At 39.9% G+C, this 144179-nt stretch overlaps 1 protein-coding gene across 1 annotated transcript; it reads left to right on the top strand.

The window, feature by feature from the left end:
- The first annotated feature begins 25599 nt into the window (after positions 1-25599).
- On the top strand, positions 25600-142911 carry LOC124613635. The gene is made up of 4 exons (XM_047142349.1): positions 25600-25677; positions 40101-40286; positions 62668-62807; positions 142258-142911. Exons 1-4 carry the CDS (start codon positions 25600-25602, stop codon positions 142841-142843), a joined length of 990 nt encoding a protein of 329 aa, XP_046998305.1. The 3' UTR covers positions 142844-142911.
- The last annotated feature ends 1268 nt before the right edge of the window (positions 142912-144179 follow it).

Here is a 144179-nt window from a genome sequence, read left to right as displayed (position 1 = left end):
TCATTCTAGAAACAACCCCCAGGCTGTGGCTAAGCCATGTCTGTGCAATATCATTTCTTCCAGGAGTGCTAGTTCTGTAAGGTTCGCAGGAGAGCTTCTGTGAAGTTTGGAAGGTAGGAGATGAGGTACTGCCAGAATTAAAGCTTTGAGGATGGGGCGTGAGCTGTGCTTGGGTAGCTCAGTTGGTAGAGCACTTGCCCGCGAAAGGCAAAGGTCCCGAGTTCGAGTCCCAGTCCAGCACACAGTTTTAATCTGCCAGGAAGTAATTCATGATGTTCAAACACAGTATATGTTCCAAACTCTACTGCAAATCGATGTTAGTGATATGGGCCTGCAATTCAATGGATTACTCCTATTTCCCTTTTTGGGTATTGGTGTGACCTGAGCAATTTTCCAGTCTTTATGTACGGAACTTCCTGTGAGTGAGTGGTTGTATATAATTGATAAATAAGGAGCTATTGTATCAGCATACTATGAAAGGAACCTGACTGGTATACAATCTGGACCAGAGGTCTTCCCTTTATTAAGTGAGTCAAGTTGCTTTGCTACACTGAGGGTATCTACTTCTATGTTTCTCATCTTGGCAGTTGTTCTTGACTGGAATTCGGGAATATTTACTTTGTCTTCCTTGATGAAAGAGTTTTGGAAAATTGTGTTTAATAACTCTGCTTTAGTGGCACTGTCATCAGTGACTTCACCATTGTTATCACACTATGAATGTATTGATTGTATCTTGTCACTGGGTTGCTTTATGTATGACCAGAATCCCTGTAGCTTTTGTGCCAGAGTCTGAGACAGGGTTTCATGGAGGAAATTATTAAAAGCATTTTGCATTTAATTATGCACTATATTTCAAACTCCTGCAAAACTTTGCAACCTTGGTGATTTTGCGCTCTTTTAAATTTGACACACTTTTACCATTGATTATTGCAACAGTAATATGACCCATTTCATGTGCCTTGGGGGATCAGCACCATCACTTATTAATTTATGTGGTGTATATCATTCAATTGCCATCGATACTATCTCTTTGAAATTATACCACATCTTTTCTATGCTTACACAATCAGATCAGAAGGAGTGGAGACTGTCTCTTAAAGAGCAATTTTATCAGCTTTTTTTAAATTGCTGTACTTTGCATTTCTTGTTCTTGGTTGTGGGCATTACAGAATTCAGCCTATCACCAACTACCTTGTGGTTGCTAATTCCTGTATCTGTCATGATACTCCCTATTTGTCATAAATTAGTTGTTGCTAAGAGGTCAGGTATGCTTTCACAACCATTTACACTTCAAGTAGGCTCATGAACTAATCGATCAAAATAATTTTCTGAGAAAACATTCAGTACAATTGCAGATGATGTGTTATGCCTGCCACCAGCTTTAAACCAATTTGAAATGAGACATTAGTTTTCTTTGAAATGTTCAGCAACTATATCTTCTGAATTGGGGGGGGGGGGGGGGGGAGGGGGGGTGGGGGCTGTAAAATGATCCAGTTAATAGTTTAGTCCAATTGTCAAGTATAACCTCTACCCATACTAATTCACAGGAACTATCCACTTCAATTTCACTACAAGGTAAGCTACTTCTGACAGCAATAAATACTCCACCACCAACTGTATTTAATTTATCCTTTCTGAATACTGTTAGATAGTTGAAAAAATTTTCAGCTGAACTTATTTCCGACTGTAACCAGCTTTCTGATCCTGTAACTATTTGAGCTTCATTGCTTTCTATTAGGGCTTGGAGCTCTGGTTCTTTCCCAACACAGGTACGGCAATTTACAACTACAATACCTATCATTTCTACAACTACCTTACTGTGTTTTACCTGCTCCTTTTACACAGATGCCCTTTCTGTGGTTTCCTGAGACCCTCTAACCTAAAATACCACCCAGTCGCTTCCACACAGCCCCCGCTACCCATGTAACCACTTCCTGTGTGTAGTGGACTCCTGACTTATTAAGTGGAACCCGGAAACCCACCACCTGATAGTGCAAATCAAGGAATCTGCAGCCTACATTGTCACAGAACTGCCTCATCCTCTGATACAGACCCTCCACTCAACTCTGCACCAAAGGACCACAGTTGGTTTTGTTGACAATGCTGCAGATGGTTAGCTCCACCTTAATCTTACAAGGAAGGCTGGCAGTCTTTACCGTTTCCTCTAAATGCCCGAAACCAGAGAAAATCTCCTCCGATCCAAAGGGACACATGTCATTGGTACCAACATGGGCCACCATTTCCCACTGGAAGCACTCTTTGCACATCGATATGACTCCTTCCGGTATGGAAATGGAGTGCACACTGGCTTACTTCCCCTCCTTGGCAGCCATGTTCCTAAGGGGTCCCACTATGTGCCTAATGTTGGAGTTCCCAACTACCAGCAAACCCACCCCGTGTGAATGCCCAGACCTTGTGGGCTGAGAAGCTTCCTCTGGAACAGGGTGGATGAGTTTATCAGGCTCAGAGACTTCATCACCACAGATAACACCCAAAACCTGTTCATCAAACTGGGGTGGCCCTACAATCAGGCCTTTAGAAAGTCTTTCACTGCCTGACAGACTTTGGGATGATCTCCGCTTAATTGCAGGTGAGGGATAAACCTCAGTACAGGCAGTACCCGTAGTGGCCACAGCAGTCGACTAATCAAGAGACATGTGGAACATGTTCCACAGCCCTTGTATACCCACGTCCAACCCACCACAGTGATGTTTCTTGGCAGCAGTCTCTAGCTGTGTGATGGAAGCCAACACCTGCTGGAGCTGTGAGTGAAGGGTCGACAACCTTATTTCTATATACAGCAATCACAGTTTCTATCCATTACTGAAGTCACTCCTGTTTGAAGCTCATAAAAATAAGTAATAAACAAGTGGTATACTCACCTTATTAGCAGCAGGAACTCGTGGTGCTCTCTCACTGATGGTCTAACCAACACTGAGCTGTTCTAACCAAAACAAACAGAAGTATGTGGGATATGAGGGTCAATACAAGGGTTGATAACAACGGTGGTACTGTATGCTACACTGTTATTAAAATAAAAGGTTGTGCCTGGTAAGCTCTCAAACACACAATAAATTACAAAAATAAACTACTAACTACACAGATAACTGAAAATAAGTCACTCTTGTATGAAGCTTGTAAAAATATATAATAAACAAATGTGTACTTGCCTTACTAGCAGCAGGAACTCTCGGTGCTCTCTCTCACTAATGGTTTCACCAACACTGGTTAAAAGGTGGAACTGGTCTACCATAGAGACTGCTTACACCATGCTTGTCCACAATATCCTGGAGTATTGCTGTGTGGTGTGTGATACATTTATTGTGTATAGCAGGATAATCATGTAGATGTAGATGTAGATGTAGGAATTTAACATTATGGAATTTTGGAAATTGTTCTTCCAGGTTTTCAGGCCATATCCTGACAGGCACATTAATTCTAATTATTCCTTGTGCATCAAGCATGAGGTAGAAACTACCATCTGATCTGCTAATGGCCAAAATGGGGCTATAGTATGTAGTTCAGGATGTTTGTATTATTTTCCAGTTTAGCATTCTATTGATCTCTTTAGGCCCCTTCTTGTACCATGGAAAAGGTGAAAAGCAGAAGGTTTTGTGTGGGTACACCTCGATTTTGTATTTGTATCCTTTGATTATTCCAGGGAAGCATTCAGAAATATGAGCATAATGTATTAAAAGCTCCTGCAGTTCTCCCTTTTGTTCTTCCATAAGATTTGCTGATGCACTTGCCTGTGATTGTTCAATCCCCCATGAGTTTACAAACATGAGAGTAGAGTAGAAAAATTGTATTCAAACATCAGCAGTGTGTTATGGTTTGTGTTCTCTGGAATTTGAATTGGTCTAGGTCTACTGAATATTGTTGCTTGTTCACAATGAAATAACACTTCCCCTAGCCAGCATCAAGTTGTGCTAGATACTTAGTAAAGGTGTTCTTGCTGATAAGGCAATTTACTATTAGCCTTTCAGCCACAAATAAGGCATTGTAAAGAGAAGCTATCAATTTGAATAGGAATCCATGCATGCAATTTTACTCCTTTAGACTTACCTCCTCCAGCCATTTGGATTTTACGATTTTGGACTGGAAGCATCAGTATGTGTCTTCATTTTTGTAATTAATCAGACAGATCCTGTGAAATTATGTTCATGGTAGTTCCAGTGTCCAGTACTATGTGTACTTTTAAACCAAGTATTTGTGCACTGATTATGGCCTGTAGTGTGTCTTCATTTTTATCTGCATCGTTGGTAACATTTTCCTGACATGGGTCATCTTTGATTTCACCACAATTGTCGTATCTAAGAAACCAGCTTCTAACTAGTTCCAGTGTTCCACCCCTATTATCAAACATCAAATAGGGGTCTATTGAGACTGGCTTGAGTTTTCTGAGCACTGACCCCCTTGTTAGGGTAACATCAACTATGTGCACATTATGCACCTGCTTTCACCAGTTAGTATCTTTACCTAGCTCTCAATTCAAAATTTTGCTGTCGCTGACCACCATTCAAAATGTAATTTTGATTGTACTAATTCTAGCCAGGTGAAGGTAGATTATTTTTTGAGCCAGTTACATTCTGCCCTTGCCAGTTGCCCTTCAGGTCATTGCCCACAGTTGGCAGCATATTGTACGCTTGCTGACAATGACCCCTCTGGCCATTAAATCCTCACTGATTGAAATTCTGTTCTTGGTTATTTTTATATCCTTGCTAGAATTTTTTTCCCTTTTCCATTACCATATAGATTCCTGTTGGTATTGCTGGGAGTGGTATATAGCTGCGAACCATGTTGGTTTTTATTGCCATTTCTGCCATGTTGTTCATTAGTTCATGTGGGATCTGCCTGTACACTGCCAATTTGTGGTTGCAGAGGTCTCTCTTCATAGATAAGATTAATGGAATCAAGAAGTAAGAGGAATTTTTCTATACTGTGCTCAGGAGTGGTGCTTAATTTCTCAAGTATCTTAGCCAGTAGTCGGCTTTTCAAAATTTTATATCATCTATGTACAATTTCAGGTTGGTCCAGTAATGGTCTTTTTTTTTAGGTACTTCTCAAAGTACCTTCTAAGCCCTCCATGTTTAATGCTAAATGGTGTCAGGTTAAACACTTCACGCCCCAGTCTTTCTTGTACTGCAATGGCCCAGAACTTATCTAGGAATGCCCTTTAAAACTGTTCTTAGGTGTGATATATATATAAAACAAAGATGATGTGACTTACCAAACGAAAGCGCTGGCAGGTCGATAGACACACAAACAAACACAAACATACACACAAAATTCAAGCTTTTGCAACCAACGGTTGCTTCGTCAGGAAAGAGGGAAGGAGAGGGAAAGACGAAAGGATGTGGGTTTTAAGGGAGAGGGTAAGGAGTCATTCCAGTCCCAGGAGCGGAAAGACTTACCTTAGGGGGAAAAAAGGACAGCTATACACTTGCACACACACACACATATCCAACCGCACATACACAGACACAAGCAGACATTTGTAAAGGCAAAGAGTTTCGGCAGAGATGTCAGTCGAGGCAGAAGTACAGAGGAAAAGATGTTGTTGAATGACAGGTGAGGTATGAGCGGCAGCAACTTGAAATTAGTGGAGGTTGAGGCTTGGCGGATAATGAGAAGAGAGAATATACTGAAGGGCAAGTTCCCGTCTCCGGAGTTCTGACAGGTTGGTGTTAGTGGGAAGTATCCAGATAACCTGGATGGTGTAACACTGTGCCAAGATGTGCTGGCCGTGCACCAAGGCATGTTTAGCCACAGGGTGATCCTCATTACCAACAAACACTGCCTGCCTGTGTCCATTCATGCGAATGGACAGTTTGTTGCTGGTCATTCCCACATAGCAAGCTTCACAGTGTAGGCAGGTCAGTTGGTAAATCACATGGGTGCTTTCACACGTGGCTCTGCCTTTGATCGTGTACACCTTCCGGGTTACAGGACTGGAATAGGTGGTGGTGGGAGGGTGCATGGGACAGGTTTTACACCGGGGGCAGTTACAAGGGTGGGAGCCAGAGGGTAGGGAAGGTGGTTTGGGGATTTCATAGGGATGAACTAAGAGGTTACGAAGGTTAGGTGGATGATGGAAAGACACTCTTGGTGGAGTGGGGAGGATTTCATGAAGGATGGATCTCATTTCAGGGCAGGATTTGAGGAAGACTGCTAGAGAGCCACATTCAGAGTCTGATCCAGTCCCAGAAAGTATCCTGTCATAAGTTGGGCACTTTTGTGGTTCTTCTGAGGGAAGTTCTGGGTTTGAGGGGATGAGGAAGTGGCTCAGGTTATTTGCTTCTGTACCAGGTCGGGAGGGTAGTTGCGGGATGCGAAAGCTGTTTTCAGATTGTTGGTGTAATGGTTCAGGGATTCCGGACTGGAGCAGATACGTATGCCATGAAGAACTAGGCTGTAGGATTAGGATCATTTTTCTTTGTGACAAAGTGATATTTCAAGCTGAGAGTACGAGTGTATCACTTTACCATGAAGAAAAATGATCCTAATCCAACTCCTAATGATCCAAATCCCCAAGACAGTATCCAGATTGAACCCTGCCTGGAACAGTTCCATCCTCCATCACAGCGGGACCCACCTCCTCTTCCTCAAAACCACCCTCTCCAAACCTTCCAGGAATTACTCACTTCCAGCCTTGCCTCTCAATCCTTCTTGAAAACCCTTAATCCTACTCCCAGTCATCACCACAGCCAAAGCCCAGGCTATCCGTGATCAGAAAGCTGACCGATCCATCATCATTCTTCCGGCTGACAAGGGTTCTACAACCGTGGTACTTGATCGTCGGGAGTATGTGGCTGAGGGGCTGCATCAGCTTTCAGACAACACTACATACAAAGTTTGCCTAGGTAATCCCATTCCTGATGTTCAGGCGAGCTTCAAGGAATCCTCAGAACCTTAGGCCACCTACAAAACCTTTCACCTGACTCCATCAACCTCCTGACCCCACCGACAGCCCGCACTTCTACCTTCTACCTACTTCCTAAAATTCACAAACTCAATCATCCCGGCCGCCCCATTGTAGCTGGTTACCAAGCCCCCACAGAACGTATCTCTGCCTACATAGATCAACACCTTCAACCCATTACATGCAGTCTCCCATCCTTCATCAAAGACACCAACCACTTTCTCAAACGCCTGGAATCCTTACCCAGTCTGTTACCCCTGGGAACCATCCTTGCAACCATTGATGCCACTTTCCTATACACAAATATCCCGCACATCCAGGCTCTTGCTGCAATGGAGCACTTCCTTTCACGCCGATCACCTGCCACCCTACCTAAAACCTCTTTCCTCATTACCCTAGCCAGCTTCATCCTGACTCACAACTTCTTAACTTTTGAAGGCCAGACATACCAACAATTAAAGGGAACAGCCATGGGTACCAGGATGGCCCCCTCGTATGCCATCCTATTTATGGGTCGCCTAGAGGAAGCCTTCTTGGTTACCCAGGCCTGCCAACACAAAAATTGGTACAGACTTATTGATGACATCTTCATGATCTGGACTCATAGTAAAGAAGAACTCCAGAATTTCCTCTCCAACCTCAACTCCTTTGGTTCAATCAGATTCACCTGGTTCTACTCCAAATCCCATGCCACTTTCCTTGACGTTGACCTCCATCTGTCCAATGGCCAGCTTCACACATCCATCCACATCAAACCCACCAACAAGCAACAGTACCTCCATTAAGAGAGCTGCCATCCAATTCATATCAAACGGTCCCTTCCCTACAGCCTAGGCCTTCGTAGCAAATGAATCTGCTCCAGTCCTGAATCCCTGAACCATTACACCAACAACCTGAAAACAGCTTTCGCATCCCGCAACTACCCTACCAACCTGGTACAGAAGCAAATAACCTGAGCCACTTCCTCATCCCCTCAAACCCAGAACCTCTCACAGAAGAACCCCAAAAGTGCCCCACTTATGACAGGATACTTCCCGGGACTGGATCAGATTCTGAATGTGGCTCTCCAGCAGGCATATGATTTCCTCAAATCCTGCCTCGAAATGAGATCCATCCTTCATGAAATCCTCCCCACTCCACCAAGAGTGTCTTTCTGCCGTCCACCTAACCTTCGTAACCTCTTGGTTCATCCCTATGAAATCCCCAAACCACCTTCCCTACCCTCTGGCTCCTACCCTTGTAACCGCCCCCAGTGTAAAACCTGTCCCATGCACCCTCCCACCACCACCTATTCCAGTCCTGTAACCCGGAAGGTGTACACGATCAAAGGCAGAGCCATATGTGAAAGCACCCACGTGATTTACCAACTGACCTGCCTACACTGTGAAGCTATCTATGTGGGAATGATCAGCAACAAACTGTCCATTCGCATGAATGGGCACAGGCAGACAGTGTTTGTTGGTAATGAGGATCACCCTGTAGCTAAACATGCCTTGGTGCATGGCCAGCACATCTTGGCACAGTGTTACACCATCCGGGTTATCTGGATACTTCCCACTAACACCAACCTGTCAGAACTCCGGAGATGGGAACTTGCCCTTCAAGATATCCTCTCTTCCCGTTATCCACCAGGCCTCAACCTCCGCTAATTTCAAGTTGCCGCCACTCATACCTCACCTGTTATTCAACATCTTTGCCTCTGCACTTCCACCTCGACTGACATCTCTGCCCAAACTCTTTGCCTTTAAATATGTCTGCTTGTGTCTGTATATGTGTGGATGGATATGTGTGTGTGTGTGTGTGTGTGTGTTGTGTGGATGGATATGTGTGTGTGTGTGTGTGTGTGTGTGTGTGTGTGTGTGTGCGCGTGTGTGTGCGAGTGTATACGTGTCCTTTTTTCCCCCTAAGGTAAGTCTTTCCACTCCCGGGATTGGAATGACTCCTTACCCTCTCCCTTAAAACCCACATCCTTTTGTCTTTCCATCTCCTTCCCTCTTTCCTGACGAAGCAACCATTGGTTGCAAAAGCTTGAAATTTTGTGTGTGTGTTTTTTATTGTGTCTATCTACCAGCGCTTTCCTGTTTGGTAAGTCATGGAATCTTTGTTTTTAATATATTTTTCCCATGTGGAATGTTTCTTTCTATTTTAGTCATATATATAACCTAACACAAAGTGTATCATATGTACTTCAGCCCAGTTCCACAGGAAAACATTCAGGAAGACTCTTATGAATCCAACTCAGTTTGTTCACTTACCTTTGAAAGAAAAGATCGGAAGCTGCCTGTGTCATAACAAGTCTTCATCAAAGTAGAAATGCATGCAGCACTGTCCATTACTGGTGAGGTACTGTTTTGATGAATCAGATTGTATTCCGAATACATCTCCATGACAGGGGCAGAAGTTGATAGTGCCTGATGGATGTTATAGTTGTCATCTGTTTCACCTGATAGATAAGGGCTCAAGTGTGAATAGATGTTTGGTCCTTAATGTCTTTATCTGTCCTTTCTTGCTCCTTTCTCATGAACTGAGTATTTAAATTTATGCTATCTAGTTGCAGTGACACATCTTGCACCTATTCATATAGATCTTTCTATGCTGTTTGCATCCTGTCTGTGGTACCTGTGAGTATATTTATATTCTGGCACAATATAATAACTGTGCCTGCTGCAGTTTTGCACGAGCCTCAGAACCTCCTCCACTTTTCTGTGAACTTTTATTGTGTTATGCCTACTGATGACACTTTCTGGCTTAAATTATTTATGTCTTGCAACAAAAAAGCATCAAGAGTTTGTTTTTGCTGTTTTTTCAAGTAATTCCTTTTGTGTATATGTCTGTTGTTTTGTAAAACATTAAGTTTTTCATCAATGCTTTCCTTAAGTGATTGATTTTACTCATTAGACTTATTGAATTTTTCATTTTGTTGTTTTGAAAAGTCATTGGAGCTTTTTTTAAATATCTGTTGTCACATTTGCATCATGATCAAGAGTTTTTGGTGTGAGCAATGCACCCTGTCCAATCACATTTGCATTAGGCATAAGTGTAGCACACAGAGAATTTTTTAATAAGTCTGTGCTGTCACATGTTTCGTTTTCACCAGGGAAAAAAATACTCCCTGGAGAAAATTGTGATCCTGTCTCATCTACTGTCATCATTGTATCATTTTGAATGATAATGTTACTATCATCTGTATCCAGCTTAACTGAAAAATGTAACTGGTCATAATCACTGCAACCAAGATTTTCAGTTTTGATTCCACTTGTTACCACATTCATGTTGGTGACATCTAAAGCCTGGCTACCTGGCAATAGAATTTGCATCACATTCAGCGTTACTATCTCATGTACTCATTTTCTGATAATTTTACAAAATGTCAAAATAAGAAAATACTTTTGAAAATGAAATACTGTGTTTGTAGTAGTGAAGACACCACTACAAAACTGTTCAGTGGTGCCTCACTAACATGTATCAAAATACACTGTTGGTGTAACTCAACTGTAGGCACACATTTCTCTCCCTAAAATAAATTTTCTGTCCAAGTATCAACCTATTTTATAAGAATGTTTGAATTTAGGAATTGGATTAAGAAAGGTACTACAAATACTACTGGCAGAGATGCTACTAATTACAGTCAAGCACACAATGGATCACAAATTCTGCTATCTTTTTTGTTGGCTTCTTTGTCACTTCCAGAATTAATTCTCCAATTGGTTATGTTTAACCTTTTGCACATCATGTAATTTCCATCCTTCTTGTGATAATGTAGTATCCCATTCATGAAACAGAGAAAGACAAAAATTAGTATAAAAGAAAATTTACAAAGTTATATAATTATTTTAACTTATTACAAACATGCTAACTCACTCCTGATGGCAATGTCCTAGTATAGATCACCAGGTATAGTGGTTAGGGACAGAGATAATGTGAATTGTTCAGACATCACATAGGTATGCCAATGTACACTTAGCCGCATTCAAAAATATAAGTCAGCAAACACATGCAGGTATGTATGTGTGTGTTTTAAGAAAGTCTGTGGCGGTTCCAGAAAACTGGTTCAAGATTAATTGCTTTTGACTTTTTTTGTATGGTTTGATATTTGTCTCATCTCCCCAATGATGAACTACAATGCCAGTGTGTCTGTGCCAGCTATTCTCTCTTTGTGTTCACTTCTTCTCTGAGGAAGTCCATTTAAACCACAAGTCTTCATCACACCAGAATGTGAAGCTTAGGACATAGCTTGATAGGGGAGTGAAAACTTGTGACTTCTGCATATTATAACTTTTAATTAACACAATATTTGGAGAGTGCAAGTACATATGTCTTTAAAACACCAGCTCAAAAGACCAACAGACACCAAGATCAGTGCAGAAAATCAATTGAGATTCATAAGATAATTGATAATATAGCTTTCAATTTTCTGTCATTTTACTCAGATATGATCAAACCTTCCCACAATATCTTTGCTGGATGGGGACAGTGCAGATAAGACTAATTACAAATCTTTATTTATATGTGTAGTCCATTAAGAGAACCTATGGAAGACTCAAAAATGAGATGATTTTCGTTCATATGGAACAAGCCAGAAGGTATAAAATAAAAAGCATAAAAAATTTGAATACAATATCCACTACCCTGTTCATTTGTCAGGTGATTGTCAAAATAAGTGAATACATAACAGTAAACTATTACTGCTAATATTTACAGAATTAATACACTGTCAAAAAGAAACATAGTTGAGAATTTTTAATAAATTTATCATAAACAATGTACCTAATCATGACTGTTGCAAATAAGTGCTGTCAAAATTGAAATCTAATAGATATTTTTACTTAAACTGGTCTAAGAGTCCCTGTTAAGATATTCATCTTCAGAGTAGAAGGAGTTGCCTATCAAAAGGTCTTTCAAACTCTGTTTTAACTGTGCTTTATCTAAAACCAAGTTTTTAATGGTTGCTGGCAATGTTGTGTCCAACATAAACTTTTGCTTTTTAACCTTCACTATTCACACTATTAACACAATCTGCCACTGTATCCATATTAGTTGCATCAAAATTTATTGGAAACTCTGTGCAGCAAACCAGGGATTCCTTTTTACATTTAAGACCTTCTTATTCATCCCCTGTTTCCCATTACATTTCCACAGTCATATTGGTAGTGTCCAACCATACCACATCTACCACACTGAAGTTTGAAACATAGCCTCTCCACATCTCCTGTTCTCCCATACCAACATCACTTCATGTTATCAGAGAATATGCCTCTCTTATCCCGCATTCCTGTTATTACATCAGTTTCTTCAAATTCCATGGCTAATCTGACCACAGAGTATAAATCCTCTGGGGTACCCATTCTCACACTTCACATATCAGGTGGCAAGGCCCATAAAAATGCACCCTGTGCTCTGCAGTGCTGTGCTTCCTGGAGTTTGACCCTATTTGCCTCATCACTCTCCCCTAATTTATATGTCAGCACTTTCAATTTCTGTATTCTTTCTGCAAAATTCTCTACTGACTATTCATTCTTCTTTGACAGACTATCAACTGCTCATAAAAAGCCTTCTTGTTCCTCTGTACATATGACACACATCTTGGCTTCTTCTACCAGGTCATAACTTTGTCACCTGTAATAACTGATCCTGAAACCACCCTCAATACTAGCTGCTAACTGCAAGTGACTCAAACAAGCCATTACATCATCAGTTGACTTTCTAGAAAGGTCATGGTCAAACTGGCTCCAGCTGGATCTCATACAGAAATAGGTTGGTCAGCTAATTCCAATTCTTCTTCCCTAGCTGCAAGCCTGTTATGCAAGTCTGTATCATCTGCTCTCAGATGCACTATTTCATTAACCAATGCTTCAACTGCCTCCCAAATAGTGACACCCTGTTTCTGAGACTCTGCCATTGCAGAGCTTTAATTTCCTGTCCCCACTAAAAAAAACACAAAATACACTCAAGACATTCAGTATGACAAAATGCTCTTGCATATTATGCCTTACCATTATCCATATTGACTCTGTGCTCTGACTAGTCATATGCCCACATCAATGACAGTTCACATGAACTACTGGTACTCGCTCTGTACATGGTGCAAAATGGCTTGGCGAATTATGTTAACCACATCTTGCAGGACATAAATAGTACTCCTTTGCATTACCACAGAATTCTGAAAGATCAGCCGGTTCCACTGCCTGGAAAAACATAACCCTCAAATCCCTGTGCATCACTCACTTAGACATATGCCCTCTACACATAAAACACAAAAGATAATCACAAAAATCAATAGTCTGCTCACTCATCCCACAGTTTTTTGAAACTTTGTTCCATGGTTGTGAAGCTTTGCAGTGTTGAGGTTGACTCTGCTGGTTTCAATTGCCAGACAAGATTGAGTGACACTGATATACTTCTGATACCACTCTATAGCAATCCAGTATGAGTAGGGCTACTATGGTGTAGGGTGGTGGGTTGTGGAGTTGGTAGAGCTGGCGAGGTGTGGTTAGAAAAACTCTGCTACAAGATATAATGTGTTTTATTTAGTCCTGAGCTACAATGTTGAAGGGCTGCTATGCCCCCAGATATGCCCTCTGCAGGTGTATGGTCTGCCAGCAGTGATGTTGATGTTGGAACGCTGCAGCAGCAGGATGCCCATTTGATGTTCACATCCTGCTTGGCTGACACTGTTTACCCCACTCAGCAGTGCATGCCTAAATTAGCACTATGTGACTGAGTGAGCAGTGCCAGAAATGTGAACACTTGCTGAATTCTCATAAGCATCCATCGCTATCAAGTTAGAAGATTGCCCTGGTGTAGATGGATGGTGGCAGTACTGTCCCATCTGCAAACCACTGTCCTTGAAGTCAGGGGTGCTATAGTGGAGCCTAGGGATGGCTAACCCAGCACGTTGTTCTAAGTTCACAGGTGCCATTTAGAACAGTGAATTGATTTAGTCAAAATGGCTACCCAGATGGGCATCAGCTGCTGGCTGGCCCATAATGTGACGGAGATTTACATGGACCCTTACATGGACCCAGTGTCATGGTGGGTGCTACCAGACTGCGTTCAACTGTGCTAGAATTGGAGGAGATTTGTAGTGATCAATAGCATGTTTATTGCTTCCAGGCATATACAGATCACCACCTTCACATCTCAATGATGTGGAAATACTCTGGAGGCCAGTCCATAGTTGCATGGCCTTTCTGCAGTGCACACCATGATTGTACAGCTTGGTCCAGCCATCTTGCAGTGTACAAACAGGCTCGCTCGTGAAATTACATATAAGCACCTCTGTTCCTCCTGCTTGCCTCACTTATGGTTGCAACAAAGCTGCTTCTCACTCAGTAATGCCTGCAATTAGCAAGAGCATTACAGTATGATCAGAACTAGTCATTAGCTACACCTTTTATTCTAAATGCTTCTATCTTGTTTGGTAGAATACTGTGGGTGACAGCACCAAAACCCTCTGAAAGATCTAAAACTATGATTGTAACACACTCATCATTGTCAAGGGCATAAAATACCACTTTTATGATTACTGCTATGGCTGATACTATACTTCTACCATTTCAGAATCCAAACTGTGATTCACTTAAAAGGTGTATTCATTCAAGTAATTCTTTAAACCTTGAACTAGCTCACTATATTTATTATGCAAGTGATTGTGCAGTGTATTTTGTACCCATGTAAAGAATAGCTGTCTTTATGTTACCACGGGAAACATGTATGAACAAAATCATAGTTTAATCTTAGTTTTAACAGTGATAAAATAAACTTACATTATGTGAGGTAAAGTACTGAAATCAAACAAATAATAAAATAAACTTTCATTACATCACTCTGTTGCTGTGTACAGGTATAACCCCACAGTAATGACTCACTCACAGCATTAAACAGTGCAGTTGCATTAGATTCCAGTCAACTGCTTACTCATTAACTAATTATGTTATAGAGAACTGCCTCATTATGGGACTGTGCTGATAAATTATGGCTTACTGTTATGTATGGATCTAGGTGTAGAAGCTGTTGTAAGCTAATAGTTTACAACATTGCTATATTTTTACTATGTAATATTTTGGTACGTAAAACATAATGTACAAATAGCTGTAACTCTTCTGACGACATCAATTGCATGTAGGTGCTGAAAGATGGATAAAATAAATAAATAAATAAACAAATAAATAAATAAATAGCTCATAATATGGATCATTTTCCTGTATATATTGTAAATTTTTCTCATGTGGCTTGCTGCTTATTTTATATTACTGCTGCCCACTTGGACTTATGACAACAGATCTTATCACCTTATTAGCTAAAGCAAAAATGAAGGACAGGTACGGCCTCACAATTGTAAAACAACAATGGAGTGGTACAAGATGATGCTGTTTGTCTTTTGCACACTGTATACAGAGGCTTCCCTGCTCAAGGGTTAATCATTCTTTTACTTTTGAGAATGGTGACAGGGCTCCTAATTTTCTACATCTTCTTCATAACTTCCTTTAGCAGACATAAAAGGGTTGCCTGTTTTAAACACTCTAGAAATTTCCATAATGTGAATGATGCACTTACAATGCTTCTTAAGGGAACTTGTATACTCTGTATGCATTGTTCTAGTACAAACACTGGTACTAGAGCCTTTCTTATTTTTTTAGGTTTCGTTTAATTTGACTGACTACATGCTACGTCATTGGTAGTAACATCAACGTTCTTAGTGAATAATTATTTACTGATGCTTGTTGGTTTTTTGAGAATATTTGTTGTAATTTCTCTGCAGTATTTGAAGAATGCTCATTCACACAGTTTGCTATGTGGATCATTTATTACTTAATGAATACGATGTTATGCCTTTCTCTCCCCCTTTTCCCTTTTCAATGACTTTCCATACTGCTTTGTTTTTATTCTCTCCACTGCATATTATTTTGTCATTAAATGACTTTTTTTCAGTAATCAGCACATTTATGTAACTCTTTTTTACCTGTGACAGAAATTTAAGAACTGTGGCTTAACATGTTTTATTTTCATGAAAGTGAGGCATTTATGGGCTTGGAGGGACTGTTAATACCTATTATTATCAACTTATTTTTTTTATTGACATGGTGATACTGATGTAAAGACTTTTGGAAATGTCTATTTGCAGTTTAGTTTAAATGAAACTGAGAATATAGAGAATTTCATGTTTACAATAGTTTCTCTACAAATTTCATCTCAATGCTAGTTCTCACGAAAAATTTTATATTTCAATTTGTGATAAATCACTTTTGTTGGCCTGTAGTTTAGGGATTTTTTCCATACCCAATTATATGTTATTACTTGTCAGAAATGGTTTGATAGTCCAAGATCATTCATAATATATATAAGTCAGCCAGGAAATATGATCATAGTCACACAAATCAATGAAACACTACCTGTTGTCATAGGTGGGAAAAGTAGGTCCTTTTAGGAATAAATCCAGACAACAGGTTCCCCTATCTAAAGAGTATCTCCAGCAGTTTAAAAAATACTGAAACAGTCACTCACAAGACAGACTTTAACACTTCAAATATCACACATACCAGATGTCACAAAGAAAACCAAACCATTGGAAACAGTACCATAGGGTATTTCACAGACCTAACATTCCTCCATCAAAACGTGAAATCAATAACAAATAAAATACAACTATTAGAAGTTGAGCTCCAATCTTTGAACTGCACAGTAGTTTGTATTACTGAGCACTGGTGAAGAGCCACAGAAATCCAACATGTAGTGTTATCATTGTATGAAAGGGCAAACTCTTACTGCAGAACTACTTCAAGGGGTGGAGGATCTTGCATTTATATCAGAAAAGGAACACAGTTCAAATCAAGACATGACCTCAGTACAGTAAGTGAAGACAAACACTTTGAAATATCAGCTATTGGATTAAAGGGGCTCGATATCACCAAGAAATTAATCATTTTGTGTGTGTACAGATCTCCCAGTGGTAGTGCGGACACTTTTTTCAATAAATTAACAGAAGTTCTAGATAAAGTCTCAAGCACAAAGGTCAACATAATTCTGTGTCAGGACATTAACATCAGAACTAATATCATAAATGAATCCAGCAGCACCTTCATAAACATCCTTCAAAGTTTTGGAATGTCCCTATTGGTCAATAGTGCAACAAGGGTTACTACAATGACTGCATCAGTAACTGACCATGTGGCCACAAATATGGACAGGGAAAAATGTGATGTAGCTGTAAAAGATCTCAAACTATCAGACCATCTCTGTCAAATAACAACAGTAAAATCAGGCATCAAATCATTCCCTAAACTACAAGCCTACAAACAACATATATCAGAAATACAAATAAAAGATTTTTCAGAAGAACTATAAAAACAAAGCTGGGATGAAGTGTATAAGGAAACCAATGTGAATATGAAATTCACTAAATTCTCCACATTGTTTAAATTGAAATTTGAAAATCCATTTCCAAAATATACATGTCTTTATCAACATCTCACAAAAACAGATGAATAACAGCAGGTATTAAGAAGTCCTCCCAAACACTTAAATAACTCAGTTCCATGAAGAAGAGTTGCAATGATCCAGAATTCATAACTTTCATAAATACAAAAAGATCTATAGGAAGATGCTGATTGCTGCAAAAAAGTCATGTAATGACAAAATAATATATAATGCAGAGAATAAAAGCAAATCAGTCTGGGACATTATAAAAAAGGAAACGGGAAGAGGCAAACAAATGCAGGATAACATACTGCTAAGAGAGGGGGATAAGGTAATAAATGATACACAAAACTTAGCAAACTACAGAAACGAGCATTTTTCAGGTATTGCAGAAAAGTTACAGCAAAAATTCAACAAAACAAATATAGCACCTGTAAATAATGTTGCACTAAATACAATGATGCTACTTCCTACCACAGAGAATGAAGTCAATAAAACTGTTCAAAAACTAAGAAACAAAAAGTCAGTAGGCTTAGATGAAGTTCAATGTGTGTACTGAAACAATGCATAGGGATTATACAAGGCCACTTAACCAACATAATAAATGAATTCTTCACATCAGGGACATTTCCAGAGCAGTTAAAACAGGCAAGAGTTGTAACTTTGCTTAAGAAATGTAATGCAGAAGACATAGAAAATTACTGGTCCATTTCCCTGCTGTCAGCATTCTCAAAAATAATACAAGCAATTATGAAAGACAGATTAATGAATTACCTGAATGGCAAAAATACGGAGTCAGCCATAGTAGAATTCACAAAAGTTGTAATTGCTGCTCTTGATAAAGATGAGTGTGTCACATGCATATTTTTGTATCTTTCTAAGGCGTCTAATACAGTCAACCAAGAGATTCTATTAAATAAATTAGAAGCATTAGGAATAAGAGGGGTAGCTAATGACTGGTTTCTATCATACCTAGCAGATAGGGTACAGAGTAGAGATAACAAATACTTCAAATAGATCCAAACATTTAGTAAAACGCTTATCAGAACCGAAATACATGAATATAGGGGTTCTGCAAGGTAGCATATTAGGACCATTACTATTCCTGGTATACATCAATGAATTTCCCAGTAGCGTTACTCATGGTGAAAAAATTCTCTTCGCTGATGATGGCAAATTATAGTCACTGAGAAAATAAGAAAATTCCTTGCCAAGAAAGCAAATGAAACTCTCAAGGAAGTTTATGATTTGTCAATAAGCAATTTTGTGACATTGAACATAAAGAAAACTAATGCCATGAATTTCAGCTTGAAGAGGAAAAATGACAATGTTAAATGTAGATGGCACCCATATAGACTGCGCAACAAATGCAAAATTGTTTTTGAATGAATAATGATTCTCAGTTGAAGTGGTATGAACACACAAAGGTACTTGCAAACAGAATGTCATCAGCATGTTATGCCCTTAGAATATTATCATCAGTGTGTAACATGCAGTGTATTTTAGTTACATATTCATATGTACATATGTTACATATTATTCATATGTACACTCAATTCTTAGCTATGGCATTCTTTTTTGGGGAATAAACACATAAAATATGGACATGATTTTCAAACTCCAGAAAAAAGCCATAAGAATAATAACCAAAAATACTAGTCGAGCTCATTGTAAATATCTGTTCAAAATACTGGGGATTTTAACTGCTCCATGTGAATACATTTACCAGTCAGTTGCACACATCAAAAATAACATTGGTAATTGCTGCACAATCAGCTCTGTCCGTGAGAATGCAACAAGAGATAGACTCAAATTACATTTACGAGGAAAAAATAAACATAAAACTCAAAACAGCATTTTCTACCAAGGAATAAAACTGTGGTGACAGTCGACTGCCAGTAACTTCACCGGCGAAGCACAGAGTAAACGGTCTTTGGAGACTAAGGCTTCTTTGGCAGTTCCATCTGCGACTTGACTAGTGATACACATGTCGTGAAATTGTGCATTGTTTTTCTTGTGTTTCTGTAAATATACAAACCGTAATAAAAGTGTCTTATTGTAATAAGTTGGAGTTTTTGGTGCGTGGTCCATCACTATAGCCATAAAAACCCACAAAACTGTACAATAAATTACCAACAGAGATTAAAGAAACTGCAACAATACACTTATTTAAAAAGGCAGCTAAAAAGTACCTGTTATGCAATACTTTTTATACATTTAAGGATTATTTAGTTAAAACAGAGTAGGAGTTTGACAAAAAAGTTATATAAATAAATAATAATGATGATGATTGTAAAACATCCAACATCCACATAACACCTTCACTTTATGTTTTTTTCCTTCTTTTTTCTTTTCTAGAAACACGCTACCCTCAAGCTATGCATAGCACAATACTAACACCTCTTCCTCTTTCTGAGCTAAACATCTCACTCGTTATGGAGGGATGCTGACTCAGTTTTTCGGGATAGCAAATGGGAATTTGTGGTACAGAAAATGGCCCAGAGATCACCAGTGTGTGTGTGTGTGTGTGTGTGTGTGTGTGTGTGTGTGTGTGTGTGTGTGTAGTGAGCAAAGTGTTATGAAACAATGTATGTATAGTGTGTGCAGTGACTAATAGTGAGATATGAGTGAACAGTGTGGCATTATATTATTTAATAAGTTATTTGTAAAAGAAGGATTGTATATCAGAAGCAAAATCTAATGATCGTCTCTAACTAGAAGTCTATAAATATATGTGTGTACATATTAGCTTATTTGAAATTGGTGTAAACTTGTAAATCCTTGTAAAAAGAGATCTACGGATGAATAAAACTACTACTACTACTACTACAATCTGAATGCAGTGTTCCCATTGTAATTTTGAGGTAGAGATTTATCGCAAGCAATGAATTCTAAATGTTATTCTGCTTGTCTTCAGTTCCTCAGTGTAGCAACATTTGATCTCTTCACCCGATTATCAAGTATTTTCTGGAAGACTATGATTTAGAACAATTTCTGCTTTACTTGAAAAATATACAACAGCTCTTGAAATTATGTGTCATGTCTTCATTAAAAATCTGCTCCATAACTCACTAACACACATGTGTGCAGTGGTGTTTGAATCAGGAGCAAGCCAATTCAAATCCTGATGGTGGGAGAAATTTTCACTGCCAGTATTTGGCCAGCAAGAAGAGGAAAGATGGCAACATAATTTTTCAGATCACCAGTCTTTGTATCAATGTCCCGGATTAAATTCAAAACCTCTCCACAGTGTTTCATGAAGTGAGAGCATGGGACACTGTTGACAGTGATCTGTTTGTTGGACAGTATGTAGACTGTCAGGAAATATGGTCTGAGTCATACAAATACAATGGAACACGGCATTCTGAATGTAGTGTTCCCATTGTTATTTGGAAGTACAGATTTATATCAAGCAGTGAATACTAAATTCTCCTTGTCTTCAGACTAGAGGTATGTGATGCTGTAAATATGATTCCCAATTACCAAATCGTGAATACGCCCGAACTAAAAATTTATCACCATAATGTGCAATCCCTGCGTAATAAGATCGATGAAATTAACATTCTATTAACACATGAACTTAATGATATCTCAGTGTTATGCATTTCTGAGCACTGGCTTAACCCAGAATTAATCCAGAATACGAAAATAAACAAATTTGTCTTGGCTGCTTACTACTGCAGGAAAAACAGCAAACAGGGTGGGGTAGCAATTTACACAAAGGATAATGTAGATTTTATTACACTACCTGACTTAACCAGGGCAAATGTCGAAAAGGATTATGAAATTGCAGCTATAAAAATTACTCGGTTCAACCTGGTTATTGCTACAGTTTACCGATCTCCGTCCGGGAATTTTGAACTTTTCTTAAACAAAATGGAGTCATTGCTAAATAAAGTAAATAAAATGGATTGTGAATTGATAATCTGTGGTGACTTCAATATTGACTTCCTCACAAATAGTGGAAATAGGGAGACCATTTTGAACCTTGCAACGTCCTACAATTTAAAGGCTGAAGTAAAAGCAGCTACCCAAGTATCAGAAACTTGTCAAACAGCTCTTGATCAGTTTCTAGTAAAGAAGAGTTTACACAACACCTCACTAAAAATTTTCAATGCAGGTTTTAGTGATCATCTTGCTCAAATATTAAGCATAAAAGTACAAGGCAGTATTATTAACAACATGTCTTTTAGAACAGCATATCGAATCTATAATCAGCATAATGTGAACTACTTCAACAACTTATTACAGAAAGAAAAATGGCTAGGAGTGTACAAAATGAACGATATAAATGAAAAATTCGACACTTTCATTGATACATTAACCCATTTCATTGAACTTGCATTCCCTCTGAAAACATTAACCATACGGGGAAACTCTAGAACAAACAGCTGGATCACAAAGGGAATAAGGGTTTCATGCCAGAAGAAAAGACTACTTCATGAAATATGTAACTCAAAAAATTCCTCACCTGTAGTACGCGCATACTATAAAAAATACTCCAAAATATTAAGAAAAGTAATAAAAGCAGCAAAAATAATGCATAATGGTGAAATCATTTATAATTCAGCTAATAAATCAAAGGCTATGTGGAGTGTTATAAAAAAAGAATGGGGAGAATACAGACAACCTTGGAAAAATATAACACTATCACATAAAAGTAAAAAAGTAACAAACCCCTTAGAAGTAGCTAACACATTTAACAACTTTTTCACAGGTGTTTCTGAAAATTTGTTACAATCAAACTTTAAGAGCATCCAGGCAAATGAATATAAAATAAGTACATGTAGAGGATCTATGTACATCAGTTCTGTTTCACAAGATGAAGTAGCTAAAGCAATAAAAGGACTAAAAAATTCCAAATCAGCAGGTATTGATGGTATACCTGCAACAATGTTAAAGAAGAGCGCATCAAACCTAATTGAAGTACTCACACATTTATGCGACTGCTCACTTCAGGCAGGCACTTTCCCTGATGTGTTAAAAACATCAAAAGTTATTCCTGTATATAAAAAAGGGGATAAAGACAATGTAAATGACTACAGACCCATCACAATTTCCTCCTGCATCTCTAAAGTACTGGAAAAAGTTATGTATGAGAAACTTATGAAATTTATAAATAAAAACACCATCCTATGTAATGAACAACATGGGTTCAGAAATAAGAGGTCAACGACAACTGCTGTCTATGAGTGCATCAATTCCATCCTAAACCTGATGGACAAAAAACAGGAAACAATAGGAGTCTTTATTGACTTGTCAAAAGCTTTTGACATGGTGGACCATAAAATTCTGCTATCAAAGCTAGAAAAATATGGTATTCGAGGTCTGTCCAACAAGTGGATCAGTTCCTTCCTGACAAATCATATGCAGGCAGTGTGCGTCAAGCACACAAATATTGAACTAAAAACTGTATCTAATCACTTATCTGACTATAAACAAATAAAATGTGGTGTACCCCAAGGATCCGTATTGGGACCCCTTCAGTTTCTTCTGTACATAAATGATCTAAGCTTAAATATTGATGCACACAAATCAATCATATTTGCAGATGACACCACGATTCTACTAAAAGGAGACGACGACGAACAGTTACAGCAGACAGTAAACACGGTCACGAAACAACTTAGCAGCTGGGCACAGAGTAATCAGCTTGTAATAAACAGTAAGAAAACCGTTGCTCTAAAATTCCACAATGTTCCTAACAAGGACATGTTTATCCCATCAGTCTCTATCAATGACGAACCAGTTGGTAACAGTACTGAAACCAAATTCTCAGGACTTTGGCTGCAGAGTAACATCAGATGGAATAAGCATATTGAATGTCTCAATGCAGAACTGAGCAAAACATGTTATCTTCTTTGTTCATTAAAATCATGCTGTAGTGAGAAAACAGTATTGAACGCATATCATGCGTACTTTCATTCTCGTCTTAGATATGGGGTCACCTTCTGGGGAAACTCTAAAATAGCTAATAGCACTTTTAAACTACAAAAAAGGGCCATTAGAATCTTGTTTGGGTGCAAGCCTAGAGACTCTTGTAAACCCCTGTTTAAGAAATCTGGTATTCCCCCATTACCGTGTGTATACATTATGGAAACCCTTTTGTTCTTTAAATTAAATGTAATAGGCAAGGACCAGAGGCTACAAAAAAACTGTGATATACATGAGCACTTTACCAGACAAAACAGGAACTTACATATGACTCAAATCAGCACAGCACTGTACCAAAAAGGTACTTTTCACATGGGAGTTAAGCTTTATAACAAACTTCCTGAAAACATAAAAGCTATCACTGAGGTCAATACATTTGGAAAATCTCTAAAGTCATATTTACAGCATCACTGCTTTTATTCCATTGAAGAATATTTAAATTTATGAAATGTGTTATATAAATACTTGTGTGTTAAGTGTATTATTGTAAGCTTAAATATGTATGCCTTGAAATTACTTTCAGGCTGTATATTTATAACTTGACTTGTCCAATGTCTTATGCATAAGCTGCTACGTAGACAACAGGACCAATAAAATACAATCTACAATCTACAATCTAGATAATGAATATGACACTTTGTAATGATGTGGAACGTGTCAGGTTAATAAAAGATGTCTATACAAGATAGTACATTAGACAAAATATTACATGACACTCAATATTTTTATTTATTTATTTATTTTTTATTTTTTATTTTTTTATTTTTTTTTTTTTTTTTTTTTGGGAAATTACCCACTTACTATATCCAAAAATTCATCTAATGAGTAGAAGGAGTTGCCATTAAGAAATTCTTTTAATTTCCTTTTAAATGCTATATGGCTATCTGTCAGACTTTTGATGCTATTAGGTAAGTGACCAAAGACTTTTGGGGCAGTATAATTTACCCCCTTCTGAGCCAAAGTTAGATTTAACCCTGAGTAGTGAAGATCATCCTTTCTCCTAGTGTTGTAGCCATGTACACTGCTATTACTTTTGAATTCGTTTGGATTGTTAATAACAAATTTCATATATATATATATATATATATATATATATATATATATATATATATATATATATATATATATATATATATATATATTTGTGAGGCTACAGTGAAGATTTCTAGCTCTTTAAATAAGTGTCTGCAGGATGATCTTGGATGAGCTCCAGCAATTATTCTGATTACACGCTTTTGTGCAATAAACACTCTTTTACTCAGTGATGAGTTACCCCAGAATATGATGCCATACGAAAGCAGAGAATGAAAATAGGCGTGGTAAACTAATTTACTCAGATGTATATCGCCAAAATTTGCAATGACCCTAATAGCATAAGTAGCTGAACTCAAACGTTTCAGCAGATCCTCAGTGTGTTTTTTCCGGTTCAACCCCTCATCAATGCATACACCTAGAAATTTTGAATATTCTAAATTAGCTACCAATTTCTGATTGAAGTCTATATTTATTAATGGGGTCATTCCATTTACTGTGTGGAACTGTATATACTGTGTTTTGTCAAAGTTTAATGAGAGCCCATTTGCAGAGAACCACTTAATGATTTTCTGAAAAACATTGTTTACAATTTCATCAGTTAATTCTTGTCTGTTGGTTGTGATAGCTATATTTGTATCATCGGCAAAAAGTACCAGCTTTGCATCTTCGTGAATATAGAATGGCAAGTCATTAATATATATTAAGAACAGCAGAGGACCCAACACAGAACCTTGTGACACCCCATTCTTGATTGTTCCCCAGTTTGAGAAGTAACCAGTTTTTTGCATATTATGTGAACTGTTTATTTCAACTTTCTGCACTCTTCCAGTTATGTATGATTTAAACCTTTTGAGTACTGTCCCATTCACAGTACTTGAGCTTATCTAGAAGTATTCCATGATTTACGCAATCAAAAACCTTTGATAGATCACAAAAAATCCCAACGGGTGACTTCCGGTTACTCAGAGCATTTAATATTTCATTAGTGAAAGTATATATAGCATTTTCCGTTGAGAAACTCTTCTGGAAACCAAACTGACATTTTGTTAAAACTTTATTTTTACAAAGGTGTGAAGCTGCTATACAATACATTACTTTTTCAAGAATTTTGGATAAGGCAGTCAGAAGTGAGATTGGGTGGTAGTTGTTGACATCAGTTGTATCACCTTTTTTATACAGTGGTTTAACAATGGCATACTTCAGTCTATCTGGGAAAATGCCCTGCTTCAGAGAGCAATTACATATGCTTGGTAGACCTCAGATAGATCAACACTGGACTTCTTCACGTGATTATGGAGTATTTGCTGGAAGGCTATGATTTAGAACAAACTCTACTTTACTTTAGTGAAGGTGTTACACTTCATGAAAATGTATGTCATGTATTCTTCAAAAATCTCCCTCCGTAGCTGAGCTCACTAACACACATCTGTGCAGTGGTGTTCAAAATGGAAGTAAGCCTGTTCCAATCCTGGTGGTGGGAGAAATTTTCACTGCCAGTGTCTGGCCAGCAAGAAGAAGAGAAGTGGAAACAAAAAATGTCGGATCACTATTATATGCACCAGTGTACTGGATTAAGTTCAACCTCTCATGAAGTGTGGCCTGTGATGCTGTTGATGGTGATCCGTTCATGGACAGGTACATTTAGCTTGGCAGCTTCATCAGTGTTTTCCAAGAGGTGTAGGTTATATGCTGGCACTGTGTTTTGCCCTCTCTCTTCCCTCCATCCATAACAATACAGACTCAACACCACACTCTACAAGCATTCATCACTGTTTATAGGAAGGCAATGGCAAACCAATACCACTAGGTCCTTGCTATGAGCAGCAGTGCAAGATTCCTGCATCTGCTCCCCCATATTCAATCTCTGATCATGGGACTAAACCAGTATAGGACTCTCCATATAACAATTCTTCAAAAATTCTACTTATAAACTCAGATCCCATAATTCAAAATGAAAATGAATCTACAATACAATGTTCATTTGTCTCTCAACTTGATACAGTCATTGTTCACTTCCTCCTTTTGTTTCTGGGTTGATACTTTAAAATGGGCTGGTATACTCAGGGAGCATAAACATTGGACCCACATAGCAACTTTCTCTTGCAAACTGAGTGCAATCACTGGCTCATCTTTAAGACATGGCTTGCCACATGAACATAAGTAATTTTCACTGTAGCTGTACTATCCTATATCATAAATTGTGTCAAGCATCACTCATCTGGACTGAAATGTAACACCTCATGTCCTCACACTTAAATGAATGATTTTGCCATGAATTCAGTTCTATACATAACTCATATATTTATTTATGCAAATAAGTCATGACTTTCACAATTGAAGACAACTCCTTATAAAAAATCTTTACCTGCTGCTGCCTCCTAAAGCTGATACGTTTGAGGCATCAATAGGTCTTATCAACTATGAATAACATAATCTTTGGGACTCAGATCACTCATCAGAGCCACCACGTTAATTCAGTCTGTTCTTGTACCTTGTACTGTGTGAACATGTATGATCCTTGTTGAAATATATGTACGTGCAGACATAAATGGGGACAGTTTATTCTGTATACTGCTACTCATATCCTGTTCCCATATTGGTGACCCCGAAGTCTCTATGTCTTCCAAAATTTCCCTGCCGGGTGTTGTAAATCAACAGGTTATGCGCACGGCACCATGGCCACCTCACCCAATGCTTTGTTCGAAGACTTTGAAGCACAACAATGATCACTGGACCTCTTCATTCCTTCACCAATGACTGGTTCTACATTAATTGACAGTGATTCATGATCTCCAGCCATGTTAACCTCAAACTTTGTCGCTCTACAACGGTTGAGTGCTACACTGCTAACACAAACAATGGACTCGGGTTTTGTGTTGCCGGACTGTGTTTGCCAACATGTGAAGTGTGTAGTGCATAATATTCAGAACTGTGTACCTATCGATCGATTGTATAATGCTCAAAGCCATCTATGTTCGCACAAGTACTTTGACTATCAAGGAGCTGCAACAACAATTACTGTTGCACCGTGTGCAGTGCTGCCATTACTGCAAAACACACCTGGCCACTATCAACCATGACCTGTTCTGGTTCTGCCTCATTGGCAAACTAGTCAAGAACATTTTTGTGCACTCAATTCTCTGTGCTCACCCCCCTAAGCCAGTTGCTCAAGTTTTCGACCACGTTGGTTCAAGTGCCTCCTTCAGTGTTTTGCATTCCAATGGCATCTTAGCACACCGATGTGACTTCTCACAAGTTCCAGCGGTCAGTTATAGTGCAACCTCATGGGGTGTGTGTTCAACATTTGTGGAGAAGTTAAACTTTGGTCATACGAGTTACTGACAACCTCCCCCTCACCCTGCCCCTCCCGCACTAGTAGGGGGCCCCAGTTCTGGCCATTCAGCCGCTCGCCTCTCTCACAGCACTGCCTGTGTCTGCTGCACTGGACTTATTTCTGGGGTGGGTCATTTCAATTCAGCACCTGTAGCCTATGGCCCAGTTTACGGGACGGGGTCTCAAGGCCTACCACGCAACTGCTTGTTCCCACAGTTCTGACCGTATCAGTCGCATTGTAATTTTGTGACACATCAAGGACAATGCAGCCTGCCATTGCTACGGACATTTTCACCATAAACACACCCATGCCTACCACACTGGCCTGCTGTATAGCCTCTCCCTTCACGGACCAGCTAGTTTTCCTAGAGATGCCGAAGCTGCCAACATCCCCTCCTCCAGGTTGTCTGTGGAAGCTGCCACCTTTATACGAGGACAACACAGTGTCATGTTTTACACTTGATGAACATCTTTTCAAGTTGCTTCACGTGTCCGATGACAACTCTAAGTTCCTGTGCCTCGTCATGCACCTCCACAATCATTTGGACTTAATTCGTGATCTCCTCCTCTCGCCAACACCTCCACTGAAATACAAGTTCATGAAGAAGACAATCATAGAACGCCTTGCCTGCTCACCACAAGAATTAATAATTGTACAGGGAACACGTGGGGGATTGAACCCCATCACAACTCTGGCGCCACCTTTGGCTACTTGTGAATGAGTATACCAGGCTATTTGTGAATGAGTATACCATGCCAGACATCACACTGTGGGTGGTGTTGTCTGCCAAGCTGCCTACTTACCTACAGATCCACCTGCTACCACACTCCTATGAGTCAGTTGGTTCTTGTCTCCGCATCCCAGACCAACTGTATTCATTGCTACAACAACACCAGCCAGCTCACCACTCACCGCTAGTTGGCACAACTGCACCCACTTACCGGCCGCCTGCTGGCAGAGGCAGGGCTCACTCCACCTCCACACCTTCTACATCACCTGGCAGCATGTGCTCACTCTCTCCACTGCCTGAGCCCTCCAGGATTGCCCTCACTACATATGTGCTGGTATACATGCCAGAGCAAATTGATGAGGACAAGTCTCCTCCGCTGCTGCAGTCATCACCACCGCCACATCCGGCTCATCTGTACTGCTGGTACCACAAGTTTTTGTGTGATAATGCTAGCTGCTTACCTTGTCAGCACCTAAAACGCCGACCACAGGATCAAAAACATGCCGAGTGTTGTGGGGTACATCACAGGCATCCTCGTACGTTGCACTCCGTCCACTCGTCCACCTGGGCAAGCATTCATTTGTATGTGACTGACATTTTGTCACAGCTCGTTTTCCTAGTTGACATGGGTGCTGACGTGTCTATCATATGTACATTGATGACTCCCCCCCCCCCCCCCCCCCCCCCATCTTTTCACCAATGAGGTCACTTCTATGAGCTGTCAATGCATCAACGTTGCAAACCTCAGACTCTGCCAAAGTTATGGTGCACCTATCTCCTTCTCTGTGCTTTTCCATGGACTTCCTACATTGCCGACATTGATGAACCAATTCTCAGGATGGATTTTTGTCCCATTACAAACTCTCTCCAAATGTAGTTCAGGGATCAATGCTACACCATCCCACTAATACTCACATACTGTGCTCCCGCACTTATGTTCCATGCTCTGTTTCTCTCATGGCATGTGAGTTAGTATGCGAGTGCTCTGCCCTCACGGGTGACATTGTGACCTGTGTCACTAACCTACTGTCAGAATATGACTTGGCAGCACAACTCCGCTGGGAAAACAACGAGCTGAAACAATGCATACCACACACTTACAACGAGTTCGTCACGTCTCATACCTTGCTGCTGAAACTGCAGTCCACAATTCTGCCACCTAATCAAGCTTCTCCAGCAGACACCAGCTTAGACACTCGTCAGGTTAGACCAAAAATATTAATTACATGTGACGATTTGTGTCTGGTAGACTCTGCACCCCCAATGTGCTCACCACGTTCAGTGCCATAAGTTTCAGACAGTGCTCCTCATGACAACGCCCACTGCACAGGCAGCTGCCCCGCATGTTGATAAACGTTCCCCCTCTCTCGTACACCAGCCACATGACTTGGCAGCCATCACTGTTCCACACACGATACCAACACTGATGCCATGCCAGTTACCAAGTGCAGGGTTGACAGCAGACAGTCGCTGAGCATTGCAGCCACCCTCTCTAAATGAGCACAAGCCATGCTCACTTACTAGGCATGTGAATTTCAGGCTGCCCTTTCCTACTCATGCAATGGCTATGCCCCGTCGTGCCCTACTCGTCCAAAAACTTTGCGTCAGGACAATGACCAGTCTGGTGTGCAGTTCTCGGTTTCTTCTGTGACTGATGGAACGACACACAAGATAGTTACTGCTGCCAGCCCTCCTATTAGGCACAAGGTTAGATAGCTCAACCCTATTAAGTTGTGCATCACCCGGCAGCAAATTAACAAACTTTTGGAGGCAGGTATCCTGCCACCATCAGACAGCAACTGGTCTTCACTGATTCACCTCATCCCCAAATATGACGATTCTTTCCAAACGTGCAGCGATTACAGACGTTTAAATGCTCATACCATCATGGACAATTACCCCATGCCCTACGTAAATGATTTCACTCATATGTTATTGGGTGCTACAATCTTCAATGTTTTTGACTGTAAACGTGCCTACCACCAGATTTCCATAGCGCCAAAACAGCTATTATCACGCCGCTTGATTTGTTCCAATACAACTACATGCCATTTGGCCTGAACAATGTGGCGCAAATGTGGCAGCATTTCATTGACTCCATCTTATGACAGTTCGAGCTTTGCTTCACATATCTTTATGACATACTCATTTTCAGCAAGTCAGCTAAGGAACATGAAAATATTTTATCCATGGTCTTCCAGACCTTGAACTCCAATGGCATCGAAGGCAAAAAGACACATTCCAGTTGCGTCAGCCCTCCGTCACTTTCTTGGGTTACACCGTCTCCACCGATGGAATACAGCCTCCCAAGTCTAGCGTTCAGGCCATCATGTCACTGCTGCCCCCGGTTACTTACAAAGAACTCCAACACTTTCTGGCCACAATAAATTACTACTGTCGTCACCTGCCCTCTTCCGCCACCATGCAGGCCCCTCTGACAGACTCGCTGTCGGGTAAACAGACTTCAGGTCTCAAACTCATTCACTGGACTGCACCTATACTGGAGGCTTTCAATGCATTAAAGACTTCTTTAGCTCATGCCGTGACATTCGCCCACCCCGAGCCCTTGGCCAAGTTGTTCATCACTATGGACACCAGTGACATTGCAGTGGGAGTGGTACTACAGCAACGCAAGGCAGACACAGTTTCCCCTCTGTATGTCTTCTCTAAAAGACTATCAACAGCTCAGAAGAAATACTCTGCTTTTGATAGAGAACTCCTTGTGGTCTATGAGGTCATCAAACACTTCCACCCCGACATGGAGGGTCGCTCATTCTTCATCCTCACGGATCACAAACCCCTCACAGAAGCTTTCTGCATCCCCCCTCCCCACCCCCCCCCTCCCCCTGAGGACTCAGCCTCTTGGCGTTTCTGTCACTTTGTGCTAGTCTCCCAATTTACAACCAACGTTCGCTACATCGAAGGCCAAGACAACATCACTGCAATTTTTTCCTCATGGATTTCAAGCATCATTGACTCATCCAACCTGGCCACCCTACAAGCCTCCAACGAGGAATCTCAAGCTCTCCTCATGGACCTTCAAACATCCCTTGTGTTTACCAAAGCTAAATTCCCTGGTGTTGTGAATGAGGTGTGGTGTGGCTCTTCTACGGTGCCTTACGCCCGTTACTCCCACCCTGCCTGCACCGGCAGGCCTCCGACGTTCTGCATAACCTCACTCATCCTGGTGTCCACATCACTACACAGCTCATCTCTAAGCGTTTCATTTGGAAAAATATAAAATGGAACTGTCAGACCTGGGCACACAACTGCATCCCCCACCAATGCAACAAAATCAGCCACCATGCCCCCTTCCCACTGCGGAAGTTTGACATCCCCCCACGTCGATTTCGTCATGTACATAATCGATCTTATCGGTCCTCTTCCATCATCAGAGGACCACAGATACATTCTATCCAAAACCGACCACATGTCCCACTGGATGGAGGCAGTTCCCTTACCTAACATCACTGCTGAGACCATGGGCAAGGGTTTTATCTCCTCATGGATTCCTAGCATTGGTTGCCTGACCACCATCACCACTGACCAGGTTCGGCAGTTTGTGTCTTCCCTGTTCACCATTTTATGTAATGTCTGCGGCATAAAGAAAATTCATACTACAGCCTACCACCCAGAAAGCAACAGCTTAGTAGAATGGTGGCCCACACTGTAAAAATGGCCCTCAGGTCCCACGACTGCCTCTGGTCCAAAGCAATTCCATGGGAGCTGCTCAGCCTTTGTTCAACTTTCAAGGCCGACTTACAGGGAACTATCTCATAATTCGTTTTTGAGGAGAACCCCGTCCTAAAAGGGGAACTCATTCAGCCTCTGGTAGCTGAAGATTCCCCCCCCCCCCCCCCCCCCTTCCTCCTCGGATTTCATAAGTCTTATTTGCACTCACTTCAAACATTCATGCCTGCACACACCTATCAGCCACTCCTCACTGGACACTTATGTGCCAACCACTCTCAACACTTGCTCCCATGTAATGCTGAGAGAGAATTCAGTCCGACAACCTCTGCAACCACCTTATCTCGGCCCTTTTAAAGTCCTCCAGTGGGGCAATACAACTTTCTATATCGTTGTCAAAGACAGTCCGCTAACTGTTTCATTACACTGACACAAACCAGCATTTGTGAACCCTGATGCCCCTCTGCTGGCTCAGTCTGATTCTCCTAATAACTCTCCCGCCAGTCTCCCTCCCACTGTGGCATCTGACAATGTTTCTCCTTGGGCCACCATGCCGATTTGTTCACCCAACACCTCCCCGTTGCTTTTGTGGGTTTCTCAGACAAATCAACCTCCACCCCGTGTGTGTGTTTCACTGCTACCTCATCCACTACGGAGACACCCTCTCCCATAGTCACCCTGCTCTGGAATGTACCCCCCACACCGCATGGATGATATTTCCATCATTACTTTCAATGACCAAGTTCTCATTCTACTCACAGACACTGCGGTCTCACCACCCAATGACCAGTTAAAAGATCAGTGTTTTGCATAGCCTCACCCTCCCTCGTGAGTGCAACCCGATGACAATTCGCACCTTCATCTTGCCGGACGGTTTGATTTGCATTGAGGCTTGCCACACCTACACCCTGCCATCTGCCGTTCCGCCCACATGCTCTCGGGCTGGCTGCCACATTGTCCATCCTTGCTGGCTCACCTTTGAGGTAGATCTGCCTCCTGTTGCTCTGCTTTCGCACCTGCCCCGGTCGAAGTGGAGGTCCCGGTCATGCGTCTACCATTTCATATGACCACCATGAGCATTGATGCCCACATTGTCTTCCCTCAAGACTCACATGCGGTACTCCATACTGCAGGTGGGGGGGGGGGGGGGGGGGGGGGTATATCGACCATGAATAACATAATCTTTGGGACTTAGATCACTCATCAGAGCCACCATGTAAATTCAAAATTCAGTCTGTTCTTGTACCTTGTACTGTGTGAACATGTATGATCATTGTCAAAATATATGTATGTGCAGATATAAATTGGAACAGTTTATTCCATATACCGCTACTCATATCCTGTTCCCATACTTTCATTTTCAAAACGTAGTATTAGGATTCTTCCTTTCTGCTACTGGACATCTCGATATGTTTCCCAATCTATTAATAATTTTGTATAGTCATTAAAAAAATATGTTTCTATCTGTGCACACAACATTATTTTATGTTTCATCATGAGTAATATTCAACTTTAATGTTCACTATAGTGATCTTTTCTTTTGCTCATATTTTTACCCAATACTGCTTTACCTTCACAATATTTGCCTCTTAATGCTACTTCAGTAGAATTGTAATAATATACTCATCAAGCAATTTTATCAGATATATATAGTTTCTGAAGTATTGTACAGCTTTTATTATAGAACAGCAGATTCTGTCTGCTTTAACATTCTGTAATCATTTTAACCTTTGATTTCGCTTCCACTTTAACCTTTGATCTCCATAACCCCACAGATGGGGTCAATTTCCAAGTGTTGTTAGCATATCAAGAATTTCTGTCTCCTAAAACTACCTTATTTGAATCATATTAACTCAGAAACTTTCGCATTTTCAATAATTTCCTGTTTAATTAAGCTGATCAATGGGCTTTTTCTTCTACACTATGTTGGAGTAAATCTCAAACACAAGCATTTTGCTTCTGGAGGCACTATCATTGACACCTCCTTCTTCAGAAACATTTCACTTATTTAATCATACATTTCTCCATTCTTTTACATAATAAATTATTTTTATTATTTTATGGGTCATGAGTATCATTCATTGGTAAGAGTTAGACATTGCTCTTCTGGAATGACATGTAACACCAATCTTAAATCTAATAAGAAATTATTTATTACTATTGTACTATGTGCTTCAATCCCTGTAGGAAATTTTATTGTAACAAATTTTCTAATGTAGCTCTACGTGTTTTCAATACATACAAGGTGCGTTCCATAAGTAATGCGACCAAATTCATAAAAAATCATTTATTGAATATATTCACACAAATAATCAAAAATTTTCAAAATAGCACCCTCTTGCATCGATACACTTCTGGAGGCAGTGTTTCCATGCCAGGAAGGCATCCTGGAATGCCTTTTCCGGAATGTCCTTTAGAGATGATGTAACATGCGCCTGGATGCTTTCAATCGTGTCTAAATGTTTTCCTTTCATGACTCCTTTTAACCAAGAAAACAAAAAAAAAGTGAGCAGGAGCCAGGTCAGGACTGTAGGGAGGCTGGAGAACCAATGGGTTCTTGGTCTTGGGCAGGAAGTCGTTGACAATGAAGGTGCTGTGACTTGGCGCATTGTCGTGGTGAACTTTCCACTTGTCCTTGATGTCGCTTTGGCAGTATGAGATTCTCCTTTTCAGTCTTTTGAGAACTTCCAAGCATAAAGCTGAGTTCACTGTAGTCCCAGTAAGTACAAATTCATGGTGGACAATGCCTCTGACGTCAAAGAAGACAATGAGCATGGTTTTGATCCTGGGCTTGCTCATGTGTGCCTTCTTGGGATGAGGCGACGATGGGGTGAGCAACTCCGAACTCTCCATTTTTGTCTCAGGGTCATACTCAATAATCTATGACTCATCACCAGTGATAACTGAGTTTAAAAAAATGAGGATCATTTTCACACATTTCCAACATTTCTTGGCACTGAAGCACTTGCATGTGCTTGTGTTCGTCAGTCAACACTTTTGGGATGAGTTTGGCACACACCTTTCTCATGTTCAAGTCTTTGGCCACAATGCAGAAAATGGTTGTTTTGACACATCTGGAGTTTGTGATATCAAACTCAGCTGTCTGTCAGAGTTCAAACAACTGTGCACACACGTCACATTTTTGTCAACTCTTGTGGTTGATGGCCGTCCACTGCAAGGTTCATTGGTGATCTCCTCTTGGCCCTTCATGAACGACTTGTGCCATCAGAAAACTTGTGATTTGGACAAGCAATCAGTCCCAAAGGCATGCTGAAGTAATGGAAACGTTTCGGTGGCAGACTTCCCAAGTTTAATGCAAAATTTAATAGTGTACCGTTGCTCTACAGAAATGATCCATTGTGCCGTGTTACATAAACTCAAAATGGGGTTGATGGAAAAGCATGTCCTGGCTCTGCATCAGCTCTCAGCCAAATAAGACAAAGAGCGTTTTGAAGCCAACACCCTCCTCCACTTATCCCAGCCGGTTACAACACGCTGTGGTGTAGAGTTGCGTCAGAAAAAAATTGGTCTCTTTACTTATGGAACGAACTCTGTACTAGCCTATTTCACAGAAAATAAACATTAAACTCTCTACAAACAATGATTATTGAGGTAGTCAGAATAATCATATTAAAACTCCCTTTAGCTGCTTTATGAAGCTTAAAATATTTCTCTTTGGTGACTTGCAAACTGTCAACACTGCACACTTTTGGGTTTCCTAATTCACCACTGTGGCACAAAATTAACATTACTGTTTAAAATAGCTTTCATTAACCTGAAGATTCAACAAGATAAAACAATTTTTTGTGCCTTAAAACCATTTTTGTGCATACATAGCTGTTCTTCCTTTCTTCTTACTGGTTCTAGAATAGTACAATATTAATTTGTACTTTGGAGTGAAATTAGATCAGTTAAATTACAATGATTTTCAAGTATTGTTCTGATATGCACAACAACCAGCTCAAATTCTATCTACACTTTCATCTCCTCTCACAGATATGAGAATTTAATCATTTTTATTAATGATCTTCCTGGAGTCTACAAAATTTTAAATTATGTTCCTTATACAATAAACATACTGCACACATCTGTTGAATAAATACTTTTTGATATTAGTTGCATTGCATTAGAACACAATGTCATAGGACATTATTGTGTAAGAATACACATAGTGTACTAGAATTACGTCTGCAGATCAATATTCTAGGTGCGAAGGCAGAACTGAACTTTTTGATTAATTTAGCCACTCGATAGTGCCTTCTGTGATTATTATCCGTGTAAGTGTTTTGAAATTTCACAAATGGAGCCTCATCCAGTGTATGCATGTTGATCTCTACTTCTGGCACCTGTAAAATTAAAGAATTGAACATCTGGAATTTATTGCTAGTTGCCACAGAGAGCAGGCAAAGAGTGGTAGGCAGACACATTAAAAGCAGATGGGTCTTAATGCCCAGTGATGATAGAGCCTATTGTGTGTGAGTTGTGTATACATGGGCCAGTGTGTCTTTTCTTACATTTGAAGATGGTGGTAAAGTCTGCTGCTAATGTACTTTTAAATGTGCCTGTGTGTTGCTCAATGCTTCCTCTATCTGTAAAGCATTTTGATTTGTTTGGATTGAGATAATACAAGAGATTTTAATCAATTGTGAGTCAAAACCGAAGGCTAACATTTATCCTCAGGAGCAAAATAAGTTGTACTCCCTCTACATACATATAAAATCATAAAGGACACACTAATTAGCTATCAGAACTGATGGTTTCTTTGTCAGAGAGGAGTGAGGGACCTGTTGGGGAAGGTTAGAAAAGAAGGGCAGGTCCAAAGATTTCAGGATGGAAGAGACTCACCTGTAGTGGCTCCCAACTAGCTTATACAGGCATCTGCTATTTTGTTTTAGTAACAGGATTAACAAGCCTACTGCATGATTCTGATGAATTTCATACTCTATTTCTTATTTATTGTTAATTACTTGAAGGAGGAGAAGTAACTGTGAAGGAATTGGGATAGGGTTGTATCCTTTGTTTGAATGGCTAATGCATCAGGCTTGAGAATATGACTCAATACTTGGAAGTAAAATTAGACTGCACTCTAACATATAATTCACATCTAGAAGACACAAAACAGAAACCAAAATCTTGAAATGTTATCCTGTTGAAACTGACTGGAACAATGTGGGGTTGTGGTGTGAGCACACTGAAGACTTTAGCATTAGCCCTTCTCTACAGTGTAGCTTAATACTGTTGACTATCTGAATGATAAGTGCACATGTAACTTAAGTGGACACCCAACTGAAGGAGACAATTTGAATTATCTAGCCCTTCTCTACAGTGTAGCTTAATACTGTTGACTGTCTGAATGATAAGTGCACATGTAACTTAAGTGGACACCCAACTGAAGGAGACAATTTGAATTATCTCCAGATCACTCATTGACATCCAATGTGCCTGGCTCCCCATCCTAGCAAATATAGAGCCCCTTGAAATTGGGCGATCACAATTAGTCACAAGAGCATACAGAAAAATCCTAGACAACACAGAACTCCCTGTACACCAAGAGACAGTACCTAGAATATCCAATAGAATGCCAATTTTCTTTCTCCTGATAACGACGTCCTCCTGAGTAGTGCCAGCCTGGAGATCCAAATGGGGAACTACTTTACCTCCAGAATATTTTACCCAAGAGGACACCATCATTATTTAACCATAGAGTAAAGCTGTATGCCCTCAGGAAAAAGAGAAATTTGGTAACATCGAGTATAGATTTAAGTGTCAGGAAGTCATTTCTGAAAGTAGCCATGTATGGAAGTGAAACGTGGATGATAAATAGTTTAGACAAGAAGATAATAGAAGCTTTTGAAATGTGGTGCTACAGAAGAATGCTGAAGATTAGATGGGTAGATCACTTAACTAATGAGGAGGTATTGAATAGAATTGGGGAGAAGAGAAATTTGTGGCACAACTTAATTAGAAGGAGGGATCGGTTGGTAGGACATATTCTAAGCATCAGGGTACCATCAATTTAGTATTGGAGGGCAGTGTGGAAGGTAAAAATCATAGAGGGAGACCAAGAGATAAATACACTAAACAGATTCAGAAGAATGTAGGCTGCAGTAGGTACTGGGAGATGAAGAAGCTTGCACAGAATAGAGTAGCATGGAGAGCTGCATCAAACCAGTCTCTGGATTGAAGACCACAACAACAACATGCATGCAAACATAAAATGTAAGTTGTAGTCATGTTTTAGAAAGTAAATAAAAAATGTTTTATTAAATTTTCTCTCTCCACATAAATAAACGGAAATCTCCTGCTTGCTTCTTCTTGGATGTCCGTTCTAATCTGAGGAGCTATTGTAGAGGTTTGGATAAGGTTTTGAAATTCTCAGACCAATTCCTTGCCAGTATCAGTATCAATAACAGGTAGAAATTGTTGAGATTTTCAACTCCCAGTATGTGCCGCCGAGGTAACACCGGTTCCCATCAGATCACTGAAGTTAAGTGCTGTCGGTCTCAGCTAGCACTTGGATGGTTGACAATGCTGTACGTTGAGCACTGTTGGCAACCGAGGTGCACTGAGCCCTTGTGAGGCAAAATGAGGAGCTACAAGATTGAGAAGTAGCAGCTCCAGTCCCGTAAACTGACATACGACCAGGAGAGTGGTGTGCTGACCACATTCCCCTCCATCTCCACATACAGTGATTCCTGTGGGCTGAGGATGCCATGGCAGCCAGTCGGTACCACTGGGTCTGCCACTGCCTGTAGATGAGTTTATGTTTTTAGGATGTGTGAACTATAGATGTACATAATTAAGTTTATACAGAACTCTCAGTGCACGAGTGCTGCAATTTTTTTTCAGAAGACTCCCAGTTCTGTGTAGAGGATCATCATAGTCACTCCCATGTTTGGAGGATCTGAAGAAGAACAAATGCTACCTGACTGCCTTTGTTGTAACCATAAGTTCCCAGCTCCTGACGTGATGGTATGGGGTACCAATGAGTTCTGTGGTTCTCATAGTGGGTAATTTGGACAGCAGTTGGTGTGTTAAGACCTTCAGTGTGTCCATGACATTATCTTTCACCAAATTAACACAAGACTACATGTTGTCCATGCTGTCCTGACCCACCTACACACAGAGGATGTTCATCTATAGCCTTGGCCAGCACATTCACCAGATCTCTTAACCATGAACATCTGCTCATCGATTGCTGAAGGACTGCTTGCTATTATTCAGCAGCCACTGTGATAGATGAACTCTGGTATAGAGCTAAAGCAGCCTAGAGAGATAAACCTTTATCCATAATTTAAGCTCAGTTTGATTCAATATCCTGCTGGACCGGAGCAGTTGTTTTCACCAGGGGTATCAGATCTAAATTATGGATCCTGTAGATCCCCATATCACCTACAAATTTAATCATGTGTTCTTTATACAACATTTATATGCACTATAAGTAAAATTTTATTCTTTATTTTTATTTGTAGTTTTGCAATTTTAATGACTAGCATTGCACATTATTTTCAGCTGTCGTTACTGTGACAGGATATTTTATATAAAAATAGATTCCAGTATGCCCATATGGCATATTGCATCTACACTCACTCTTACAGGAAAACATATCTTTCTATTTAGTTTCCAAAGAATAGGTTTCCAAAGCAATAAATTCATTTTGACACATATTTGTCTGTTTCACTATGCTCTATTATGGGGCAATATTTGCACTTTTGTCTCACTGAGTGTGAAATGGATTTATTTTTATTATGAATAAGTTGGATGAATCTAGATGTATCAGCAGGGAACAATTTTAACAGACAAAAAATAAACCAAGAAAAAAGTGAATGAAAACAGTTCAAACTGTTTCATGGATTATACATTACCCTGACCTTAATAAAGCCTCTTTACTGCTGAGGTGAGACTGTCTCAATATGAAAATGAGCCATTGTACCCATAACAAGGATACATGCAGAAAGAATTACTTTATGATTTTTACAAGTCATTGAAGTTATTGTTTATTTTAGAGTGTTTAAAATTTTGTATATTTATTGTGAAAGGTGCAGCACCTTCGATCAGAGCTGTCAGCATCCAATCAGCAAGTACAGAGCCTCAAACAACAGCTGCATAGTGCACAGTATTTGCAAGACCAGTTGCAGCGCCAAGTTGTGGATGCTCAAACTTGGGCCACTACATTGGAAGCTGTGTTGGACACTGCAGCAACTGAAATCAAGAATGCTATTATGGTAAAGTGATGGTTACCCAGCAGTGTGGTAAATTAATTTTTAAATTTGAAAGGATAAAGTTTTTTGTCATAAATTTTGGGTATATTCAATTATTAAAATTTCCTATCTCACTCTGATCTCTGAAAGCCATTATAAAGTAGACAGACAGTGATAAAACTTCTGGTTTATCAATAAAATACATTGAACCATGATATAAGGGGCCAGAAAATTTTAATAAGTGCAATAATTGCTGTTTTATAGCGATTAGATCCTTGTGATACCCTTAAACTCAATTAAAGTGATGGTTTAGAAACAGCTATTATCAGTTTTGTAATTATCAGTATTAAACTTGAGTTACTTTGCAACTACAGTAGTATTAAGAGACTTATACCTAGTAAAATGGAAAATTTGAATAGATTAACAGCAATAAGAAAAGGACAGATTGCTATTCACCCCATTAAGGAAACATTGACTGGCAGACAAGGACACTGACAAAATAGTGCTATCTATATATTATCAGCTATAAGAATAAGTCCTTCTTGCTTATGATAAGGCAGATGGTTCTGTGTTTTAAAGGATTATAGTTTTTTGTTCATCTTCACTTAGTGATCATGTTTTTTTTCTCATTTAGCATTAAAAGTCTGAACAATTAAAATCTGATTATAGGTAATATTCAACTCCCCACTCTCCACATAGGACAGACAGTGAGGAGATGCAGACAGTCATAATGATAAAGAATGCCTTTCAGAGGAAGTCTTTCTTCAGAAGCAGAAACTCACATACATTCACACAAGAACAACTCAGACACACACACGCACACACCCACACACACACACACACACACACACACACACACACACACACACATGGCCACAGTCTCTGGCTGCTAAGGCCTGGCTCACCTGCATCTGACGTGAACAGGAATCTAGCTGGGGTGGGTAGTGGAATTCAGGAAGGGGTTTGGGGAGGGGAGAGGGAGGGATAACAGCATAGGTATTGGAGAGGAGTGTGCAGGGACATGGTGCAGTCAGGATAGTGCTGGGACAGAGGAGAAAAGTACAGAAGAGGAAAGGACTATGTGAGTGCATTAGCGGCATAGAAGGTATAAGTAGTGCTAGAATGGGAGCAAGAAGGGGTTAGGCAGGTGGAGGACAAGGAATAGTGAATGCTGAGGCCAGTAGTGGAAGGGGGGGGGGGGATTGTGAAGTAGTAATAGATGTGCAGCACATCATGCTATGTGGCATGCTCAGCAACTGGGTGGTCCCTCTGTCTCTTGGTCACAGTTTGACAATGAGTATCCAACAATGGCCATCCATGTGGACAGACAGCTTGTTAGTTGTCATGCTCAGGTAGAATGCAGGTCAGTGATTGCAAATGATTGCATAAATTACATGGCTGCTTTCACAGATGGCTCTGACTTTGACAGGATACAAGATGCCTGTGGCAGGACTGGAACAGCTGCTAGGTGGAGGATGTGTGGGACAGGCCTTGCATCTAGGCCTATCACAGAGATACGAACCTTAAGACAAGGGATTAGGAGCAGGGTTGGAATAGGGGTGGATAAGGGCATTGTGTACTTCAGGAGAATAGTAGGGAGGATATTTCTCATATCCAGGTACAAAGAGGGGTAGTCAAAATAGCAGTGGAGAATGTGATTCGGTTGTTCTATCCCTGGGTGGCACTGAGTCATGAGAGAAATAGTCTTTATGGCCATACCATGGCTAAGTGGTGGATGGTAGATGACTGGTGAAAAAAGGCATCGGAGTTCTGTTTCTGGACAATGATGGGAGGGCAGTTTAAGTCTGTTAATGCCTCATTCAGACCCCTGGCATATTTGCAGAGAGACTGCTTGTCTCTACAGGTGACAGCCACATGGCTAGGACAATACTGGAAGGGTAATTTCAATCTGTGAAAGCCTCATTAAGACCACTGGCATATTTACAGAGGGACTGCTTGTCTCTACAGATGTGACAACACAGGTGACCAGGTTGGATGGAAGAAACTTCTTGGTATGGAATGAGTGGCAGCTGTGAAGTGGAGGAGCTGTTGGTGGTTTTTATGTTCGATGTGGACAGAGGTAGTCATGTAGCCATCCTCAAGATGGACGTCAACATCAAAAAAAGGGGCTTGTTGGTCTGTGGAGGACCAAGTGAAGCAGACGGAGAAGTGGGTATTGTGTTTCTGGAGGAACTGGATGGTGCGTTGTTACCCTTGGTCTGGGTCCTGAAGATGTCATCAATTAACCTGAACCATGTGCGGTGTTTGGGATTCTTTGTGGTTAGGAACAATTCCTCAAGATGTCCCATAAATAGGCCGGCAAAGGATGATGCCATGTAGGCATCCCATTACTGTATCAGGGGTTTGTTTGTAGATGATACCCTGTATAGAGAAATAACTGCTGGTGAGGATATAGTTGGCCATGATTACCAGGAAGGAAATTGTAGGTCTGGAGTCAGACATTAGGAAAGGTATTGTTCAGCAGTGGCAAGGCTGTGGATGTTGGGGATACTGTAGAGGGGAGGAGTCATTGGCAGTGATGAGCAAGATTCCAGGCAGTGAAGGAACAGGAACTGTGAAGAGTCGATGGAGGAAATGATTGGTGTCTTTTATACAAGAGGGTAAGTTACAGACTGAAGTCACTGGCCCTTAAATGAACTTTAGGAAGCTTTAGAAATTAGGAGTGTTGGGGGTGGTGGGGTAAGAAGAGAGGAGGGGAGGGCTTCTGGGATAGATCTAAGGATTTGAGGAGGGATTGGAAAATCTGCTGGATTTCTGGAATAGGTTCACTGTGGCAATACCCTGGACAACCTCCAATGGTATAACCATTTGGATTGGCCTGGTAATCTCTCTTCACTCTGGAGTGCTCAGAATAACAGTCAAATATACTCTTTCCTGGCCAATTTGTAAATCCTTTGCCTTTGCTCTTTTTCATAGACTTCAGTGCAAGACTTTTATCTAAAAAAGCATGATGTCTTCAATTCTAATCTTCTGGTTGTCACTGTTATTCAGGACTTGTCTTCTGTTAGTTTCTGCTGGGGCTTGAATCTTTTTAATAAGTCATTTAGCTCAGTCCAATTTGGTAAAGTAGTAAGTCTCATGCATACCAGGAAGTCAGCTGGTGTGAGCACTTCATCATTGGTCTAGGAGATAGGTCTCAAGCTGACTGCAGCTTCAGTGCCTACAAGAACAGTTTGAAGTCCCTCATCATATTGACTGCTTTGCCCAAGTACTGTATGAAGCTATTGTTTTACCAAACCAATGATTCTTTCCCACCATCCTCTCCACCAAGCCACATGTGGGGCAATTAACCTTCAAATGTTGATATCTGCTAGTATCCATGATAGGGCTATAAAGGAGTCAGTCCGAAGCATCATATTTTCAGTGCCACAGCTGATATCATTGCAGCAATAATGCAACAGCCTGATCCGCAACAATGTACTTAGCAACTCAAAATGTGAGACTGTTACTCTCTTGATGTGTGCTAAACTGTTTTCACTGCAAATTAGGTATGAATAAGTGTTCCCATGGTCCATACACATTTAATACAAAGTGAAACATTGCATAAAAAATGTGAGTTCATGAGTTTCTGTTCTCAGAGTTTGAGATTCATCTGGATATCGATATATTACATAGAAGAATTGCAAAAAAATGTGAGCTCATGAGTTTCTGTTCTCAGAGTTGAGGTTCATCTGGATATGGATATATTACATAGATCAAGAATAAATGGCAACGTATGACATTTTGAGCCAACCCAGCCCAATCCCAGAAGCCAAGTAGATTGAAGAAGCCTGCAGTAGCTCATAACAAATTTCTTTTGGTTGACATCATCTATAATATTTTTACAGTAATAACTGTTTGTGGTAAATAAACAGTTGTTGTGTCTCTTAATGCACTAGTACTGTAGCATTCATTTTTATGTCTTGTCATTGGGTTCACCTTTGAGATAGCCTTGAAGAAAGACATTCTTATTAACACTGGACAACAAGTGGTTGCTATCCATTGAGCTTTCAAATTGTTCTGGAAATGTAGGCTAGCTTTCCATGTCTCCAGCTCAGGACTCTAATTTAGTGGATGATAATCTGACTGTCATAGTAACTGCTTTGGAGGAGGGACCACATTATTTGTGTTTGAAGATAACATTGATTCTGAGAATCTCTTTTTGATACCAAGAGACATGATGATAGGGTTGTGCTTCACTTTATAATATAATCTTCACATACAATTGTATCAATACAGGTCTATTCAAAAAGAAGGGACAGATTTCAGACATTTATCGCTTCCAAACTAAAAAAAAACAGAAACACAATTCCAACGTTCATGAAAAGAGAAAAGTTCAAATTTTTATGCATCAATATGAGCACCATACATTACACAGCAAATATGAAAACGGAGATGCATTTCCTGCCATACACATGAAGCAGCTGGTCTCTCATCATCGAATTCACAGCTTCGACAATGCTGTGTCACAGACAAGAGTGTCATGCATAGTGGGAATAAAAACACGGTCTTTTACATAACCTCACAGATACAGGTCACAAGGTGTGAGGTCTGGAGACCTGGGAGGTCACTGGCAATAAAGTTCATCTTCTGCTCCTCCTCTGGTGTCATCCAGGTAATGTTGGATGTGCTTACTGAATTTCTCATGCATTAATTTATAATCCATAGTGAGGCCTAAAAACATGGTGCCCCATTCTTTGAAAGAATGCCTTTGTTTCCTACAAGCTAGCAGAAACTATGGTGTGCAACTACTCTGAAAATTTGTCATCAATTTCTGGATAATGTATGAAATTTCAGTAGTCCATTTAATCTCATCAGTTCAAAATACTATGCTGGTTCTCTATTATGTGAGACAAATAATGATCTAACTCACCATCTACTGTGTTCTCTGGGGATGCCTATTTTTGTGGTACCACTGATGTCTGTGAAGCAAGCACTGCTCCTGCTTCACATCAGGTATGCCTTCTAGAATTATAACTACAGAAATGATAATAGTAACTTTTCCAATGATACACTCTGTTGAAAGAATACAAATACCCAACCTATAGTTTGATGTGCATGGCACATTAAGAAGAGTCCTGTCTAGAGGCTAAAGTCCAAATGTACAGTGCAGTCTCTCTCTTGTTGTCACTGCCGAAGAGTATCCACTTCAGTCTGATACACAGTACACTGGATCTGCCATGGTCAGTGACAGACTAACTCAAAGACTCAAGCTGAATTCCTGTACTGCGATAAGGTCCACTCTAGGATGACCCACTCAATGAATTGTAACAGTGAACTCCAAAGTAAAAAGTGCAAGCTAAGGCATGGGACACAACTTAAGTAGTAGTGCAGAGTAATACAGTGTCTCCATGCTACTGGCTGCTGAGTAGAGTGGCACTATGCCTCTGCTCCATTGGCTGCTATGCAGAGTGATTTCCTGCCATTTCTCTGTCAGCTGCACATGATATACAACAAAGTCCATCATCTTTGGTACTGCTGTGGACAGCTGCTGGAAATCCAATGTGTTGTCTTCACCTGATATTTATACTGTCCTGGTCACAACCCTTGTGTGAAGGGTGGACTAGATGACAGGGATAGTGGTGTGGGTCACAACAGTTCTCAAAATGTTCCTTCCCACGAATTGCTGTAGTCTATACTGACTCCAACTCAATGGTATTGAGGTGTTCTACTTGTACAATTGAATATGGTCTTTTATATATGTGTTTGAATTTTTTTCTTTACATGTCTATTTTCTTTGACCTAGCATGTCTTCGTACTAACACAAGCTCATTTACTCTGTATACTACTGTGAGCGTAAGAAGATCATATGTTGTTTCCCTTCCCATGCCTTCTTCATCAGATTGTCTGTACCCATCTTTATTTTCCCTTCTCATAGCAAGTTTTCATTAGACAGGGTGGCACAGATGAAAGTAGTCCATGCAAGTATACAAAAAATACAGATAAAATACAGAAACAGAGAGCTGAAATGGATTTACCATTCATTTACAATGAAAAATACAGGTAGAGAAGATGCTGAAGTGACCCCTTGCAACATAAACATACAGCTGCACATCCTGCACATGTCTAAGCATATTCAGATACACCGAGCATAAATTCAGATGTTGATGGCAGGAACTTCATGCTGAACTTGTCTTTCAGTTCCTGTATTGTTTGTGAATCTGTTTCATAGACCTTGCTCTTCAAGTGTCCCCACAGGAAAAAAATCACATGTTGTTGGATCCACTGAATGTGGTGGCCATAAATATTTGCTGACAGGTTGATTTCTCAGTGGAGACATCAAGGACTCGTTCCAGGGATATGTTAGACATGTGGCATGTTGCCCCATCTTGCAAAAAATGGTTCAAATGGCTCTGAGCGCTATGGGACTTAACATCTATGGTCATCAGTCCCCTAGAACTTAGAACTACTTGAACCTAACTAACCTAAGGACATCACACAACACCCAGTCATCACGAGGCATAGAAAATCCCTGACCCCGCTGGGAATCGAACCTGGGAACCCAGGCGCGGGAAGCGAGAACGCTACCGCACGACCACGAGCTGCGGACCCCATCTTGCAGGAAGAAGCAGTATTGTCTTTCATATTCAGTGAGTTGAGCACAAAATGCATTGAAAATTTCCATACATGCAACTGTGTTGAGGGTAGTGTCAAAATATTTTCAATGATGTGTGTTCCTGTTATGTAACACCAAATGCTGATTCTTTCACTGTGGAGTGGATGCTGACACATAATGTTGAGGTTCTCTATTGCTCAGTACCTCATGTTCTGTGAATTAAGAAAGATGAGGCCATGATTCATCACTCATGATGTAATGGAAATGATCTAACAAACCATAATTAATTGGATAGATAAAAATTCTACTCACCAAGCGGCGGCAGAACACACAGATAGAAGACTGTTGTGATTGGCAAGTTTTGGGAGCCAGTGGCTTCTTCTTCAGGTAGAATGGTTGAAGGGGAAGGCAGAAGGGTGAATGAAAAGGACTGGAGAGGTCTAGAAAAAGGGGTAGATTTTGGGAAAGTCACCCAGAACTGCAGGTATTAGGAGACTTACTGTGTACTCTGGGGATGGCGCCGCTTGATGAGCAGTTTTTTTTATCTATCCAAATAAATAATTTTATCAATAATTGATTGTTTTGTTGTTATATTAAACCATCATTGTTGTTATTCAAAAGCCATGTGCAGTAATCTACATACTTCTGACTGTCATCCTCCAGTAATTGCAGCACAACTGACACATGATATGGCTACAAATTAAGACTTTTCAATATCTGCTGGCAAATCCTCCTACTTATATGTGCCTGTTGGGTCAATTTATGTGTAGACTTCTTTGGGCTCTGAATAATTCTTCAGTGGATATCTGCAATAACTTCTGGCATGCAAACTGAAGGAATTCTTCATCGTTTTACATTTTGCACAGATCTGTAGGTGCACCAGTTTTTATACAGACTCTGTATTGCTATCTTTGCTGACAGTCCTCTATCCAGATACTTGACCCCCTATATAGTTTGTGCCTTTCCTTAATCAAACCTGTTTTCACAATGCTTCCACAATTTCAATTATGTCTTCATTGAGAGTTATTGTGTAGACTACACAGAGAAGTCTAGCTTTACTGGAGAAATAAACTGAAATGTTGACAAAAAATGCTAACAATTGATTTGCATAAAGTGTCCATTGTTATAGCTGTTTATTTTATTCCAGAAGCCAAAATATTGCATTTGCATTCAAAGGGGAGGTGGGCTAACTGTGCTACCCTGAAAATGGTTCTTGGCTCTCATTTCATCAATATTTCAACTGGTCTGAAACCAGGTGACCCATGAGGCATATTAATTATTACCTCTTTGAACTGCTGAATACAGTATCATCAGCTCACATGTTTGCAGTTGCAATATGTGGTGGCACATATAATTCCTCTCTAAACTCTTTCCCATGGGTTGGATGCTGGTCTCTACCTCAGAATGTATATGGGCTCTTCTGCATTTCTATCCAGCATGTTTTTTCATATCTATGACATGAATTGTGTATCACTGTCACTTAATATTCTCAAGTTTACATACTTTCTTAAAATAATCTATTTCCTTTCTCTCTGTAAGTGATCTGCCCCTTGCTTGACTTAATGGGTAAAATTTCAGACTCATTAAAAATACCTCAATGGCTACTATACCTTGTACGGCTCTGCCTGTTGATGTTGTCAATGGACCTCATTGATCCACTGCTACCATTTCTTCCAATCCTGTAGGTATTATGTGGTGCATATAACCCTTTTGCTTGATTGCAGTAGGTTTCCCTTCTGGTATTGGCACACGTTTTAAGCACCTTCCATACTTTCTGGGCCTTATTGTTGAAGATACCATACATATTTTTTTTTTTTGCACCATAATGGGTGTTACTCTGATGCATGTATGATATATGCTTCTGTACCAAATGGCCCGGTATATACAACTTTTCTTGCTCCAGACAGTCATATGTTATTCAAGCAATCCAACACACATTCATTTGCACCCTGTCTGTGATTAATGTATTTCAGCAACTTAAGCATGAAGTTTTTTATGTTCCATGTCTTGCATGTATGTTTGTACTTGTGGTTAAACATTAAACACCCCCCCCCCCCCCCCCCCAGGAACTATTGGTGTTCTAGATAGTTCATTAGGTATAGTATTCTCTGAGCCTTGTATGTAAAAAGTGTGGAAACCAAGGTCCTGAAATGTAAGCGTCCCATGAGTCAAACAGTTGAGATGTAATTCACTACTCATAATAATAGTTAAAGTTTTGGATTGGTAAATACTTTAGTTCTTCCCACCACCAGGTCGTACTTGAATTTCAAGAAACTGAATCCTGTCACCAATGCTTCTTTTTCAGTTATGGAATATTTACTCTCCCATTTTCATTGTGCAATGGCAAAGGCTATTGTTTTGACCATGTTTCCCTGCTCTTTTTCTTGAAATTGATAGAGATTAACACCAAGACCAAAATCTGAGCAGTCACTGCCCAAAAAAAATTCTTTTAGGTCTGGATGGGATAGGATGACTATGATGCTCAATTTCTGTTTGATTTCATCAAATCTTTTCTTACATTGTACTATCCATTTCCAAAGGATTTGTTTTCATAGTACTTTTTGTAAGGTCTTATTATTTAACCCCTCGTTCCTGTAAAAGCATCTCCAGAAGTTGCACAGGCCTAAAAATGAGTGCAATGGTTTCCGGCAAATTGCTTTCAATTTGTCCAGGTCAGGTGCAGTACCCTCCCATTTTATAATGTGGCCAAAAAAATTACACTCCTTCTACTCCATTCAGACTCCTGTAGGTTCACAGTCAATCTGGCCTCCTTAAAATGATCTAATACTTCCATGATCATTTCTAAGTCTCCCTTCATTCTTGGAGAAACTGACATGGTGCCTATCAATAATGTAATTTTACTAAATAGTTGATTCTCTGAAACAATATCTAGGGTATGGATGAAAGTGGTTGCACATATATTCAGCTCGAATTGTACCATCTTATATTGGTAGCAAATACCTGCATAGAGGAATGTCTTGTATTGTTAACGTTCTTCATACATTTAGATTTGATGGTAACCTGCCTTTAACATCAGACTGCTAAATAGTTTAGTGCCGTTAAATTTATGCAGGATCTTCTCTAAATTTTCTGAGTGGTCCAATTTCAGTTTTAAAATATGATTAACTTTCCCGGAATCTAACACAATTTTCACTTCTCTGTTACTTTTGTCCAACATAAATAATGGGCTATTATGAGATGTTTAAAGCTTTCCCGGCATATTGATTGTTCCATAAAAACACGGGAGAACTGCCGGATATCAGTAACTTCCTGCCACGATATTTTGGCGCAGAGTTTTCTGGCCATCTTCAGGTGAATGACACTGTAGTAGTACTGGCAAGTACGCGCTGAGCTCCACTATTTAAAGACTTCTGAGGTGACATTGCGCATGCGCTGCTCAGCGTGAGCATTCATAACGGCTCCGTGAGCTGCCCCTCGCACTCTCCACTGTAAAAGCCTGGCGTATCGGTGTCAGGTCGATTTCCATCTTTATGCAGATAACTACGTTGACTACAAAGTTTCTCTATAACAGGATTCCAAGCAGAGTTCAGCTGATAACCGCTACCTTGATTGATGAGAGTCTCGTTGTCAGACAATCTTATTCCCACAGATTCATTGATAATCGAGCTCCAATAGTTTGATGTATGGGCCAAAATTTTTGTGTCGTCGTAATTCATGGAATGGTCTGTGGAAATACAATGTTCGGCGATTGCGGACTTGGTGGATTGGAGAAGGCGAGTATGCCGTTGGTGTTCCACAATGCGTTCCTGCACAGTTCGTGTTGTTTGCCCTATATATGATTTGCCGCATTCACACGGAATTTTGTAAACACCTGGTTTATGCAGGCCCAGGTCATCTTTAACGGATCCCACTAGTGATGAAATTTTGGAAGGAGGGCGAAAGATGTCTCTCACTTGAGACTTTCTCAATATTCTGCCTATCTGTGAAGAAATATTCCCCATAAATGGTAGATAAACAGTCGACCTGAAGGCCTCTTCCTCTTCCTTGTTCCGTTGTTTGTAGGTCTTCATCACTCTGTTCACTTGCCTAGGTGAAAAGCCATTGTTCAAAAATACTTTTTGCAGGTGTTCCAGTTCCGCTTGAAGACTGTCGGCGTCAGAGATAGTATGGGCATGGTGGACCAAGGTTTTGAGAACGCCCACTGTTTATGCTGGATGGTGACAACTAGTAGCTTGTAGATAGAGGTCTGTATGAGTGGGCTTTCTGTGCACCGAGTGACCAAGTGTGCCGTCACACTTCCGTCGCACCAAGATGTCTAAAAATGGCAGACAACCATCTCTCTCTATCTCCATGGTAAACTTTATGTTTTCATGTATGGAGTTCATGAGACGTAAAAATTCTTGGAGACGCTCCAGACCATGAGGCCACACTATAAAAGTGTCGTCAATGTACCACCAAAATACTGTCGGTTTAAAAGTGGCAGAGTCGAGTGCTCTCTCCTCAAAATCCTCCATAAAAAGATTGGCCACCAGGGGAGACAAAGGACGCCCCATGGTGACACCATCAGATTGTTCGTAAAATTCGTTGTTAAATATAAAGTATGTAGAGGAGAGAGTGTGCTCAAACAACGCTGTAATGTCTGCACCAAACATATTGCCAATGAGGTGTAGTGAGTCCACCAGAGGCACCTTTGTGAACAGTGAAACCACATCAAAACTGACCAATAAATCACTACTTTGCAGTTGTAGTGACTGAAGTCGACTGATAAAATCACCAGAATTCTTTATGTGATGTGCACACTTGCCTATCATTGGTTTGAGCAAAGATGCCAAGAATTTTGCTAGGTCGTAGGTGGCTGCTCCAATGTTACAATTGGACGTAATGGCACATTTTCCTTGTGGATCTTAGGCAGTCCATACAGCCTAGGTGGAACTGAACTGTTTGGTTTCAGTCTCTTGATGACCTCCTTCGGTAGAGAACTATTTGATAAAAGTTCTGCTGTTTTTCGCACCACTCGGCTCGTGGGATCCTTATCGATTTTGCGATACGTTGAACCACATAATAAAACATTGATCTTATTAATATAGTCATCCCTTGGTATGAGGACAGTAGCATTTCCTTTGTCTGATTTTAAGACTACTATATCCACATCTGTTCCTAAGTTATGGAGGGCTATCCTCTCCATGGGCGAGATGTTATTCTTCATTGGTGCACGCCTGGTCAATACACGGCAAGACTCTCGACGAACTTCCTCCGCTTCATCTGTATCAAGACGGCGTACAGCTTCTTTGATGGCACTGATGAAATCCACTAGTGGTGGTGAAAGAGGTGTGGGAGCAAAATTCAGTCCTTTTGCTAGCACAGACACAGACGCGTCATCTAAAGTTTTCTCTGTCAAATTAACAACAGATCGTCGAGTTGGAACTTCCTGCTGCATCTGTTTAGAAAGTCTGTCAATCTTGGCAGTTTGCCTCGTCACAGCTTTATCATGGCTCCAGTTTGCTTTAGCCCATGTCACACCATCCACCCAGCCCCCCAAGACAGAGAAGATAGTCTTGCTGCCAATTCCAAATATATGTGGAACATGTCCTTTGAAACAGAATCCAATTCACGCCGAGTAAAACGAATCCTTTCTCTCACCAAAGCCCTGCTTGCTTTCCGTTTGATGTTATTTGCAGCAGTGGTATTTATGAAATGCACAATTTTGGCAAACGTTGGAATAATGCCCTTGTCTCTGCAACTTAATAAGAATATCAACGAGCTCAGCAGCCTCGCTCTTCTTTCACGTAACTTGTCGAATCTTCGAATACATTCCATTACTTCCTCCCTGTAGAGTTGCTTGATGTGATGTTTAAAGCTTTCCCGGCGTATTGATTGTTCCATAAAAACACGGGAGAACTGCCGGATATCAGTAACTTCCTGCCACGGTATTTCGGCGCAGAGTCTTCTGGCCATCTTCAGGTGAATGCCACTGTAGTAGTACTGGCGAGTACGCGCTGAGCTCTGCTATTTAAAGCCTTCTGAGGTGACATTGTGCATGCGCTGCTCAGCATGCACGTTCATAACGGCTCTGTGAGCTGCCCCTCGCTCTCTCCACTGTGAAAGCCTGGTGTATCGGTGTCAGGTCGATTTCCATCTTTATGCAGATAACTACGTCGACTATGAAGTTTCTCTACAACAGGATTCCAAGCAGAGTTCAGCTGATAACCGCTATGTCGATTGATGAGAGTCTCATTGTCAGACAATCTTATTTCCACAGATTCATTGATAATCGAGCTCCAAAAGTTTGATGTATGGGCCAAAATTTTTGTGTCGTCGTAATTCATGGAATGGTCTGTGGAAAGACAATGTTCGGCGATTGCGGACTTGGTGGGTTGGAGAAGGCGAGTTTGCTGTTGGTGTTCCACAATGCGTTCCTGCACAGTTCGTGTTTTTTGCCCTATATATGATTTGCCGCATTCACACGGAATTTTGTAAACACCTGGTTACGCAGGCCCAGGTCATCTTTAACGGATCCCACTAGTGATGAAATTTTGGAAGGAGGGCGAAAGATGACTCTCACTTGAGACTTTCTCAATATTCTCCCTATCTGTGAAGAAATATTCCCAATAAATGGTAGATAAACAGTCGACCTGGAGGCCTCTTCCTCTCATCAATTGAGATAACGGTTATCAGCTGAACTCTGCTTGGAATCCTGTTATAGAGAAACTTCGTAGTCGACGTAGTTATCTGCATAAAGATGGAAATCGACCTGACACCGATACGCCAGGCTTTCACAGTGGAGAGCGCGAGGGGCAGCTCACAGAGCCGTTATGAACGTGCACGCTGAGCAGCGCATGCGCAATGTCACCTCAGAAGGCTTTAAACAGTGGAGCTCAGTGCGTACTCGCCAGTACTACTACAGTGGCATTCACCTGAAGATGGCCAGAAGACTCTGCGCCGAAATATCGTGGCAGGAAGTTACTGATATCCGGCAGTTCTCCCGTGTTTTTATGGAACAATCAATACGCCGGGAAAGCTTTAAACATCACATCAAGCAACTCTACAGGGAGGAAGTGATGGAATGTATTCGAAGATTCGACAAGTTATGTGAAAGAAGAGTGAGGCTGCTGAGCTCGTTGATATTCTTATTAAGTTGCAGAGACAAGGGCATTATTCCAACGTTTGCCAAAATTGTGCATTTCATAAATACCACTGCTGCAAATAACATCAAACGGAAAGCAAGCAGGGCTTTGGTGAGAGAAAGGATTCGTTTTACTCGGCGTGAATTGGATTCTGTTTCAAAGGACATGTTCCACATACATTTGGAATTGGCAGCAAGACTATCTTCTCTGTCGTGGGACTGGGTGGATGGTGTGACATGGGCTAAAGCAAACTGGAGCCATGATAAAGCTGTGACGAGGCAAACTGCCAAGATTGACAGACTTTCTAAACAGATGCAGCAGGAAGTTCCAACCCGACGATCTGTTGTTAATTTGACAGAGAAAACTTTAGATGACGCGACTGTGTCTGTGCTAGCAAAAGGACTGAATTTTGCTCCCACACCTATTTCACCGCCACTAGTGGATTTCATCAGTGCCATCGAAGAAGCTGTACGCCGTCTTGATACAGATGAAGCGGAGGAAGTTCGTCGAGAGTCTTGCCGTGTATTGACCAGGCGTGCACCAATGAAGAATAACATCTCGCCCATGGAGAGGATAGCCCTCCATAACTTAGGAGCAGATGTGGATATAGTAGTCTTAAAATCAGACAAAGGAAATGCTACTGTCCTCATACCAAGGGATGACTATATTAATAAGATCAATGTTTCATTATGTGATTCAACGTATCGCAAAATCGATAAGGATCCCATGATCCGAGTGGTGCGAAAAACAGCAGAACTTTGATCAAATAGTTCTCTACCGAAGGAGGTCATCAAGAGACTGAAACCAAACAGTTCAGTTCCACCTAGGCTATATGGACTGCCTAAGATCCACAAGGAAAATGTGCCATTACGTCCAATTGTAACATTGGAGCAGCCACCTACGACCTAGCAAAATTCTTGGCATCTTTGCTAAAACCAATGATAGGCAAGTGTGCACATCACATAAAGAATTCTGGTGATTTTATCAGTCGACTTCAGTCACTACAACTGCAAAGTAGTGATTTATTGGTCAGTTTTGATGTGGTTTCACTGTTCACAAAGGAGCCTCTGGTGGACTCACTACACCTCATTGGCAATATGTTTGGTGCAGACATCACAGCATTGTTTGAGCACACTCTCTCCTCTACGTACTTTATATTTAACAATGAATTTTACGAACAATCTGATGGTGTCGCCATGGGGCATCCTTTGTCTCCCCTGGGGGCCAATCTTTTTATGGAGGATTTTGAGGAGAGAGCACTCGACTCTGCCACTTTTAAACCGACAGTATTTTGGCGGTACGTTGACGACAGTTTTATAGTGTGGCCTCATGGTCTGGAGCGTCTCCAAGAATTTTTACGTCTCATGAACTCCATACATGAAAACATAAAGTTTACCATGGAGATAGAGAGAGATGGTTGTCTGCCATTTTTAGACATCTTGGTGCGACGGAAGAGTGACGGCACACTTGATCACTCAGTGTACAGAAAGCCTACTCATACAGACCTCTACCTACAAGCTACTAGTTGTCACCATCCAGCACAAACAGTGGGCGTTCTCAAAACCTTGGTCCACCATGCCCATACTATCTCTGATGCCGACAGTCTTCAAGCGGAACTGGAACACCTGCAAAAAGTATTTTTGAACAATGGCTTTTCACCTAGGCAAGTGAACAGAGTGACGAAGACCTACAAACGACGGAACAAGGAAGAGGAAGAGGCCTTCAGGTCGACTGTTTACCTACCATTTATTGGGAATATTTCTTCACAGATAGGCAGAATATTGAGAAAGTCTCAAGTGAGAGTCATCTTTCACCCTCCATCCAAAATTTCATCACTAGTGGGATCCGTTAAAGATGACCTGGGCCTGCATAAACCAGGTGTTTACAAAATTCCATGTGAATGCGGCAAATCATATATAGGGCAAACAACACGAACTGTGCAGGAACGCATTGTGGAACACCAATGGCATACTCGCCTTCTCCAACCCACCAATTCCGCAATCACCGAACTTTGTATTTCCACAGACCATTCCATGAATTACGACGACACAAAAATTTTGGCTCATACATCAAACTTTTGGTGCTCAATTATCAATGAATCTGTGGAAATAAGATTGTCTGACAACGAGACTCACATCAATCAAGGTAACGGTTATCAGCTGAACTCTGCTTGGAATCTTGTTATAGAGAAACTTCGTAGTCGACATAGTTATCTGCATAAAGATGGAAATCGACCTGACACCGATACGCCAGGCTTTCACAGTGGAGAGCGCGAGGGGCAGTTCAGGGAGCCATTATGAGTGCTCACGCTGAGCAGCGCATGCGCAATGTCACCTCAGAAGGCTTTAAATAGCAGAGCTCAGCGCGTACTCGCCAGTACTACTACAGTGGCATTCACCTGAAGATGGCCAGAAGACTCTGCGCCGAAATATCGTGGCAGGAAGTTACTGATATCCGGCAGTTCTCCCGTGTTTTTATGGAACAATGGGCTATTATATTGGCTAGTCAACTTTTTTTTTTTACTCATTTGAGGCATCCATTGTATTTCTCCTTTTTCCAGCTTCATGAAGTGTGACTGCTGTGCTTTTATTCTGATTTTATTTGGTGGTGCCTTTATTATGCCCAGATTTCTGGAAAAGACTTACTTCCTTATACTTGATTTTTAGTCTGGATAATTTATTTTTATTCTGCTGTCTGCGTTTTCCATTCTTCCAGTTTTCTGCGTAATTTTCTTTCCATCAGTTATCTATTCTTCTATATGCTATTTGAGACTGTTATATTCTATGTGATCTATTTTTCACTACTTCACAGTTTTCCTTCATCACAGCCCTTTATATGCTTGTAAATCCATGAATATCTTCTACCATATTATTCTCTTTAAATGTAATCCTTTGTTCTCTTTTGCTCTTCTATACTCTTACTGCATTCTCACCAAAATTAACCTCCACCTGTCATCTCCATAGAATCTGCACATAAATTTGATACAACCAATGCCTGCACTGCACACATTTCCCTCTCTATTTTCACATCCAACAATAGTTGTCATATGCTGATAGCACTGATTGTACCCATGATCTTGTACCTACTAAAATAAAATTTAAATAACTGATCTATCTTTTTCAATAGCCCCTCATACAGACTTTAAAAATCAAATAAACATCATTTCCTGATTCTAATAGAGCTCACAACAGTATATTCCTTACTTTTATATTTATTATCAGCAATTTCTGTTACTTTTCATGTTCCTCATCCTCTAATTACAGTTCTTGTTGCTGCATCTTTAACTTGTCCATGCATATTACCAGTATTTGTCACCTCCAATTCTAGATGAATTTTCTCCTAGCACTATATCTGGTTTTCCAATTCCTGAATATGGTTTTGTCTCTCTGCAGTCAAATGTTCTAAACCATGACTCGCCCCTTCATTCATAGATGCCACACTGTTTCCAGGTTCACATGCCATGACTTACTTAAGCTTTTTGCCAATTTCCATACTATGTACTGTTTACAAGCTGCATGTTACTTTGGACATGTATTTCTTGTTTCACCTGATCTACTCAGTTTAAAAGTTGACAGTTGTTTCCATGGGTTCTATTACCATGCCTGCTCTGACTTATTGTGCTCCTATCACTGCAGTCTTTTTATCAAAGTTGGAACTAAAAATTTATCTTTGAATTGTTAACTCAGAGATATATTCTTCTCCCCAAGCCCATTTTGTATTCAGTATTTTGGTCTGCTAACTAAGATTTACTTCAATTTATACTTTTTCTTCTATTCAGTAATCTTGCAGGAAGGGCACATCTAAATCTGTGTAGCATTTTAGTGTCATTCATACACACATGTGCTACCCAACTGTCAGTCCCATTAACGCTCTTGATACAAAACTGATCTTTCCCTCTACTGTCCAACTGTGATGCCAGCCTCTGCTTTTAAGATTGCTAAAAATGCAATAGCTTGGATCAAGCCTTTTAGATCAGATTTGTCAGTTCCACTGACACAAGAGTTGAGACACCCTAAGAGGGCAGTTCCACTGTGGATGCTATGTGACTCTGCCTTTAATTCCATTTTAACACATTCCCAAATGGCTTCTTTGATCTGGTTATTGTTCTTGGTGATTTCTTTCCTTAATGTTAACTTCTATGTCAATTTACACTTTTGTGCTTTCTTCCTTAGATGAGTCTGTACTCTGCTGGATTTTCTCATCCATAACTGCAACTGTTTCAGATTGGTTTTGTAATTCTGTTTCCAATGCAAAAATTATTCCATGGGTGTATGTTTTCCAATTCCTTATTTTTTTCTACACATTTTTTCATTAACATTTTAATTTCTTTTTTTTTTTCTTTTTGAACATTTGGTCCACTCTTCTTCCATTAATTCTTTAAGTGTTTCCTTCTTTTCTTTCCTCTCCTTTAACTGTTCTACCTTCTTCCTTCCGTTCTTTCTTATATATTAACCACACCACCCAGTTCTCCTCCTTTCTTAACAAATGTACCTCAGTTCCGTCCATTCGTCTTAGCCATTGTCGCTCCTGTTGTTTTTATTAATGCATTAAGTTGACCATGGCCTTCTGCATGGCTCAAGGATGCAGCTGATTATGATGGTGCCATCAGACCCTCACTGGTGCAGACCATACAGAGGCAGCAGCTGTGGCTGCTGTGTACTGAGGCTGGAATCCAATGTGGCCAGTGCCCAAGTCCCCAAGCCCAGAAGGCAGAGCCAGGAGCAAATATCAATGAGGGCCATGCTGACAGATGTTGGTGAGCGGCATGAGCAGATGCAGGGCTGTAAGTGGCTCATGACCAGGGGCACTAACCGTGCCAAACGGGAAGCACTGATATTGGTACAACCCAAATGGCATATTAAGTACAAGGAGCCATTTTGAATCCTCATCCAACAGAACCTCTAAATAGGCTTCAAATAAATCAATTTCAGAGAAAAAAAGGCCCCCAACAACTTCAGCCAGTAACTTATCCTGACGGGGCAAAGGGTAGATGTCCATGATGGTCGAGTGCTAGTGGAAATTTTAAAGTTGGTACAGATGTGAAGCTGACCAGTTATTTTACAACAACCACAAGGGGAGCAGACCACTCACTTGATGCAATAGTTTGTGTGACCACCAACAATCCAACAATGTCTGCCTGCCCAATTTGGATTTCACTTGATTGCACAAAGCCACTGGAATAGGGCACACGTGGAAAAAGCGTGGTTTCACCATAGGTTTAGAGGTAATTTGAGCCATAAAATCAGTGACATAACCTAACTCATCCAAAAAAAGACATAAGAACTCAGAACACAAAGAATCTAATTACTGGTAAGGGACTTGGTAGTGAACAAGGAGCACCGCATCAGCAATGGAAAACCCAAAAGCATTGAAAGCATCCAGCCCTAACAAATTGTCAGCACTAACATCATCCACTACATAAAAAGTCAAAGAAAAAAACCACAGATTTATAAACAGTGGTAATAATAAATTTTCTCAAAATTGGGATACGCTGCTTGTTGTAACTCACCAATTGTCAAATAACCATAGATGATGCCGGAGATCCCAGGTGCCCATAAGCCTGTGAGTTCGGCAGTGCAACAGCTACACCCATGTCCACTTGTAGTCTGAGCACTTTGTCCATCTGTCCATCATATGCAACCAATAAACAGTTTGTTATTATTTGTAAGCATGGGAGACACACAATTAACATCCACATCCACATCTGCAGATGAGGGTTGAGGGAGAGACACACAAATTCTATATCTTTCTTTTTTCCTACAGTTCTTGCATGTTACCCAGCACTTAGAGCATGCACCACTGTCATGTTGCATGCAACAGTATGGACAAGATGGGAACAGTGAGTGCTGCCACTGCTGTGGTTGTCGTTATTTGGCATGTCACTGTCCAGTGCATACCAGCAGCTGAATTTGCACTGCTGCCACATCGTACTCCCCTTGAGAACTATCTGCTTCTCAATGATCAGCAACAGGAGCCACCATGCTGATACATCACCAAGCCTCAATCTGGTCACCAGCAGCATGAGATACCATGAAAGATTGGGCAATATTTAATATTTCAGCCAAAGATGGATTCTTGCACAGTAGTCTGCATTGATGCAACTCCTTATCAGGGGATAACTGAGTGATGGTGTCACAGACCATATAATCAGCATAGGATTCATGATGAGCATTGATAATAAACTAGCATTTATGACTGGTGCCTTGTTGTTGGGCCACCCAAGCCTAGTAGAACTGGTGTGGCTTTTAATGACAACAATAGAACTCTACACATGCTGCAATGATATGCATGTGTTTATAGTGATAATGTGACAATAATCTACATATTTCATCCAATTAGAGAGACACAGGTTCCAGGAGTGGGGATAACTGGCACAGCAACTTGTAGATTTGAGAGGAAATCAAAGAAAGGAACAAAGCCTTACAGATGTTTGCATCAGTGACACCAAACACCAAAGGAGAGGAAGTATTGCTGAAGCCACTTCTCACTTCTTATAAGCCTCCCAGTGTTCAACCACATCATTGTAAGGGGGGAAGGGCTGTGGTTTCACTGACAGAATGAGAGCCTGCATAGTCATTGAGGTGACAAGTTCATGATAGCAGCTGTAAGAGCCTGCCACTACTCGAGGAGAGACTTGAACATTGCCTCCATGGCCAGGAGAGCAAAAGAAACAACCAGTAGCCTGAGAACTTGGAAGTGAACACCACACTCTTTACCAATAGTGCTGTAATTCTGGATGCAATCATTAGTATGGCTGCTAAGAACAAAAGTTTATTGATCCACATTCAAGTAAACAACAAACATACAAACAGTACAATAACCAGTAGAACACAATCTGAAGACATGTACCTTCTGTGCTGTCCTTATATAGAGGACAGGTCCAGAAGAAGGCACAGTGCGCACCATAGCATGTGTATAAGTTGTGGGCAGCCTCTGTAACCACCTGCAAATATGCCATTGGCAGATTATTTGAGGGTAGCATGCTGGTGGCCTGCTGCTATGACACATTTCCAGAAATGATGTACAGTGTTACAGCAAAAACTACAGCTTTAATTCTTCCATCACATACTTTTTGCTGTCTTGAAGTGCTATGACTGCATAGTGTAGCATGTTCTGAAATCTTGAAAACTGGTTCATGACTTCTCTGCAATTCCTCCACTGTTCAACACATAAATTCAATCCGATCCTCAGTTCAGAGTTGTATACTTCATACAGGCTATGTGGCACGTTATTCTGCATCCTACTTGGCACTCAACAATGTGTATTCTCACAGCTGTTGTTGGTATGTAATCTCAGCCTTTTTAAAATAACTTTTAATTTTTATATGATGATACCAGTTTATTCTTTCCCACCAAATATTGTCCTGTCACTCATTGTTTCTGCTTAGGTATCACTGTGGGGAAACAAGTGCTGAACCATCATGTACACATCACTTATTGTTATTTTGGTAACTGGAGACAATACATTTAAGAAACAACAGTATAATCAAAACTTTTTAGTTCACCAAACATTTATTTTAGGTGACAAATAATTAATACAGGTACTTGCTTCTGCCTTTCTATAGCACTCTGACCATTTTTCTACCTTCCAAACAATCACAAACATTTCACTCATTACAGTAACACCCACTCAGCTCTAAACATAATGTAAAGACCTCTAAAGACACAAAAATCTTTCTGTAATAACTTTATATCAGGCATGAGGCCATAATACTGTGCCCTTTGTCAAGATCACTAATCTCAGTGGATTTCACTATCTGTGGCCTGTATGATCACTAGAATGATTCCCAGTTCCTCTCTGCTCTGCTTTTATATTTTCTTTACCACCACACACACCTGTGTGTGCACATGTTTGTGTGAGTATGTGTGTCTGTCTGTGTGTGTGTGTGTGTGTGTGTGTGTGTGTGTGTGTGTGTGTGTGTGTGTGTGTCATCAAAGTGAATGTTGTAGAGTCCAGATGCAAACTGTACAGTCCAGATGCAAAATGTGACAAGCTGACAATTACAGTTTCCTGGAATATATCATTTTCCAGTTTCCAAGTTGCCTAACCTTTGTCACAGCTGTGGCTTATATGACTAATGGTCATGGTAGATCTCACTAACTGAGATGTCTCTTGTTATAATTCATCCCTCTTTACTGAGGTCAGCTGAAGTTCTGTTATTGCTACAAAGCCTCAGAACATATCAGTCCATATTTCAGTTTGGATGACAAGAAACAATCAGATAAGAATACAATAGTTAACCATGTTATCAGATGTAGTATGTAATTGAACTACTTATTTGCAATATGTCTTCAGTTATCATTATATGATACCTACATTAGTAAATTATTTCTATTAGGTTTCAAGAATTAAGATTCATGTTGGTACTTGACAAGTAACAATATTTTATGTAAACAGACCTCTACTTTTACAACATGCACATAACTATTGTTTTGTGTAAGTTTCAGTATGATAATATGGTCATGTACATCTTAAGTTTATAATATTATCATAATATTGAATAAATAAGATGAAGCAGCAGCCCTCCCCCCCCCCCCCCCCCCCAAAACTAAGAACTTTTCTATTACTTTTGCTGTCTTAAACTTAGCTTGAGTCCACACAAATAGTTTATCACTGTTTAAAAATTGTTAATTATTATGCAGTTTCTAACAGGTGCTTCAATTTTTAATGGATATCTCAACTTGTCCCACATATTTTAAGGTCTCTTTCATGATTGAGATCTATTGATTGTGATGAAGTTTAATATAAAACTCATAATTGATAGGATACAGAGAAGCCTAATAGAAGTATTATGACAACTGAAGAAAAAGAGTTTGCACTTGACGAACGAGACAGTTTGTTAAACACCTTACTGGACCTAATAAGAGGAAATTTAATTCAATTTTCAAAGTTGACACCCAAAAAGTAAGTACTTCATTTCATAATATTAATGTGCTTCTGGATGTATTAGTTAATAAACTCTCTCTCATGAAACTGATCAAATAGTCACATCACAAATACATCACAAGCACAAAAAATATGACCTCTCATGTGGTGTCCACATACACTTGAGAAATATTCTAGTACAGTTCAAGACATCAATTGTGACACACTGATTTTTTTTAGTAACTAGATACTACATTTTTTCTTTTTGTAAAGTGTACAACTTTATGTTTCTCAGCCTTTAAAACAAGTTGCCAATCTTTACAATACGTTGAAACCTTGTGAAGATCTGACTAAAAGCCAGTGTTGCTTTTGTGTGCAAGACTTGACTATGGAAAATTGCATCATGTGCAAAAACTCTCAAATTACTATTAATATTATCTGCCAGATATTTACTACATAATATGAGTATGATGGGTCATAACATGTTTACCTGCAGTGCTCCTGAAGTTATTTCTACATTTGTTGATGGATCCCCAATGAGGATAACATTTTGCATCTTCCTTACCTAGAAAACCTCAATCCTGTCACAGAACTGGTTTGATATATGCTATTATCATAGTTTCATTAATAATCATTGATGTGGTAGAGAGTGAAATTCTTTTTAGAATTCAAGAAGAACTGCATAAACCTGATTCTTATATGCATGGTTATTAGAACGTAACTTGAGCAAAGTGCAAGGTGGATTTCATATGGTCAGTGTTTTTGGTATCCATGCTGGTTGGCATAGAGCATTTAATCCTGCCTGAGATATTGAGGTGTTTCTTCCTCAGAATATTTGTACGTGTTGGATCAGTGACAGTGTTGTGGTTTTTTTTTTCTTTTTAACTTGAAACACATTTGAATTTTTTATGCCTTTGTGATGTAAAATTCAGTCAATATATTACTATTAGTAAAGCCTCAGATACATTTACACTTGTCAGTTTAGTGACAGTTAAAAAAAAAGTAGTTAACTTGAAATAAATTTGGATTTTTGATCTCATAGTGATGTAAAATGCAGTCAACATATTAATATTAATACATCTTGAGATTGTCTGGAAGTAGACAGTCGTATCATAATTATTGAATAATATTGTGTAGAACACAGAGATTATGGTTTACAGCCTGGCTCTCCCTCAATGATGCTTTTAATTACATTCTATTCTAGTCTTACTGGCTCATAATATGAACGCATGTTATTGCATGACTGTTACTAATGCAGATATTTTTTCTATTCACATCCAACTTACTATTATGATTTAAATGATCTGAAGATGCTTGCTGAAAGTGACCAAAACTAGCCATCATGCTATTATTGTAGAATCTAAACTGCAACCTAGACAGTAAATGTTTTTATATTAAAAATTTTTTTATTCAACAACAACATAAATATCTTGTATATATTTTAATGTGTTTAAAACAACATTGTGTTTTGCTTAAATGAGCTAATGACCAGCTACAGTATTTCTGCTCTTCAAACATCTAAAAAAATCAAGTTTAAAAGAAGTTATTACATAGGTTGGAACTTAAATGGTGGCAACACTGCTGTGGAAACACACTGCAATGGAATCTACTATTGTCGTTGATAGCACATGTTGTTGACATACCTACCTTACCTCTGAGCAAATGGACTTGCCTGTCCCATGTCACCAGCATGTGCACAATCGCACAGTCACTTGTCACTATGTTTTTGAAACAGGAGCAACAGAGTTGGATCAAGATTGAATGTGCCACAGGTCGTAGAGTATGACAATGCCATCAACGTCTTCAAGAGGTGTATGGGGAATCAGCGTTGCCATACGGAACAGTGCCACATTCGGTAAAGGCCTGCAATGAAAGTCGGCAAACTGTGGCAGACATGCATCAGGCAGGTCATCCTAACATATCTGAAAAAGAAGTGCATGCTGTTGCCGTGTTAGTGGACAGTGATTAACACCATACAATTCATGAGCTCACCCACAAAACTAGATTATCACATATCACTGTGCTTTGCATCCTGAAGGAACACCTGGGCATGCAGAAAACTGCATCACGATGGGTTTCGTATGATTTGACAGAAATGCAGAAATGGATGCATTTTGATGCTGCTCAGACACACTTGTAGCACTATGAGCGCAAAGGAGAGGCTTTTTTATGCTGTATCAGAAAACTGGATGAGACATGGGCCACATCGTAAGAGCCAAAACAGAAATGCCAATCCAAAGAATGGCGTCATTATGGGTCGCCGTGAAAGTTGAAATTGCATCAGAGCCCCAGTATAGTGAAAGTTATGGTGATTCTCGTGTACGACTGTGACGGCGTTATCCTAACGCATTACATTCATCCACGGCAGGCCATTAATGCATAGTATTACTGTTTGTTTTTGGAGCATCACCTGTGACCAGCTTTGTGAAAGAAGCAGTGACACTTTCTGCACAATCCACCCATCATTTTGCACAACAATATGCAGCTGTTGCTGCTCTGTTTGGTCCATGGGACTGGAAAGTACTGTACCATCCACCATACTCCCTGGCTTAAGTCCTTGTGACTATGATTTGATTCCGAAGATGAAGGAACCACTTCGTGGCATTCACTTCAGAACAGTTGCAGAGATTCGGCAGGCAGCAGACCACTCCATTTGTATCATCAACATAACAGGCTCTGCTAACAGTATATTATGCCTTCCACATTGCTGCCAACGGGTTCTATATAATTCTGGTGACTACTCTGAAGGACAGTAACAGGTGCAAACATGTAACTCTTTTGTATCAGTTGTGAATAAATAGTTGCCATTATTTAAGTTCCAACCCTCGTATTAATGAACCAATGACCATTGACTCCACAATTCCTGAAGCTCTCAGAAGATTTGACTGGTGTGGCAAGCATAACAGTGGCCAGTTGATGACCCTTAAAGGATGAAATTCAATGACTTGCACAACATGAAAATGAGCCAACAAGAGAGCATAATCATTTCTCACGAATATAACAATTAAATATTTTAAAATTGCACTGCAAAAAAATACACAATGTGTAATCTTCATAACTTTTAAAAAAAATGCCTTATCATGTTTGAGATCAGAATATATTCCATGATTCTACAGTGGATGGATGTCATTGGTATTGGACCGTAGTTTTGTTGATCACTTTTGCAACCCTTTTTAAGACAAATGTGACCACACTGTTCTTTCTAGCCCTGTTACTAGGTTTTTTTCAGGGGATCTGCAATATATTATGGCTAGGAGAGGGGTTAACTCAGCTGAAAATTTTGTATTGAATCAGATTTGGATTCCATCCCTGGAGCTGTTTTCAGTATAAGCTATTTTAGTGATTTCTTAACACCACTGACAGTAATGTGTGTATCAATCATCAATGCAATAGCAATAATTTATGAACTATATTGTGACCGTACTCCTAGCTAATTGTTTGTAAAGGAAAATATAAATGTAGAGCTCAGTATTTGTGCTTTTTTCTTCGATATTCTCAATTCAGTTTGAATGTCCTTAAAGAAAAAGCCTCATTTGCAACAAAGAAAATATTTATAGTTATGGGAAGTGTTTTACGTGTCATATTATTGCAATATTAGTGGAAGAACAAAGCTTAAAAGGTCAATTTACTGTTTTGAACTCACATGTGCTGCATTCATGTCTTCATCAGCAGTATGATGTGCAGTTATTGACATGCTCAAACAACTGTTACTGCATTATTTGAGCAGAAACAGGTACTGTATGTGTCGGATGAGAAATGGAATGAATTCTACTCAACCCCACTGCATCCTTATGAACATAGTTGTCCAGTCAGAGAAATCCAAAGGGTAGTTAACCACTGTCAAAATGGAAGTACTCCCAGACTAAAACTCCCACTAAATCTGATTAGGCTCAGGCAGCAAGTACATGATCTAAACCAGCTTTATAAAGCTACTACTATGCAGGTTTTCAAGGAAAAATAATTAGGGCCTAGCAAACCTTTAAAACTGAAATTGTTAACCTAAGGAAGCAGATTAACAGCAAAACAATAGAACACTCTGACAACATAACCAAAGCATCTTGGAAGCTGATTGACAAATACCAAAAAGGTCCCAACAAGATGAATATGGAACCACTCAGCATAAGACACGATGGTAACATTATAAAAAATCTAGATACTATATGTAATATTTTTAATAACTACTACATTTCTGGCGAACAATCAACCCATATTATAGAATCACAGGTAGAGGCCCAATGCCATCTCACCCAGTGTACCGAATTTGAATTTGTGGAAGTAAATGAGCAGGAGGTTCACATGGCTATACACATGCTAAAGAAAAAATTTCATCTGGATAGGATGGTGTATCCAGTGCTATTACTAAAGCGTGCTTAAAAGAAATCTCTAAACCTCTTACTTACCTGATTAATTGCAGCATTAGAGAAAACATGTATCCAACGGCTCTAAAAATGAGTGTAGTGAAACCAGTGTATAAAAAGGGATGTAAGGAAGATGTCTCCAACTATAGACCGATATCACTAATTCCCACTTTTAGTAAGATATTCGAAAGCATTATCCTTTCTCAGCTAAGTGCCTTTTTTTACAAAACATAAACTGCTTGTAGATTTGCAGCATGGCTTCAGAAAAGAGCTAAGTACAACCACAGCAGTTACACAGTCCATCCATAAAGTTTACTGTCTGTTGGACCAGAAGATGCAGACTGCAGGTATATTTTTGGACTTGACAAGAGCATTTGATACGGTAAACCATAAGGTACTTCTCAAAAATCTAATAGTATTGGGGATCAAGCCATGAATCTTCTAACCACATACCTGCTGAATCATAAGCAAAGCACTAGATTGTCATACAAACTAGATAATAAAATCATGAACTCCCAGTCCACCAGTGAACCTGTATTACAAGGTGTACCACAGTGCTCAATCCTTGGACCCTTTCTCTTCCTTATATATATTAACAACATTGCACAACCCATCAACTCCCATACTGTAAGCTATGCAGATGACATATAAACTTTATTCTATGGAAGTGAATCTAATGAGCTAGAATCTCTTGCTACTAGTGGTGTAACAGAAGTAACAAAATACTTCAATGATCAGGGACTCAAGGTGAATGTCACCAAATGTCAACTACTGACATTTAAAGCAGGCAGTTCTCACCATAACTATATGAATAGTGTGTGTAATATATCTGCAACAGAAAATGGTAACTGTAAATTCCTGAGTGTGTATGTTGATGAAAATTTGTGGTGGACATACCACATTAATTTTGTAAGTGAAAAAGTCAGTAGTGCCGTTTATCTCCTCAGCCAGCTCACAAAGATAGTTCCTGGCCAAGCACTGAAATTAGTATATTATGGAACACTTTACCCCTTTCTCAATTATGGAATTGAACTATGGGGCTGTGCAGCTGATGTACATTTAAAAAGAATACTACTACTACAGAAAAGAGCAATAAGACATATACATGGGATGGGACCTAGAGATTCATGTCGTGAAGTGTTTGTGCAGCACAAGTATCTGACAATATATTCTTTGTACATCTTCAAAATAGTTGTATTTTTTACAAGTCAACCAACAGAAGCTATCAAGGACAGTGATGTTCATGATCACAACATTAGAAGAAAGTGTAACTATTTTCGTAACAGAAAAACGTTAAAAATGACTGATAGAAGTCCATATATCAGTGGTTTGATTTGGTATAACAAGCTACCAAACACTCTAAGAACATACACGGGAAATGTTTTTAAAACAAAATTAAAATATTTCCTAATAGAAAAATGTTTAAATTCTTTCAACAAATTTTGAGATAGTGATTGTAGCATGAGGCATTAGCATAGCAGCTGTAATGTGATAAATGTACAAAATAGACATAAGGAGCAACAGCTACAGAATATAGTGTATTTTATAAGTGTAAATATAACCATAGTACTAAGTCTGATGTTTGCAAAAGCCGTCATTATGATGGCCCCACACAAAGAAAATGTAAATAAATAAATAAATAAATAAACTGTCTCCCAGCTGTCACTACAGTGCAATGAACCTTGCAGTCTGTCTTCTTTCTTCATCTTTCTATTGTTATTTCTTGTGCCATAAAATTAGTTACATTTCTTTTTTTGTGGCACATGTGTGACATTTTTTAAATAGTTTCAAGTCATCTGTTTTGCTTGGATTTCCCATCTCATCCACACTTTCTCCTTCTTCCTTTACCACAACTTTCTTTTGTTCACTGTACTTTTATGGTTCAGTTTCTTCTATTTTGGTACCATTCTCTTCAATTTTCTGGGTAACTTCCTCTTCTTCAAGGGAGCTTCCTTCCTCTTCTAAATGCTGTATCAATCTGCTGTATTTTATGTGGTTTGTTTATGCTTTCTTCCCTTAGTCTTCTCCTATGATAGTGTAGTATATCCTCTGTATCTTCTGTAGCCTTCCTCTCTTTAGACATCATCTTTTTCTCCCTTTCAAATCTTTGTGGTTTTTTCACTAAAACTGACCTCTACTTTATGTTTTGCCATTGCCTCTGCTCCTAATATGACAAGTCTCCATAGTATACATTTCTTCCTCTATTTTGGTTATACTGATATCCTTTGCTTGTCTCTCACTCTTGCCTTTTAAATGGTCTTCCTGACCTAAATCTATACACAATCAAATTTCTTCAACATACCTGCAGCTGTTTCCATTTGGTTTCATCTTCCTAGATCTGTTCCCAGTTCAGAAGTTCCTACTTGACTGTCTGTTTTAAAATCTTCTCATTTGGCTACATGTTCTTGCTGTTTGTGTAATATTGGCCTTTTTTTTTTTAAAGTTAATCCATCTGTTCTTGCTTCCGTTTTCCATTAATGCCTGTATATTTTTCTCCTGTTTTTCCACTAATGTCATGGGTGTCTTATGCTCTTTCTGAGTCACTAATAACAGTTTTCTCCTTTTTATCAGTCTTCATGTGATACCAAGTGCGGCCTGCCACTGCAAGTAGAGTAGAGTAGAGTAGAGCATCATTATCTTCAGCTTCAGGCATAATGAATTATTTTGCAATTAACAATTTGAATAAACATGTAGTATACTGTTCTAATACAGTTCATTTTGAATCCTTATCTGTTACTCACACTCAAAACATATGAATGTTTCAGCCAATTGTTCTCTGTCTACTTCTTGGTGAATACTATAACATGGTTTCTTGCAAAGTTACTTCCCATAATCTTGGAATGTGCTGACACTTATTTTTGCTTCCTCTTCAAAGCTGAATGCTACTCCATAATGCTCTTGCAATTCCTCCTGTTGTTTCACTGTTGCAGACATGACCCATTATGCAACTGGACTGAAAAATGCTCCTATCATAGAACAAAAGAAGAGGAATATGTTGTGGGTAGAGTTACGCATGTAAAAACAGGGGAACTAGCTTCTCAACTTATCTGACAGCTTCAAATGCATTTAAAGCAAAACATCTTGACACATTCGCACCTTTGTTAGTGCTAGTACCCATATCATGTAATGTAATTCATCACATCAAGTAAAGTAACATGATACATGTCACCTCCCCAGGAACAAATCCACCCCCAGAAATTTTATCACCCCCCCCCCCCTCCCCAGAAAAACTTTTTTTAACTATAACACGTCTGATCTTCAGCCATATGCTATTAGAAATTGTTTACTATGGCTGGTGAATCTTCTGGATTTTGCACACAGGATAAGGGACTTCAGCCTGTAAATTACAATGTGCAGGTGTGCCAACACCTTGCACCTAAAAAGGCTGACTACACTGAGGAAGTAATGTTAACTTGTAAAAAAGCGTGAGTATGTCAAGATGTTTTGATTTACATCCCTTTTAAGCTAACTTACAGGTTGAAAAGCTAGTTCCATTCGTTTACATCCCTAACTCTGCCCAAGGTTTACTTGCCTCTTTGTGCTACAATAAGAGCATTTTTCATTCTGGTTCCAAACTTTTACTCTACCATAATTTTCACATTAGACCACAATAGCTTGGTAAGTGATGTAGAGTTTTGTTGACATCGTAACAAAGCAGGTGAATTCCATCTGCCTGTCACATTTGGTTGGTTACTATTATGTTATTCTCCCCACTTATATGGCATGTGAATAGCACCAAACATTTTGAATACTAATTCAGGCATAAGCCAACTCAAATTTATCATCCATTGCATTCTTTTGATGAATGGGATGTTATATGTGTAAAAAATATTCCTAAAAACCATGCTGATTACAAATACCAGTAACATAAAACTTCTTTATCATTTTTCATGTGTAAACATACACCTGACTACTAACTTTCTGATAATATAGATAAAAATCCATGATAAGGACATCAGCATTCATACAAGTAATATTGAAAATATGTTAGCAACTTTCGCCCTCATTTAGTTTAGAGTAATTAACATTCATAGTAAAACATTGTTCCTGAAATAGGGTACTATATTTTGGCAAACTGGACAGCATAATTCAATAGCAATTATTGTTTTACCTAACTGTTCACATTCAGGAGAATGTCCCTCTAGTGTTTAGATAATCAGAAATGTAAATTTTAAATGTAACTTGTAAAACTTCAGCAAACAGCAGATAAATGTAATTATAATTATTGCAATCTAATGTTATAGTCAGTCTACTAGAGATTATGAAATGTGCAAGACCTATGTCCACTGATAAGGGGAAATGTATCACAGATCAGTTAGCGCACATTACAAATCACAAAATGAGGCATGTTTAATCTAAACAGTGCATCCACGAGATCATTCGGGAGGACGACGGTTCAATCCCGCGTCCGGCCATCTTGATTTAGGTTTTCCGTGATTTCCCTAAATCGCTCCAGGCAAATGCCGGGATGGTTCCTCTGAAAGGGCACGGCCGACTTCCTTCCCTGTCCTTCCCTAATCCGATGAGACCGATGACCTCGCTGTTTGGTCTCTTTCCCCAAAACCAACCAACCAACCACGAGATCATTCTATAATTTTGTGACTCTTTTCAATAACTGACTGGACAGGGAATGTGTAATTATCATTATGGACTGTGCTAAACTTCAATAATGCTCACTGTGATAATAGGTACAGTATATGAACAGTGTTATCTCCAACAGTTACTTGCTGTGCATATTGTTTTTGTATTGATATGAATGCCAGATGTGAAGGACCATGTCTTAAGAAATTCATAAAGTGCACTGATTATAAATGTCTACCACATGTGAACTTTTGTGAAGAATTATGCCTATGTTATGTTATTGCACTTAAATGAACATATTACAGGATATCGCTCAAGTGTAGTACATTGCTGTCTATCTGTGCATAAATTCTGATATAACAGACATGATCTGGTCATAAATTGTAGGTTATTCAATACCAAAGTGCAATTAAAGTGATGGGACTGCAAACCTGGTGTGGTCCACAGTATTTAAAATAGCATACTTCAGACAACCACTTTTCAGCCAGATTCAGTGGAGGCACAGCTACCAGACAAATATCAGAAAAGGTAATCTGGTTGTGCTTCAACCTGGGTGAAGACTGTTTTTGCTTATATTATGCCAATGGATAAAGCTTTCACAAAACAATAGGATGACCATTAGTTACATGTATTTGTCTACATTCTTACAAAATTTGAACTGATTTGAAAAAGTCTGAAAAAAATGAGGTGAGTAGAAAAACTCACAAAAAACTTGTCTTTTACATGTAAGATCCGAATGAAGCTAGATTGTTGGAAGCAAGTTTTCAATTTTATAGCCAGAATGTGTTTTTTATTTTTTTGATTCACTTTAAACCATGTGTGCACCTTCAGTTCAAGAAGGAATGAATTTTAGGTGCTAATTTTAGCTTGAGTTTAAACCAGTGTATCTCAACAACTGATAAAGGTTATTGGATAAAAAAATTTCATTTTAAATTTATCCATTTATGTACCTTAGTGCAAAGATTGAACAGATTCATAGAAGTTATAGTGTAGAACTGGTACACTTCAGAAACCTCCCACAAAAATATATATTTTCCATTGTTTGCATGTAAAATATGCACAGTGTGCTTCAAATGGTGCCATTAGCTGAGCTTTAATTCCAGCCCAGTTAACATTTTTGGTAAAAAGAATTTATCAGTTCACACAATTTGCCTGGGTGTCAGCTCTGGTTCCTCATTCAAACTTTGCTTAATGCACTGTAACATAGCTACAGCAAGGAAGATGTTTGATTGGGAAGATAAATGGCTGCTTGTCTTGGCTAAATCAAAAACATTTACCCAAAGTTGCAAGCTCAAGTAGGAGCCATGCACTGAGGACCCCCTTTCAAACCTTGCACTGCAGATGGCCTTCTGAAGCATATTTTTTACAATTCAACTTTTTCAGAATTCCTTTCCTATTCATTCCAGCTGCATGGTCCACTGCACTACTCATCTGCTCAACAATGGGTTCTATCCCACCTTTAGTCAGAACATGCTACCAGCTCCTTCATGACAATTGTCCTCCCTGCATAATTCTTGTAATACCACAATCTTTTTTAGGATCCTGTATGCTTTTCGAGTCTCATACCCACTCTCCCAAAGAGGGCATATGTTTAATATTAGTAATTTACACCAATTTAAACAGCTGCTTTGATTTTGTCTCTTCTGGTTATCTGGATTCAAATACACTGAAGATTTTCTTTTGCACCAAATTAGTAATTTGGACTAATTTAAGCTACTGTTTTGTCACTGTTTCTGTTGGGCCTCACCACTATGTAGAATGAAGGAAACATGTTGGATTAAAAGCTGATGTACCATCCCAATTTTTGCATTATACAAACTTCAGGCATGTGGTAGGAATAATTTTGCTATTGTAATTATGGAGTGATTGATGACTAAAGTTCTGATATTTCTAGTCATTGAAAGACAGCTCTTTTTATGTATTCAAGCTAAAAACAACTTGTATCCCTAGTAGAAATATGAAATGATAATTTTTCAGTCAGAATTAAACATACTCATGTTTTAATTGGTGTTAGTTAATGGAATTGTAATTATGACTGTATAGAAATCTGATAATTTACTCAAATGAAATTTAATTAATTGAATTTAGGCCTTTCATTCAATAAAACTAATCCCTCCATTCACCTGAAAATGATAGGGTGATTATCCTTTAGGTAAGTTAAATGATATATGCAAATTAATGAAATACATTGTTGCAATGATAAAACATGTAAAATTTATAGTCTTAATAAAAACAGATTCTCTGTCTCTGCACAAAATTATTCACTTTTAATTCATATAAATTTGTATGCAATTTGGGAAGATGCATGTAAAAACTTTAATTGTACAAGTCTAAAAATTTAATATGTAACAATGTCAGTAATTTTTGAAAATCATATAAAGAGAGGTGATTTGTACCCGACCATAGGTCAGTCTGAAGTTAGTCTTATGTCGGTCATGAGGCAGTGTTTAAATCAATTTTATGCATGTAGTTTGCCACCAAACATCAAGCATGCAAAATAAAACTGTTTGTGAACACAAATTCCTGGAGCTTGTTTCTACCATTGCACGATTCTCATGTGGTGATGCAGTAACACCAAGATGAACCTATGGCAGCATTAAGAAGCAGCACCCCAGATTATACAACATACCTCTTATTTATTTGTGTAGGATATCCGTAATATGATGTGGTATTCTGTTTTTCTTGTGTTAAGCAATGATACACATTCCAAATTTCATGACACAAAAACATTTTTGCCTTGTTACATCACAATGTGGTTGAGGAGCTGGGATGTGTATAAAGCTGGATCATGTGCAAATGGTTATCAAGTTTCAGGAGAAATAATTGTTCAGAATATACTGTGCCATATACCAGTATGGGGATGTAAATGGAAACAAAAACCACTTGACAAATTAATCCAAATTGATGTGGTGAAGCGCCATTTACCTGGCCATGTTCAGTGGAGTCTTGTTTACAGAACAGATAGCACTATTGTGGAATTTCTGAAATACGTGGCTAAATTAGATCATGCTTGAGAGAACAATTTTCATTATGAGGGGGGGGGGGTCATCACAACACCACCAGTATAACAGCAACAGGAAAAATAATAACAGACATAGTGGTAATAAAAGTAATAATAATTTTGGTAACAACTGTCACAACCAGATTAATAATAAAAGGAATAATAATAGGAATGAGCAGGGCAGAGGTAATCAGAGGAGAAATGGTAACAGATCTTATGAAAATAATAATCAAGGAAACAGGTAAGCACCTCATTGTGAGTGTGTCAGTTTGAGGTGAAGAGCACTTACAGGAATCAAGCTAGAGGTAGGGGAGGAAGGTGAAGTTCAGGTCACAGACACCGCAATAGACACAATAATTACCAAATAAACAGAGTTGATTATGGTAAGCAATGACACACATCCCAAATTTCACCACACAATAACATTTTTGCCACATTATATTACATTCTTCACCAAACATTGTTCACCATAGGCCACCAAATACAAGGTACTGGTACAGGAAGGGAGCAAATACCACACAATTGTACCTGGTGAGCAACCAGACTGTGAGGGAAACCGAAGGGTTGAAAAATTTTCCTTTCAAAATTTTAGTACGCTGTATTCTACAGTACTAGTACTGCATTCTTTGATGAGGCTCTGGTTGGACTTGCATGGGTGCATACCAGATGTTACTCGGTTCGCCCCTGCCCACACCTTGTTCATGTGGGTAGCATTCCCACCGTGTATATTGTTGACAGGGGACACTACTCCAAGGTGCTGCTGACAGTAGGATGCCTTGGGGTACCACACTGTCAGCCAATAAGAAAACTGTAAAGTGTCACATGAGGGACACAGACTAGGCTGGCCAGAGATGTCTGGGACACAGGGTCACTCTCTCACCTTCCAGCTCTCCTCCCAGGTAGGAGTGTTTGCTAGCTCTTCTTTATGTCCACAACGCCGTCAGTCTGGCTGCGGCAGCCTCTTGGCACTGTGGCTCATCACTATTGTTGTATTCCTTAGTAACAGGGCTCAGAGCCTTGAACTCAAAACGTAGTGCTGAAGTTCTTGTTACATTTCTCATTTCGATAAATTCCCTAGCACACTTTGCCACCCACATACCACCTCCATCATAAATTGGCCTGCCCTGCTTATAGTTATTTACTGTGTCACTTAATATTTTATGCTGGACATTTATTTTAACAAATACTCCAAAAACACAATTAAATGAGAAATCATGAGTTCGGTGGATGAAGATGAAGAAAAGGAGAGATGTGATCTTATATCAAGACTTACACAGTGTGTCAGAAGAACCAGTTAAATCAGAAGAAGAAACTGAAAATACAAAAATTTGCTTCACAATAAGATTCAGTGAAAGAGATCAGAAGATCACAGTGTCAGTTCAAAGCAAACAGAAGGTTTGATCCATATGAGACTTAATTTTCTGCTCAAACTTCAGATCCCATCAAGGACCCAATAACTGTTTTGGAGGCTCTTTGCAGGCCTTATGCAGAATAATGAAGACATGCAACGGAGGAGGAGATACAATATTTTGAAGACAACAATGCTGGAAGATGGTAAATCTTCCAGAATGTGCTAGTCTTGTGCAGTGTGAGTGAATGTTCAAGAAAAAAGTCAATAGTGAAGGTGAAGTGCAGGTTAGTGGCAAGACATTTCACTCATAAATCAGAAATTGATCCTAAAGGAACTTTTTCTCCTGTAGGAAGTCATTTTATATATAGACTAGCTAATGAATTTATCTGCTGAAACAGATTTAAACACCACAAATCTGATGAGGACAACTTTTTCATGTGATATTCTCAAAGAGGAAATTGGTCAAAAGTAAGATTTTGATCTTTATAATGATAAAGGAAAAGTTTTGAAGTTACAAAGATTACCAATGAATTAAACAATCATCCAAAGTGTAGAACCAGAGAATAAATGATGTTTTAAAGTGTTTAGGTTACAAAAGGTGTGGACTATCATCCTTTTTATAAAAAATAAGGATAAAACCTTAATTACTATAACAGTTTTGTAAATTGTAGATTTCTACATTAAATGGCACATGTGAAAAAGAATTCTTGAAACATAGTCTAAGTTTGGAGTTCAAAGTGATCGAATTAGAAATAGCTAAAAATTGGTTACTGCTGGAAAAAAATATTATAATGTTTGTGGCGACCATCAACTGCCAGTAATGGCCACCTGCCAAGTGTAGAGTAAATGGTCTTTGGACTCTGTGTTCTTTGGTTTGTGTTTTTGGGTTCTGGTGATGATGTTTGAGTTGTGATTTTCTGTATTGTTTTTCCTGTGTCTGCTGTAATTAGACAAACATTAATAAAAGTGCCCGATCGTAATCAGTTGGAGTTTTCTGTGTGCAGTAAGTCGCTATAGTTAGAAAATCCACATCCTGAGTTGTGAAAATATGTTGCATTCACTCAATATGTATCACTGGTTTCCTGCCAATAGACAATGTTGCAGTCTCCAGTTTTTCTGGCAGTGCAGGACGCCGTGACCACATAATGGAATTTTTGACTGCGAAGCACAATGCTTTACCCCGTCTGCTACTAAAACACTGGGAATGTTTGTGTCACCAGTGTTTGCTTCAACAGGCCAGACAACTCTAACCTCCACTGCATACCACACTGGGCACTCTACACATTGGTGTGGATGTCTTCTACGGCATTCTATGCTCGACAGGATGTTTCTCCAGCTCAAGATTCCAGATTCCTCCCACACAAGTTTCTACCGGACCCCAACAGAGACTATGCAAGCTGTCCAGTTTCAGGGTTCACACACGTGCCTGCTCTCTCCTCAGAGCAGTCCATCACTTAATGTGTTGCCCTCTCCACCATTCAAAGGGACATTCATGGCAACTGTGCTGGGCCACATATAGCCTATCCATGCTGCCACCCCATGCACACCATGGGCATTGCAACTGCTATGGTTCACCCCTGTCACTCAGCACTCAATTGTGATTTCGCACCTTTGCTCGAGATTTTGTCTGCATCGGCCACTGATCCTTCTGTGCCTGCCACACCTTGCTCATCATGTAGCTATACAGATTTCAATAATACAAGGACTGGATGCCACAACTTGCCTGCATAGTTACCAGATGTTCAGACTACATTGCTCATCACTGAGGCATAGTTCGCTTCAGTGAACACTGAACAGTATCCCCACCTGATTTGTGCCTTTCCTATACCCCCATAAGCTCTGGCCCCTGGTCATTTTCCGAAGCTGCTGCCACAACTGGACAACCCAGTGATGTGGTGTACCTTGGCGGATATGTTTGAGACACACAGGATTGTGGGTGATGGCACTTGTTTTGTGTGTTTAATGTACCCCCCCCCCCCCCCCCCCCCCGCATGACCACCCTGATCTCATCAGTGACTTGTTGCTGAACCCACCCAAGAGCCACAAATATGCCTCTGTGCATGCACTACTCATCAAACACCTTTCTCATCTTCCAGCTGATACTACTCACATCATTTATGACAAGACTTTTAGGTGATAGAACCCCCTCCTGGCTGTGGTGACACTTGCGTAAGCAGGTCAGTACTGAGATCTTGCCATACTCAGTGCTCTGGGTGTTGTGGGTGGTGAAGTGGCTGCGAGAACTACAATTACATTTGCTTCCCCATACCACAGTCTCACTTGAGAATAAAATATGGCTGGCAAACCATGCATATGCCATTATTCGGCACTGCCGCACTCCCTATGGGTAGCAGAGCACTTAATACTGCCGAGGTTGGTAATCCTGTGACTATACTCCCATCATCAGGCGATAGAGGCTTGGTGCATGCATATCGCGGACAACTCGTGGATCAGCAGCCACCTAGTGGCCAAGACTGGGAATCACCAGCGTTTCAGCGCCACCTCTCACCATCCCAACGCGGCTAGCGCCTGCTCTCACCACCTTCCCCTTGCCTGCTGCTTCGACTGGTGGGACGAATACAACTGACTCACATTTATGCTGGTTCCACTCCACCTACGGGGATGCCACTCACAACTGCTGCCTGCCCTGCACATCCCCAAACGCTGCACGAGGCGCAACGGCTCTCGGGTATATGGAAGGGTACCCACAGATGTTGCATTCTGTCAGATCCTCCAACTCATCAATCACCTGTATGCCTTGGATTTAGGTTCATGCCCATATTTTCTCATTGACACTTGAGCAAATATTAGCAACATATCTCCCTCATATATTTTGATGGACATGACACCAGCCATACTGTTTCTTCGAATATATATATATATATATATATATATATATATATATATATATAATAGAGGGAAACATTCCACGTGGGAAAAATATATCTAAAAAGAAAGATGATGAAACTTACCAAACAAAAGCGCTGGCAGGTCGATAGACACACAAACAAACACAAACATACACACAAAATTCTAGCTTTCGCAACCAATGGTTGCCTCGTCAGGAAAGAGGGAAGGAGAAGGAAAGACAAAAGGATATGGGTTTTAAGGGAGAGGGTAAGGAGTCATTCCAATCCCGGGAGCGGAAAGACTTACCTTAGGGGGAAAAAAGGACAGGTATACACTCGCACACACACACATATCCATCCACACATACACAGACACAAGCAGACATTTGTAAAGGCAAAGAGTTTGGGCATTTTTTGGGCAGAGATGTCAGTCGGGGCGGATGTACAGAGGCAAACATGAAGTTGAAAGACAGGTGAGGTATGAGCGGCGGCAAATTGAAATTAGAAATTAGCGGAGATTGAGGCCTGGCGGATAGCGAGAAGAAAGGATATGCTGAAGGGCAAGTTCCCATCTCTGGAGTTCTGACAGGTTGGTGTTAGTGGGAAGTATCCAGATAACCCGGACGGTGTAACACTGTGCCAAGATGTGCTGGCCGTGCACCAAGGCATGTTTAGCCACAGGGTGATCCTCATTACCAACAAACACTGTCTGCCTGTGTCCATTCATGCGAATGGACAGTTTGTTGCTGGTCATTCCCACATAGAACGCTTCACAGTGTAGGCAGGTCAGTTGGTAAATCACGTGGGTGCTTTCACACGTGGCTCTGCCTTTGATCGTGTACACCTTCCAGGTTACAGGACTGGAATAGGTGGTGGTGGGAGGGTGCATGGGACAGGTTTTGCACCGGGGGCGGTTACAGGGGTAGGAGCCAGAGGGTAGGGAAGGTGGTTTGGGGATTTCATAGGGATGAACTAAGAGGTTGCGAAGGTTAGGTGGACGGCGGAAAGACACTCTTGGTGGAGTGGGGAGGATTTCATGAAGGATGGATCTCATTTCAGGGCAGGATTTGAGGAAGTCAAATCCTGCCCTGAAATGAGATCCATCCTTCATGAAATCCTCCCCACTCCACCAAGAGTGTCTTTCCGCCGTCCACCTAACCTTCGCAACCTCTTAGTTCATCCCTATGAAATCCCCAAACCACCTTCCCTACCCTCTGGCTCCTACCCCTGTAACCGCCCCCGGTGCAAAACCTGTCCCATGCACCCTCCCACCACCACCTATTCCAGTCCTGTAACCCGGAAGGTGTACACGATCAAAGGCAGAGCCACGTGTGAAAGCACCCACGTGATTTACCAACTGACCTGCCTACACTGTGAAGCGTTCTATGTGGGAATGACCAGCAACAAACTGTCCATTCGCATGAATGGACACAGGCAGACAGTGTTTGTTGGTAATGAGGATCACCCTGTGGCTAAACATGCCTTGGTGCACGGCCAGCACATCTTGGCACAGTGTTACACCGTCCGGGTTATCTGGATACTTCCCACTAACACCAACCTGTCAGAACTCCGGAGATGGGAACTTGCCCTTCAGCATATCCTTTCTTCTCGCTATCCGCCAGGCCTCAATCTCCGCTAATTTCTAATTTCAATTTGCCGCCGCTCATACCTCACCTGTCTTTCAACTTCATGTTTGCCTCTGTACATCCGCCCCGACTGACATCTCTGCCCAAAAAATGCCCAAACTCTTTGCCTTTACAAATGTCTGCTTGTGTCTGTGTATGTGTGGATGGATATGTGTGTGTGTGCGAGTGTATACCTGTCCTTTTTTCCCCCTAAGGTAAGTCTTTCCGCTCCCGGGATTGGAATGACTCCTTACCCTCTCCCTTAAAACCCATATCCTTTTGTCTTTCCTTCTCCTTCCCTCTTTCCTGACGAGGCAACCATTGGTTGCGAAAGCTAGAATTTTGTGTGTATGTTTGTGTTTGTTTGTGTGTCTATCGACCTGCCAGCGCTTTTGTTTGGTAAGTTTCATCATCTTTCTTTTTATATATATATATATATATATATATATATATATATATATATATATATATATAAAAAAACAAAGATGAGGTGACTTACCGAACGAAAGCGCTGGCAGGTCGATAGACACACAAACAAACACAAACATACGCACAAAATTCAAGCTTTCGCAACAAACTGTTGCCACATCCGGAAAGAGGGAAGGAGAGGGGAAGACGAAAGGAAGTGGGTTTTAAGGGAGAGGGTAAGGAGTCATTCCAATCCCGGGAGCAGAAAGACTTACCTTAGGGGGGGAAAAGGACAGGTATACACTCGCACACACGCACATATCCATCCACACATACAGACACAAGCAGGCATATTTAAAGACAAAGACAAAGACAAAGAGCCCAAACTCTTTGTCTTTAAATATGCCTGCTTGTGTCTGTATGTGTGGATGGATATGTGCGTGTGTGCGAGTGTATACCTGTCCTTTTTTCCCCCTAAGGTAAGTCTTTCCGCTCCCGGGATTGGAATGACTCCTTACCCTCTCCCTTAAAACCCACTTCCTTTCGTCTTCCCCTCTCCTTCCCTCTTTCCTGATGTGGCAACAGTTTGTTGCGAAAGCTTGAATTTTGTGTGTATGTTTGTGTTTGTTTGTGTGTCTATCGACCTGCCAGCGCTTTCGTTCGGTAAGTCACCTCATCTTTGTTTTTATATATAATTTTTCTCACGTGGAATGTTTCCCTCTAATATATATATATATATATATATATATATATATATGAGAAACAATTGAAAGGGATAATAGAATTGTGTTATTAGAAATGTTCTGTGCTTGTACGAATTTTTAGGCTATTGGACCTCTTCTCTTACATTTCAATTGTAGATGCAGGCAGCAGACTCCAAGTACACTAGTGCATGTCATAATGAAGAAAATCCTTCTTACTTACTTTTTACTTCACCTGAATAAAAGTACTTAAGTCTGGTATCAATTTTTTTTCTTATTTCAAAACGTGTGTGATACAAAACACTTGTAGCCCATTATCCTCTCAACGGCACTTTTTAACAGAACTTCAATATACAAGACAGTGTGAGTAACAAAATCATGTACAAAAAAAGTGAATTTCATTTGTCTGTGCCTTACTGCACATTCATAATTAATATCTTTGTCAATGCTTATGGTCAATTGGTGTTTTATTTTTTGTTTTCAATAAATTTTAATTTTACGATATCCTGGGGGTCTTTCACCATGTACCTACACAACTGCCCTCACATTGTACATTGACAAGGTATGGAGATGTACAGTGTTTTTTGCTTGTACATGTTTATATTTGCCGATAGGGGTTGTTACCCTTTATTTGTTGGATTCTCTTTTGTTTAATGGAATGGATATATCAGCTTATACTGTGTATGTTAGAGTTATACAAGGAATTAAAAATTATATACATAATATGACAGTCCATAAAAAATTTGAATTTAGCACACTAACAATAATGTTCAGTTTGCTTCATTCCCACTGCCGAATTTTGTGCTCGCACAATTGCAGATTTCACAGCAACAAACCAGTCACCAATGGCCAATAAGTCAGCTGCTACTATTGCATGTGCATGCACTTGTTTTCTTAGTGTTGATTTCACATTGAGTCTCACATTTTTACCTGAGTGTCACATATTGAAGATTTGCCATGGTGTTTGTCTTCATTCTGGGTGCAATAGGTGTGTGCTTATTGTTCAAAATCCAACACTGTGGCAGAAGATCTCCATTATTAAGTCTCAGGCATCATTATTACTCGTCATACTTGCATTCTCAGTGGAAAAAACCCCAACCAACAGCATCCATCGATGCAGTAAATACTGGCTCAAACAATTACATTTCACTTGTTAACGTGTCAAGCATCGTGAGCCACGATATGCAGAAATTGTTTTGTTAGACATGCATGTTCATGTCATTCCACTTGACCATTCACTTGTTGAAAGAAACATATAGCCATCCAAAACATAATATAAGTTACTTGTCTTTAAAATTCATTTCTTCATATGGAGTTTGGTTTGCAATGAAAATTCATACAAATACTGAGTTACAACAATATACATAACATACCTTTGGCTGATATTCCATCCATTACTTATACTATGAATGTCTTAACTTTTAAAATGTCTTAAAATTTTCATTAACTGGGTTCTGTTACTACAGTTTGTTTGTTAGCTTCAATTTATCTTCGGTTACACCACATGCACAAATTAATTATGTCCACATTATCATGATACCATACAAGCATATGATACATTTATGCTTCATTTTATAGACAGGCTTTTATCACAAATGGGAGCTCATTTCTTCCTTGAGTAGAGGAGGGAGAAAAACATGGGAAAGAGGACTAAAACATTAGACACTGTTGGCCTAACTGTACTCAGCAGCGCCTCCTTTGTTTGGGAGGGAGGAAAGGAAATACTCATCTACTAGTCCAAGGATTTATGAGGAAATGTTATTCATACAGTCATGGACTAGTTGCCAAGGAGCTTTTGTTTCATGAAAATAATGTGTACTGACTAATCATTCATGTAATATCATGTTCTTGCTTCATGTACTAGTGCTATTTACTTCAATTCACACGTGAATATGATGTTCTAACCATCATAGACATATCTTTCTCAAATACCTGGAAATGTCATTATTCATGCTTTCATATGACATGATAAAGATTAATTAGTTTTTGTAAAATCTCATGCTTAAATGTTTATGTGTACTCTGCAGTTAATAGGTACTGATAACTGTCATGGAGATACACTGTGACAATGCATATTTCATTTTTCATTTCCCTTATGACCTTTGTATAAATGAACTTTTAACTAAATTTTTTACTCAATGTGTGGCCTGTTTCTTCGCTTTGTACCTGCTACTCTCAACGTAATTCTCTTCTTCTGTGCTGTGACGATGCACTGGTCACTGAAAGAAAAAAACTTAAAACTATCTCAAAACTAATTGCTTTACATAGCTCAGAGGCCACTGAAACACTTTATTATTGCACACGTCCGCAGATATTCCCATACTTTTATTAAATTCATAGACATTTGTATATTCTGTCACCCTTTATGATCATTTAGCCTGCAAAGAGAATCATCTGACATTTCTTATGGATTTTTGTCATTTCTCCTTAGCTTACACATCTTGTATAATTTTTCATAATGGTTCCTTTTGCTTGAAAATATGTTTTACATAGCTTAGTGCTTCATTAACTCTCTGTGTACATATATCAATAGGTTGTTTAGTTCTTAGGCAGTAGATATATTTGTGTAGTATTTCTGTTTACTTTGTATTTAAGTTAATTACTTGTTCATATTGCATTCCTATTTGGTTGCACCTCTGCCAGTCTGTCGTGCATGCACACAGGTCAATGCCTCCTCTCCTACTACTGACGTCAGCATGTATTGTTGAGCGCGGACAGCTGAACTATAAGCTAATTTTGTTTATACCTTCACTTTGCATTAAGCGATGTATTACTTCTCATTGCTGTTAATTTTATGCCTATGTGTACAGATCAAAAGAATTAATTATGCCTATACACATTACTTTATCTTAAAATACACTCCAGAAGAAAAATTACATTTAGAGTTATGGACGCTATGTACAATTATCTTGTGATAGAAAGTAAAAATGCTACCTAGCTTATATAGCTTCATCATTCTAAAAAAAATATTATACCTTTGTGAGGGTGGAGACCCTTGTCTCTCCCTGTTTTCTCATCGACTAGTCTGTACGTCCCAGGGTATGGTATTTTGAAATTACATATGGTCTTGAATAGAGTAATTGCCACTTCTCATTTAGTTTGCCAAATTTTGTCGATTCAGGGTGCATCTGTAAGAGGACTCGTTACCCTTCATAAAATTGTATAATACATTTCAGGTTCTTATTACGAATTTTCTTTCTATACTCAGCCCTGTTTTTTAGTGTAACCATAGCTTGTTTCATTTTGATTAGATTAGATTAGATTAATACTTGTTCCATAGATCATGAATACGACACTTCGTAATGATGTGGAACGCGTCAGGTTAATAAAACATGTCTGTACAAGATATTACATTACACAAAATATTGCATGACACTAATGTTTAAGTTGGTTTTTTTTCCCCCTCCCTTAATTTATATCTAAAAATTCAGCCAATGAGTAGAAGGAGTTGTCATCTATAAATTCTTTTAATTTATTTTTAAATGTTGGTTGGCTATCTGTCAGGCTTTTGATGCTGTTTGGTAGGTGACCAAAGACTTTTGTGGCAGCATTATTTACCCCTTTCTGTGCCAAAGTCAGATTTAACCCTGCGTAGTGAAGACCATCCTTTCTCCTGGTGTCATAGCTATGCACACTGCTATTACTTTTGAACTGGGTTGGATTATTAACAACAAATTTCATAAGTGAATATATATACTGTGAGGATCCCTAGATCCTTAAATAGATGTCTGCTGGATGACCGTGGGTGGGCACCAGCAATTATTCTGATTACACGTTTTTGAGCAATGAATACTTCTCTACTCAACGATGAATTACCCCAATATATGATGCCATACAAAAGCAGTGAATGAAAGTAGGCATAGTAAGCTAATTTACTGAGATCCTTATCACTAAAATTTGCAATAACCCTAATAGAATACGTAGCTGAACTCAGACGTTTCAGCAGACCATCAATGTGTTGCTTCCAGTTTAACCTCTCATCAATGGACACACCTAAAAATTTTGAAAATTCTACCTTAGCTGCAGACTTCTGTTCAAAGTCTATATTTATTACTGGAGTTGTGCCATTTACTGTACGGAACTGTATATACTGTGTTTTATCAAAATTTAAAGAGAGTCCGTTTGCTGAGCACCACTTAATAATTTTATGAAAAACATCATTTAGAATTACATCACTTAGTTCTTGGTTTTTGGATGTTATTACTACACTTGTATCACCAGCAAAAAGAACTAACTTTGCATCTTCATCAATGTGGAATGGTAAGTCATTAATGTATATCAAGAACAGTAAAGGACCTAAGACTGAACCCTGTGGGACCCCATACCTGATAGCCCCCCAGTTTGAGGAATCAGCTGTTGTTTTAACATTACATGAACCACTTATTTCAACTTTCTGCATTCTTCCAGTTAAGTATGAATTAAACCATTTGTGCACTGCCACCCTCAAGCCACAATGATTTAGCTTATCTAAAAGAATTCCATGATTTACACAATCAAAGGCCTTTGAGAGATCACAAAAAATACCAATGGGTGATGTCCGGTTATTCAGAGCATTTAATATTTGATCAGTGAAAGCGTATATAGCATTTTCTGTTGAAAAGCCTTCCTGGAAACCAAACTAACATTTTGTTAGTACTTTATTTTTACAAATATGGGAGGCTATTCTTGAATACATTACTTTCTCAAAAATTTTTGATAGAGCTGTCAGAAGAGAGATTGGGTGGTAGTTGTTGACATCCGACGTATCCCCCTTTTTATGCAATGGTTTTACAATGGCATTTTTCAGTCTATCGGGGAAAACACCTTGCTCCAAAGAGCTATTACATATGTGGCTGAGAATCCTACTTATCTGTGGGGATCAAGCTTTAAGTACCTTGCTGGAAATGCCATCAATTCCGTAAGAGCTTTTACTTTTCAGTGAGTTTATTATTTTACTGATTTCAGAGGGAGAGGTTGGTGGAATTACAGTTGTTCCAAACTGCACGGGTATGGCCTCTTCTATTAGTAGCCTTGCCTCTTCTAGTGAAGATCTAGATCCTATTTTCTCCACAACATTTAAAAAATGATTATTGAAAATATTTTCAATTTCTGATTGTTTGTTAGTACACCTGTCATTCAGTTTTATGGCACTAAAGTCTTCCTGTGCTCTTGGTTGCCCTGTTTCCCTTTCAATAATATTCCAAATTGCTTTAATTTTATCATCAGAGTTACTGATCTCAGACATGATACACATGCTTCTGGACTTTTTAATAACTTTTCTTAGTACCGCACAATTGTTTTTATAATATTGAACAATTTCGGGGTCAGTACTCCCTCTTGCTGTTAGATACAGTTCTCTTTTACAGTTGCAAGATATTCTTATTCCTTTAGTTAGCCAAGGTTTCTTATATGTTTTCTTGGAATTTTGTTTAACTATTTTCTTGGGAAAACAATTTTCAAATAACCTTAAAAATGTATCGTGAAATAAGTTATATTTCAAGTTTGCATCGGGTTCCTTATACACTTCGTCCCAGTCTAGCTGCTGTGGGCTTTCCCTAAAGTTTGCAATATTTATATTGTTAATTGAATGCACTGCTTTGAAATTCTGATTTGATATACTGCATGGAGCTATGTCATGTACTGTAACTAGCTGTGCACCATGATCTGAAAGACCATTCTCAACAGGATAAGCATTTATGTCCTTAAACTTATCTTGGTCTATAAAAAAGTTATCTATCAATGTCCTGCTGTTCTTTTTTATCCAAGTAGGAAAATCAATGATAGAGCTCAAATTGAAAGAACTGGGTAATACTACAAGGTCATTCTTCCTATTACACCCTTTCAGGGAATCAACATTGAAATCCCCACAAACGATAATTTGCTTCCCCCTGTCTGACAGATAGCACAACATCCAAATTTTCTAGAAATAGCTGGAAATTCCCTGAGGGGGACCTATACACTGTTACAATTATGAAAGTGCCATCATTTAGTTTTAGTTCAGTGGCACATGCTTCCATATGTTGCTCTACACAAAATTTTTTAGTTTCTAAATTTTTTACACTGTGGAAGCTTTTGACATATATGGCAACTCCTCCTCTCATCATATTATCTCTACTTACATGTGCAGCTAATTTGTACCCATTGATGCTAACCTTTTGCATATCAGTGACAATGTGATGCTCAGACAGGCATAGTATATCTATTACATTCTCAGTTTCTATATCTTCTAAACAAAGCAGAAGCTCATCAATTTTATTCTTCAATCCCCCAATATTTTGATGAAATATACTAACATTATTTTTCACTTTACTTTTGTGAGTATCTTGAACTTTTTTAACATCTTTAGTACTTGCCTGGCTGAGTTGCCCACTGGACACTGATCTTACACTAAAAAAAGAGTTTCCACCATGAGATGTAGTTCCTCCCCCCTTTAAATATCCTGCTATCAGCCCAGCCAGTTTACTACTTTGTCTTGTAGTGTCATTTCTGTAGTGGGTACCTTTGGTATGGGCGACTTCCACTCATTTGTTTGTTTTGCCCAGAACATCAATTCATTAGGTGTGAAACCTGTTGAAGAATGTGGAAGGTTATTGACCACTTGCGTTAAAGGATTTACGTATTCCATGCATTGGGTGTGTTTATGAGGGTGTATGTCCTATTAAACCAGTTAAATTCTTTAAAAACTCTTTCTACTGGTCTTTCTTCTGGGTGGAAAAGTTTACTAACATGTGCTTTATGCCCTGTGAGGTCATAAATTGTTTCCACTTTTGGCCAACAAAATATGAAGCATTATCAGTTAATAGTACCTTTGGTTTACCTACTCTTCTCAAATATTCTCCCTCAATCCTTTTTCTGATATTTGTGGCTGTTGCCTTTTTAATGCCTTCATACATTTTGATATGTTTTGTATATGGGGCTACTATGTATCTTACTCCTCCTTCAATTCTTGGATATGGACCAGCTATGTCCAAGGATACTATATCTAGGGTTTTTTTTGTGAGTATTGGGTGTAACTCAGTATATTTTGACACATTGGACTGTTTTGATTTTTTTCATATTGCACATTTTCTTAATACATATAGGAAATTTGGAAAATAACAAAGTGTTGCAATTTTTTCAGTACATTTGCCTACTCTATAATGTCCACATACTTCATGTGTGTGTCTTATAAATTCATCGACATAATCATCAGGAATACAAACACACCATTGATCAGATTTTTCATGTTTCCTATGAAACAAAATGCCCTTTTACTCCCAATACCATTTACTTACATTTCCACCTTCATCCTTCTCAAGGTTTTCCATGACTTTCCTCCATCTGCGATCTTGCTGTTGTATAATTTTCATTTGCTTACAAAACTTATGGTAATGAGACTTGTGTTGTACCTTGCATTAATAACATTCTGAGTTCTGGATCTTGCTCAGTTAATTCACCAAATTCCTCTAAACCTTGTGGTAAGCTAGACAAGGCATCTGCAACAACATTCTGACTTCCTTTGATATAAATTGAATCCTTGTAAATATAGACACCTCGCTAATCTATGGTGCAATAGTTTACATGTTAAAAGAAATGAGAGTGACTGATGGTCACAGTAAACTTTGGTATTCTTGCCCCACAAAAAACAGTCAAACTTTTTAAATGCCCATATTACAGCTAAAATTTCCAATTCTGATGCAGAGTAAGATCTTTCTGCTTCTGATAATGTGCGACTAGCAAAACTGATTAAAAAAATGTAAATGTCGTGTGACTAGGACCTCCCATTGGATAAACCATTCGCCGGGTACAAGTCTTTCAATTTAACGCCACTTTGGTGACTTGCATGTCGATGGGGATGAAATGATGATGATTAGGGCAACACAAAACCCATTTCCTGAGTGGAGAAATTCTCCAACCCAGCTGGGAATTGAACCCAGGCCCTTAGGATTGACATTCTGTCAAGCTGACCACTCAGCTACTGGGGTGGACAGCAAAACTGATGACCTTGGGTACTTCCTTACCTTCTTCTTGTATCTGGAACAAGCATGCCCCCAGCCCCTGGGACTTTACTATAACCAGTTGGTATTTTCCGATGGTGCAGTGTGACTTCATTCATTACCTGGAGAAATTTCAGTTAGTTGCACTGTGTGAGTACTTCACCAATTTGTGTCATTAGCTGCTGTGCTGTTATTTTGCTGCCCAAAGGTTGGCTCCACTACAGCATAAACCATGGCATTGTTGCCACATGTCAGCCGCTGCTGCAGCTGACTGTTTCTGATCGTGTTCAGCAAAGGGCCTTGTAATGGTGGATTGTAATTCACTTGTGCATTGAAATTACTCCTGTTATTTAGAAAAATTCTTTTAAATCATTTGTTTTTTCCATACTTGTTACCTCTGGGTATGTGTCTTTGCTGTTGTGTGTACCACTCTTGCTGTGTGTTTAGATCACATTTTACTGACTGATTTACATAACTATGTTGTTGTTGTGCCTGATTTTCTGTTGCTCTATTGGCTACAGGCCTCTCCTCATAGATTAAGTCAATAGAATCCAGCACTGACAGAAAATATTCAGTGTCATGGTTTGGCATTGTGACTAATTTTTCTCTAATGTGCGATGGTAAAAGATTTTTCACATGTCTACCTGTGATATTGGGTTTGTCTAGTAGCATGTCTTGTTCAGAAGTATCCAAGTAGGCTACCGTATTTGCCATTTAATGGTACGAGATTGAAAACCTTGCAGCTGAGTCTTTCTTGCACTGCCTCAGACCAGTATTTTTCGAGGAAAGCTCATTCAAATTCAGTATTAGTGCTGCATTGTTTGGCCACTTCAGTTGCCAATAAAAGAATGTCACCTGCATATATTCCGCGACAAATCTTATTTTCTGTGCTTCTGTCCAGTTGCGTGGAAATACATGATGAAAAGCACTGATAAATGCTAATGGATTCATTCTTTTACCTTCAGTAGTGAATGTAGGAAACTGTGGATGTCTCAACAAACCTTTGTCCGCAAGAATAGTTGTTTGACACATGGCATTTTCGGTCATATTTATGTTGTTACTGTAGTTACCTGTAATTCCGGTTGGTAATTGTTCAGGTCTTAGAGTTTTGGCTATATTTACATTTTGCACTCTACAACTGTCACTGATACCTGCTGTGGGATTCAGGACAATTTGTGAATAAATACCAACAGGTTGTGGTTTGTTCACTGCAGCCTGTGTATTATTTATGTGCATATTTCAAGATCCAGTAATATTTCCTTCTAAAATGTTGCAAATCCTATCTTCTGCAGCTTGCAGGTTAATGTTTACCTTGTTCACAATTTCATTTTCTTTTCTCTGAATAGCCTTTTCTAGTTTGTCTGTGCAGAACTTACAATCAGTTACTAACTTATCTGTAAATGTATTACCCTTATTCAATGTACCTACTTCAGCTTGACTAATGATATCACTCAGATTTTCATTTATCTTCTCTCTCTCCTTCTTAGCACATGCTGAGTCAATTTCTAAAGTTGCTACTCTTAAATTAAATCAAACAGTGGAACATCCAGGATGGAATGTAACAGTATTAGAGAAGGAAAGTTGCTACTCACCATATAGTGGAGATGCTGAGTCGCGAGAGGCACAACAAAAAGATTCACACAATTATAGCTTTCAGCCATTAACGCCTTTGTCAGCAATAGACACACACACACACACACACACACACACACACACACACCGGCCACAAATGTCCAGCCACACAGGACACCCTACTGTAGCCAGTTACTGTGGCAACAATGAAAGAATCTCGGTTCTTGTAGACCAACATCTTCAACCTGTTACCTGGAACCTAACCTCCTATATAAAAGATACCAACCATTTTCTCCACTGACTCTCCACAGTCCCTGACCCTTTACCACATGGTGCACTGCTCGTCACTATTGATGCCACCTCCCTGTACACTAGCATTCCTAATGCCCATGGCCTTATTGCTATTGAACACTAACTTCCCAGACACCCTATGGATTCCAAACCAACAACCTCCTTCCTAGTCTCCATGACCAACTATATCCTCACTCACAATTACTTCTCCTTTGAAGGCATTACCTACAAACAAATCTGGGGTACAGTTATGGGCACTCACATGGCACCATCCTATGCCAACCTATTCATGGGACATCTAGAGGAATCCTTCCTAAAAACCCAGCATCCTAAACCCCTCACCTGGTTCAGATTCATTGATGAAATTTTTGCTATCTGGATTGAAGGTAAGGACACCCTATTCACATCCCTCCAGAACCTCCTTCACCTGGTCCTACTCAACCCAACAAGCCACCTTCCTAGATGTTGACCCCCACCTCAGAGATGACTACATCAGTACCTCTGTCCATATCAAACCTACGAACCACCAGCAATACCTCCACTTCTACAGCTGCCACCCATTCCATACCAAGAAATCCCTTCTGTATAGCCTAGCCACCCGTGATCATCACATCTGCAGTGACGAGCAGTCCCTCTCAAAACATACTGAGGGTCTCAATGAAGTCTTCACTAACCGTAATCATCCTCCCAACCTTGTACAAAAACAATTCTCCTGTACCTTATCTTTCCAGTCTCCCACCACCTCCCAAAGTCCCACAGTCCGGCCACAGAGGAGCATTCCCCTCGTATCTCAGTACCACCCGGGACAGGAGCAACTGAATTGCATTCTCTGCCATGGTTTTGATTACCTCTTGTCATGCCCTGAAATGAGAAATGTCCTGCCCACTATCCTTCCCACCCCTCCTAGAGTGGTATTCCGCTGTCCACTGAACCTACACAATATACTCGTCCATCCTTACACAAACCCTGCTCCCAATCCCTTACCTCATGGCTCATACCCCTGTAATAGACCTAGATGCAAGACTTGTCCCATACATCCTCCTACCACCACCTACTCCAGTCCGGTCACTAACATCATCTACCCCTGTGATACCAGTCATGTGTTTTACAAACTATGCTGCAATCACTGTGCTGTATTCTATGTAGGCATGACAACCAACAAACTGTCTGTCCACATGGTCACTGACAAAGTGTGGCCAAAAAACAAGTGGACCACCCTGTTGCTGAACACGCTACCAAACATGATATCCCTGCTTCATAGCCTGTGCCATATGTATCCTTCCCACCAACACCAGATTTTCTGAATTATGCAATATAGACTCACTTCTATAGATGATTTTTTTAGATTAATTATTCATTCCATAGACCCACAAAAGAGGGGATCCTCCTGGGTGTGGAACATGTCAGATAAACACATTACAAAAATGAAATTAGAGAAACTTGAATTTCATTAATTTTAATGATCCTCAGTCAATAAACAGTAAAATTATGTACATGAATTAAAATTAAACGTCTAATATTTACAGGTTTAATACTTACTTCTGCTTTCATTAAATCCATCATTCACACAGTAGTTACATGGCTATTACAACCAAGTATTGTCAAAAATTAAAGTAAATTATTCATTTCAATGATCCTCAGTTAAGAACAGTCAAATTATGCCCATACATCCATCATTCACGCAGCAGGTAGTTACTTGACTGTTACAACCAAGCATTGTCAAAAATTAAAGTATAATAAATTTTCATTAAAATGGTCTACTGCAATTGTTGAGAAATTCATGGATGGATTAGAAGGAGTTGGCCACCAAAAATTCTTTTAAATTATGTTTAAATTGTGCCTTGTCTGAAACTAAACTCTTAATGGTTGCTGGTACCTTATTGAAAATATACATTGCTGAATAATGGACTCCTTTCTGGGCAAGAGTAAGTGATTGTAAATCTTTATGTATATTGTTTTTATTCCTAGTATTGATACTGTGTACTAAGCAGTCAGTTGGAAAAAGAAGTGTATTATTTACAACAAACTTCATTAAGGAATAAATATACTGAGAAGCTGTGGTTAGTATGCGCAATTCTTTGAATAGGTTTCGATATGATGTTCTTGGATTTACACTACACATTACTCTTATTATATGCTTCTGTACTCTAAAAATGTTTTCTGGGTTTGTGGAGTTACCCCAAAACATGATACCACATGGCATAATGGAGTGAAAATAAGCAAAATATGCCAGTTTTTTTATATTTTATCTCCTATGTCTGACATCATTCACATTGCAAACACTGACTTGTTTAGGCGCTTTAGGAGTTCGTTAGTATTTTGCTCCCGACTGAATTTATTATCCAGTTGTAATCCCAAGAATTTTACACTCTCAACTTCTGCTATTCCCATGCCATAATATTTTACACACACACTAGAAGGAAATCTCTTGGAAGTTCTGAACAGCATATAGTGGGTCTTTTCAAAGTTTAATGACAGTCAATTGGCTATGAACCACTTATTAATGTCAGTAATAATTTGATTACCTGCCCATTCTAAATTTATATTTGATTTACTATTTATTGCAATGTTTGTATCATCTGCATATGACAAACTTGGCTTCTGGTAATGTTAAGTCATTAATATACGCAAGAAAAAGTAGTGGACCTAGTATGGAACCTTGGGGAACACCACATGTAATTTCTTCCCAGTCAGATGATGTCTGATTGTCTACTTCTGAAGTGTTATGTAATGACACACTTTGTTTTCTATTAGTAAGATATGACTGCAATCACTTTGCAGCACTACTAGTGATGCCATAATATTTTAATTTACTTAAAAGAGTGCTGTGATTCACACAGTCAAAAGCCTTAGACAGGTCACAGAATATGCCAGTTGGCTCTAATTTGTTGTCTAATGAATTAAGGACATTTTCACTGTAAGTATAAATAGCCTTCTACATATCAAAACACTTAAGAAACCGAAACTGTGACTTCGACAGTATGTTATTTTCACTAAGGTGCATAATGTAGATGCTTGGACATAACCATTTCAAAAATTTTGAAAAAGCTGGCACAAGTGAGATCAGTCCGTAATTTGACAGCATTTCTTTGTCCCATTTCTTGTGGAGAGGTATAACTTCAATCTGGAAATGTTCCTGTGATAAGTGATTGATTACACAAATAACTTAAGATATGACTAAGCTCACATGAACACTCTTTCATTAACTTTGTTGATGTGTTATCATAACAACTAGAATGCTTTGATTTCAAGGACTTTATGATGGATTCTATTTCTTTGGGTGAAGTAAGTGAAAATTCCATTTTACTGAGATTGCTTGTGTGCACTGGTCTCAGATATTCCATTGCATTATTTACTGAACCTGACAACCCCATGCTGTCAGTAACAGAGACAAAATGCTTGTTTAAATGGTTTGCAACACAACATGCATTTGTTACCAGGGTACTGCACGTATTGTTATGCATACCTCAATGACATACTCATTTTTTCCTCCTCTGACAGAGAACACGAACTCCACCTGGCCAGGATAAAGGACCTATCGATACATAACAGAGTCAACATCAATAATGACAAGTCACAACTTCAATGTATTGCTGTCACTTTTATGGGGTACACCGTTTCCTCCGAAGGTACATGCCTCCCTCAGGAGTGGGTTGACTGCATTTGCAATCTACCTCTTCCAGTGTCATTTCGCAAATTAAGCCGGTTTTTAGGAACTATCAATATCTACCATTGTGGCCTACCAATGGAGCCAGGCATTCGAGCCCCTCTGATTGATGCATTGGCTAGTAAACAAACCTCTGGCAATCACCAGGTATAGTGGTCTGCCAACATGGTGAGAGCTTTTGAAGATCTTAAATCAGTGTTAGCCCACCCTTTGCATCTCTATTGCAGCAGATGTGAGTGATTTCACAGTTGGTGCAGTCCTCCAACAGCAGGTCCATGACATGACTCAGCCACTTTGGATTTTTTTACAAAAAATTACCCATGGCTCAATGTTAATGTTCAGCATTTGACAGAGAATTGCTTGTGGTGTATTAACTGTAAAATATTTCTGCACAGACATTGAAGGAAGGTACGTAAGAATTTTCACAGATCATTGCCCCCTCATGGAGGCTACCTGTAACTGTGCTGTTGATGTTCCTCCACGTGGGTCTCAGCAGATGGACTTCATTTGCCAATATGCAACAGACATCTGTTACATCCGAGATTCAGAAAATGTGGTGGCCAGCTACCTACCACATATCAATGCAATTTCATCCCCCATCAGTTTCGATGAATTGGCCCACTTACAGGACAATGATACCAAACTGCACAACTCAGACAGGACCAGCTACTTCCCTCCAGATCGTTTCCTGCAACCTGCTGGTCTCGATCAGCCCACTATGGAGTGTAATTTCCATGGGCACTGCCCAACCTATTGTTATGGCAGCACTGTATTGCCAAGTATTCACTATGTTACATAAGCTTTCATATCCTGGTGCTAAGGCTTCTATGTGCCTTGTTACAGAATGCTTGGTGTGACCAGGTGTGAAGAGGGATTCTCGTACTTGGGCTCATGCTTGTTTACAGAGCTAGCGCAGCAAAGTCGGCAGGCACACACAGCTCCCTCAAGGTAAATTCGACATCCTGTAAGGCTGCATCCAACATGTGCACCTGGACCTCATAGGACCGTTATCTATGCCTGATGGTTTCAGGTATATCCTGTATATCATCGACCGTGTTACACGTAGGGTGGAGGTGATACCTCTGCAGAACATACAGTGGATTCTGTAGCACGAAGAACTGTGTCCTCCTAGATAGCTCAATTCGGCTGCCCTACAAATCACCACCGACCAGGAAAGGCTGTTTGAATCCCTGCTGTTTAATGAATTCTGCAAGCTCTGTGGGGAGGACAGATTATGCAGTATGGCTTACCACCAACAGAGCAATGGACTGGCTGCGTGTTGGCACAGGACTCTGAAAGTGGCCGTCTTTGCAACAGTGGTGAGCAGTCTGATGCCCTTCCCTGGGTTACTTTAGGAGTATCCATGGCTTATAAGACAGACCTCCAGGCTTCACTTGCAGAGCTCCTGTATGGTGAGACTCTAACTTCCCTGCAGAGTTTGTGAACGATGAAGCAACCATCAACCTACCTGACCTCTCCTCTATAGTTGAGCATGTCCAATTGCACACAGACATGATCCCCATGACCCCTCCATGACCACATACCCATCCTAAGGTTTTTCTGCATTCGGCACTGGAATCTTGTGAGTTCATTATGTTACAGGATGACACACTCAAACTGGCATTACCTTACTCTGACCTGCGCCGAGTACTGGCTTGCATGGACAATACTATTGACATTCTCATCAATGGCCATCGGCAGACAGTTTCTCTTCACCATGTGAAACCAGCCTGAATGATTGAGGAATCTGTACCACAACCTTTCAAGTCAAATGCTCCTCCGTCAATCTACATCCACTGTCAATGAAATTTGCATCTTAATGCCTCTGAGTGTCCATATGATGAGCTTTCCTTACAGCTCCTGAAGGGATCCATCTTCATTCTCAACGTAGGCAACACTTCACACGAGTCCACACCCATATCACATATCACCATTCTGTGCACAGTCCTATCCCAAATGGGGTGAATACCGCTGGCATAGCAACAATGTTCAGCTCCAACAGGATGCTCAAGATTTGTGTCCCTCTCTCTGCCTGTATTTCAATGCCGACATCTTCTGTGCCAGTCCAGTTCACACGTGCAGGTCGACCAGTCCATCCTTCCCATCCGATAGCAGACTATACCATTGCTAATCCACCCTGCACAAGCAGTCCGATAGCTCTATCAATTGGCAAACAACCCACAACACCACTAGACAGGAAGACACCCAAGTCCTTCCTGCATTGCTCTGCACTCCCAGGGGTGTGTGTGTGGGTGTGTGTGTGGGTGGGGGGGCCTCTGTGGTGACCATCAACTGCCAGTAACTGCTGCCTGCCAACTGCAGAGTAAATGGTTGAAATGGTTGGACTCAGTGTCCTGGCGTGTGTTTTTGGACTCTGGTGATGACGTTTGAGTTGTGATTTCCTGTACTGTTTTTTCTGTGTCTGGTGTAATTATACGAGCCTTAATAAAAGAAACTGATCATAATCAGTTGGAGTTTTCTGTGCATGGTCAGTCACTACAGCTAGAAAACCCACAGGTTAATGGAGTGTTAGCTTTAAGTCAACAGAAGTATACCAGCTATTGGAAAGGTTCAGTATTACAGATTATGAAACAGTGAAACCCCCTATTGAAACTAAATGCAATTACCTAAGTGAAAAGAAAATAAGCCTGATGATGTACCTTATTAAGCAATAAGTGGTACCAAAACTTAATGTTTTTGTCAGTACTTATAAAACCAGATATTTCTTTCAGTCCTAGGTATTCAATCCACTTTAATAATTCTTATTCTGACAAATATAGAAAAAGTGATAAGAGATTTTTCAACCATTTGAAGGAAACAATGACTTACTGTCTAAACTTCACAAAAGCAGAATTTCTCTCTTAATTTTCATTAGTTCTGCCCTTTCATTGTTCACATACACTAAGTGTTGCCTGTTGTTTAGGTATGATTTAATCAAAGTAAGTGGTTTCTCTGCAAACCATAATATTCTAATTTTTTAACAAGAATCTCATGTGATTCTGGATCAAATGCTTTGCTTAATTCTATGAGTGTTGCACACATGGTCATTTTCCTTTCAAAAGTATTGTGGATTTCTGTAATCAGGCTTTCAATAGCTTTTATGGTTGACTGATTAGTTCTAAATCCAAAGTGGCTGTCATTAAGTAATTTATTGCTCTCAAAATACACGTAAATCTGTGTGTGTGTGAACAGCTTTCTATGGTTTTGGCCAGTATTGGAACAATTGATATTGGTCGATAGTTATCTGGTATTTCTGTGTCTCCCTTTTTGTAAATGGGGAGTGTAACTGTGATTTTAAAGTAATTAGGGAAAATGCCATTGTCAAGGATTTTATTTGCAAGGTAGAGTAGAGGAGTTCTAATTTCCTTAATAATAGCATTTATCACAAAGTTACTGACTCCATACTTGTCTGCTGTTCTAGAGTTGTTCTGTTTTATTCTGTAACTGCAAAAGAAAAGCTTCCGCATCAGTAAACCATCACTTTTTGGTACATGGGCATTTACTGAATTTATGAAGTGTTTGTTGAGAGTGTTACATTTAATTGGGTTACTGATTTCTTCCTTTCCCATCTTTACCTCACTTTTAACTACGTTCCAGGGAGCTTTACATTTGTTTTTAGTATTTAAAATATACTCTTCATTTGCTTTCATTTTTGCTGCTTTATTTTCAGATTTGTATATTTTTCTTAAATTTATTTATCTATTCTTGTTTTCTTGCCTACCTTCACTTCTACTCTTCAGCATGAGTAAGAGGATTCTGGTTTTATTGAGGTGTGGGGTGTCTCACTTTTTTTTATGTTGTGGTTTATGTATATTGCTAGGGTTACATCTCTTAGTAATAAGAGGGCAGTTGCTTCTAATGTATTTTTTATATTGGATGTGAATGCAGGAAAACTTTCATTTATATCTTTGTCAATAGTTAGTATTCAAGCCCATTTCATTCTACTCAGTTAATTCCCCATTATTTCATAGTGCTCTTCCTTGAGAGCTCTATATGTAGATAGCATCCTGGTATCATCAAGTGCCAGATTTCCAATTTTGAGCCATGTGCCATCATAGTCAGGTAGTCTTAATTAGATGATTTCCCACTCTACTTGATTCCTACAAACATTGCTAATTATATTGTCAAGGCATGCTTCCATTCTGATTGGTTTTTCATTAAGCAGTAGCAATTCATTGATCTTAAGATATTTAGGATGTGTACCACTGTTTTCTCTTTATTCTTGCATCTGTATTAATGTCTGCTATCATAAATGTTTTATATTGGTTATATTTGGCAGTCAGTAAGATTAATTAAGAGAGTTTTTCTGTTAATATTGCATCAGAAGCTGCAGGTGTATTGAGCATGTCATAACCAAATACGAATAGTTGTAGTGACATTTACATATTGACTAAAATGTTTGTATGCCATGATTTGTAACTAATTTATGCTTTTTTTCGTATAGTTCAATAATTGTCACCCATAATTTTACATAAATATTCTCTCTCTTTTAAGCAGAAATTCATGCTGTTTGTTTTCCTTATATTCAGTGTAAATTTATTGCACGATTGCTAACTACAAACATTCTTTAGTATTTCATTTGCATTCTCTACTAAATGCTCTGCTGTCATCAGCAAAACTACTTGCTCCATGTCTAACATTATCTGGAAAGTCATTGATCTATATCTGAAACAATATAGGTTTTAAGACATTCCCCAAGGGACTGATAAATTTTTTACTAAGAATTTTGTTTCATTGGGAATCTGTGGTACCTCTACATTTTGTACCCTGTTTCTGAAATATTCTTGGAACCAGTCATTGGCATTTCATCTTATTTCTAATCAGTTTAGTTTTTTCAGTAGAATTTTATGGGTAACAGGATTAATGGCTTGTGACAGATCCAAAACTATGCCTGTAACACATTCATCCTTTTTACAGATTCTATTATTCTTGAGACTTACAATGGTACAGAAATGGACTTGCTGTTTTCTGTATCTTTCACATCATCTTTCTCTAGTAGACGCACAATTCTTACCTGTTTCAGAAACTATGAAAAGTTACCTGGGCTGAAAAACCTGATTTATTTTGTCAGTTAATGAGGATGTACACTGCCCATGCATTCAGTTAAGTACATAGTTTGCCATTTTATGAAATGCAGTTGACTTCTTTACATTTTTAATTTTTATATTGTTTCTCTTACTTTGTACTCTGTGGTGGGTTATGACAACATTAGATGTTCCATGTAATTTTTTCCCAAAACTATTTTGGAAATTGTTGTTATGGTTTCTCTGCTATAGCTAAAAGATACTCATTTACAAAATTTTCTACTTTCTGTAGATGATTTATTGACCTAACCCTGCATCTTATCTGTACCTGTTCTATTTCTGTATTTGTGTTCTTGTTTTACATCCTTCCAGTCTGGGACACCTTCATTTTCGACATTAATTACTGTTTTGGCTTTTGCTGACTTTTTTGCAGCAAGCAATACCCTCCTGTAAATCTTTTTTTTATCTCTGAACATTGACTAACTATGGAGTTTTCCTATGGGACAGAGATTTCAAGGTGTGGGAGAACTTCCAAGTAGCTTTTGTTATCCATTCCTTTTATTACACACTGCTATTTATGTTGATACATTTTGAGATGACTACTTAACATTTGGTTTAAATGTTGTACAGAACTTTGTGAGTTTTGTAGAATATTGTTTTTTCTATACTGTATGTCTCATATTTGGTTCAACAGTACCCTCAAAAAATCTTAAATTTTTAGTTTTTAAAAGGGTGTTTCATAGGCCTGCATTCTTGTGGGCTTATCAAATGCAGCTTTTTCATTTAATAATTGGCAGTCATTATCATTGAGTCCAAAATCTTTTACATGTACAACACAGAATTTTCTGACTATATTTGCAACAATGTCATTGATTACTGATGCTGAGGTGCGTTGTGTAATTATAATTCCAAGTACACTACTAATTTTGATTTCTTTTATTTTTACAATAGACCTATTTCAGATGAATTGCCATCATCAGATTACCTGTAATGGTACATAATTCTAGTACATTATTTTACATTATTTCTAATTTTATGCATAATTTATTGTCTCTTACATTTTACAGTTTAGTGTGGAATATCTTGTATTTTATATGCTTAAAACTAAGAATGGTAAAATTAATATAAAGCATCAAATTCAGCAACTTTAGAAAATTAGAAATAATGTGCCAAAATCATGTACCATTACTTACAGATAATGCAATGATAGCAATTCAGCTGAAACAGGTCTATTAAAATCAACCGGACTTGGCAGTATACTTGTAAATATAATTATATAATGTATATCTAAAAACAAAGATGATGAGACTTACCAAACAAAAGCGCTGGCAGGTCGATAGACACACAAACAAACACAAACATACACACAAAATTCAAGCTTTCGCAACAAACCGTTGCTTCATCAGGAAAGAGGGAAGGAGAGGGAAAGACAAAAGGATGTGGGTTTTAAGGGAGAGGGTAAGGAGTCATTCCAATCCCGGGAGTGGAAAGACTTACCTTAGGGGGAAAAGAGGACAGGTATACACTCTCACACACACACATATCCGTCTGCACATACACAGACACAAGCAGACATTTGTAAAGGCAAAGAGTTTGGGCAGAGATGTCAGTCGAGGCAGAAGTAAAGAGGCAAAGACGTTGAAAGACAGGTGAGGTATGAGTGGCGGCAACTTGAAATTAGCGGAGGTTGAGGCATGGCGGATAACGAGAAGAGAGGATATACTGAAGGGCAAGTTCCCATCTCCGGAGTTCTGACAGGTTGGTGTTAGTGGGAAGTATCCAGATAACCCGGACGGTGTAACACTGTGCCAAGATGTGCTGGCCGTGCACCAAGGCATGTTTAGCCACAGGGTGATCCTCATTACCAACAAACACTGTCTGCCTGTGTCCATTCATGTGAATGGACAGTTTGTTGCTGGTCATTCCCACATAGAAAGCTTCACAGTGTAGGCAGGTCAGCTGGTAAATCACGTGGGTGCTTTCACACGTGGCTCTGCCTTTGATCGTGTACACCTTCCTGGTTACAGGACTGGAGTAGGTGGTGGTGGGAGGGTGCATGGGACAGGTTTTACACCGGGGGCAGTTACAAGGGTAGGAGCCAGAGGGTAGGGAAGGTGGTTTGGGGATTTCATAAGGATGAACTAAGAGGTTAGGAAGGTTAGGTGGACGGCGGAAAGACACTCTTGGTGGAGTGGGGAGGATTTCATGAAGGATGGATCTCATTTCAGGGCAGGATTTGAGGAAGTCATATCCCTGCTGGAGAGCCACATTCAGAGTCTGATCCAGTCCCGGAAAGTATCCTGTCACAAGTGGGGCACTTTTGGGGTTCTTCTGTGGGAGGTTCTGGGTTTGAAGGGATGAGGATGTGGCTCTGGTTATTTGCTTCTGTACCAGGTTGGGAGGGTAGTTGCGGGATGCAAAAGCTGTTTTCAGGTTGTTGGTGTAATGGTTCAGGAATTCCGGACTGGAGCAGATTCGTTTGCCACAAAGACCTAGGCTGTAGGGAAGGGACCGTTTGATGTGGAATGGGTGGCAGCTGTCATAATGAAGGTACTGTTGCTTGTTGGTGGGTTTGATGTGGACGGACGTGTGAAGCTGGCCATTGGACAGATGGAGGTCAACGTCAAGGAAAGTGGCATGGGATTTAGAGTAGGACCAGGTGAATCTGATGGAACCAAAGGCGTTGAGGTTGGAGAGGAAATTCTGGAGTTCTTCTTCACTGTGAGTCCAGATCATGAAGATGTCATCAATAAATCTGTACCAAACTTTGGGTTTGCAGGCCTGGGTAACCAAGAAGGCTTCCTCTAAGTGACCCATGAATAGGTTGGCGTACGAGGGGGCCTTCCTTGTACCCATGGATGTTCCCTTTAATTGTTGGTAGGTCTGGCCTTCAAAAGTGAAGAATTTGTGGGTCAGGATGAAGCTGGCTAAGGTAATGAGGAAAGAGGTTTTAGGTAGGGTGGCAGGTGACCGGCGTGAAAGGAAGTGCTCCATCGCAGCGAGGCCCTGGGCGTGCGGAATATTTGTGTATAAGGAAGTGGCATCAACGGTTACAAGGATGGTTTCCGGGGGTAACAGATTGGGTAAGGTATCCAGGCGTTCGAGAAAGTGTTTGGTGTCTTTGATGAAGGATGGGAGACTGCATGTAATGGGTTGAAGGTGTTGATCTACGTAGGCAGAGATACGTTCTGTGGGGGCTTGGTAACCAGCTACAATGGGGCGGGCGGGATGATTGGGTTTGTGAATTTTAGGAAGAAGGTAGAAGGTAGGGGTGTGGGGTGTCAGTGGGGTCAGGCGGTTGATGGTATCATGTGAAAGGTTTTGTAAGGGGCCTAAGGTTCTGAGGATCCTTGAAGCTCTGCCTGGACCTCAGGAATGGAATTACCTTGGCAAACTTTGAATGTGGTGTTGTGTGAAAGCTGACGCAGTCCCTCAACCACATACTCCCAATGATCAAGTACCACTGTCGTAGAACCCTTGTCCGCCGGAAGAATGACGATGGAACGGTCAGCCTTCAGATCACGGATAGCTTGGGCTTCAGCAGTGGTGATGTTGGGAGTAGGATTAAGGTTTTTTATGAAGGATTGAGAGGCAAGGCTGGAAGTCAGAAATTCCTGGAAGGTTTGGAGGGGGTGATTTTGAGGAAGAGGAGGTGGGTCCCGCTGTATTTTATTCTTTGTTGACTGAATGTTTTCATAAAAGATGGTTAGGTTTGTATCCGCTGTTCCTTTTCTTCATGGCTTATTTTTTACTCTGATGCCTGATAAGCAAGCTTTTTGCTGTGAAATCTCTTTTCTGAGCTGTATGGAAATGTTTTTGCACCACTTCTGATTTTTTAAAGTAAGGAAACATGTTGGCGTTTATTCTAGAAAAGACTTAATCTTTCTACCAATGACAACAGCTAGTTGACCATGCATGGCACAAGACCCACAACTCAAACAACCTCCTCCACATTCCAGTCATGTTCAGTTGTAGACCTCAGCTTATGAAGCCTCATTTATCAATAGTCCCAATTGGTACCAGTGTAACACGCCTGAAATCATCCATCACCAGCATCATCCAGAGATCTGCATTAATACACTCTGCAGCACTATCAAGGCATGGTTTATCATTGTTCCAGAATAACTCAACAAAACACTATGTTGTCCCAGTTCTGGTAAGCTGTCTTGTCCAGTTCACCACCTGTCCAATCCCTGTTGAAGTGTTTCCCATCCCACCCACTATTACTATCAAACTCGTTTGTGAAATCTCTACATAAAGGACTTAAGCCCTCTATCACTTGACTTATCCCAGCATTTGGTTTAAAAATGCCAGTACCTGAAGCTACTACCCCAACACTTTGTGCAGCTGGGTGCTTTCATGTCACCCATGGCTGCTTCCTAGCAGCAGTACTTCCTTCTTCCTAATATTTGTCACAACCCTGGGCTTTCTGATCCCTGCTGGTGGCTGCTCCATGTTTCTTGCACCTACTTCTAACTGAGACACTTCTTTACTTGACACCTGTGTTATGTATGTACAATATAACAGTCAGACCTCATCCTCTTCATCCCCACCTTTCTGCTAGTTGTCAATTGACAACCATCTTTGACCTCTCATCTTCCATGATCCTTAGCAGTTCTTTACTTGCTTGATCCAATTATTCTTGAAAGGCAAAGACTTTCTCTCCATCTTTCTTAATCAAATGAATTCTAATGTACATAATGCAGTTCCAGGGAGGGGATGGCACTGGCGTTCCCCAAAACCTATCTACTCCATTTCTCCACATGAAACAAATTACCACGCTGTACACAGTAAACGTAATTTCCCACTACTGTATGACAAAACCCTCACCTTGTGCCATTTACTTACCTGGTTGTCCATCTGGCTATCGACAGTCTCACTGTTCCTCACAATATTGTTCTAGCTTTCATCGGTTGTTGAATTGATGGACACAACAGAGACTGTGCTTTTAAGTTGTCTTTTCCACATTTTATCACTACTTTAAATGTTGTAATGACCAGTTTGAGCATACATCTCCCTGATAACACAGGCAGTAAAAACTCCACTCTCTCCTAGTTCACTCCTTCAATCACACAGTCTTAGTGAGAAAAACAGTTAAGGTCAGTCATCTTAGTAAGCAGTGGTATGAACACAAAAGGCTGTGCACTTGGAAAACATTTGATACAATCAGATTAATGAAACCACATTTAATAAACACTTTGTAATGCCAACAGAAATTACATACCAGGTAGTAGTATCTATCTGAAGCTTTAACATGAGCTGTTACATATTTCACAACTGCTACAGGCTTTCTGAGCTCAAAACATGACATCACTTAAACTATGACCACCAAAGATCAGTGTCCAAGACATAGGAATGATATTTTTGGGTGGGGTCAGTCTTACAGAGATTGGCTTAAAATATTTGCCAATTTCTGGATTTATTTAATATTTTGAAAAATGGCTAGGTTAGATTTTTCTACTGTGAATGTATTGTATGTAAAGACAGTAATACAGCTTATAAAGTATGTAGAAGATTAATAAACTATAAAAACACATAGAATACTCTAATGCACGACATTGGGAATACCCTACTTATAAGTATGGTTGCCACATTGAAAATTATTTCACATTATAAGTTACACAAAAAATCAATTAGTGACTTAATTAATTAGTGAGGAGTGCCACTGAATCTGTAAAAATGAGAACAGCAAAGCACAGTGTCAAAGTTTGGACTCTGAAAGTTAGTATGGCACAATAGTAGGTGTATATAGTCCCAAACTTTTTACAAATCTCTCGAGTTAATTAATTTCCAGTAAATGACAACTCATTCTCAGAAAGAGCACAATGACTGTTTTTGAATGAACAGCATCAATACTCCAGATTCTGCTGATTAGCTCAAAATGTTTTTCTAGTAGATATTGTTACTGTGACTTTAATAGCAATATCATTTAATTTGTCGTAATGCCATGTTAACACCATTGACAATGGATCTTCCTTTTAATAGACTATCTTTGGAGGTGATTACATGTTGTTTAATATGCCCTATGATTTTGGCTCTTATGGACATGCCTTGTTATTATATCTACCATTTGAGCAAATAGAAGATATTCTTATTCTGTATCATATCAAGTTGTATGTCATACACACAATATCCCAGTGTACAGTTCTACATTGGTGACCCACAATGACTGTGAAATTATGGTAAAACATGCAAAATCTGAATACAATTCATTGACAGTGCAGCCACCATGCAATCACTGTGCATCACAATTCACAAATTATGCAAATGAGAGCAGTGCAAGAGTATGGAGAGCTTCGCATCCAACTCTCCAACGACGTTTATTCTTCAAAACAAAGAGTGACACACCAGTACAGTGCACAAAAAATTGCTACTAATGTCAATAAATGGCATCCAACAACCTATCTATTGTATGACTTCATCACCATCCACTTTGAAAGTGGCACATACACTATGTGATCAAAAGTATCCAGACACCCTCAAAAGCATACGTTTTTCATATTAGGTGCTGCCACCAACTGCGAGGTACTCCATATCAGTGACCTCAGTAGCCATTATTATAAGCGAACAGAATGGGGTGCTCCGTGGAACTCACAGACTTTGAACGTGGTCAGGTGATTGGTTGTCACTTGTGTCATATGTCTGTACGCAAGATTTCCACACTCCTAAACATCCCTAGGTCCACTGTTTTCAATGTGATAGTGAAGTGGAAATGTGAAGGGACACGTAAAGCACAAAAGCGTACAGGCAGATCTTGTCTTTTGACTGACAGGGACTGCCAACAGTTGAAGACAATCGTAATGTGTATAGGCAGACATCCATCCAGGCCATCACACAGGAATTCCAAACTGCATCAGGATCCACTGCAATTACTATGACAGTTAGGCGGGATGTGAGAAAACTTGGATCTCATGGTCGAGCGGCTGCTCAAAAGCCACACTTCATGCTCGTAAATGCCAAACGATACCTCGCTTGGTGTAAGTAGCATAAACATTGGATGATAGAACAGTGGAAAAATGTTGTGTGGAGTAACAAATCATGGTACAAAATGTGGCAATCCGATGGCAGGATGTGGGTATGGCGAATCCCCTGTGAACGCCATCTGGTAATGTGCAATACAAATGCCTCTTCTTTAGTCTTTTTCTTCTTCTTGTTTATCCCGGCTTCTTGAGATCTCTTGTGAAGATACATGATACGACAAGTTCCTTTGCAGAGTAGGACAATCAATGAAGTTACGTGTCAGTTCATAATTTAACTTTTGAAACTGCCGGTTTATTGGCATTTATGGAAAGAAAAACACTCTCAAACTCTCATGTGGTCAGCAAACTTCGTGTAACATTTTGTGTGTGTAATGGGCCTTACTACATTGCAAATAATTCTAATGAATTAATAAAGCTGCTTTACAGTGTTTCAAGGCAATGTAATCAACAAGGTAATACATGTCTCAATTAAAACTGTACCTTGATATTTTGAATAAACTTTCAGTTAATTTTTTTGTCAAAATCAGCACTTGTCTCAAAATTAATCTCCAACTTCGTGCATTAAGTCCAAACACATTTGCACTATTGTACTTGATTTACTGGACAGTTCAATCACGTACTGGTGTGTAACGTACTTCAAATCAAGTGCGCAGGTTTCAGTTTTCCCTAATGGGCTGAACAACTCTTTTGTAATAACGTGATGTGTCTATCTCACATAAAGTTTAAATGGAACTGGATTTACTCTCCATTTGGATCAAGATCACATAATAAAATTCACCACATAGGTTAGCGAACTGTACATGCACACTTTTAGCACTCTTAAGTGATAATTCGTCTCAGAGTAAAAGCTGCAGGTAAATTCACACTTTTTTTATGCATACAAAATTCGAAACACCTGTACATTAAACAAATAAACTATGGCATGTAATTACTTATTAGACATTTCCAATTCTGAATGAACTTCAAGAACCTGTATTTCATAATCAATAAAATTTTATCTCCTGAGAGAAATTATTAGTGTCCTAAAATGGATTCAGGTTACAGTCAACTCATGTCTGGATCATGACGTCAGGAATCAACACTTGCTTGAGATGAACGAAATACCTGTACTCAAAAATACTGTCCATTGAGTAATTTACTTACTTTTATAAGAAATTTGGTTCACTGTTGCATCACTACAGTGTGTAGCACCAACAGTAAAATTCGGAGGTGGTGGTGTTATGGTGTGGTCATTTTTCATGGAGGAGGCTTGCACCCCTTGTTGTTTTGCATGGCACTATCACAGCACAAGCCTACATTGATGTTTTTAGTACCTTCTTGCTTCCCACTATTAAAGAGCAATACAGGCATGGTGATTGCATATTTTAACATGATCAAGCACTTGTTCATAATGCATGGCCTGTGGCAGAGTGGTTACATGGTGATAATATCTCTGTAATGGACTGGCCTGCACAGAGTCCTGACCTGAATCCTATAGAACACCTTTGGGATGTTTTGGAATGCTGACTTTGTGCCAGGCCTCATCGACCAACATCGATACCTCTCCTCAGTCCAGTGCTCCGTCAAGAATGGGCTGCCATTCCCCAAGAAACCTTCCAGCACTTGATTGAACATATGCCTGCGAGATTGGAAGCTGTCATCAAAGCTAAGGGTGGGCCACCACCATACTGAATTCCAGCATTAATGATGGAGGGTGCCACAAACTTGTAAGTCATTTTCAGCCAGGTGTCTGGATAATTTTGATCACGTAGTTTACCATAACAATAAACAGTTTACATAAGAAGATAATAGGAATTTTTGAAGTGTGATGCTACAGAAGAATGCTGAAAATCAAGTGGGTAGATATTGTAATTAATGAGCAGGCACTAAACAGATCTGGGGGTAAAAGAAATTTGTGGCTCAACTTGATGAAAGGATCGGTTGATAGGACACATTCTGAGACATCAAGGGATCACCAAACAGAAAACAGGGTTGCACTGGATAGTCGAGAAGGTGTCTAAGTGTCATCAGAATGGGGTACCAACACATTTGGAGTGCCTTAGGCCTCAGTCCTGAGGCTCCTACTTTTTATTATTTTTATTAATTATTGGCCTCTTTGTACAGAGTATTGTATATTCACTATCTCTGCTGATGACACTATACTATATATTGATAATTCCTTGTAAAAACTTGAGGTGTCAGCTAATAAGGTTTTAGTGATATTGTGAACTGGTTTAACACAAATGGTGTTTTTATTAATTAACATGAAACAAACTTTATTCAGTTTCACACAACCTCTAAAGATGAAGAAATGGGTCAAAACCTAGATAACCAACTGATTGCTAGGGTGGATAGTTCAAAATACCTGGGCTTACATATTGATACAAAAATAAACTAGTAAAACCACAAAAGACTAATTTATGTGATTTGCTCCTTTGGTTTGCTTTCATGGAAATAAAAAATCTGCTTATTATGGTTATTTCCATGCCATTATGGTATATAGCATAATACTTTGGTGAAATCAGCCACTAGCTATATGCACAGTAAAGAACCATAAGAATCACAAGTGGAGTCCCCCCTGCAGTCATGTGCAGAAATCTTTTTAAGGAACTTGAAATCCTTACAGTCACTGCAGTCTGCTTGATGTGTTTCATAAGGAAAAAAAATGATATTAGAGGAAAAGAAGGTATCCAACATGAGCAAGCAAGCCTGAGCATGGTGCAGAAGGTGGTTCATTTCGTGGATTTAAGATTTTTAATGTCCACCATTCACAAATTAAATGTTTAGTAGATGATGAGCTCTTGTTTAAAAACTTAATCAGTTCCTATTGAAAGGATCATTTTACACAATAGTAGAGTTGCTAAAAAACACTGTACAGTACCCATGAACCTGTAACGTTCAGATACATTCCCAGATCCTTATTGTGATCCTGTCTATTTATTCTTGTAAATGTATTGATTTTTCTGTAATAGATTTTCTCTAATATTTATTTTCTGTAATATTTATTTTTTCCTGCAATATTTATTTATCTGCAAAACTTATTTATTCTTGTAATGGAACCTAAGTTGTAGATATTTTAATATGAAACTGATTAGTACTATTTACATAAAGCCCCAGAATGTATCCACACCAAAGTTTTAAAACCATTCCATATCCTGTGATATATTCACAACATGGATCACAGGAAAATGAAATAAATAAATAAAATAATTATATGATCTCCACTATTTTTCAGGAGCTTCCAAACTCTGGCATTTTGTGGCAAATGCTTTGGTACCTGATCACTATAAGTGTAATAGACTCACAATTAGTGGCAATGCTGCAGATTTTGGGCATCACTTAAATTCTGTGAGCAAGGCTGGTATTCTTATCCATCTCTGTCACCTGGCAGAATGATCCAAGTAGTATTTAGGAGTCCAGATGAAATGATCTGCAGGCAGTTGCATACTTTTCAATCAGTGGCTACCAGAATGGCCCCTTTTATGCCCACACATTCATACTGAATACAAATGTGATCCTTATCCTCTCTTGCCAATTTTTTCCTAAGGAGTACCACTGCTTGTCATATGTCTGAAATGCCAACAACTAACAAAGCCCTACACACTTGCACAGGCAATGGCCTTGCTGCAGTGGATACACCAGTTTCTGTGAGATCACCAAAGTTAAACACTGTTGGGTGTGGTCGGCACTTGGATGGGTGACCATCCAGGCCACCATGCGATGTTGGCATTTTTTGGGGTGCACTCACCTTCATGATGCCAATTAAGGAGTAAAGAAAACATCGCCCACAGGACAGAAAGATTTTTGATGCATTTTTGGTGTACATGGTAAGTGTGTCTTAGGAGCCTGAGCAACACAACAGTTCACACCAGCGTTCAACCACTTAACAGAAGCCACAGTGATTTCCAGCTGCTTAATGAACAGCAATGAACTTATACCTCTTGCCAATATCACGTTCACTAACAATAACAAACTCGAAATTAGTGGTACGAGTGGCATGACAATATACATTGCTGTTGAACTGGGAAGATAAATGGGAAAAAGTATGAGAACTGTAATATGCAGAGACCACTATATTAAGACACAGCATGAAAGCTGCATTTACGTCAAAATCATAAAAGTGAAACTATTACGCTGATCATATTATATCTACTCTGCAATTAAGGTGAAACAAGTTTCTGACCAAGATATCGCTACTAAAATTTTTTGAACACACAACTGTACTTCACAACCATTCATTTAATCCAAAATGTATTACTCACAAGACATAAATGGTTCCAAAAAACTCTCAAAATAAATGTCACATAGAGGAGACATACACAGAAATTTGGGGAATAGCTATTTTAATGGAGATACTGAATCTAAAATTCAAAGAACCAAGAATGTAGTTTACAAATAGAGATATACGATAAATTAAATTATTTGCAGTACCCAACCTTCAAAAATTTGCTGTATTTCATTATGCATACACAGTAAATGGGGAAATAATGCATGGGCTAAATCTTATTAATGACAATCATTTTATCTTATCAGCGCACAAAACTTAAAACAACATTTCCATACACTGACTCAACTGGCATTCACATTAGTTTTTCATTCTTTTTCTATAACTGGTGCATTCATCCTCATTGCTTTCTTACAACTTCCCTCATTTCATTCATTTATGATATATTGGATGTATTTCACATACTTCAACTTCTGCTTACCCTTTTTCTTTACTTGTTTCCATTTAGGATGTCCAAAAATAAGAAATACCAAGAAATATACAAAAATGACAGCTTTACATTTACCTTCATTATCAGAGTAATATACCATAATGATGCATTCATTTAGCCAAAAGAGCATCATCACTATTCCCAAACTTTCATTCTTACTATACATAAAAAAAAGAATAAATTTAAATACTCTTTTCTTGATATATATAACTTAGACTTCCACTCTTTAAAATTTTAATAACTATCATTAGTTTCAAAACTGATTGTTTCTATTTTGGATAGCAGAAGAAAATTACATTTACTTAAGTCCATGGACAGAGTAGTAGTCAAATAGTGTGTGTGGCACTGATGACGTCAACACTAGTATCGATATGCATTCATCTTTGGACTCTGATCATCGTCTTTGAACTCTGAGCATTGTCTTTGGGCTGTTCCACCATGTTCACTTCTTTGTGAGCCTTGCATGTTTTTAGGTGAATAAATGAACTACTGCTAAATTGGTGTTGTTTGGTGTAACCAACCCGAACTTCTCCCTCACTGGTGACCCCGAGTTGTAACGTCTTCCGTTTTTGCCGTTTTACTGTGTCCGCAACCTTCGCGACAGTAAATTTTGCATGTATTACATCGACACAGCATTTGAACAATGACTTCAGTCGAGTGCCTAATGCCGAATTTTGTGATCAACGTGCATTGTGTTGTGGGCGATGTACACCCGCCAGGACTGCAACCCGATGCCTCTCACTCGATGATTCCACCGATTTTGCTGGACGTTTTCGAGCCTGCAACAATAAGTGAGGTTAGGAGTGCGCATGACTATGGCTATCAAATGCCTTTGTTCCCGCCACATGTACCCTCCCTCATCGACTGTGCAGTTACCTCTTATGGATCTCTGTGCAGTGAGGGACCAATGCCGATTTCTGCAAATGCTTCATCGGACAACCTACTACCGCCAGGACAACGATTTGCCACACCGCAATTAATGCAGTACCACACGGATACCTGTCACATGGCCAGAACTGCTTCGTTCACAGGTCTACCTCCTCAGCATCCGATCATGCCTGCGCCTGCCTTGGTTCAGCATCAGCACATGCCTTCCTACTTCGATACCTCGGCCTGCAACAACAGGAACAATAACTTGTTATCTGTGCCTGACTTCCACCTCCGTCTCACTGCTATGCCTCAGTGTTTTGTGCCATGACATTCACCTTATCAGCATGCCGTTTTGAGTGGAGTGACTATGAACAGTAAACATTCACACATTACGTCCCACGTTCGATATCATTTCCCACACTGTGCTCCTGGACAGCTCGAACCTCCGCAGCATCCCCGCAACACAGGTGGCCCCAGCTCTGATCATACGTCGAGTATTCCGTGGACTAACATGTGTTCCCAAACTTTGACCTGTTTCTCACCTGTCGCCCCCACGCCGGCTCCAGTCAAGTTTCTGCTACTCTTCTCGGCACATATCGGTGCCTCATCCGCATCAGTCTTCTGTGACGCATCAATCCGAACACACCCGTAATGTGTTGAGCTTCTGCAACCGCAATCGACACATTACGGTGTCTCACCCACGTTGGCCTTCCGTGTCATGACGGATCACGCTCAACCACAACATGTCACCTTCACGCTGCCACCCGAACTGCCATCATTGCCACATCCCCTGGAGGCACACTCTCCTGTAATACTACAGCAATAACAGCTCAATTCAGGCAGTGCCCCGATGAACTCAACACAACCTGTTCTTCCGAACTTTCTACAACGCTTACCAACGCTGCTGCCGTTTAATCCTGACAGAGCAACAACCTGGTTCAAAATTGTGGACGAAGTGTCCGACCATTACAATCTCGATGAGTCAACCAGGTTTCTGTGCCTCATCACCCACCTGCACGACCAGGAGGACTTGATTGCTAACCTGGTCGATGCCCCAGACTCATCTACCTGGTACATTCTAGCCAAAAAGACAGTTCTATGTCGGCTTGCACGCTCAACTGAGGCAGCAATACGGCAAGTGCTCCACGTTGAGCAACTAGGCAATGACAAACCTTCCCAGCTCTGGAGATGGCTATGCTCCATGGTCAGTGCCGATCTATTCTCTGACACAGCTCTCCTCACCATCTGGTCAGATAAACTATCTCCTCACATCCGCTTTGCTCTGGCTCAAAGGTCTCCTGAACCTGTCGAGCAAAGAGTGACAATTGCTGACAAGGTACATGATGCATCACTGCTCTATTTTGCCAGCCACTGCCTACCTGACAAGTCTCAGGTTCAGGCTCATTGCTATTCAGCCGGACGCGGCCAGGACTGTGCTGTGCCGACCATTCCGCTTGCTCCAGGAAGCAGTAAACGAGCAACTGGGATGTCACCGGCTCTGCCCACAGTCATGCCCCCTCCTGCAACCGAACCTGCTGCAGCCACCAAACCTTGCCCACTGCCACTGGCAACGAACTTTCCGCAGGAAATGCAACTGCACTACCCATACTGTTACTTCCACACACAGTTTGGTGAGGCAGCACGGTACTGAAGACCACCCTGCTACTTCCCAAACGCCAATCGCAGGTAGGTCCGGGTGCTGCCTCCTGCGCACAACATGACAGGCACCCCCCAGTGCTCCATTCTGTCTGGGAACGACTGGATAATTGTGGACAACTTTACATTAAAGACATTTCATCGGGATACCTTTTCCTAATGGACATAGGCGCCAATGTTTTGCTGCTGCCTACGTCATTAGTGTTGTCGAACATACGCCATCATCATACTTCACTGCAGGCCGTGAATTCAACTAAACTACAATGCTCTGGTTCACCTTCCCACATCGTCTCACTCTCTGCAAACTGCAAACTTGAGTGGATTTTTTTAGTGTGCAAAATTGATGGACCTATACCAGACATTGACTTCTTGCAACACCACAAACTTTCACTGGACCTAGTGCAAAACACCGTGTTTGATCATCCGTCCAAAACTCACTTTCCCTGTGCTCCGTCAAGCAAACCCCCCCGTGACACATTGGTCCAGGCTCATCTCATCCGTACATGCTTGTCTCTGTCGACGATGTTACAAGAAACCACGCACAAGTGCCTTGTCGAGCTTGAACACGTTGCTCGCCTATGCAAGGAGAACTTCGAGCTCTCTCTCCAGCTCCACGAAACACAGCTCCAGCTCTCCGACACAGCAAAGGAATTACAGACAATACAGCAAGTACAAAGCAAGGTCAGTAAGTGTACCGAATCTGCTTGCAGTCCCAGAAATTGAGCCTCCATGTGTTTACTTCCCGCTACCCCTCGCAACTGTGCTATCAACACTGCCACAACATGTACTGGCAGTTCCGCAGGGCCACATCCTCCTAACAAGGCAGCGTTTGACATTGAGCCAGACACAAGTGTGCATGAGCGACGACTCCTACCCTGCCCCTTGTGGACAGCACCTCAAACAATGCAACTTCGGCTCCTGTGCGCCACCGTGCAACCACCACTGACAACACAAACAGTGCACTTGTGCCAAGGGTTTCACCCGCGACCGTGCTGAAACAGGCCGCGCCCTCGGATAATGGACTCACTAATGGCTCACGAGCTCTACTGAGCTCACCTGCCCATGGTGCCACTACTTCAGGCCGGCGGCCATCTTGTCGCATAGACTCCTGGGACACTTTGCCGCCTCGGTTCCCGTCGGATCCGCAGAGTGGCTCTGAACACCACGACCACACCTCGCCTGTCCCGCCCACCACACATTGTAAACAAGCCGCCTCCCGTACCGCCGGCAACATTTCCGTCAACACTAATGGCACAGTTCACAAGATTTGCCTCACACCAGGCCCCCCGATCTCCAGTAAACCACATCGACTTTGTCCCGAGCGCCTCTCTGAACTTAAAAATCAGATTTCTGAACTACTAAGCTCTGGCGTCATTGAACCCTCTGCCAGTAGCTGATCTACACCCATACATATGACACCCAAGAAAGACGGGTCGTGGCGCATGTGCGGAGACTACTGTTGACTAAACACATGAACAATTATGGACACCTACCCCATACCAACATTGCCGACTTTACAAGTTCCCTCGCAGGTGCAACCACGTTCTCTGTCATTGATTGCAAATGGGCCTACCACCAGATCCCCATGGCACCTGAAGATATCGAGAAGACAGCAATCACCACCCCGATTGGGTTATTTCAGTTTTTCCGGAATGAGATTTTCACTCTGCAGCGGAGTGTGCGCTGATATGAAACTTCCTGGCAGATTAAAACTGTGTGCCCGACCGAGACTCGAACTCGGGACCTTTGCCTTTCGCGGGCAAGTGCTCTACCAACTGAGCTACCGAAGCACGACTCACGCCCGGTTCGCAGGAGAGCTTCTGTAAAGTTTGGAAGGTAGGAGACGAGGTACTGGCAGAAGTAAAGCTGTGAGTACCGGGCGTGAGTCGTGCTTCGGTAGCTCAGTTGGTAGAGCACTTGCCCGCGAAAGGCAAAGGTCCCGAGTTCGAGTCTCGGTCGGGCACACAGTTTTAATCTGCCAGGAAGTTTATTTCAGTTTTGATTCATGCCCTTCGGTCTGAAAAATGCAACCCAGACCTGGCAACGCTTCATCAACGAAGTGCTATTCGACATAAAATTCTGCTTTGCATATCTTGATGACATTCTTGTGTTCAGATCCTCCATTGAGGACAACATTCGACATGTGCAAACTGTTATGAACACTCTCACAGCAGCAGGCATCGAGACCAACCAGGACAAATTGCAGTTACATCAACCTCCTGTCACTTTTCTTGGTTTTTGGGTCTCTGCCGACGGCTTTTCACCACCCCCTGAGAAAGTACAAACAATACTAAACCTACCCAGATCTGCGTCATTATTATCAGACTCTACTGATGGATGTTTTGGCCGGCAGCAACACATCTGGATCTCGTCCCATTCCATGGACCCCTGCTATCACTGACTCTTTCACTGCCCTCAGAAATCTTCTTGCCAAGGCCTGCACCATCGCGCATCCTCATCCCAATGAGCAGCTTTTCATCACCACAGACGCCAGCGATACTGCCATCGACACTGTCCTTAGCCAGACATTCGATGGCCAAACTTCGCCTCTGCAGTTCTTCTGACATAAGCTCACCAATGCACAACAGAAATATTCCACATTTGACAGGGAGTTGCTTGCATTTTAAGACTGACGTTAAGGGATGTCCTTTCTATGTGTTAACGGACCACAAACCCCTGGCTGCGGCCATTACAAACCTGCCAGCTGACCCACCTCCTCGCCGCTTCAGATACATGGACTTCATATCTCAGTTCACCACCGATGTCAGACACATAAAGGGAGCTGACAATATAGTTGCTGATTTCCTTTCACGAGTCAATGCTGTCCATTCGCTGTTAAACCTCTCCAAACTGCCTAACCTCCAATCCGCCGACGAGGATTCACAAAACCTGATTTCAGACTCTACTTCTTCACTACACTTCGTCCACACCACCGTCCCTGGCACTTCTGGTGAGATCTGGTGCGATGACAGTACGGGCACGTTATGCCCTCTCATCCCAACCATGCTCCGTTGAGCTGTCTTCAATGCATTGCATAATTTAGCCCACCCCGGTGTTTGTGCATCTGCCCACCTTAAAGCAGAGTGCTTTGTGTGGAGAAATGTCAACAAGGACTGCCATCAATGGGCACACTCCTGTGTCGCATGCCAAAGCTGAAAAGTACACAAGCACACTTCACCCCCCCCCCCCCCCCCTCCTCGGCTCCTTTCCGATCCCTCCTGGGCGTTTCCAGCATATTCATATTGACATTGTCGGCCCTCTCTCCCCCTATAACAGCTTTTGTTATGTTCTCTCGTCTGTCGACTGAACAACTCACTGGGTCAAGGCTGTCCCCCTCCCCAATATTACGGCAGAAACTGTTGCTTGAGCTTTCGTCGAGTCATGGGTATCGCGTTTTGGACAATTTGAGTTGGCCCTGTTCAATGGGATTTGCAACATTTGCGGCATCCGGCACATCCATACCACAGCATATCATCCACAAAGTAACGGGCTAGTTGAGTGCTGGCACCACACTCTCAAGGCGGCTCTTTGATGCCATGACTCTCTATGGACGGAGGCCCTTCCCCTTGTGCTACTCGGCATTCGTACGATCCATATGGAAGACCTCAAAGGCACAATAGCCGAGTTTGTATATGGCCAGAAGATTGTTCTCCCTGGAAAACTTATGAGCCACCCCGCTTCTCTCCCTCAGTCTGACTTATTTTCCTTCGTTGACTGCGTCAGACGCCATTTCATCAACCTCCATATCCCTCTGCCCACCAGCCATTCCCGCCCTAAGGTTCAAGTCCCAAAATCTCTGGACAATTGCGTGTACGTCATGCTCCGAGATGACACTGTCCGTGCTCCCCTCCAACCTCCATATACCAGCCCGTACCGAGTTCTCCGGCACTCAGCCAACACCTATGACATCCAGATGAAAGATTCAGCTGTTACAGTCTCTCTCAGCAGACATAAGCCTGCTCATGTCGAGTCTTCTTCTACCCCCCTTCAGGCCACAACCACAGCACTCACTGTCATGGCTCACGATGCTCCGACCACTCCCTCCACGTCGAACTTACACACTCAACTGAGTGACTTGCAGTTCCAGTCGTCGAGCTTTCCTCTGACCTCACCCTCTACGCCGGTCTCACACACTCCATCAAGTGACTTCCAGTTCCAATCGTCGAGCTCTCCTCCGACCTCACCCTCTACTCCGGTCTCACGCACTCCGTCGAGTGACCACATGCTCCCCACGTTGAGCTTACATACAATCACGCACTAACCACCAGGCCCTTTGCCGGTCCCTTCGACCTCTCCACCATTGCCTGCCTCACCCTGTCGAGGTTTCTCATGCCCCCCCATCATGAACGTGCCCTTGCTCGAGGTGTTTGTGCCTGTTCCCCCGGACATAACCCACGACGTCTCAATAATACTGCACGATTATACACTGTTCCTCGTGTGTTTCCCTTCATCCAGTGCTCATGACACAACCTCCACCGTTCCCTGCCACCTGGTGAAATATGTTCCCCTCCCACCCGACGTTGACCTGGACATGCTTCGTGTGTTCGCCACGCCCACCGGAGGCATCGTGGGCATTGCTCCGTTCCACCTGCAAACCACCGGCCTACCCGTCGCCGCATGACCAGCATGCCCAGTACGATGCCCGGTTCGCTTCAGCAACTTCCAGTTTTGGGGTGGCTGAACCTTCCTTCATGACACCTACCCACACAGCTCCCTGATGATGATGCTCAATCACCCCTCCCCCCTCCCCCGACCACTCAAGATTACACCATACTGCGGGAGTGGGCTATGTGGCGCCGATGAAGTCGACACCAGCATCGATATGCACTCTTCTTTGGACTCTGATCATCATCTTTGGACCCTGAGCATTGTCTTTGGGCTGTTCCACCATGTTCAGCTCTTTGTGAGCCTTGCATGTGTTTAGATGAATAAATGAACTACTGCTAAATAGATGTTGTTTGGTGTAACCAACCCCAACTTCTCCCTCAAGTGAATCAAAAAATGAGTATGGTAGCATCCACCCACAACCCTCCAATAATCAGCTACAGAGAAGTGGCCCTCTTGTTACCCATTATCAACCTGGACTGGAACAAATGAACCATATCCTTAGTCAGGGCTTTGAATATCTCTCATCATGCTCTGAGGGGCATTCTTCCCATTTCTCTTAAGGTGGTGTTCTGTCACCCAACAATCTACACAACATCCTTCTATATCCCTATGTCACCCACATTCCCAAGTCCTTGACACAGTCATCATACCCCAGTGGAAGATCAAAGCACAAGATTTTTCCAAGTCCACTCACCCAGCATTTCCTACTCCTGTCTGTCACAGGCTTATCCTACCCTATCAAAAGCCAGGTCACCTATGAAAGCAGCCTTGTCATATACGAGGGTATTTCGGAAAGTAAAGATACACCGTACACCAGAGGAACAGAAGATTTTTGGTGAGGAAGTTAGCAACACTGGTGTTAACCTTGAACCGTTAGCTTTCTCCTCGCAGTCATTCAGCAGTTGAACATTGCTTCTGGTTGGAGTAGGTTGTGTTTAAAATGGCTGCGCTGATTCAGAATCCTGCCAAATGCAAAGTGCGCTCCATCGTACGTTTTCTTCATGCAAAAGGTCAGTGACCAGCGGATATTCACACAAAAATTGTTTCTGTTTATGGGAACATTATGAATTGACAAAATGTAATGAAATGGTGTCTCCATTTCTCTGAAGGTAGGATCGATGTTCAAGACGAACAAAGAACAGGTCGGCCATCTGTGATTTCTGATGCCCTTCTTCGGAGAAAGGAGGAAACAATTCGTGCGAATAGATGTCTCACATTGAAAGAATTGCATCAGATCATACCTGACGTGTCAATGACAACTCTTTACGATGTTGTGACTGTCGAGTTATGGCACAGGAAATTGTGTGCGTGCTGGGTTCCAAAACTGTTAACGGAAGAACACAAAAAGAAAAGGATGGGCTTTGCACTTGACTTCCTCACACACTATGCTGAAACAGGCGATCAGTTCCTTGATCACGTTGTGACATGTGATGAGACATGGGTTTATCACCATACACCTGAATCCAAGAAACAATCAAAGCAATGACGCCCTTTGAATTCACCAAAAGCCAAGAAATGCAAAACGTCGATTACAGCGAAGAAAACCATGGCTTCTATTTTTTGGGTCAGACAAGGCATTAATCTGTTGGAATTTATGCCTCCTGAAATGACAATTGATGCTGCTGCATACTGCCAGACTTTGAAATGTCTTCGAAGGGCAATTCAAAACAAATGCAGGGGAATGCTGACAAGTGGAGTCCGCTTGCTTCATGACAACGATCGGCCTCATACAGCACTCGTAACCAAAGCACTACTCAAACAACTCAAATGGGACGTATTGAACCATCCGCCATACAGCCCGGATCTTGCACCCTCCGATTTTCATGTCTTCCGTTACCTGAAGTCACATCTTGGTGGACAGTCTTTCCACGACGATGAAGATTAGATTAGATTAATACTAGTTCCATGGATCATGAATACGATATTTCGTAATGATGTGGAACGAGTCGAATTTTCTAATACACGACATAATTAGGTTAATTTAACAACATACTTAAGTTAATATAACAACTTTATTTTTTTGTGTTTTTTGTTTTTCTTTATTTTTTATTTTTATTATTTTTTTATTTTTTAAATATTTTTTCTTTTTTTTTTTAATTTCTATCTAAAAATTCCTCTATGGAATAGACGGAGTTGTCATTCAGAAATTCTTTTAATTTCTTCTTAAATACTTGTTGGTTATCTGTCAGACTTTTGATACTATTTGGTAAGTGACCAAAGACTTTAGTGCCAGTATAATTCACCCCTTTCTGTGCCAAAGTTAGATTTAATCTTGAATAGTGAAGATCATCCTTTCTCCTAGTATTGTAGTTATGCACACTGCTATTACTTTTGAATTGGGTTTGGTTGTTAATAACAAATTTCATAAGAGAGTATATACACTGAGAAGCTACTGTGAATATCCCTAGATCCTTAAATAAATGTCTGCAGGATGATCTTGGGTGGACTCCAGCTATTATTCTGATTACACGCTTTTGTGCAATAAATACTTTATTCCTCAGTGATGAATTCCCCCGAAATATGATGCCATATGAAAGCAATGAGTGAAAATAGGCGTAGTAAGCTAATTTACTAAGATGTTTATCACCAAAATTTGCAATGACCCTTATTGCATAAGTAGCTGAACTCAAACGTTTCAGCAGATCATCAATGTGTTTCTTCCAATTTAATCTCTCATCAATGGACACACCTAAAAATTTGGAACATTCTACCTTAGCTATATGCTTCTGATTAAGGTCTGTATTTATTAATGGCATCATACCATTCCCTGTACGGAACTGTATGTACTGTGTCTTATCAAAATTCAGTGAGAGTCCGTTTACAAGGAACCACTCAGTAATTTTCTGAAAGACAGTATTGACAATTTCATCAGTTAATTCTTGTTTCTCAGGTGTGTTTACTATACTTGTATCATCAGCAAAGAGAACTAACTTTGCCTCTTCATGAATATAGAATGGCAAGTCATTCATATATAATAAGAACAACAAAGGACCCAAGACTGACCCTTGTGGAACCCCATTCTTGATAGTTCCCCAGTTTGAGGAATGTGCTGATCTTTGCATGTTACGAGAACTACTTATTTCAACTTTCTGCACTCTTCCAGTTAGGTACGAATTAAACCATTTGTGCACTGTCCCACTCATGCCACAATACTTGAGCTTGTCTAGCAGAATTTCATGATTTACACAATCAAAAGCCTTTGAGAGATCACAAAAAATCCCAATGGGTGGTGTTCGGTTATTCAGATCATTCAAAATTTGACTGGTGAAAGCATATATGGCATTTTCTGTTGAAAAACCTTTCTGGAAACCAAACTGACATTTTGTTAGTACTTCATTTTTACAGATATGTGAAGCTACTCTTGAATACATTACTTTCTCAAAAATTTTGGATAAAGCTGTTAGAAGGGAGATTGGACGGTAATTGTTGACATCAGATCTATCCCCCTTTTTATGCAAAGGTATAACAATAGCATATTTCAGTCTATCAGGGAAAATGCCCTGTTCCATAGAGCTATTACACAGGTGGCTGAGAATCTTACTTATCTGTTGAGAACAAGCTTTTAGTATTTTGCTGGAAATGCCATCAATTCCATGTGAGTTTTTGCTTTTAAGCAAGTTTATTATTTTCCTGATTTCAGAGGGAGAAGTGTGTGAGATTTCAATTGTATCAAATTGCATAGGTATGGCCTCTTCCATTAACAGCCTAGCATCTTCTAATGAACACCTGGATCCTACTATATCCACAACATTTAGAAAATGATTATTAAAAATATTTTCAACTTCTGACTTTTTGTTCGTAAAGTTTTCATTCAATTTGATGGTAATACTGTCTTCCTCTGCTCTTGGTTGACCTGTTTCTCTTTTAATAATATTCCAAATTGTTTTAATTTTATTATCAGAGTTGCTGATTTCAGACATGATACACATACTCCTGGATTTTTTAATAACTTTTCTTAATATAACACAGTAGTTTTTATAATTTTTGATAGTTTCTGGGTCACTACTCTTTCTTGGTGTCAGATACATTTCCCTTTTCCGGTTTCTTACGTGTATATTTAACTATTTTCTTGGGGAAGCAGTTTTCAAATGCATTTACAAAAATGTCATGAAATAAATTATATTTTAAATTGGCATCAGGTTCATGGTACACCTCATCCCAGTCTAACTGCTGTAGGCTTTCCCTGAAATTTGCAATTGTTAAATTGTTGACTGAACGTACTACTTTGGAGGACTGTTTAGTATTGCTGAATGGAGCTATGTCATATATTGTAACTAGCTGTGCACCATGATCAGAAAGACCATTCTCAACAGGCTGAGCATTTATCTGGTTAAACTTATCTTGGTCTATAAAGAAGTTATCTGTCAGTGAGCTGCTACCCTTTACCACCCGAGTAGGAAAATCAATAACGGGTGTCAAATTGAAAGAACCGAGTAATACTTCAAGGTCATTTTTCCTATTACCCTCTTTCAGAGAATCTACATTGAAGTCCCCACAAATAATAATTTGCTTCCCCCTGTCTGACAGATAGCACAACAAGGAGTCCAAATTTTTCAGAAATAGATGAAAATTTCCTGATGGGGACCTATATACAGTTACAATTATAAATATGCCTTTATTTAATTTAAGCTCACAGGCACATGCTTCTATATGTTTCTCTACACAAAACTTTTTTGTTTCTATACTTTTTGCACAATGATAACTTTTGATATATATGGCAACTCCTCCTTTCTCCATATTTTCTCTCATTACATGTGCAGAGAGCTTATATCCACTTACATTTATCTTATCCATATCACTAACAATGTGATGCTCAGACAGGCATAGTATATCTATTTCATTCTCAGCTTCTAAATCTTCTAAACAAACCAGAAGATCATCTACTTTATTCTTTAAACTCCCAATATTTTGATAAAATATACTTACATTATTTTTAATTATACTTTTATGAGAACCTTTCCTTATTCTAACATTTGCAGTACTCTCCTGTCTGAGTTTCTCATTGTGCTTAGGCCTAGTTCCTATACCAGTGCTCACATGGTGTTCAGAGAGGCAGATTATGTCAACTGGGTTGGGTGACTTTAATTCATCAATGGAATTACCTAGGTCTGAGATACAACTTGGTGGAGATAAAATTTATGGTGATTGGTGAAAATTTATAATTGATAGCTGTGATTGGTGATCAAATGTGCTAGAATTGTGCTGTTTAATTTCTTTCCTAAACTGAAGATTTGTTTCAATCCTGACCTCTCGTAGAACTTGACATCTTTCTGTCTTACCTATCCTAAAAAAGGTGCTGCTCCAACACCTGTAACCACTGGTATTTCACCATTCATGGCAGTGCCTCCCCCCCTTAAATTTCCTGCTATTACCCCAGCCAGTTTCCCCTTCCCTTTCCTGTTGAGATGTAGGCCATGCCTGGTATAGTCCCACCTACTGAGATAATCAACGGGAACCACACCAATATGAGCCCCCGCACCCGACCCAAGCAGCCGTTCCAACTCCAAATTAACTCTCCCAACAGAAGAGTTCAAATGAGGCCGGTCATGGTGTCTCAGGACAGATACAAATTCAACATTGGTGTGTCTCGATGCCGACGCAATCTTTACCAGGTCACACTCTATACTGTACCCAGGATCTCTGTCGATGCTGTTCCCTGGCCCTCCCACAATAACCACGGTGTCTTCCCTGGTAAATCCTTTACAGAGTGAACCTAAATCCTCTGTCACCTGATCCAGACTAGCACTTGGTTTGAAAAAATTTGTGACCTGGTATTCTGGTCCTAATTCCTCCTGCAGAAGTTGGCCTACACCTCTGGCATGAGAACTGCCTAACAACAAAACTTTCTTCCTTTTCGATGACTTTCCTACATTCTTTTTCAATTTCCTATTGAAAGTTTGTTGTGTTCTGTGTACACCTACCTCTGCTTGAGGCTCATCAGTTTCTAACTGAAGCAACAGGTCAAACTTATTTTTGACATTCACCACAAAACTGTCATACTTAGTTCTAGGCCTGTTCCTTCTGCTACCTGTTGCCACTTCCCACCTCTCTTTGCCCTTCTCCCTCCTTAACCTGTCCAGATCTTCCCTAGCCTGATCTAGCTCAGCCTGAAGGGCAGCAATTTTCCCCTCCTGTTCCACTATCTTGCTATCTCTGCTGCAAATCCTACATAACCACTGATGAGCCTGATCCACTTTCCCAACACCCACGCCACTGCAGTCCTCCCAGTGAAAAAAACTACTACATCCATCACACCACCCCCGGAACTAACAATTCTACGGCAAGTCAGGCACTTCTCACTCATGGCAAAAATAATACTTTAGCTAGAATAAATCAATTAAATTACCGAAAATCAAAAAAAGACGTTACAAGAATTAAGCCTATTCACAAATGTATATAAGCAAGTTTCTGATTTAAAATTCCGCTGTTTTTCTGAGATCTGTATTAAAAAAATGAAGGTATACGCTATTTATTATATATTTCACTCGATGGAATGAAAAAAAAGGACAATTAACTTTGATTCTCCAAAAACGTTACGAGAATTAGGCCTACAAACAAATGTATATAGGCAAGTTTCTGATATAAAGTTACGCTGTTTTTCTGAAATCTGTATTACAACAATGAAGTTATACGCTATTTACGGTAGTTTACTTATTTGTTACCGAGAAACTAGTTAAATTACCATGAAACAAGAAACAAACACGTTTACAAAGAGATCAAAGATGAAGTTGAAATGTGACAACAGGTGGCAACCTTCTATGACTGTGGGGTACAAAAGCTTCTGCACCGACTTAACAAATGTTTGGATAATGGGGGTAATTATGTCAAAAAATAACAAGTAATCCAGTTAATAAGATGTAACTGACGTTTTCTAAATAAATGTTCTACACTCCTGGAAATGGAAAAAAGAACACATTGACACCGGTGTGTCAGACCCACCATACTTGCTCCGGACACTGCGAGAGGGCTGTACAAGCAATGATCACACGCACGGCACAGCGGACACACCAGGAACCACGGTGTTGGCCGTCGAATGGCGCTAGCTGCGCAGCATTTGTGCACTGCCGCCGTCAGTGTCAGCCAGTTTGCCGTGGCATACGGAGCTCCATCGCAGTCTTTAACACTGGTAGCATGCCGCGACAGCGTGGACATGAACCGTATGTGCAGTTGACGGACTTTGAGCGAGGGCGTATAGTGGGCATGCGGGAGGCCGGGTGGACGTACCGCCGAATTGCTCAACACGTGGGACGTGAGGTCTCCACAGTACATCGATGTTGTCGCCAGTGGTCGGCGGAAGGTGCACGTGCCCGTCGACCTGGGACCGGACCGCAGCGACGCACGGATGCACGCCAAGACCGTAGGATCCTACGCAGTGCCGTAGGGGACCGCACCGCCACTTCCCAGGAAATTAGGGACACTGTTGCTCCTGGGGTATCGGCGAGGACCATTCGCAACCGTCTCCATGAAGCTGGGCTACGGTCCCGCACACCGTTAGGCCGTCTTCCGCTCACGCTCCAACATCGTGCAGCCCGCCTCCAGTGACGTCGCGACAGGCGGGAATGGAGGGACGAATGGAGACGTGTCGTCTTCAGCGATGAGAGTCGCTTCTGCCTTGGTGCCAATGATGGTCATATGCGTGTTTGGCGCCGTGCAGGTGAGCGCCACAATCAGGACTGCATACGACCGAGGCACACAGGGCCATCACCCGGCATCATGGTGTGGGGAGCGATCTCCTACACTGGCCGTACACCACTGATGATCGTCGAGGGGACACTGAATAGTGCACGGTACATCCAAACCGTCATCGAACCCATCGTTCTACCATTCCTAGACCGGCAAGGGAACTTGCTGTTCCAACAGGACAATGCACGTCCGCATGTATCCCGTGCCACCCAACGTGCTCTATAAGGTGAAAGTCAACTACCCTGGCCAGCAAGATCTCCAGATCTGTCCCCCATTGAGCATGTTTGGGACTGGATGAAGCGTCGTCTCACGCGGTCTGCACGTCCAGCACGAACGCTGGTCCAACTGAGGCGCCGGGTGGAAATGGCATGGCAAGGCGTTCCACAGGACTACGTCCAGCATCTCTACGATCGTCTCCATGGGAGAATAGCAGCCTGCATTGCTGCGAAAGGTGGATATACACTGTACTAGTGCCGACATTGTGCATGCTCTGTTGCCTGTGTTTATGTGCCTGTGGTTCTGTCAGTGTGATCATGTGATGTATCTGACCCCAGGAATGTGTCAATAAAGTTTCCCCTTCCTGGGACAATGAATTCACGGTGTTCTGATTTCAATTTCCAGGAGTGTATTTAAGGACTGTGAGCCATTGTATCTTCACTTTTTGAAATGCCCTCATACCAAATCTGTGACAAACAATGAAGAATTTTTTGTGTCGCTATGACTACCAAGCTGTGCACCACAATGAATGGCCACTGCCAACCTGTTGTCAAGAAAAAAACTGATCACCTGGATGGAGACAACATACTCAATTTCAATGGCTACTTCAGAATCAGGCCATTGTCTCCCTTCCTCCAGCACGAGCTTCTCTGAACTGTCCAGATAGGAGTTACTCTTGTGACACATCTTTGCTCCCAATATCTTCATGGCCCCAATCGGCTGTAGCCCGTCTCTCCATCAGTCCCTATACTAGATCCGAACTGAACAATCCATAGCCCTCACCCACCTAATCCTTCACCTACACATCAACTCAGCCAATGAACACACCCGTCAACTCCTATCCTTAATAAAAGTCCTCAATCTTTCCTCTCCCACATCCACACCAGCTGTTCAGAGCATCCTCCTACAGGCCAACCACAAATTAGAACAGCATGCCACCCTCCACCTCAAAAAACTATCCAATCTCCTGGTTTCCCACCTCGGGAAAGGCAACTCACTCACCCTCCACAACCTCTCCAGCAAACATCAACCTCCTCTCATTGCACACAAACCCAGTCTTCCCATCTACTCAATCTCCCACTTCCAGCTCCACTCCCTCCAAAACCTCAAAATTCCAATCCACACAATCTGGAACCACAACATCCTAATTCAGTAGTTAACCTTTCCTCCAAACCTCTCTCCCAATCCGAAACCTCTGTCCTATCCAAAGGCCTCACCTTCAGCCCCACTCCCAGATTCAACCAAACAGCCCTCATCAAAGATTTACTGTCCTACATTCGTATTCTCTGCTGGAAATATCACTTTGCCACAAAGAAAAATGATCCTAATCCTACTCCTAATGATCCAACTCCCAAAGACACTATACAAATTGAACCCTGCCTGGAACAGTTCCGTCCTCCGTCACAGCGGGACCCACCTCCTCTTCCTCAAAATCACCCTCTCCAAACCTTCCAGGAATTTCTGACTTCCAGCCTTGCCTCTCAATCCTTCTTAAAAAACCTTAATCCTACTCCCAACATCACCACTGCTGAAGCCCAAGCTATCCGTGATCTGAAGGCTGACCGATCCGCCGTCATTCTTCCAGCGGACAAGGGTTCCACGACCGTGGTACTTGATCGTCGGGAGTATGTGGCTGAGGGACTGCGTCAGCTTTCAAACAACACTACATACAAAGTTTGCCTAGGTAATCCCATTCCTGATGCCCAGGCGGAGCTTCAAGGAATCCTCATAACCTTAGGCCCCCTACAAAACCTTTCACCTGACTCCATCAACCTCCTGATGCCACTGACACCCCGCACCCCTACCTTCTACCTACTTCCTAACATTCACAAACCCAATCATCCCGGCCGCCCCATTGTAGCTGGTTAGCAAGCCCCCACACAACATATCTCTGCCTATGCAGATAAACACCTTCAACCCATTACATGCAGTCTCCCATCCTTCATCAAAGACACCAACCACTTTCTCGAACACCCGAAATCCTTATCCAGTCTGTTACCCCCAGAATCCATCCTTGTAACACTTGATGCCACTTTCTTATACACAAATATTCCACACGTCCAGTGCCTTGCTGCGATGGAGCACTTCCTTCCACGCCAATCACCTGCCACCCTATCTAAAACCTCTTTCCTCATTACCTTAGCCAGCTTCATCCTAACTCACAATTTCTTCACTTTCGAAGGCCAGACATACCAACAATTAAAGGGAACAGCCATGGATACCAGGATGGCCCCCTCGTATGCCAACCTATTTATGGGCCGCTTAGAGGAAGCCTTCTTGGTTACCCAGACCTGCCAACCCAAAGTTTGGTACAGATTTATTGATGACATCTTCATAATCTGGACTCACAGTGAAGAAGAACTCCAGAATTTCCTCTCCAACCTCAACTCCTTTGGTTCCATCAGATTCACCTGGTCCTACTCCAAATCCCATGCCACTTTCCTTGACATTGACCTCCATCTGTCCAATGGCCAGCTTCACACATCCGTCCACATCAAACCCACCAACATGCAACAGTACCTCCATTATGACAGGTGCCTCCCATTCCATATCAAACGGTCCCTTTCCTACAGCCTAGATCTTCGTGGCAAACGAATCTGCTCCAGTCCTGAAGACCTGAACCATTACACCAACAACCTGAAAACAGCTTTCGCATCCCGCAACTACCCTCCCGACCTGGTACAGAAGTAAATAACCAGAGCCACTTCCTCATCCCCTCAAACCCAGAACCTCCCACAGAAGAACCACAAAAGTGCCCCACTTGTGACAGGATACTTTCCAGGACTGGATCAGACTCTGAATGTGGCTCACCAGCAGGGATATGACTTCCTCAAATCCTGCCCTGAAATGAGATCCATCCTTCATGAAATCCTCCCCACTCCACCAAGAATGTCTTTCCACCGTCCACCTAACCTTCATAACCTCTTGGTTCATCCCTATGAAATCCCCAAACCACCTTCCCTACCCTCTGGCTCCTACCCTTGTAACCGACCCTAGTGTAAAACCTGTCCCATGCACCCTCCCACAACCACCTACTCCAGTCCTGTAACCCGGAAGGTGTACACGATCAAAGGCAGAGCCACATGTGAAAGCAGCCACGTGATTTACCAACTCACCTACCTACACTGTGAAGCTTTCTATGTGGGAATGACCAGCAACAAACCGTCCATTTGCATGAATGGACACAGGCAGACAGTGTTTGTTGGTAATGAGGATCACCCTGTGGCTAAACGTGCCTTGGTGCATGGCCAACACATCTTGGCACAGTGTTACACCGTCCGGGTTATCTGGATACTTCTCACTGACACCAACCTATCAGAACTCTGGAGATGGGAACTTGACCTTCAATATCTCCTCCTTCCCGTTACCCACCAGGCCTCAACCTCTGCTAATTTCAAGTTGCCACCGCTCATACCTCACCTGTCATTCAACATCATCTTTGCCTCTGTACTTCCGCCTCGACTGACATCTCTGCCCAAACTCTTTGCCTTTACATATGTCTGCTTGTGTCTGTATCTGTATGGATGGATATGCGTGTGTGTGCGCGAGTTCATACCTGTTCCATTTTCACCCTAAGGTAAGTCTTTCCACTCCCGTGATTGGAATGACTCCTTTCTCTCTCCCTTAAAACCCACATCCTTTCATCTTTCCCACTCCTTCCATCTTTCCTGATGAAGCAACCGTGGGTTGGGAAAGCTTGAAATTTGTGTGTGTGTTTGTGTTTGTTTTTGTCTCTATCAACATACCAACGCTTTCATTTGGTAAGTTACAGCATCTTTGTTTTTAGATATATTTTTCCCATGTGGAATGTTTCCCTCTATTATATTAGTGCTTGCTTTTGTGAATGCCTACATATTTTTTTTATGAAGAAGACTTTGGCTGAAAGCTGACTGTGTAACAGTTTTTCACTGTGCCCATCAGCAACTCATTGTATCATCTTTATGGTGAATAGCAATCTATCCTTTTCATAATATTTTTCATGCATAGAAAAGTGATAGTAATTGTTATACAGTCAACTGTAAAGAAACAGGATTTACGTTAGAAACTATAAAGCACAATTGCAGTTAACAAAACTAATTAAGCCATTGTTGTTATGGATTTCAGGTAATTTTGATATGAGAATTGTAACATTCTGACATGCTAACTGATTATCAACTCACCAATGTTTGATGCTATATAAGAAGCAATGGCAGTAGCATCAGTCCTATGTCCTATGTCACTCCTACATCATGTTTTAGGCACAAACCCCATGTCAGGTACACCTGCATTGTGATGCATTAAAAATATTTAAGAAATATTTTTGCTGTTATCTTTTTGTAAATTTGACATATGTTGCTTAACATACATAAATTGGACCCAGATGTTATTTTAGGCAAAAAAAAAGAGAGAGAGAGAACTGTGTTACAAAGCTCAACTGAGATCATCGATTATTATCAGCAAGCTAAGTAAGTAATTTCCTGTAAGTAGGCTATTTCAGACAATGTTGTTCACACCAGGTGTACAGTCCAAACCACTTTAATTGCACTTTGATATTAAATAACCTACTGTTTATGGCCAGATTGAGTGTCATTTGCTGTAATTTATGCATAGATCAAGACTAAGTCACTTACTACGCCCTGCTGATGTCCTATATTGTGATTGTTTGAGTGCAGTAATTTAACACTAAAGTCACGCAAAGGTTTAGGCATGGCATGTAGTTTAGACAGGTAGGTAGAGTTATTTATCTCATAACACAAGTTATTTATCTCATAACACATGATTTCAAGTCATTGTTGATTTCATGTTGTTGGAATTGTAATACATTTATATCGGATATCGAGTATGTTCGAGAAATATCGATTGTGGTGACAGATGTTTGTGTATATATGTGTGTGTGTTGAGGCGCATTAGTAAGTCTTCGTGCGCCTATTTTAATAAAGTCAACATGTGTATATTTTAAATAAAGTGTTTTAAAAGTAAAAGTGAGAACTTGATTTGAAACATGGTAGCAGAGCGTGGTTCTTGAAAAGAAAAGTAGAAGTTAAATATTATATTGTGGCCGTCGCGTGTTATTCAGAAAGTTCGACATGGCTGATATAACTATTCCTGTATTTGATGGCGAAGACTATGGGAACTGGAAGCAGCGGATAATCATGTACCTAAAAATGAAGAAATGCTATACAGTGACTACGAGGGCAAAAGTGAGTTCAGACAACGAAACGTGGGATGAAGAGGACTTGAAGGCTATCAACTATATTTATGGTGCAATCACAAATAAGCAACTAGAATTCGTGAGTGACAGAGAAAGTGCTTTCGAGATCATGAAGAAATTTGATGAATTATATTCGAAAGAGTCTACAGCCCTTCAAATATTATGCAGAAACAAGTTGGACAAATTGAGGTTAAGTGATTACAGTGATACGGGGACATTTTTCAGTGCATTTGAAAAAACTGTAAATGAGCTGAAATCTGCAGGCGCCAAAGTAACGGAAAAGGAGAAGTTAAATTATATGCTGCGAACGTTACCAGAGTCAATGAGCTATATTGGGGACTTAGTGGACGTCTTGAAGGAAGAGGACCAGACAGTTGAATACGTTAAAAGTAAGATTCAATTATTGAATGCAAAAACTGGAAATGAAGAGGTAAAATCAAATGCATTTCACACAGAAAGAAAATTGAATTCAAGAAATCAGGAGCAAGTATGTTATCGATGCAGCAAAGCAGGTCACTTCAAACGTGATTGTACCCAGGGAAGAACAAGTAACAGAGGCACATGGCATCGTGGAGTACATTTTCAAAGCAGCGACAGAGGTAATGGAAATATGCAGCGTGGAGGCTATAGCAATGTACAGCGTGGATATTACGGCAACATGCAGCGTGGAGGTTATGGCAGCAGGCAACGTGGTCGAGGAGAGCAGCATGGTTTTAGCAGCGGTCGGCATCACAGCAAGCAAGGTTACCATCAGAGTGATCATGGTATGAGTAGTTTTATAACAGAGGTTAATTCTATGATAGGTCAAAATAGAACAGTAGAGTCAAGTAATAACAATCAAATTCAAATCAATTGGTTATTAGACAGTGGCTGTACTGATCATGTTATTAATAATGAGGAATATTTTTCTAAGAGTATAACTTTAAAACAACCTATAAATGTAAAAATTGCTGATGGAAAAATTTTGCAAGCTACTAAAGTTGGTAATGTAATTAGTAATTTTCCTGTCTATGATCAAATGGTTCCAATTAATATGCGAAATGTTTTCTTTGTAAAAGACATAGACAAAAACTTGATCAGTTATGCTAAAATTACAGATAATCACAAAATTGTATCGGTAGGGAATAATGCAAAAATTTTTGATAAAGCTAATGGATTGATTGCGATTGCATGGAAAGAGGGTCGGTTGTATAAAATGAGTAGTACTATTAATAAAGGAGAAGTTAATGTTAATGTTATGAGTAAAGACAATAATATGACAGCAAAGGAAAAATGGCACCGCATTTTGGGACATGTTAATTTCAATTATCTAAATACTTTATGTAAACATCAATTGTTAGATGGGGTTCCTTCAGAACTAGAATCAGAATTTATGAAATGTAAAATCTGTATCGAAAACAAAATGCATAATGTTCCTTTTAAAAATAATAGAACCAAAGCAAAAGAAATCTTAGAAATTGTTCACACAGATCTAAATGGGCCTCACTTAACTACTGGAATGCATGGGGAAAGATATTTTCTTTCTTTCATTGATGATTACAGTAAGGCAGCTCGTGTTTACACCATAAAATCTAAAGATCAAGTATACAAATGTTTTGTAGAGTATATTAATGAAGTTGAGAATCTCACTGGGAAAACTGTTAAAAAGATAAGATGTGACAATGGGAAGGAATATTTAAATGAAAATGTCTATGAATTTGTGAGACAAAAAGGAATTGTATTGAATGCTTGTCCACCTTATGTGCATGAGCTTAATGGTACTGCTGAAAGGTATAACAGATCCATCATGGACATGTCACGGTGTCTGCTAGCCGAAGCGCGAGTAGACAAGAGATTTTGGCCTGAAGTGGTTTGTGCAGCAGCATACCTCAAAAACAGAACTTTAGCTAACACCATTGAAAAGAAAACTCCTTATGAGATATTACTGGGAAAAAAACCTAATGTTAATCATTTGAAGTTGTATGGGAGTAGAGTTTTTGTAAGAGTACCTGAGCAACTGAGAAAGTCGAAATGGGATAGGAAAGCCGATTTGGGGGTTTTAATGGGTTATTGTGAAGTAGGCTACAGAGTGCTAATAAATAATAAGATAGTTGTTGCTAGACATGTGGACATTGTTGAAAGTGGTGTTAAATGTATTGGGTTTAAAGATTATGATTCAGTAAGTGAATATTCTAGTGATTCTGAACACGAAAGTATAGAAAATGAAACTGAACTAATAGAAAAACAGAAGGAAATTGAGAAAAATGAAAAGCTTTCTGATAATCATGAATCAGAGAAAGTACTTGAGTTGAGGAGATCATCTAGAGAAAGAAAACCAAAAATATTAAATGATTATGTTTACAGCAATTTTATTTATGTAAACTTTTGCAGTGCAAATAGTCCGGAAAGCTTTGAGGAGGCGATTAACAGTGCCGAATCAAATTATTGGGAAAAAGCGATGAATAAGGAAATTGATTGTTTGAACAAAAACAAAACATGGGAATTAGTAGATAAACCAGTTGATAAAGAAGCCATTGATGTAAAGTGGGTTTTCACAAAGAAATCAGAGGGTGTTTACAAAGCAAGATTAGTTGTCAGGGGGTTTCAACAAAAAGAAATCGTTGAGGATATTTATTCTCCAGTAACCAATATGCAAACATTAAAGATTTTGTTGTCATACTGTTGTCAAGAAGGTTTGGTTATAGAACAAATGGACGTAGAGACTGCGTTTCTAAATTGTAAAGTTTTATCTGAAGTTTATGTAAAGCAGCCAAGAGGATATGATGATGGTACGGGTAGAGTCTGTAAATTGTATAAAGCATTGTATGGTTTGCGAGAAAGCTCACGAGCTTGGTACAATTGTCTTGACGAGTTTTTAAGAAGTTTAGGTTTTAAAAGGAGTAAATATGATTATTGTCTTTATGTATTGAGAGATGGAGATGTCTTGATTTATTTGATTATTTTTGTCGACGATTTGCTCATTTGCTGTGTGAGAAAAGAAAAAATTGTTAAGATTAAGAACTTATTGTCAAAGCGATTTAATATGAAAGATTTAGGTGAGGTAAAAAGATATCTTGGCATCGATATTAATTATGATTATGAAACAAGAGTTATGAGTTTGAGTCAAGAAAAATACATTGATTCGTTAGCTGCGAAATATAAAATTGAAGATTCGATCTTGTACAAAACTCCAATGGAAGTAAATTTAAAGTTAGAACCAGCGTATGAAGATTGTAATGACGTTAGATATAGAAACTTGATAGGTGCACTCTTGTACATAAGTTCGGGTACTAGACCAGATATTAGCTATAGTGTGAATTACTTGAGCAGATTCCAAAGTTGTTACAGTAGTACTCATTTTAAATATGCTTTGAGAATTTTGAAATATTTATATTTAACTAAAGATTTGAAATTAAACTATTGTAGGAATGAAGGTGCTGAGATATTAGATTGTTTTGTGGATTCAGATTGGGCAGGTGATAGTGTGGATAGAAAGTCAACTTCTGGTTATGTAATTAGATTATTTAGTAATGTTGTATTTTGGAAGTCAAGAAAACAAGCGAGTGTCACAAAGGCTTCAACTTTTGCAGAATATGTAGCATTGTCTGAAGCTGTTAGCGAGGTGAAACTTGTACATGATATTTTAGACATTTTTAATGTTAAATTTGAAAAACCTATTGTCATATATGAAGATAATTCAGGAGCATTAAATATAGCGAAGTTTGGTAATTTCACAAAGAATTCAAAATATATAGAAGTACATTACCATTTTGTGCATGAGTATTATTTACAGGGACTCATTGATATTGTTAAAGTAGATTCGAATGAAAATGTTGCAGATATATTCACAAAGTCGTTATGTAAAGAAAAATTCATTAAAATTAGGAATATGTTAAACATCGCGATATAAATGTAAGGAGGCGTGTTGGAATTGTAATACATTTATATCGGATATCGAGTATGTTCGAGAAATATCGATTGTGGTGACAGATGTTTGTGTATATATGTGTGTGTGTTGAGGCGCATTAGTAAGTCTTCGTGCGCCTATTTTAATAAAGTCAACATGTGTATATTTTAAATAAAGTGTTTTAAAAGTAAAAGTGAGAACTTGATTTGAAACACATGTATTGGAGACAAATCAGGGTTTTTACATTATTTTATATACATTTTTGAGATACTGCTGTACAATTACGTACTACAGTTCTCAGTATACAAAAGTAAATGTATAATTCCCTCATTCAAATTGTAAAATTGTCCTCAAAGAATTCTTCAGTAGAATGGTAACACTTTTCCACCAGAGGAATATAGAGTAATCTATGAACCTAGCTCCATGTTAAATATATTACTGGCTTTTATTTTATTGTAAATTTTAACCCCATTTTTTGGCCATAGAATTTTATACAGTGGCAAGAACTGCAGTTATGGTTGGAATGGAAAGAGTTAAGTGTATGATATAAGAACAACAATACTTCATATATGTAAAGGGAAGGAATTGATACTATTAACAGTGGTCAACATGATGCCCATTGTTTGGCAACACTCATGTTCCCTAGAAGTCTCATGACATTTGTTGAGTGTTCCCAAAAGATTATGGCATAACTGACTGAAAGTGAGAGTGACAGGTTATCTTTCTGTTGTCTATCGTTCCATGCTTGTGGCACCACATTAACACGTCCCCTAATTACACTGTGTTAGAATGGTAACACTTTTCCACCTGAGGGATATAGAGTAATCTATGAACCTAGCTCCATGTTAAATACATTACTGGCTTTTATTTTATTGTAAATTTTAACCCCATTTTTTGGCCATAGAATTTTATACAGTGGCAAGAACTGCAGCTATGCTTGAAATGGAAAGAGTTAAGTGTATGTTGATTTTGATATAAGAACAACAATACTTCATATATGTAAAGGGAAGGAATTGATACTATTAACAGTGGTCAACATGACGCCCATTGTTTGGCAACACTCATGTTCCCTAGAAATCTCATGACATTTGTTGAATGTTCCCAGAAGATTATGGCATAACTGATTGAAAGTGAGAGTGACAGGTTGTCTTAATGTTGTCTATCGTTCCATGCTTGTGGCACCACATTAACACATCCCCTAATTACACTGTGCTTTAAAGTAGACAGTCATATGAAAACAGAAACTATGTGCACAATAAATATCATTTGGAAATAACATAGTTCACAGTCCAATACTGTTAGCACAGTTTGCAGAATGCATTATTGTAAATTAGTACAGTTCATAAGATTAACTGTGAGTTTACGGTCAATAGTCAAAAAACAATCAGAAAATAAACTCTCAGACATGGCATTACATAGCACTGAGCACCTATTATGACTGATGCTCTTTCTAACTCATCTGTGTATATTGTGCAGTAACTTCAGGCACAGATCTTGCCCACATCACAACCGCTATGAACTGATTGAAATGGCTCCCGGCAGCCTCTCTTTTACAAGACTGTAATAATAACAATAATAATAATAATATTTATTCAACGTCGAATAATCAAATACACTCCCTAGAAATAATAGAGTTTCAGGACATCATACGGATTATTCTTCTGAATACGTCAGTTTATAAATTACAAACTAAAGATTTGTTTGTATTAATAAATTTTACATTTTGATGCATTTTTACATTTGGTAGTATACAATCACAATACATGTCCCATTTGAGGCTGTCTTGGATTGTAATTCCCAAGAACTTTGCCCATTTTTCCTTTTTTACAATGTCATTTCCTATGTATAATTTCATGTAAAATTCTATTTGTTTCCTTGTGTTAAATCCTATCATTGCAGTCTTTGAAGCACTTATATGTAGATGGCTTTCATTAAAATACTTGACTATTTCATTAGTTAGACTGTTGCACAGCATCTCCAGACTCTCATAGTCTTTGTGTTTACACACTATTGATGTGTCATCTGCGTACAATATTTTTGTAAAGTTAGGAGAACAATACTGTATATCATTAACATAAATCAAGAAAAGAAGGGGTCCCAGGACAACAGAACCTTGAGGCGCTCCATATCTGACCATATCTGATATCAGTAATTTTAGATTTGTAAGACCCACTGTTTGTTTTAAGCAAGACAAATTGTTTTCTATTGCTCATATATGATTTTATTAGCTCATAGCCAGTTCCTCTGATACCAAGGTTCCACAGCTTGGTGATGTTGACACAATCAAAAGCTTTTTGTAGATCAAGGAACACTCCAGTTACTTACTCCTTGTTCTCTATGGCCGTTATTATTTTGTCTATTAATTGTGCTGCTGCTACTGAAGATGACTTGTTTTTCATAAAACCATTCTGATTTTCAAATATTAAATTCTGTTGACTCAGGAATGTCATTAGTCTAGTATAAATAACTTTCTCATCTACCTTAGAAAATGCAGGTAAGATTGAGATGGGGTGGTAGTTTTCAATTTTAGATTTATCACCTTTCTTGTATATCGGGGTTACTTGTGCTATATTTAGACTATCTGGGGAACAACCTGATGCAATTACATCATTTACTGCTGTGGCCATGGCATCAGATATGTTGTCTATGCATCTTTTCAGTGTACTGATAGACAATCCATCATAGTCTGCTGATTTTGTATTTTTTAATGACATTACTATGTTTTTGACTTCCTTGCTATTGGTTGGGGCCAAGTATATGCTTTGTTTGGTTGGAATGCCCTTATATCTATGCTGAAGATTCTTAAAATGGTCATTGACAGATTTTCCAACAGAAGAAAAGTACTCATTAAAAACATTTGCAATCTGACTTTGACATTTCATGATATGCCCTTTATGGTTTATAGTAAAATCACTTGTTGATCTGTCCTTACAATCCCTAAAGTGATTTATTACTTTCCAAACAGCTGAACCAGTGTTAGTAGAGTTTCTTAACATTGTGACTACATATTTACTTTTACTTTCTAGCAGAAGATCTTTATAATAATCCTGATAGCTCTTAAATTCTACCTTTAGTCTATTATTATTGTTATTATTTATCATTGCAAATTGGAAAAGTCTAAGTTTCTCTCTTGCTGTTTTTACTTCATCATTTATCCAGTTATTTTTTTGTATCTTTTTGCAGTCATTTACTGTAAAGGTCATTTCTGGGCATGAGACATTGAAGCAATAATGAAAATCTGATGAAAAATCACTGAAAGTAATGCTGTTATTTTCACCCCATTGTAAGCTTTTCAGCAAACTGTTGAAATCTTTAACATTGTCGTCATTGATGATTCTTTTTGTCACATATTGTTTCTCTTTTATATCGACATGAAGATTTTCAGCTTCTATCAATACCTGTACTGCGTGGTGGTCAGAAATGGCAAGCTTCAGAACTGATGCACTGCATGTAAAGTGGGACGTGTTAGTTATAATGTTGTCAATGCATTTTCCACTATTGACCTCTCTAGTGGGCTCCTTTATCAGAAATGTTAAGTTAAATTGAGCTAGTATTAGCATTAGTTTTTTAGATACAGAGTCATTGGACAGCAAGTCAATGTTTATATCTCCAGTTAGTATTATGTTAACCCAGCCATTTTTATTGCAGTGTTTACTGTCAATTTCAACAAGCAGATCCTTAATGAAATCAGGGTTATCAATTGCTGCAATGGTATCCAACTCGTTGTGCTTATTGCCAAGACTTTGAAAGTTCTGCTGAATTAATTTGAAAGTGAGTTTGGATTGTTGAACACTAGATGGGCGTGTCACCCTACCAGACTGGTTGTTTTTAAGAGTACAAGGGTTCCGCTGTATGATATTAGGGCTAAGTTTCTCTTGCTGGACCATACAAGGAGATTTAGAGCTACTAGACTGTCCAGCAGGGTTTACAAGTTTCCCTGGATTGTCAGCTGTAGCTCTTTGAGTGGCAAGTCCTGTTTGGGTGAGTTGTGCCATTCCATAGCAATGCACTTATTTACACTGTTTTGTGTGAGTTTCATCAGATTTCATCAATAATTAATTTTTTCACAATCTTTTTACCTCTCTTGTTCACATGCATACCATGAGTTGTGTGCAGGTTTCTATCTGGGTTACTGATGTTTACCAAAGACACATTGCGAAATTTGTTACATATTGTTTTAAGCCTAACATTTGTTTTATGCACTTCCAAGTTCACAATAGATTGGTCCATTAGATCATGTCTCTGTGGAATGATAACGACAATTACTTTAGTGCCAGTCAGCTTACAGAGTGTTGCTTTCATGTGCCTGATAGCGACATTTGCTTCATTTTTAGCCACATCATTTGTACCACAAGTGATAATGACATAATCATTTACTGAGAACAATTCACTATCTTGCACACACGGCTTCACTACAGCAGAAAGAGGTGCACCAGGTTGAATGTGAGCCACAGCTGTGAAGTCATCTTGGATATTCACGATGTTTTGAGCTATTTCATGACTATGACTGTCTCCATATATAAAAATCCAGGCCTTCTTGTACTTCTTGCTTCTTCTACTGCCGGTTTGGAACAGTTTCTTGCACACACTTTCATGGATTACACTGTCATTTCTTTCATGAATTTCACTGTCATTACATTGAACATTTTGTTTATGTTCACTCACTAGGTTAGCATTAAAACATGAGTTTGGGACTTGGGTTTTTTTGAAATTATCACTGGCAATTTTTTTACAATTTCAACGGTTGGTTTTAGTTTGCACGGGTTTCAATGCTGCAACTTCCACTATTGGTATTTCGTCAAGAATCTGATACCTGTTTTGAGTTATGATAGTCAGAAAGCATTCCTTGGTTTTTGATTTAGGCCTGCTATTATTCAACAGGCACTGCCGATCAATTTCGTTCACCTTTTTATGTAGTAATGTGACCTCAGCTTTAGCAATACATTCAGCTATTGTTGTTTGCTGTCTTTTTACAAATTATAATTAAAGATTTCTTTTTCTGAATAACTGAATAGTGGAATAAGGTGTGTTGGATGACTTTTAGATAAAACATTAACTGCTACTGGATTACACTGTCTATTTTGCCAAAATTTGGGATTCTACTTTGGTATCAGTGTTTTAAATAAGAATACTAATTATGTTTAAACTAAATGAGTGCAAGATTTGCCAATATATTTCCTCATTAGCTGTATGGATATTTCACTTATTTATATATAGTTTTGATTTACTTTGTCAGGAAGTCAGTAATGGGATATATGTTTACATAGGAACAATGACAATGAAATAAAAAATTACTGGTGTTGGTAATTAGCACAGTTTTTAGGTAAACTGGCCACGCCAACAGATTCTAACCAACCAAATGAATGTAATGGATAATAAAGTTATGGCTAAGCCCTGAGTAAATATTCAAGATTTCAGGTACTGTGCACATAATAAAAATAACACTATTGAATACATTTGAAAAGAAAATATAAATTTTGGGCACAAGGAAAACATAACAGGTGCCAAGAATCCACCTACTTTGTCACCATTTGTTGTGCAGTTTGAAAATCAAAACTGTTGTTGATAAGGTCACAGCAAACCACTGTTTGTAATTTAGCTTGATTTATTTGGACAAGCAATTGTTGTAAGAAAACTCCAAATGTTCATAACTTAAGGGAAAGCAGCTTGGTTGTGAAGACAACCACTGGTTGTCAAGGACAATACCTACCTGCATTCTTTTAAATAATTTGTGCAGTTTATATGCTAGGATGAACTTAAGTTTCACAATGTTGAAATGATTGCATTAATACCACTATAGTGCAGAATAACAATATAGCTACAATACAATTAAATTTTCTTCTGTTGGACCAAGTACCAAGGGAGAATAATTTTTCTACACTAAGTTGCCAGTGAGGATTTTGAAAAGAAATACATGAATGCACATATTTAATGTCTCATTGAGGAAAATAAAATGCTAGTTGCCATTATGAAGGACAATTATGGCCTTAATCCACTATTTTACAAAATTTAATATTTCTTGCTGAAAGATTTTGCTTCATGTTATCATAAGCACCACATCATACAACTTCCCATTTTTACTGGCACAAAGGGCAATCATGTGCCGTAGCAATAACCAGAACCATTCTTTCTTTAGTCTCATTCTTCACTCAAGTCATCTTTTTTATGCACATTATTTGTCTTTTTTAAGTGATTTTTCTATATTTATTGAAAATGTAACACGTTATGTGAGTATACATTATTTTCAGACATATTAAATATGCAAAGACTTTATAGGAGTCTCTTAGCTAGTAGTTCTAATTCTAATTTTATAATTTTGCAGGAATCTGAAATCAACTGCATGTTCAGCAATGTACATGCCAGGTAATCTAGGGATTATTTCAAAAATGTCTTCTGGAAACATAAAAACTGTAATGGAAGATGAAAGTGCTAGAAGAATTGACTCACGTGATGAAGATTCTGACTCAAGTGGAAAGACCTCCTTGGCAGAGCGAAGAAGTCATTCTAGTGAGGCTGCTGATATTTCTGGAAAACAAACAGAAACCCCTAAAGCTTCCACAGAAAAGATCACAGAAGTGGAACCAATTGAATTGAAGGGTTCTTTTGTAATTCGGGAGAGTTCAATATTTACTCAATCTTCATCATTTTTGAGGGATATATCATCTGCTATGATACACGCAGAGTCAGAAGAACTAGATGATATTCTTCCCTTGAACACTGAATTACGTCAAATGTCCTCCCAAACATCTAATATATCAAAGAAATCTAGTTTACGTTCTAGGTCTTCTGACATAACTGGCAGATCTGAGAAATCTTTTTTGTCACAGGAAAGATCCAAGGTAAGATTTCAGGATAAAACCACTGATACACTGCAACAGAAATCTTCAAAACAGCCAGAAAAGGAATAAGACATTTCATAGAAATATATCCAAAATATCGTATTTAATCATAATGCTAAATAAATGGAATAGTAAGAGCAAGAGCATAAATTTGAAAAATCTTCCACTATGTCACTTTCATTTTTGAGTGCAATTGTTAAATTGCCTACGTATTTGGAAGAGTGTGTTAATACAGAGTGTTATGAAATCAAAATTTGTTTTTATTTTTTGCACATTTTAATGATTACACTACTCCAGCCATTAATTTTTAGTGTGCATTTTTTGAGTCATGTCTGTACTGGAAGTGATGGGGCCTCTACTCTCGGCACAGTTTAGGAGAGACAGTTTCTATGTGTAGAACGTTGTGAATTGGTATTGATATTTTAGTCATTTGTATTTTATTTATTGGTCCTGTTGCCTACAAAAGCATCCTTTGCATAAGACATTGGAAAAGTCAAGTTATAAGTAGACTTCTGAAGTGATTTCTAGGCATACTTATTTAAGTTAACAATAATGCACTTTATACATTATCAAACAATGGAAAATCCAGGATGGAATGTAACAATATTATGAAAAGGAAAATTGCTACTCATCATAGAGGGAGATGCTGAGTCGCAGATATGCACAACAAAAAGACTGTCACAAATAAGCTTTTGGCCAACAAGATTTTTGTCAACAGATGACAGTCACACACATACACACACACACACACACTCATGCATATGCAACTCACACACATATGACTGCAGTCTCTACCAACTGAAGCCACACTGCAAGAAGCAGCAGCAGTGTATGTTGGGAGCAGAGCATGATGGGAGTGGCCACTGTGTGGGTATAAAGAAAAGGGTGGAGCAGAGAGGGGGATGGACAGTAGGGTAAGGGTGGGGGACAATGAAGGGCTGCTGGGGAGTGTGGGGATGAGGTGGGAGAATGTTGGGCAGTTAAGTGCAGTGAGGTGAGGAGGTTAGATAGAGGGCAAGGGAGAGGTGCGAGGGTGGGGGGTGGGGGGAGCGGAAAAGGAGAAAAGTAAAGAGACTGGATGCATTGATGTATTGGTGGAATGAGGGCTGTGGAGTGCTCAAATAGGAACAGGGAAGGGGCTCAATGGGAGAGGACGATGGATAATGAAGTTGAGGCCAGGAGGGTTATGGGAACATAGGATATATTGCATGGAGAGCTCCCACATCCACAATTAAGGAAAGCTGGTGTTGGCGGGAAGGATCCATATGACACAGGTTGTGAAGGAGTCATTGAAATGAAGGACGTTGTGTTGTGCAGCGTGCTCAGCAATATGGTGGTCAAATTGTTTCTTGGCTACAGTTCGTTGCTGGCCATCATGTGGACAGACAGCTTGTTGGTTGTCATG

This window comes from Schistocerca americana, chromosome 4, assembly GCF_021461395.2.
Source record: "Schistocerca americana isolate TAMUIC-IGC-003095 chromosome 4, iqSchAmer2.1, whole genome shotgun sequence".
In the NCBI taxonomy this organism is placed as follows: Eukaryota; Metazoa; Arthropoda; class Insecta; order Orthoptera; family Acrididae; genus Schistocerca; species Schistocerca americana.
Note: the sequence above shows the minus strand (reverse complement) of the source record. Positions and strands in the feature narration are given on the sequence as shown.

What these genes read in the sequence shown, in the direction of transcription:
- LOC124613635 (XM_047142349.1), top strand. Translation starts at nt 25,600, where the DNA reads ATGGAGTATTTGCTGGAAGGCTATGATTTAGAACAAACTCTACTTTAC. An exon ending in GTGTTACACTTCATGAAAAT is followed by an intron (nt 25,678 to 40,100) that starts GTATGTCATGTA and finishes TTATTGTGAAAG; the next exon opens with GTGCAGCACCTTCGATCAGA. An exon ending in AAATCAAGAATGCTATTATG is followed by an intron (nt 40,287 to 62,667) that starts GTAAAGTGATGG and finishes CATAATTGATAG; the next exon opens with GATACAGAGAAGCCTAATAG.